At 43.2% G+C, this 144,179-nt stretch overlaps 1 protein-coding gene across 1 annotated transcript; it reads left to right on the top strand.

Moving 5' to 3' along the window:
* The first annotated feature begins 55,932 nt into the window (after nucleotides 1-55,932).
* LOC126203564 (cytochrome P450 6k1-like) lies at nucleotides 55,933-127,761 on the top strand. The gene is made up of 8 exons (XM_049937890.1): nucleotides 55,933-56,032; nucleotides 68,920-69,146; nucleotides 73,940-74,178; nucleotides 96,992-97,254; nucleotides 101,492-101,673; nucleotides 109,349-109,570; nucleotides 118,145-118,396; nucleotides 127,518-127,761. The coding sequence occupies exons 2-8, from the start codon at nucleotides 68,927-68,929 to the stop codon at nucleotides 127,682-127,684; spliced, it is 1,545 nt and encodes a 514-aa protein (XP_049793847.1). The 5' UTR covers nucleotides 55,933-56,032; nucleotides 68,920-68,926; the 3' UTR covers nucleotides 127,685-127,761.
* Nucleotides 127,762-144,179: the final 16,418 nt, after the last annotated feature.

Raw genomic sequence — 144,179 nt, 5'->3', positions numbered from 1 at the left:
ATATTTTTAGCGAAATGCGATCTGACTTTCAATAATCCCTACAAAAGAATGGCCCTGACTAACATTAGCCAATACCTTTCACAAATCTCTTACCTCACAAAAATCTTCGTTACTGGAACTACTGCATTTCAGCGAGCGCCACTACTGCCAGCTAAATAAAAGATTCAAACTACTGAAGACACTAACTACTGATAGGCATAGTTAGCAAATGAAAGATTTTGATAGAGAACAAACAATGTATTTACCTCAATAGTGTTCAAAAGTCATAATGTATATAGCAGTTCATGATATCCAGTATTACAAATTTCAAAACTCCGCCATCTCTCTCCCCACATCCACCACTGCTGGCGGCTCACCTCCAACTGCGCAACGCTACGCGCTGTTCACATCCAGCTGCCGCTGCCCAACACTACAGTGGCGAATATTACAACAATGCCACCCAGCCACAGACTGCACACAGCACAGCCAGTGATTTTCATCAGAGCGCTACGTGGCGTTACCAATATAAAAACCTAAACAGCATATTTACACGTGTAAGCGGGGCAGCGGCGAGTGGGATATCATTCTAGCGACAACACGTGCCAAAAACAGGGATATCCACAGACTTAAGTGGTGCTGGCAAAGGGCGGATTGTTACCGCCCGGCGGCTGTGAACAAGCATTTCGGCCACGGCGAAGCTGGTCGGGTGTAGGCATGCTACTGTCTACTGCCGTCAGCGTCTATGGAAAGTGGCTTGAAGGACGGCGAAGCCACTTGTAGCCGACAAGGTGTTCGACGTCAACGCCTGATCACATAACATGGAGGTCGTGTGCTTGCCCGCTCTGTAAAAGCAGGATAGGTTAAAAGGATACCTGGTTCCACACGGTTGTCGGAACAGGTATTTTTTTTAAACAAACAAAGAAAGAAAGAAAACGCTGAGTGAAAGGTCTGCTAGGCTGCAGAAAATTAGTGGGTTTCGATTACTTTAGGGAAGTCAAGGAAAACGTAAATCAGTCGCACTCCCGAATGCAACCACTGCGCCACCTCGCTCGGTAATTTGAAATTAGGAAGGGCAAAGGCACCATGGACCCTGCACTATGTTGCGTCTGATAGTGGTACCAAGACTTTAGAAGAAATTTTCGTAGCTAGATTGGTCACCCAAGGATCTCGACAGCCGCGCGGGATTAGCCGTGCGGTCTGGGGCGCTGCAGTCATGGAATGTGCGGCTGCTCCCGGCGGATGTTCGAGTCCTCCCTCGGGCATGGGTGTCCTATCAATTGATCCCTTCTTTTAGTCAAGTTGAACCACAATTTTCTGTTTTGCCCAGGTAGATTCAGTACCTCTTCATTACTTATCCGATCTAGCCATCAAATCTCCAGCATTTTTCTGAAGTACTATACTTCAAAAGATATTATTCTCTTTTTGTCTTATCTGTTCATCAAGCGCGTTTCACTTCTGATTTGCTGCAGCTATTCATGCAAGTCTATATCCCTGACACAGGTCTTGAGAAAACATTTTCTAACGCTTTAAATTTACATTAAATGTGAAGAAAACCATTTTTCTTCCCAAAATTCTTTACTTATTATAACTAATCTGCATTTGATCTCCTCCCTACTTCACCCATTGTCAGTTATTTTGCTTCTCAAACATCAGAACTCACCTAACATTTTTAGAGTATAATTTCCTAATCTAATAGCCTCAGAATTGTCTGAGTTAATTTGAGTCCATTCCATATCCCTCTCTTTACTTTTGTTGACGTTCATCTCATAACCACTTCGTAAGGGACTATTCTCTACGCTGAACAGCTCTTTGAAGGACCTCACTGTCTGTGACACAATTGCGAAGTCATCCCAACAGCAATTCCTCTTTCAATTTTCTCCTTGGGTTCATTTGCTGCTTGCTTGATGTACAGACTTAGTAACAGCGTCCTTGGACTTTTAAAACGGCAGCAGGTTTCTGTGCAAGTTGTATATAATCTTTCACTCTCTGTATTTTATCACTGCTACCGTAAAATTGCGATGTGTATTCCGGCCACTATTGTAAACAGTTTTCCTTAAAGCAGGGTTTCCCAAATTCTGTTCTGTGGAACACAGGTGTTAAACAAGAGCTCCAGAAAAAAATTGTCAATAACATGGTGGTATTTTCCGATATGTTGCCATTCTGGAAACAGCGATCGTGTGAGACCCAACTCGCTTTATTTTTTTATGAGACCCAGAAAATATTAGATACAGGCTCCCAGGTAGATGCTATTTTCCTTGACTTCCGGAAGGCGTTCGATACAGTTCCGCACCGTCGGCTGATAAACAAAATAAGAGCCTACGGAATATCAGATCAGCTGTGTGTCTGGATTGAAGAGTTTTTAGCAAACAGAACACAGCATGTTGTTCTCAATGGAGAGACGTCTACAGTCGTTAAGGTAACCTCTGGCGTGCCACAGGGGAGTGTTATGGGACCATTGCTTTTCACAATATATATAAATGACCTAGTAGATAGTGTCGGAAGCTCCATTCGGCTTTTCGTGGATGATGTTGTAGTATACAGAGAAATTGCAGCATTAGAAAATTACAGCGAGTTGCAGGAAGATCTGCAGCGGATAGGCACTTGGTGCAGGGAGTGGCAACTGACACTTAACATAGACAAATGTAATGTATTGCGAATACATAGAAAGAAGGGTCCTTTATTGTATGATTATATGATAGTGGAATAAACACTGGTAGCAGTTACTTCTGTAAAATATCTGGGAGTATGCGTGCGGAACGATTTGAAGTGGAATGATCATATAAAATTAATTGTTGGTAAGGCGTGTGCCAGGATGAGATTCATTGGGAGAGTCCTTGGAAAATGTAGTCCATCAAGAAAGGAGGTGGCTTACAAAACACTCGTTCGACCTATACTTGAGTATTGTTCATCAGTGTGGGATCCGTACTAGGTCGGGTTGACAGAGGAGATAGAGAAGATCCAAAGAAGAGCGGCGTGTTTCGTCACAGGGTTATTTGGTAAGCGTGATAGCGTTACGGAGATGTTTAGCAAACTCAAGTGGCAGACTCTGGAAGAGAGGCGCTCTGCATCGCGGTGTAGCTTGCTGTCCAGGTTTCGAGAGGGTGCGTTTCTGGATGAGGTATCGAATATATTGCTTCCTCCTACTTATACCTCACGAGGAGATCACGAATGTAAAATTAGAGAGATTCGAGAGCGCACGGTTTTCCGGCAGTCGCTCTTCCCGCGAACCACACGCGACTGGAACAGGAAAGGGAGGTAATGACAGTGGCACGTAAAGTGCCCTCCGCCACACACCGTTGGGTGGCTTGCGGAGTATAAATGTAGATGTAGATGTAATAATTACTTTTTAAAATCTTATTGTGGTTTTTGTGTTAGTAGCTATGGTTTAAAACTGAAGTTATCACTGAATAAAATAAAAGTTTCTCTGATTTTTAAAAAAATTATTAACCTTGAAAATAAAGAAGGTATTCCATCGAAGCACCAGGATTCTCAAAGTTTTCCGTCAGAGCAGAAGTTTGGAACCCCGTTTTCTAAATCAACATATGCTATAAACCTAGGTTATCGTAAGTGCAGCGAAATTCCGTGTTGTTTCGCAGAAATTTGCCAGTCTTGCTAGTGCGACCCCGGTAAGTGGCAACCCTGTCGTGCCGGACACGTCGGCCCCAGCCCTCACTGCTTACTACTCCGACAGCCGTTGGGAGGCGCCGCACCGGAGGCGGAAGCGCTGTGAGGAGCTCCGCCTCCGCCGCCCCTCACCGACGCCCAGCAGTTGGACCTGCAGCAGCGAGGAGAGGCGGCGCATGTGGCGGAGGCGGAGCCGCCGCTGCCGCCCCTGCGACCGCAGCGCGGCCGCCGCGCGCCAGCCGGGCCGCGCCAGCCTGCGGTGTAACTACAGGCTGCGTCCGTGCAGCCGGCGCTCTCAATAAACCACCCACACCTGTAGTCTGCTGTTGTTCTTGTAGTCCTAGACACGCACCAATCACCCGACCGGTCAACTTCGTGTGCAACTTTCACACGGCCCGACCGACTTTACTCAGCCATTACAATGACGCAGTTACAAACTTTTGGGGGCGGTTGGAACGACAGCGCTACGACGGCACCGTTATTTTTAGTAAAAGGGGAAGGGGGCGGTGATGGAAGCAGTCATGGGATGGCGAGGCGCGGCGACTCGAGCGCACCGAGAATTTCTCGAGCCTCTACTTCTCAAGCATTTCTCGAGAAGCTCACGAGAAACGGCTAGTCGGCGTGTGCCGCTGCGCGCCAGTTGGCTGCGACAACACACGCCGCGCCGCTGTTGTCTTATGAACTGAATGCCGGCGCTAGACAAACACGCTCTCTCTGCTCGTAACTAGTATGTCTCAGGTTTCATTCGAGTAAAGTTGTTATTCAGATCAATATGGACACTCGAAAGGGAACATCATGGTGCTGGCAATACTTTACGGAGGATGGAAAATCTCCATAATGTATCAAAAAATACAACGGGCACGATTAGACATCTTAAACTGCACAATTTATCGAGCAATAAAACAGCGACGTCCGTGGATACAGAGGCTTATTCTTCCAATAGTGCGAGGCAGACAAAATATACAGTTACGTATAGTACAAAAGGTGAATTCCGTGCAAAAGTTCGGATAGTGTCAGAAGCTGTCCGCCACTCTTAAAAAACATTGATTTTTTAATCGTACTCCGATAACATACCCCAAAATCAAACCTATACTATCATAGCTTTTGCACGATACGATATGTAATTTTATTGGACTAGTTGTCGAGCATAACGTATCCCCTTGCAGGAGCACTGATCTAAATCTTACGTTTCTCTTCATAGAGAGACGTAAACGGCAACAGCAGCTAGATGAAGCACTAGTGGCCATGATAACAGACGACTCTCAACCGCTTTCAATCGTCGAGGACATTGGTTTTCGACGTTTTGTTTCACTGCTGGACCCTCAATACTCGATATCAAATCGAAAAAAGTTGCGCCTTATGACTGAGGACGATTATCATGAACAGAAAGAGGCTGTAAACTCGACCGTGGAAGACTCTACTTGTGTTTCTTTAACAACCGATATTTGGACCTCACTCAATAGTGAGGCATATATTGCTGTAACTGGTCATTTCATTAACACTAATTCGTGCCTGAAAGCTTTAGCTCTCGTGACATTCCATTTCCCGCAAAAGCATACAGCGCTAAATATTAGTGAGGCGTTAGATAATGTGATTTAAAAATGGAACATTGAAAACAAAGTTGTAAGCATCACAACTGACAACGCCAGTAACATGACGGCAGCCATACAACTTATTCACAGTGGCAACATAGATATGCAACATGTGCCTTGTTTAGCACACACCATCAATTTACTTGTGAACAGTTCTTTGAACAGCATCAATGACCTCTGCATAATGCGGGAAAAGGCCAGAAAAATTGTTAGCTATTTTAAAACAAGTTGCAATGCTAATGAAAAACTCCATGAGATCCAGGATCTAATGAAAAAACCTGTTCATAAATTGATTCAGGAAACCGAAACCCGATGGAACAGTACGTTTTATATGCTACAACGTCTAGTGGAGCAAAAGGAATGCATTGCAGCCTGTTTTATCATCTTCGTATTCAGGTGTAGAGAACCTCACAGCTGATGAGTGGCGAATTTTGAGCGAATGTTTATGTGTACTGGTGCCATTTGAAGTGGTAACAAGTGCAATCTCAACTGAAAACTATACCTCTCTTTCGAAAGCTATTCCAGTAATCAGACAGCTAATCGTAACCGTATGCAATGGGAAGTGGGCTAGCATGACAGCGCAAGAGCTACAGCAACATCTACACAACTCACTAATAGCCCGCCTAGGATTAATAGAAACAAAGTACATGCCGTTGCTACAGTTCTCGACCCAAGATTCAAAACGTTACCATTTACGAATCCCATTCATTCAAAACATGCCGTTGCAAGCCTAATTGCGGAGTGCACAAACCTGGTAGAGACCATACGATCTACTCATTCGGCTGCTAACGACACTAGCCACCAGTATCATTTCGTACAAAACGCCAGTAGTTCCTTACGGGCTTCTTTCGATGAAGAGGTTTCCAATAAAAATGAAAACAGTTACCCAGGTCTAGCTGTCGTGGCAAAAAAATATCTTGCAATACCTGCAACTTCTGTTCCCAGTGAAAGAATATTTACGAAAACAGGACTACTTATAAACAAACAAAGAAGCAGACTAATAGGCCAATTGGTGAATAAAATCATATTTATGAACGAAAATCGACAGCAGTACAGCAATGGGATGTAAAAATGCCTTCTGATGAACAACTTTTTTTTCCGTTCTTTCTTCAGTAAGTAAATGCATGTACGCAGTTTCTGTATATAAAAGGCTATAGCACTTCTCTTTTACGTTTAAGCATACATGCAGAATGTACAAGGTACACTGGAGGTACTCTAGTTTACTTATTAAAGTTTACCATTATATATTAGTTTAATTTTTTGTCAAAAGTAATCCAAAACCATATTCTGACATAGTGTCTTGTTTCTCCACTAGGCAGTGCCACAAGTTCCTCCAAAATCGTAACACAACACACACACGTATGTAATACTAACTAATGTAAATCCACCCGATGATGGAGGTTTAAACCTTCGAAACGCGTCGTGAAAAAAAAAAAATTAAAATAAAACGGTTACTGGTAACAGTAAACTTGTTGTTGCGTTTAATGTCAGTAACAGTCACAGTAAAGCCTAACCTTAAAATGTTCGCATGTAAAGATTTACTTTACCTCTGGTAACCTCAAGAGAAAGATGTTATAATCCAGAATCCGCATTAAACATCACCTTCCTTCATTCCCAACTGGGCACAGACGGTTTACGTTAGGAAATGACAGGTGGAGGTCATGGTAAACAGAAATACTGTCGCCAGTAAACTTACTTGCATTAGAAAATTTTATTTTATTTGATGAACCGATAGCAATTTAAAGGAACAGGGCTCTTATTTTACTTGTACTTGATTGAACTAGAGACGTTGAAAAATTTGGTGCTGGACTGTGATTCGAATTCGTATCTCCTCTTTCGAGGATTTGACTCTCTCAGAACAGTATAATTCAGTAATTTCGTTCCTTTTTCCAAGACTGCAATCTTCTATAGGTCTCTTCCAAAGGTAAATATGTGGGTACGATTCCTGATCCAGTCCAAAAATATTCACAATCTCATTTCAAGCCCTATCACGTGCACACCGGCCTGCTAATGAAAATTAACGTGCATTTGTAATGTCTGGAATCTCAGTTTGTTCGCTTTTATTCGTCGCATATGCTCGGTGCAGACGTCGCAAGACACCCGTTTCAGTTCCTCGTTGATCCATTAACTCAGGTTTTTTATTACTGCTGTTAGTGAATGAGCAATTGATACTTAAGCTATATACGTGGACGATAAAGAAGAACGATAGGAGTGCGGTTCGATTGTCGCTTAGGCACAAAAATTTGTATCCTTATTTTAGATTCAAACACCTAGTAGCTGGTAAGAAAAACCGAAAAGTTACATTTGATTTTACTTAGTTAACAATCCGATTACGTGTTGGGTTCGTATCTCTGTCACAGAACTTCACATCTTGTGCTTCATCTTTAAATGCGAAAGGGTCTTGATAGGAGTCCCGCTTCATTACAAAAACTGTCGTCTTTTATTTTCAAGTTTAGGTTTGGTTACTGATATTGGCGAAAATTTCGATAATTCATGACTCTTCACGGCTAGTCAGCAATTTGATATGATTAGATTAGATTAGATTAATACTTATTCTATAGATCATGAATACGACATTTCGTAGCGAAGTGGAACGCGTCATTTTAATGAAAGATTTCTTTACGTACCAGTATTCAAGTTCTTTACAACAATTTTTTACCCCCTCTCTCATTCTTTTTTATTTTAATCTCTCTCTCTCTCTCTCTTCCCTCTCTTCTCTCTCTCTCTCACACACACATACACACATTATTTTTTTTTATTTGTTTGGTGTGTTCGACTATTGGCGAGGCACGAAAACTTCCGTGAATGAGTTTGTTAGTTTTGAGTATAGTCACGAAAGGAGTATAAAAACAAGAGTTACTGATGTATGATGCTTGGTTTGCAGACAGTTCTGAGTATTATTAGTAACTACGCTGCAGTCCCTAAACCTAGTTACAGACGAATAAAATGCCACTACGAGACGACAGCTAATGTAGAAAATACTTTTCTATTTTGGCACGATGCGCTCTCCCCATACATAATACAAAAGCTTCGAGATGCATCTGCTGCCTGGCCGTCTATTAAACCTGAAAAGAACAAAATGTCGTAGAAGGTTAGCCCTTCTTTCACATGCGACTATTTTGGGTTGAGAAGTGAAGGGAATTATGTTCAAAGTTCCATTAAATTGATAACATCAGCTGACAGCAGAATTGCGTTTTAAAAAATTTAGCAGCGAGTGTAATAGAACTCGTGACGTCTTATCTACGGATCGCGACGCTCACCGTTACGCTACTAGCAATCATGTAGCTACAGCAGCTCCAGAAGTCAACAACAGTTCCTCCAAAACGCAATAGAGTAGCTCAAACGTAAAGGAACACTTCCTGTTTAAATTTTTGCATCCTACACTGTTGGCAGTTCTGTGTAAGTGGCAGTTACGTGATTTTATTTCGGTGATTACAAAATAGAGTCGAATGTATGCACTGGGTAGCCGAGGCAGCTAGTTCATGGCGAAATTAATGTACTGAACATGCTGCAAACCACTACATGGAGCCTGTGTGTCAGAATCCCCATCGAGTGTGCCGCAAAGGTGTTATGATACAAAACTGAGTCTTACGGAAATGATTTGGTGGTCTGTTGAATTGATGCTAGGTTCCTATGATGATGGTGTGGGTTCAATTCCAACTTCTGCTGATGATTTTTAATTGGGAGAGACAGATTCTATTCTCTTCTGGTTACGCGATGTGAAGAAGTTACAATAGAATATAAACTTGTACTACTGTAGTAGGTGTGGGCTTCGTATCTATCTTGGCCACAATAATGCGTTCACTAAGCTGTTTGTAGTAGCTTACCCGCGTTCCTATTTTCCTATTCATTATTAAACCTACTCCTGCATTACCCCTATTTGACTTTGTGTTTATAACCCTGTAGTCACCTGACCAGAAGTCTTGTTCCTCCTGCCACCGAACTTCACTAATTCCCACTATATCTAACTTTAACCTATCCATTTCCCTTTTCAAATTTTCTAACCTACCTGCCCGATTAAGGGACCTGACATTCCACGCTCCGATCCGTAGAACGCCAGTTTTCTTTCTCCTGATAACGACACCCTCTTGAGTAGTCCCCGCCCGGAGATCCGAATGGGGGACTATTTTACCTCCGGAATATTTTACCCAAGAGGACGCCATCATCGTTTAATCATACAGTAAAGCTGCATGCCCTCGGGAAAAATTACGGCCGTAGTTTCCCCTTGCTTTCAGCCGTTCGCAGTACCAGCACAGCAAGGCCGTTTTGGTTATTGTTACAAGGCCAGATCAGTCAATCATCCACACTGTTGCCCTTGCAACTACTGAAAAGGCTGCTGCCCCTCTTCAGGAACCACATGTTTGTCTGGCCTCTCAACAGATACCCCTCCGTTGTGGTTGTACCTACGGTACGGCTATCTGTATCGCTGAGGCACGCAAGCCTCCCCACCAACGGCAAGGTCCATGGTTCATGGGGGGAGTGTCATATATGTTTAGATTATTGTGCACCTCCTCAAATGAGTTCAATAGGCTTACCCATTTGGTTTGCTTATTTGGTATGTAAGTCCTGATAAACCGACTGAGTTCCCTAAATACTCTTACTGCTGGGTTACCTTGTTGTGCAAATTTACTAATGAATATGGATTGTATGTTGTTGTTGTTGTTGTCGGATAAAAATTTCCTCCAACGAAATACTGTATAGTATGTGGCATTGTCTGATAGGATTTTAACAGGTTTTCCTACGTGTGGTATGTAATCGTTCTTAAATCTCCTGATAATGGCATTTGCTGTTGCAGATTTCAGCGCAAATAATTTTACATGTTTGCTAAAAACATCATAAAATAAAAGTATATATTTTGCTCCTTCAGAGCTTGTAGAGTGAGGTCCAGATATGTCAGTACTAATTATTTCCAATGGTTTGGTAGGCAGTATTGAATGTAGTTCTGTTCTGTGTGACTGGTTACTTGCTTTTGCTTTCTGACATATGGTACAAGTTTTGAGTGTGTTATGTACTTTTCTCATCTTCGTGAAGTAACAGTATGAGCTTAATTTAGAAAAAACATTTCTTACATCCATAATGACCGAAGAGAAAATGTGTATGCCAAATAAGATATCCTTCATATTCCTGGGGAATACAAACGCACCAGTTTTTACTCAAAATGTGTCTTCTGTAAAGTAATACTCCTCTACCTAGTTTATATCTACTACACAATGTGTGCTGAGGCAGATCTGTGATAACTTTCCTAATTTTTGACCAGTGAGGGTCTGCCATCTGTAGTGTTTCCATGTTTGTACACAAGTCTTTGTAATACTAATTGCTATTCTGCATTAGCAAAATTCTGTTATCATGGAGGTTCTCTGGCGCTGTTGTATCCTTACTTAATCCTTGTGGCAGTCGTGATAGTGTGTCTGCTATGACATTATCTGTACCTTTAATGTGAATTATTTCAAATGAGTATCCTTGAAGGGAAATCGCCTACATGGCTAATCTGGGGTGTAATAATTTAAATGATAGAAGAAATGTCAACGCATGATGATCTGTGTTTACCCTTGTGTGCTTGCCAAAAATATAATAGTTAAATTTCTTGAAACCCCAGACTATGGCTAATGTTTCTAGTTCTGTAGTTGTTTAAGATCTTTTACATTCGGTCAATTTCTGCTAGCAAATCCTATAATTCTAACTTCTTCCTTACCATCTTTATTTACAACTTGGAAAAGACATACTCCTAAACCATAGTTGGAAGCATCACAAGCTAAACAGAATTCTGAGCTAAAATCTGGGTGGCATAATATGTCTGCATTCATTATTGCATGTTTAATTTTCTCAAAGCCTTCCTGACATTCCTTACTCCAATGCCAAGTCTGGTTTTTCTTAAGTAGTTTGAGTAGATGTGGGTTGTTTAGAAATGGGTGAGGTAAAAAGTTTCTAAAAAATGAGAAAAACCCAATTAGTGACCTTAGTTGTTTCTTTGCTCTGGGTGCTGGGAGATTCTTCGTGCGTCCAGCTTCATGGGATCTGGCCTTATGCCTTGTGCATTTATTATATGTCCTAGAAATTTTATTTGTTCACAAGCAAACTTAGATAGATTCACTGTAACACCACATACCGTAAATCTGTTTAATGGCTTGTTAAGAATGTATGAATGTTTTTCCCATCTGTGGGTGGCTATCAAAAGATCATCCATGAAGTGCGTGACAGAATGTTTTAAGTCTTCATTCAGTACCGTCTGTAAGGCTGAGATGAAAACACCAGAGCTGATATTCAAGCCAAAAGGCAGTACACAAAATTGATAACTCTTTCCATTAAACGAAAAAAGCTGTGTATTTTGTACACTGAGGTTCCGGTCTTGTTTGACAGAAGGAATTGACCAGATCTAAGGAACTAAAATATCTTGCATCTACAAGTTTCTGCAGTTGCTCTTCAAGGTTCTCAGGCTTAGTTCTAACAGGTAGTACAAACTGGTTTATTGCCCTAGAACCTAACACAAGTCTAATGCTACCATTAGCTTTCTTTACAACTAATAGTGGGCTGCAAATATGAAGATCTACTCCAGCATCTGTTTTAACTCTTTCCAAACTGCTGCTTTCTGTGAGTGTGGTACACTATATGATTTGTGGTAGAATACTGAATGAGGCTTCACTTCAATGTTATAAGAAAATGTGTTAATTACTCCTGGTCTATTTGAGAAACCACTGGCATATCTATGCAGTAGTTCTGCTAGTTCACTTCGTTCATCCACATATAAGGTCGATGATTGCTGTACCTTACTCTGTATAGTTGTAGCTGTCGCAAACGTGACTTGCTTAGGTACTGGTGTGCATGTCTCTGTATCATTATGTTCATGTATTATCTGTAATTGTATCCTGGATAGCGTTTATCATGGATTAATTCTCTAGTTTCTAAGTGCATGGTGTACTGATTACCAAAATTCTTAAAACTACATGTTTGTGCAGAAAAGTAAATTATATTAATCATAAAAGAAGGCTGTATACCTAGAAGAATCATGGAGATACTAAAAGGAACCAGGTTTTAAATTGTAAGACATTTCCAGGGGCAGATGTGGATTCTGACCACAATCTATTGTTTATGAACTGCTGATTGAAACTGAAGAAACTGCAAAAAGGTGGGAATTTAAGGCGATGAGACCTGGATAAACTGAAAGAACCAGAGGTTGTAGAGAGTTTCAGGGAGAGCATAAGGGAACAATTGACAGGAATGGGGGAAAGAAATACAGTAGAAGAACAATGGGTAGCTCTGAGGGATGAAGTAGTGAAGGCAGCAGACGATCACGTAGGTAAAAAGACGAGGGCTAATAGAAATCCTTGGGTAACAGAAGAAATATTGAATTTAATTGATGAAAGGAGAAAATATAAAAATGCAGTAAATGAAGCAAACGTCTCAAAAATGAGATTGACAGGAAGTGCAAAATGGCTAAGCAGGGATGGCTAGAAGACAAATGTAAGGATGTAGAGGCTTGTCTCACTAGGGTTAAGATAGATACTGCCTACAGAAAAATTAAAGAGACCTTTGGAGATAAGAGAACCACTTGTATGAATATCAAGAGCTCAGATGGCAACCCAGATCAATGCAAAGAAGGGAAGGCAGAAAGGTGGAAGGAGTATATAGAGGGTTTATACAAGGGCGATGTACTTGAGGACAATATTATGGAAATGGAAGAGGATGTAGATGAAGACGAAATGGGAGATAAGATACTGCGTGATGAGTTTGACAGAGCACTGAAAGACCTGAGTCGAAACAAGGCCCCGGGAGTAGACAATATTCCATTAGAACTACTGATGGCCTTGGGAGAGCCAGTCATGACAAAACTCTACCATCTGGTGAGCAAGATGTATGAGACAGGCGAAATACCCTCAGACTTCAAGAATAATATAATAATTCCAATCCCAAAGAAAGCAGGTGTAGACAGATGTGAAAATTACTGAACTATCAGTTTAATAAGTCACAGCTGCAAAATACTAACGCGATTTCTTTACAGACGAATGGAAAAACTGGTCGAAGCGGACCTCGGGGAAGATCAGTTTGGATTCCGTAGAAATCTTGGAACACGTGAGGCAATACTAACCTTATCTTAGAAGAAAGATTAAGAAAAGGCAAACCTACGTTTCTAGCATTTGTAGACTTAGAGAAAGCTTTTGACAATGTTGACTGGAATACTCTCTTTCAAATTCTGAAGGTGGTAGGGGTAAAATACAGGGAGCGAAAGGCTATTTACAATTTGTACAGAAACCAGATGGCAGTTATAAGAGTCGAGGGGCATGAAAGGGAAGCAGTGGTTGGGAAAGGAGTGAGACAGGGTTGTAGCCTCTCCCTGATGTTATTCAATCTGTATATTGAGCAAGCAAACAAAAGAAAAATTCGGAGTAGGTATTAAAATTCATGGAGAAGAAGTAAAAACTTTGAGATTCGCCGATGACATTGAAATTCTGTCAGAGAAAGCAAAGGACTTGGAAGAGCAATTGAACGGAATGGACAGTGTCTTGAAAGGAGGATATAAGATGAACATCAACAAAAGCAAAACGAGGATAATGGAATATAGTCAAATTAAATCGGGTGATGCTGAGGGAATTAGATTAGGAAATGAGACACTTAAAGTAGTAAAGGAGTTTTGCTATTTAGGGAGTAAAATAACTGATGATGGTCGAAGTAGAGAGGATATAAAATGTAGACTGGCAATGGCAAGGAAAGCGTTTCTGAAGAAGAGAAATTTGTTAACATCGAGTATAGATTTAAGTGTCAGGAAGTCGTTTCTGAAAGTATTTGTATGTAGTGTAGCCATGTATGGAAGTGAAACATGGACGATCACTAGTTTGGACAAGAAGAGAATGGAAGCTTTCGAAATGTGGTGCTACAGAAGAATGCTGAACATAAGGTGGGTAGATCACGTAACTAATGAGGAGGTATTGAATAGGATTGGGGAGAAGAGAAGTTTGTCGCACAACTTGACTAGAAGAAGGGATCGGTTGGTAGGACATGTTTTGAGGCATCAGGGGATCACAAATTTAGCATTGGAGGGCAGCGTGGAGGGTAAAAATCGTAGAGGGAGACCAAGAGATGCATACACTAAGCAGATTCAGAAGGATGTAGGTTGCAGTAGGTACTGGGAGATGAAGAAGCTTGCACAGGATAGAGTAGTATGGAGAGCTGCATCAAACCAGTCTCAGGACTGAAGACCACAACAACAACAACAGCTTCCTTTCCGCACAATAAATCCAGTCCCAGTATAGCATCACATATTAAATTAGGTACAACTAAGACTGCCCAATTGATCGATGCATTCTCTACTTGAACTGGTATATAAACTTGCTTCTTAATACTAATAGGCTTGTTACCTACAGCAGTCAGTATGTTGCATCCTTGCACTGGAAACACATCCACTTGTCCATGTTCTTGCATTAAATTGTAAAAATTCTCAGATAATACGCTTACAGCTGCACCAGTATCTAATGTGAGACTTGTAGTTATACCTCCTACTTTTGCTTTAGTGGAAGCAAGTACTACTATTTTGTGTGATGAACGGCAAATATTGTCATCATTTTCAGTGAGTTCAACTGTTAAATTTTGACCATAATTATAACGTAGGAATAACACAGGTTTATGTTTGTAAATACTTCTTACTTTTTCTTGTTCAGTACTTACTGTGTCAGTCTTAAATAATTCTTGTAAATCAAAGTCGCCCCCATAGTATTCCTCAGCCACAACTTGGGGTCTAGTAATGGCTGTCATTAGTTTAAATGCACGTCTTGTGTTCCGTCAGTCTGTCTTGGTGTAGATGGGTTATTGTCTACCTCTATTATGTTTACATTCGGGTACTGTCTATTCCAGTCACCCGCATTCCTTCCTTGTTGCTGTGTAAAAGTTGCATTAGGTGTCTGTTGTGTTGTGTTCTGTACTGCACTGCTGTAATTCCTTTGCGGCGTTGGCTGTGATTTAGTTTGATGTTGCCATGTGCCTTTGTTTACATTCTGAGGCTGCGGATATGCTGGATATTGCATTCCGTAGTTTGGGTTATTACTGTACCAAACCCGCCCCTGTTGGTTTTGGTTACCGTTGTAATTAAAATTTTGTCGGTTACTTTGCCAGTTTTGGCCATTTTCATAATTGCGGTTTTGTTTATTGTTCCGCCTGCGCTTGTAGCCATTGTCTCTATGCGAAAATGTGGGGTTAGTGTTCAAGATGGGTGGTTGCATATTAGGTACACTGTTGCCAGCATAATTTGCATTCCCTGCAGGGCCAAATTGCGGCGCAACATATGTTACGGTAGGTGGTGTATGTTGATGAGGTTGGCTATACTGCTTGTTTTGGTTGGAATTACGACTGTCATATTGGTTGTTGTCATGTCGGCTGCTACGCTGATCTTCAAATAACAGATCAACAGTTTCTAGAGCGTGGAGAAAATATTATATGTCGTAATCCGGGATATGTAACAATTTCTCTTTGATATAGAACGGTAAACGTGCTTTCAACGCACGGAGCAGATCCTAGACGCGAGAGGTTCTGACAAGAAATGCGTCACATTTATATACTTCTCAAAGTAACGTCTAAGATTTCCGTACTTTGGATTAAATGGTTCGGGTTCTACGATCTGTCTCCTTATTCTTTCCTGCACGGTATGTGACCAGAATTTTGACAAGAAAGCATTTTCGAATTGCTGAAAAGTTTGGCATCTGTCTACCTCATTATAGGCCCAAATAGCTGCGTTTCTTAGTATATAAGATACAGCAAAATTAATTTTCCTCCTCTCACTCCACGTGCGAGGAAATGCGTCTTTGAAAGCTTTCATGAAAATTACAGGGTGAATGGTTTTCTTATCTGAAGTAAAAGGTTGAAAGGTTCGGTGTTTTATAAAACTTTCTTGCTGTCTGTCAGATTGATCTATGTTTCCTCTTCTCATCCTTCGTCTCTGATACATTTCCGGACAAGAAGACTGTGGGTCAGAATCATTTCCGAAATTTCGGTTTTGTTCTACTTTTCTGTATTTACATCTGTCTGTGTTGTCTGAATAAGTTTCTGTTACGTCTCGACAATTTATGTCGGTTGTGTTTTTGAATGTAACTATCACTGTGATCTGAATTGTCTGTACTGTCAACATCGTGTACACGTTTGTTTACACACATTCGTGTGTGCGGCATCAGGTACTTTGCTCGCTTTCGTTACAACACATTTATCTACAGTCTGTTTGACTACTGCCGGTTGGTTTGTCCTAATGCATTCATCAAGATGTTTGCTTTTCTGTCAATCCACTCACGAAATTATTCATTAATTTTAGAAAAACGTCTGTCTGTCTCTAATTTGATTGTCTGGTCAATTGTCTTTGTCATGGTTTGTGTGACACGCTTCGTGATGTCATCATGAGCAGTGCACTTTTCTACTTTTGTCGTCACGGTGTCACACGTGCTACGTAACTGTTTGACATTGGTTTCAAGAACATTGATTTTGGTTTCTTTTATGTTTTGCTAAAACTATTAGTTTTGAAAACTTCGTGTCCATTTCATCGATCCTTTTGTTTAAGTCAGTACCAATTTTGGTTAATTTAGCATCATTACCGTCAAGTTTTTTGTTTATTTCCTGAAATTTTTCGTCGTGCGGTAGCGTTCTCGCTTCCCACGCCCGGGTTCCCGGGCTCGATTCCAGGCGGGGTCAGGCATTTTCTCTGCCTCGTGATGGCTGGGTGTTGTGTGCTGTCCTTAGGTTAGTTAGGTTTAAGTAGTTCTAAGTTCTCGGGGACTGATGACCATAGATGTTAAGTCCCATAGTGCTCAGAGCCATTTGAACCATTTGAATTTGAAATTTATCCGTAAACTGTTTGTTATTTTTCCGTAAACTTGTATTCATCTGCTGAAATTGTTGCGTAACTGCGTTGATAAACTGTGAGGAATTTACTGTTTGAACATTATCTGCCCCGGTAAATCGTGAGAATTTACTGCTTGTGATTCAGTTTCCATATCTTGCGACTCTATTTTACTGCCTGTTGCTACTGCTAGATTGTTTAGGTTCTGTATTTCATTTACTGTTTCGCTTGTTTGAGCATTAGTGTTTTGAGCAAGCGTAATTTGATTCTGTGCTTCGTCATTGGATACGGAACTTGCAGCAGGCGAACTGTTTATGTTATCCATTCTATTTGCCATACTACGAGTCGTGACCATATCAATAGCAAAAATGTAATAAAATTTTTTTAAAATTCAGTAAAGTAAATGCGTGAAATATTTTTAAACTCGTCTCTACAGCAAATATCGACAATGTTTAGCTTGTATGTAACTGTTATTCAAACAATGCATAGAGTTGATATATTATTGACGATGTACACTCCTGGAAATGGAAAAAAGAACACATTGACACCGGTGTGTCAGACCCACCATACTTGCTCCGGACACTGCGAGAGGGCTGTACAAGCAATGATCACACGCACGGCACAGCGGACACACCAGGAACCGCGGTGTTGGCCGTCGAATTGCGCTAGCTGCGCAGCATTTATGCACCGCCGCCGTCAGTGTCAGCCAGTTTGCCGTGGCATACGGAGCTCCATCGCAGTCTTTAACACTGGTAGCATGCCGCGACAGCGTGGACGTGAACCGTATGTGCAGTTGACGGACTTTGAGCGAGGGCGTATAGTGGGTATGCAGGAGGCCGGGTGGACGTACCGCCGAATTGCTCAACACGTGGGGCGTGAGGTCTCCACAGTACATCGATGTTGTCGCCAGTGGTCGGCGGAAGGTGCACGTGCCCGTCGGGCCGGACCGCAGCGACGCACGGATGCACGCCAAGACCGTAGGATCCTACGCAGTGCCGTAGGGGACCGCACCGCCACTTCCCAGCAAATTAGGGACACTGTTGCTCCTGGGGTATCGGCGAGGACCATTCGCAACCGTCTCCATGAAGCTGGGCTACGGTCCCGCACACCGTTAGGCCGTCTTCCGCTCACGCCCCAACATCGTGCAGCCCGCCTCCAGTGGTGTCGCGACAGGCGTGAATGGAGGGACGAATGGAGACGTGTCGTCTTCAGCGATGAGAGTCGCTTCTGCCTTGGTGCCAATGATGGTCGTATGCGTGTTTGGCGCCGTGCAGGTGAGCGCCACAATCAGGACTGCATACGACCGAGGCACACAGGGCCAACACCCGGCATCATGGTGTGGGGAGCGATCTCCTACACTGGCCGTACACCACTGGTGATCGTCGAGGGGACACTGAATAGTGCACGGTACATCCAAACCGTCATCGAACCCATCGTTCTACCATTCCTAGACCGGCAAGGGAACTTGCTGTTCCAACAGGACAATGCACGTCCGCATGTATCCCGTGCCACCCAACGTGCTCTAGAAGGTGTAAGTCAACTACCCTGGCCAGCAAGATCTCCGGATCTGTCCCCCATTGAGCATGTTTGGGACTGGATGAAGCGTCGTCTCACGCGGTCTGCACGTCCAGCACGAACGCTGGTCCAACTGAGGCGCCAGGTGGAAATGGCATGGCAAGCCGTTCCACAGGACTACATCCAGCATCTCTACGATCGTCTCCATGGGAGAATAGCAGCCTGCATTGCTGCGAAAGGTGGATATACACTGAACTAGTGCCGACATTGTGCATGCTCTGTTGCCTGTGTCTATGTGCCTGTGGTTCTGTCAGTGTGATCATGTGATGTATCTGACCCCAGGAATGTGTCAATAAAGTTTCCCCTTCCTGGGACAATGAATTCACTGTGTTCTTATTTCAATTTCCAGGAGTGTATCTACACGCCATGTTGTCTCTACTAAGCTGTGTATCGGCCATATTGCAATAATTATTGTCGTACGTTGAAAATATGAATAAAATTTTGAAAAAAAATCACACTCAGTAGTAAAAATCACTTCCTTTTTTTTTTTTTAAAAAAAATAACTTTTGCAAAACTTCACTATATATCGCGAGTTAATGAAAGATTGCGCTAGAATCAAATGCGATAGATATGATAAGTCTGTCCTACCTTCTCTGTTGTGGTGATTGTTGTCGTAGTCTGACCAGATTTTCCATTATGTTTTCTGGATTTAATATTCTTTCCATTCCTTCTTGGTGATTTCTCCGAGTAATGTTTGTGATGAAATATGAGACAAAAAAAAAATTATTAGCTTACAAGTAAAGTCCTAGCCAACGTGTCGCCAATAAATAAATAAATAAATAAGTATATATATATATATATATATATATGATTATTTATATTTTTTTAATTATTGTTGAACTGAATTTAGATGGATGGAAATATTTGAAAACCAGTGAGTATATTTAAACCCTGATAAGGTGGCATCGAACATATACTTTGAGAATTTCGTCGCCGTAAGGAGGAGGTTAGTGGGCCGCGTTATTTCTGAGCTAAAATGAGATAAATACTGAAAATAGAGTTTACATATAATGTTGAAATTTTAGGATCATGGATTGAAGAAATAATGAAATCACAGTAGCATTAATCATAACTATAATTACTGAATGCACTATGCTACTTACATTGGGAATACAATATTAATCACTAGTGATATGTTGGTTATCCGCACGTCGGTATCTCGTCCGTGCGCTGTGGAAATTTCCTTATATAATTACTAGTATGCGCGAGTATGCGCCCTGCAGTACGCAGTGACCTTTTATACAATTAAAGAGTTTAAATTAGAGCGGCCAGTCTAACGCGCGAGGCTCTCCCTCGACTCCATTCCAGAACAGATAACAGAAGAAGTAATTAACAAAAGACTAGACATCCTTTCTGTGTCTCACCAGCGATCACATGCGACCGCGCACAAGATAACTTGCATTGGCTTTCATGCTTTATTAAACAGGGTTCTCTGATTAATAGACTCACATACTATGGCTAAAAATGCGCCTTTAAAGTTTCCGAAGTGAAATACGAAAGAACCACTTCGCAACTTTGTTGATGTAGTTCTGGTACTCTGTTGCATAAGATATACACAGAATACAAGAGCAATAGCCTTTAATTCTTGATTGTATTTTGAAAGGCTGGCTTGCACTCTAGCATAATGCATCCACATATTTTGCAAATGTGACGTGTGCTGCCATCTGTTGACTTCACATGGAATCATTGTCTGTGTGAAAGAACGCGTTTTATAACGCTCCCAAAGAGTGCTTGCGTTCTCTTTAGGGCACAACTGCAGATTTGTACCTCTTGAGTGTGTTGTAGATTCCGAAGGATGGGTTTTGTTCCTGATGACCTCAAATTAGATTGCTGCTGCTCTTGGTACGAAGTAGTTTGCTTTAATGAGTAGACAGAAAGCTGTGAGTAGAGGACATAGATTTTGGCGTTTCCAGCTGACTGGATCCAGTGCATTAAGTGTGAGAGATGTTGGCATGAACAGTGCTCTTCATTTGAGAGGGATCTTGCGGTCATTTGTGACATTTGGTCATGTTATACGTACTGTTAAGTGCAGGAGAACGAAAGAGCGCGCATTTCCTGTTTTTTGTATTTTTGAAAATTTCGAGAAAAGTATTACCTCTCGGCTGCTGTTGTTTTCTAGACAAGTAAATTTTGTGTTAATAAATACAAACCAGAAATAATTTTGTTCACCTATTGGTAATAACCAAGATAATTAAGGCTTTTTCTTAACTGCGCTCTCTTAGTATGGTTCCCGTAATGTCGATGGACTGGAGAGCCCCTCACTGCGGAATTTCGTAGCTGCAAATTTATATATTCATTTTGTTAAGGCTAGTGTAAAAACGCCGGGAATAAGCAAGAAGCTGGAACGCTGTAAAACATATTTGGCACGTGCACAGAAACAGTGTCGTACTTCTCGATGACAAAGCATTTTACTGCAATACACAGCAGAAAGCTAAGCTCCACTCTGCTGCTGAAAGATGATAACGAGAGAAAAAGTTGAATCACTGCCAGTACACAGAACTGTTATCGCACCCTTTCTTTACGTAACACAAACATTTACACGCCTGCGTAGACGAGGACGCACGCCTGCGCACTGACGCTCAACTCGGATGTGAGGCGGTTCGAATCCTGACGGATGAAATTTTCATTGCTAGTTTCAGGCGGGCGAGAAAAGGACAGAGCGTGGCGTAAAGTTCGTGATCGTCGGTCTTTGCTCCATTAACCCTGATTAAATTCGCAGCCTCTCTGCGGTGGCTCGTGAAAAGAGGGCACGTCATACTGACGGTGATCTGTCCGTCGGATGGGAACTATAATCTCGCCTCCCTATTCGAGAGGAGTGGGCCGTGTGTCGACACGGTGTTTCTGCCTTATTCCGTGTCATTGGCGTCGCTATTCTACTAAACAAACTGTGGTGTGCGTATTGTAAGACCTTCGGTACACACACCATCAGATTATTTGACTTGTCGCGCTAACGAAGTAGGCGAGTGTCAGCAATGTGTCTCGTGGTCTTATCGTGGCGTGTTTATCTTCTGCCGTTAGGTCAGACGATAGAAATGCCACTTGCACGCTTAGAGTAGCAGATTGACGGTGACCAACTTGAAACAGTACTTGATTAATTTTCACACACATTTATTAAAATAATAAAAAGCATAGACATTACGTGACTTGATTCTGGATGCTGTTTACAATTGACAGTCTGAAGTTCCTTTGGTCTTGGTACGTTACTCTTATTCTCACATATCTCTGATACTTGACAAAGTGTCTTTACATTTATCTTCATGGCTATGTACCGGAATATGATAATCTTATTAGGCGCAGACTGAAACTTGACTATAGACTGGTACAGACTAACGCAGACTCGTACAGAGAAATGCAGACTGACTAATCGGATTTTTTTTTCCTTTATTGAATTTCAATTCCCCCCGAAGGGGGCGGGCTGGCAGCAGCTTAGTATGCCGCTCTTCAGCCGACAGATTTTGTGACAAAGATCAAGAGAACAAATAAGAACAAAATAGGCGATAAAATCGGAGACTTAGAGAGTAACAAGGCGAAAAGAAATCGTGGAACTTAAAACAACAACAGAGGGATGATGATGCTAATAAAAATACATACGAAGCAGACAGGGAAAACTATAGACAATTAAGAAACACGGCGACAGTCTGGATTCTGTTCGCAAAAGACATAAAATTCACACCTAGCGACAGCATGGTTTCCGTTCGCAACACGAGAAACAACATTGAATAGTCACTGGAACACTGCACTAAAAAGTCGGCAAATGTGACACCACAGTCGAGAGCAGGTGGGGGGAAACTGGACAGAAGATGGGAAAACAAAAGAAAGGGGGGAAAGGAGAGTAAAAGCGAAGGGGGGAACCGGGAAAGGAGCTGATGGAGGATGAGGACCCAGAAGAGGGGTGGAGGGCAGACGCGACAGGGAGTGGGGGAGGCAGAGGAGGGGAATACAAAAGGACTGGGGGGAGAAGGGAGGTAGGGAGAGGTTTAGTGGGGAGAAAACAGGCCAGAAGGGGGGGGGGAAGAGGGAGCCCAGGGAAAGGACAGAGGAAAGGAGGGGGAGGGAGGATCAGAGTTGATAGGAAGGATAAATGGAGGGAGAGAGGGCATCATCCGGGAGGGGGAGTTGACGGAAGCCACCTTGGGAAAGGAGATGGAGGGTGTAGAGATGGAGGGTAGGGGGGACACAACGGTGAAGACGTGGCAGGGGGCGGGGATGGGAGAGGAGAGGAGCAACCAGGGGGTGAGGGGGTTACTAATCGGAGGTCTGTACACTTGTTATAATACCTCGAGCGTTCAGGTATCACTGCGCGAGTGTGATCCACGAGGAGAAAAGGTTCTACGTTAGCAGCAATCTCATTGGCTGCGTTACATATTAATACGCTAATCGGTGGAAGCAGAATATGGTCTGACTCTAAGGCATCGCCATCTCGTAGTGCGGAGACGGGCGAGCGCTGCGCCTGCGCTGTTGTGCTTAGTGGGGCGCGCTGTAGTGGGAAAGTTGTGTACTCTCTGACTACGCGGAACTATGTACACAACACAAGCGTAACACTACACTATACGGGCATCAATTACACTTAAGTACACTAGACAAATACGTACGCCCACCGCAACTCTCACTTATCTGCAAGGAAATGGGCCGGTGTGTGCACAGGGACACCGTTCCCGAAAGGCGGCTGAACCCACCCCGTGTGTTATCCCAGCCAACAATGCCATACGACGTTCACATTTTATACAAACACTTCTAGTGGCTGATACAACTGTATAAGGTAAAGTCAGTTGCTGCTGACGACAGCATATTGAAAGAAAGAAAGAAAAAGAAAATTGTGTAGGCTTCCGCGCCAGAGTCATTCGACATAAAAGTTTTCTGGGTATGGTACCGCCTCATAATGTATAAAACTGCTGCTGCTCTGGAGAAAAAAACCAACGTTTCGGCTCCAACCGTGGCCGAAACGTTGGTATTTTTTCTCCAGCAGCAGTAGTTTTATACATTATGACGCAGTACCATGTTTGTTGTTGTGGTATTCAGTCCTGAGACAGGTTTGATGCAGCTCACAGCTATATAATGAACTGTTATAGAAAGGAAAAATTCTTACGGTGTTTTCGAATGACATGATTACTTTCGTATACGCTGTCAGTTCTCAAAGTCTAGCGAGGTAACGGCCACGATAGTTCACAACCATTTGATCCCAATAGGAGGCTCTTTAATGACAGGTAGTGGAATCGTCAGAGAGGGCAAAGGACTTGGAAGAGCAGTTGAAAGGAATAGACAGTATCTTGAAAGGAGGGTATAAGATGAACATCAACAAAGGCAAAACGAGGATAATGGAATGTAGTCGAATTAAGTCGGGTGATGCTGAGGGAATTAGATTAGGAAATGAGACACTTAAGGTAGTAAAGGAGTTTTGCTTTTTGGGGAGCAAGATAACTGATGATGGTCGAAGTAGAGAGGATATAAAACGTAGACTGGCAATGGCAAGGAAAGCGTTTCTGAAGAAGAGAAATTTGTTAACATCGAGTATAGATTTAAGTGTCAGGAAGTCGTTTCTGAAAGTATTTGTATGGAGTGTAGCCATGTATGGAAGTGAAACATGGACGATAACTAGTTTGGACAAGAACAGAATAGAAGCTTTCGAAATGTGGTGCTACAAAAGAATACTGAAGATTAGATGGATAGATGACATAACTAATGATGAGGTATTGAATAGAACTGGGGAGGAGAGGAGTTTGTGGCACAACTTGAATAGAAGAAGGGATCGTTTGGTAGGACATGTTCTGAGGCATCAAGGGATCACCAATTTAGTACTGGAGGGCAGCGTGGAGGGTAAAAATCGTAGAGGGAGACCAAGAGATGAATACACTAAGCAGATTCAGAAGGATGTAGGTTGCAGTAGGTACTGGGAGATTAAGAAGCTTGCACAGGATAGAGTGTGAACATGATACCGAACGCCACTGTTTTCATCAGCATGGAGAGCTGCTTCAAACCTGTCTCAGGACTGAAGACGACAACAACAATAACAACAACAATGGAATCATAATTACTTGTGTCACCCAGAAACTGCTGTAAAATTTTTTACATGGCGGTCGAGTCATAAATGTGCCGATGAGCCAAAACATTATGGCCACTGCCCAGTGCCACGTTGTATGAGGTTTGGTGGCGATGACGGCACGTAACACGATAAGAGAAGTATGTGAACGGAGCAGAGGCGGATGGGGAATCATTGTAGCCACCAAATGCGACTTTGACAATAGTTAGATTGCTCCCTGGGAGGGAGCATCTCGGAAACTGTGAAGCTGGTCAGCGGTTCGAGTGCTACTGTCGTGAGCATCTATCATAAGTGGCTGAAGAAAGCTGAAACCACGAGTAGGCGACCAGAAGTAGGACGTTCATACTTCATCGCAGAACATAGGGATCGTGGGCCTTCCCTCTCTTTAAAGCAGGACAGGCGGTGATCTGCGGCAGATCTGACGATAGGGTACAGTGGTGGCGCAGTCGCAGGTGTTTTGGAGTACACCGTTCAGCACACAGTGTTGAACACGGTGCTCTGGAAAAGAGGCCCCTACATGTTCCCACTTTGACCCAATAACATCACCAATTATGATTACAGTGCGCACGGGATCATCCAGATTAGACCACGGATTAATGGGATTGTGTCGCCTGGTCGTATGGATCCCGTTTATTGCCAAACCAGACGGTAGTTTCCAGATATGTCGTCATTCGGGCGAACGGCTGTTCGAAAGATGCAGCGTACCGCGGACTCAGGCCGATAGGAGCAGTATAATGTTACGGGGGACATTCGCCTAGGCGTCCATGACAGCTGTGGACTACGTGAACATTATTAGGGACCACCTGTAACTCCCTGTGCTTGATGTATTCCTCGACAGCAGTGGCATCTTTCAGCAGGCTAACTGTCCGTGTCACATGGCCACAATCGTGCTGCAGTGGTCTCAGTAGTATGATACCGAACTCACGTTGATGTCTTGGACGGCTTGTCTGAATCCAATGAAACTGTAGCGAGACCACAGTTTAAGATAGGAGAGTTAGATTCGGCGCAAGATTCCTGAGCTCACACGTCACAGCTAGGCACGGGTCTGTTGACAGTAAGTTACGCTAACCAGCGGTTGCGAAATAGAATGGAGGACACAGGGCCGTCGAACCGCTGAAAAGAGTAAACACAGCGGTTTGCATGTCGCAAGTTACAGGCAGAAGGGACCAACTGGCGCAACCCAGGTGTTGTGAGTACATGAGTCGAAGCGGTACGTATGGCAAAACAACAAAACAGAGGCGCACAGCCATGAATAAATAGGTGCCGGTTTTCTAACAAGGTACTGAAGTGTGACAGCTCTCCTGGACGGTGGTGTGTGTCACACCAGTGGCTACACACAGCAGCAGATGGGGCGCCAGCATTCCAGTCCACGGCGGGTCACTGGTTCGACTCTCTGAGGCCAACACAGGGCATTCAAGTGTGGCAACTCTCCTGGACGTCAGGGCGTGTCATGCCACCGGCTACACACAGCATCAGATGGGGTGTCAGCATTCCAGGCCACTGCGGGTCGTTGGTTCGACCCCCTGAGGCCGACGCGGGGTCCGTAGCGAGCCAGCCAGTGGCGGGCCACTCCACGCCTCACTACCACGGGCGGGCGTCCTGGCTTCCAACACACGCCGGAGGCATCCCGAGGCGAGGGCCGCAGGCACTTAAGGTCGCCGTGATCTCAGCAAGGAAGCAGTGGGCCGCTCGGCGGCTCCCAGCGGAGCAGTGCTGAGTCAACCGGGAAGAAGACCACTGAGTTAGCTTCCGGCACAGTCGTGCCGACGCGGCCCTACAAGCCAACACACAGCAGCACGTTTCACTGACAAGGGGAGGCCGCCAATTGTGAAATTCAGATTCGATTCATACTGCGCATAATAAAAGCTCATGGTCAGAGGTGTAATGTGGCAAAGCACCAAGATGCACTTCTCAGCCGTTGTCGAGAAAATCGACAGTTAAAAGAAACCGTTGCGGTGAAATACTCTCTACGATTAATAATTTTCTACAGCGTCGTGGCGCAGTGGTAAGCGCTCGGGTTCGTAATCCGAAGGTCGCCGGATCGAGACTCACGCCATGCAATTTTTTTTATTATTATTTTTTTGTAATTGATATATATATATATATATATATATATATATATATATATATATATATATATATATATAAACTATTAATGAATTGCTTATGCATGTTGGTGAAGGCGGATCGCTCTCCAATTGTACCGCCTCCAGTTTTACGTTTTTTTAACAGGGTGTACCAAAGCTCTCCCGTCCGCACAGATTTTCGACGATGTTATAAGTTAAGCTAGGGACCGCATCTACCTTCTTTCGAAGTTAGCAGGTAACTACGCTGTTATGCGGCGGCTCGTTTCGGCCCATTCAACATCTGTCCTTCAAGTGTAACGAGCGAGTAACGGAGTTTATATTTCATACCCGCCACGGCAAATTTGTGTTCGTGGGGTCTCTATTCGAATTCGAACGTTTGACTTACGCTATACGTATTCGTTTCGGAATATCGTCTCTACGTCTTCCGTTAACTATACGTGGTTAACATTATGAAGACAATTAATAACATTTGTGAAATACAACTTTGGTTGCGGAAAACATAATGATGTTCGAAGTCGCCAGTTTTTCCACGACAAACGACTTTCAACAACTTATTATATGCATAATTGTTGCAGCTGATTGCCGGGAATTATATATAAATATATACATTTGAATATATACATTTGAATATATACATTTGAAAGATAGCCACTCAGACTGGCAACACGAATGTGCATTTCGTGGAACTGTTTCAGCGTCACGATCGGCCTCATCTTAATACAGCCATCAGGCGTAATAACATGAGACTTGGGGGTGCGCTGATGACGGAAGGCATGAGTCACATTTCAGTGGTGTCGGTGGAGTCTATCGGCAGGACGGGTTTCACTAGACATGGCCTACACCTCAACAGGTATGGGAAAGGGAGGTTGGCAAAACTTATAGGTGACAGCATAGGTGGGGGTGGTGGGATCACTCATGGGAAAATTCCGGTAGTTGTGGGTGTTAGAGCTGTACCTTTTTTAGATTGAAGTCAGCTGATAGGTATTCCTGCTTAAGGGAAGTCTCTGTAACAAAGAAACCACTTTCTACAAAGCTTGGGTATCCGATTAATGAGGGAATTAGTATATTTCATCAAAATATACAAGGTATTAGAGATAAAGTTAGTGAACTGCTTATAGATGTTGACTCTGAAATTATTGGTATATCTGAACACTTCTTAAATAAGGAGATAATTCAGAGGCTTCCTTTACCAGGATACAGGTTGGCTGGCAGCTTTTCTAGGAGCTCTTTGCGGTGTGGGGGAGTAGCCATGTATGTGAAAAACGGTATCCCATTTGAGTCAATTGATGTTTCAAAGTACTGCACTGAAAAGGTGTTTGAATGTTGTGCAGGTGTGGTTAAATTTAGTGGAGCTAAACTTCTTACTGTTGTTATTTATAGATCCCCAGACTCCGATTTCACAACATTTTTGCTAAAGCTAGAGGAGGTTCTTGGTTCACTTTATAGGAAATACAAAAAGTTAGTTATATGTGGTGACTTCAATATTAATTGTATAAGTGATTGTGCAAGGAAAAGGATGCTGGTGGACCTCCTTAATTCATATAATCTTATGCAAACCGTATTCTTTCCAACTAGAGTGCAAGGGAACAGTAGAACAACCATAGACAATATTTTTGTTCATTCGTCATTATTAGAAGGGCATTCTGTTAGCAAAAAGGTGAATGGCCTTTCAGATCATGATGCACAAATTTTAAGTCTAAAAGATTTTTGTGCTGCAACACATGCTAAATATAGTTACCAACTTTTTAGGACAGCTGATCCAGTTGCTGTACAGACTTTTTTAAACCTTATCAAGGAACAAGAGTGGCAAGATGTTTATAGTGCTGATACAGTAGACGATAAATATAATGCTTTCCTCAAGACTTTTCTCGTGCTCTTTGAAAGTTGCTTTCCGTTAGAACGTTCAAAACAGGGTACTAGCACAAACAGGCAGCCTGGGTGGCTGACTAAAGGGATAAGAATATCTTGTAGAACAAAGTGGCAATTATATCAAAACGTTAGAAACAGTCACAATCTAAATGCAGCAGCCCATTACAAACAGTATTGTAAGGTGCTTAAAAATGTTATTAGGAAGGCAAAAAGTATGTGGTATGCAGATAGAATAGCTAAGTCTCAGGATAAAATTAAAACCATATGGTCAGTCGTAAAGGAAGTGGCTGGTCTGCAGAGACAGGTCGAGAATATAGAATCAGTGCGTAGTGGGGATGTCCGTGTTACTGATAAGTCGCATATATGTACAGTACTTAATAATCACTTTCTGAATGTAGCAGGTGAACTAAATAGAAACCTAGCCCCAACAGGGAATCATATAGCACTCTTAGAAAAAAGTGTTCCGAGACTGTTACCTGAAATGCTCCTCCATGATACTGACAAGAGGGAGATTGAGTTAATAATTAAATCACTAAAGACCAAGAACTCTCATGGATATGACGGGGTATCTAGCAGAATACTGAAGTATTGTTCCACGTATGTTAGCTCAGTACTTAGCCATATCTGTAACTTTTCCTTTAGGAGTGGTCGGTTTCCTGACCGATTAAAGTACTCGGTAGTGAAGCCACTTTATAAAAAGGGAGACAGGGATAATGTTGACAATTATAGACCTATTTCTATGCCATCGGTGTTTGCTAAAGTTATCGAGAAGGTTGTATATTCAAGGTTACTGCAGCATTTAAATTCACATAATTTGCTGTCAAATGTACAGTTTGGTTTTAGAAATGGCTTAACAACTGAAAATGCTATAGTCTCTTTTCTCTGTGAGGTTTTGGAAGGATTAAATAAAAGGTTGCGAACGTTAGGTGTTTTCTTTGATTTAACGAAGGCTTTTGACTGTGTTGACCACAAAATATTACTGCAGAAGTTGGAACATTATGGAGTAAGGGGAGTAGCTTACAATTGGTTCGCCTCCTACTTTAAGAACAGAAAGCAGAAGGTAATCCTCCGCAATATTGAGAGTGGTAATGATGTTCAGTCCCAATGGGGCACTGTTAAGTGGGGCGTTCCCCAAGGGTCGGTGCTGGGGCCACTGCTGTTTCTTATTTATATAAATGATATGCCTTCTAGTATTACAGGTGATTCAAAAATATTTCTGTTTGCTGATGACACCACCTTGGTAGTGAGGGATCTTGTGTGTAATATTGAAAGATTATCAAATAATGTAGTTCATGATATAAGTTCGTGGCTTGTGGAAAATAATTTGATGCTAAATCACAGTAAGACTCAGTTTTTACAGTTTCTAACTCACAATTCAACAAGAACTGACATTTTAATCAGACAGAATGGGCATGTTATAAGCGAGACGGAACAGTTCAAGTTCCTAGGCGTATGGATAGATAGTAAGCTGTTGTGGAAAGCCCATGTTCAGGATCTTGTTCAGAAACTAAATGCCGCTTTATTTACCATTAGAACAGTATCTGAAATAAGTGACATTTCAACACGAAAAGTAGTCTACTTCGCATATTTTCATACGCTAATGTCATATGGTATTATTTTTTGGGGTAATTCTTCTGATTCAAAAAGGGTATTTTTGGCTCAAAAACGGGCTGTTCGAGCTATGTGTGGTGTAAGTTCGAAAACCTCTTGTCGACCCCTATTCAATAGTCTGGGAATTTTGACATTGCCCTCACAGTATGTATTTTCTTTAATGTCGTTTGTTGTTAGCAATATTAGCTTATTCCCAAGAGTTAGCAGCTTTCACTCAGTTAATACTAGGCAGAAATCAAATCTGCATGTGGAATGCACTTCCTTGACTCTTGTGCAGAAAGGAGTGCAGTATTCTGCTGCATCCATTTTCAATAAGCTACCAGAAGAACTCAAAAACCTTAGCAGTAGCCCTAACACTTTTAAGTCTAAACTGAAGAGTTTCCTCATGGCTTACTCCTTCTATTCTGTCGAGGAGCTCCTGGAAGAGCTAAAAAATTAAGCAAATTCCAGTGTTACATTCTTGATTTTCTTTATTTAAACTAACGACTTGTCGCCTGAATATGTTTCTTATATTTCATTTCATTCTGTTTCTACAATCGTGTTATAATTTCATGTATTGACTCGTTCCATGACCATGGAGACTTCTCCTAAATGTGGTCCCACGGAACAATAAATAAATAAATAAAAAATACAAAAAACATATATATATATATATATATATATAAAAGAAAAGGTTGCATGGAGCGAGATTCGATCCGGCGACCTTCGGATTACAAACCCGAGCGCTTACCGCTGCGCCACGACACTGTAGAAAAATACTAATCGTAGAGAGTATTTCACCGCAACGGTTTCTTTTAACTGTCGGCTGAGAAGTGCATCTTGGTGCTTTGCCACATTACGCCTCTGGCCATGAGCTTTTATTATGCGCAGTATGAATCGAATCTGAATTTCACAATTGGCGGCCTCCCCTTGTGAGTCAAGGTGGCCTCAGCATTGCAGGACCCTGTGACGCGGACTGTGGTGAATGGGGCACTGTAGTGAAAACAAATAAATCATTTGCATAGTTCTCGCCGACTTTTAATACGGCGCCTTCTGACACCAGCCACTACAAAACCCAACTGGGACGCTATCGGGCGCCAGCTCCGCGCCCACAGACCAACCACCCATAAATTAGGGGAACTGTGTGACTTGTGCATAGGCGTCTGGTGCCACAAACCTCTGGATTGGCTCATCAGTGTACATGTTTGTATTACTGTTGTGGTCAGGACGTGAGCCCAGGGCGGCGGAGGAATCGACCGTTCGACGTTTCCCCGACTGAAAGTCGACTACAGAGGTTGCAGTGAATGAAACCATTCGGCGAGCCATTAGTGGAACATTCCTGTTTACAATGGTCCTTTATTTGTTTCGATAAGGTGATGGGATCGCAGCACGCTGAAGACTAATCCCTGTCGGGGATGTTGGTGGCTGCCAGTTCCCCTGGCAATATCCGCGGCAGTCACTGGCTCCAAGGATGGGGCTAACGTCAGCAGCGACGGCGTCCGCCCACGGTAGCTGAGTGGCCAGCGCGACAGAACGTCAATCCTAAGGGCCCGGGTTCGATTCCCGGCTGGGCCGGAGATTTTCTCCGCTCAGGGAGTGGGTGTTGTATTGTCCCAATCATCATCATTTCATCCCCATCGACGCGCAAGTCGCCGAAGTGGCGTCAAATCGAAAGACTTGCACCCAGCGAACGGTCTACCCGACGGGAGGCCCTAGTCACACGACATTTACATTCACAGGGTGTTTCAAAAATGACCTGTATATTTGAAACGGCAATAAAAACTAAACGAGCAGCGATAGAAATACACCGTTTGTTGCAATATGCTTGGGACAACAGTACATTTTCAGGCGGACAAACTTTCGAAATTACAGTAGTTACAATTTTCAACAACAGATGGCGCTGCAAGTGATGTGAACGATATAGAAGACAACGCAGTCTGTGGGTGCGCCATTCTGTACGTCGTCTTTCTGCTGTAAGCGTGCGCTGTTCACAACGTGCAAGTGTGCTGTAGACAACATGGTTTATTCCTTAGAACAGAGCTTTTTTCTGGTGTTGGAATTCCACCGCCTAGAACACAGTGTTGTTGCAACAAGACGAAGTTTTCAACGAAGGTTTAATGTAACCAAAGGACCGAAAAGCGATAGAATAAAGGATCTGTTTGAAAAATTTCAACGGACTGGGAACGTGACGGATGAACGTGCTGGAAAGGTAGGGCGACCGCGTACGGCAACCACAGAGGGCAACGCGCAGCTAGTGCAGCAGGTGATCCAACAGCGGCCTCGGGTTTCCGTTCGCCGTGTTGCAGCTGCGGTCCAAACGACGCCATCGTCCACGTATCGTCTCATGCGCCAGAGTTTACACCTCTATCCATACAAAATTCAAACGCGGCAACCCCTCAGCGCCGCTACCATTGCTGCACGAGAGACATTCGCTAACGATATAGTGCACAGGATTGATGACGGCGATATGCATGTGGGCAGCATTTGGTTTACTGACGAAGCTTATTTTTACCTGGACGGCTTCGTCAATAAACAGAACTGGCGCATATGGGGAACCGAAAAGCCCCATGTTGCAATCCCATCGTCCCTGCATCCTCAAAAAGTACTGGTCTGGGCCGCCATTTCTTCCAAAGGAATCACTGGCCCATTTTTCAGATCCGAAACGATTACTGCATCACGCTATCTGGACATTCTTCGTGAATTTGTGGCGGTACAAACTGCCTTAGACGACACTGCGAACACCTCGTGGTTTATGCAAGATGGTGCCCGGCCACATCGCACGGCCGACGTCTTTAATTTCCTGAATGAATATTTCGATGATCGTGTGATTGCTTTGGGCTATCTCATCTGCATGTGAAGCCATTCCGCCAGACACGTTGTCAAAGGTTTCGGGTAATTTCATTCAGAGACTACGCCATATTATTGCTACGCATGGTGGATATGTGGAAAATATCGTACTATAGAGTTTCCCAGACCGCAGCGCCATCTGTTGTTGAAAATTGTAACTACTGTAATTTCGAAAGTTTGTCTGCCTGAAAATGTACTATTGTCCCAAGCATATTGCAACAAACGGTGTATTTCTATCGCTGCTCGTTTAGTTTTTATTGCCGTTTCAAATATACCGGTCATTTTTGAAGCACCCTGTAGCAGCGACGGCACCGGCGTCGGCGAAGCTGTCGCTGGAGAGTACGCGACGCAGCTTCTGGCAGCCCGACTATCTTGTCTCGCCGCCACCACACCGGCACAGACAGTGTTTTTAGCCCGAACGTCCATCGCCAAAGTTGGAGGCGTATAACCACACCGAGCGGGGATCAGCGACGATGAAGGCTCTCAGAAACCGGTGTACAGCAACAGGGAGGTCAAGTTCGAAGACGTGAACTGCCGTGAAGGCCTTCACCAGCAGAAGATAGTCGTCCGGCAGGTGACTCATTGGTCGAGAAGCCGCGAAGTCGTCTCCAGGTCAGGCAGACGCCTGGAACTACTGCGGGCAGAGACCTCGGAAGGTGACTGCACGCTTCATCTAGCGCTGCATGGATCTTCGTCCGGAAATAAACAGCTGATGAAAACAGTGGAGTTCGGTATCATGTTCACACACCGATACGGTCGTGTACAGAAAACGTCGGCGAATATCTGAGACTGAGCTTCTGACTTGGCAAGGGGGGGGGGGAGGGGAGGAGAGGGGTATTTATGAGAGTCTGCTGCCCAGTACATCTCCAGCAGCAGAAGAGAGAACAAGCTGTTGTAGCCAGGTATTGCCATGGGGTTGTTTAGTCAGCAGGAGCCTAGCTGGAGCTGCAGTATTGACCAACTTCACACTTCGTCTACTTCCTGAATAAGCGCTCTTTCGTTTTGAATATGAGTTCTTGCGAATCTGCGAGTGGGGTTCAGGCTGATGCTCGCTTCCTTCTGTGTGCTGACGGTTTGCCCAGCATCGCAGGAGTAGTTCATCAAACCTAACGGGGTCGTGGTGGAACATTATTACGTCCAAGTGACCATCGTTTGTCACACACTCGACTGGTGGACGAGCTCAGTGTTGCGTTGTCAGGTCTCCATGCCTTGATATCTGCCACACATAACACGCCTTTTGAAGTGTCCATGAATAGTGATCCACCGAGAGATCAGTACGATCAAGCAGATCCCAAAGACGTAGAACTGTCTTCAAAAGAATCAACAGAGTTTAGCGTTCTAACGTCTAAGTTTATGTATATGCTCCGGAAACCGTCTCCTGTTCTGTTTACAAGTGATACGTGTGAAGAATGACCGTCATCAAGTCTCCGCACGAGAGCGAATTTGTCTGAATCGCTGATTCCGTAAGTTGCATATCGTGGGAGCTAATACACTGCCCGACTCTTCTTGAAACTAAAACGTTCGTAATTTAGACAGTAATCCTAAAAGACTTCCTTTGTGTAATATTTGCTGTCTGAATTGATGCTATCTGTTATCTGATTACTGGCTCATTCTGAATTTTGATTTTATTAAAATGTGGGAAACATCTTTCGCTATATACCGTGAACTTTATATGAAGCCACTGTGCTTCTTATCATGAGCAGGCGATGCCCCTATATTTGCAAATTCCACTGTGTGTAATGTTGTCTGAAGTAATTAAAAGAATGTTATGGAATTTGACCCATCGATTTGTCTGTAATGCGCAACGGAATCTAAGTAAATGAGTTCACCAAGACTTGTCAAGGAATGTATTCCATCAAGCATTCAAAAAGACATCTCTCAAGCCGAACAGCTATTGTCAATAACCAGAAGAGGCGGAAGGGAGACTAATGATCTATATTCCGTGAAAGAGGACATTTATTATTAGCAACATGTTCTCACCTCGATTTTAGGAATCTTTTAACAAGGCAATGCCATCTTAATATTGTATTTCCTCACAGGAGAGCGTCCTCCTAACAAACTCTCTTGGCATAATTCTCTCAGAAAAGGGTAATATCACCAAAAAGATGGGCCACTGGTGCTTTTGTCAACGTACTATAACTCAGACACTCGGTACAGGTGGAATGGAAAGTTACTAGAAAATAAGTTCATCATACCAAATAATTCCTACGTATTGCGAGCTGTTGCTATCAAATCTGGATTGAGACGAATACTTCTGTTCAAGTAGTTCTGTAGAGCATAATGTAAAAATTTTAACGTGGTTGGATAATGAAAGCAAGCCGTCCTTCCAAAAACTAAGTTGACACTCGCAAAGTTCAGCTACGTAAGTCCCTTGAAAACTGAATGTAATTTCTGCAGGGATTACCTACCTCGTGAAATGAAACGGCTATTCATAGTCCCAACCAAATTTCTTTTTACCCTGACTGCACTAGTAAGCAGCATGAATTACTCGCCACACAGTTAGACGCAATCTAACTAACTCACCAAATTTATAAGGCTTCCCAGACGCTACGGTCTGGTACAACATCCCAGAGTGGGAGCAGAGAATAGACGATCATCGACAAACGATGGGCCGTTTGTGCAGTCGGGTCGTTGCTAAACTATGTCAGTGTCTGTTGCTCAAGTCTCCCTCCAGTTTACCGTAGAAAATCTGAACAAGAGTTCGGTGGAAATTTCCACAGCTTACGCGTCGGTCTGCCTAATCAATCGCAAAACGTACTTTTTAAAAAGAGCGGGGCAAACTGTTGTCTCTGGTCTGGTCATGAAGCTTTGAAAACTAAATTCGCAGGATGCTTCCACGCTCCTGCGACGCTAACCAAGAAGCTACTCTGATCCTCCGACAGCACATGCACTTCCAGTCATTCACACATTCATACATCACGGAGCTATCCATGTTTAGGATTAAGGATAAAGTGTAACATATGAAGCTGATGTGAAGAAAATAAACTTGGTTCCCAATGCAGTCCTTCTCCCACGCATGACTACATCTTTGAGCAAGTACTAGAAAAGCGACCTAAAGAAGTAAATGAAGCGATCATTAAAAGTAATAATTTTATGAAAGATGGTTGAAACAGACACCTTTCAATTCTCTTCGTGAAGTAAAACACCTCTCTTGCATCAACTCCCTCTGGTGTTTGAAGATAATTTTGTTCATCGTTGCATCACATTTACAGGACAAACTATTAGCAAGCTGTTTAGTATTTTGAGTGTTATGGCTGCCTATGTGAAAAACAACTTTAATTTATGATATATTCGATTTTGAAACTGAAGTCAACAATAAACTCAAGCTACAAGAATAAGAAGTAGTGTACGGCCCACTTGCTTTAGGTGCGTGTCCGAATTTAACTACGGAATGAGTCGGCATTTGCAGCTTGACAATGCATATCTCAGATTATCAGTATTGTTTTAAGACTCACTGTCAGAGTAGGAAGGAACGCTACCGAACAAACATATACAATGACTACTGCAGGTGGCCGATACAGTTTCAAAGAGATAACAGTGTTATCGACATGTTGTCGATATCAGCAAATATTTAACGCAAAGAACAGTAGAGACCAATTAAACGTCTGTGAGAGATGTTAGTATGATATTACCAGTTTATTTTGACATGAACAACTAAAAATGCGGGAAACACAGTTTTTGAGTGTCAGACGAGTGACTGTAACAAATATTGTATTCGTGTGAAAATTGTGAACTGTTTCGAATCTAAAAGTACCACGAGTCAATGATGATTCCTATAACACAAAAAGCGAAACACCTATGGAATGCCGGCCGGGTGGCCGTGCGGTTCTAGGCGCTACAGTCTGGAACCGCGAGACCGCTACGGCCGCAGGTTCGAATCCTGCCTCGTACATGGATGTGTGTGATGCCCTTAGGTTAGTTAGGTTTAAGTAGTTCTAAGTTCTAGGGGACCGCTGACCTTAGAAGTTAAGTCCCATAGTGCTCAGAGCCAGTTGAACCATTTGAACCTATAGAATGTAACTATAATGCAGCAAGAATAATGTGTTTGAATTTATAAAACGAAAATAGCACTTCATGTACTTGTCCCTCTAACCAGAGCGTCATCGATATTAACACTGTAGTAGTATGGTATTCTGTCGTAAGGCAGGTCAAGTCATGGGTTAAGCCTCTTCCACTTTTGTCTGTCCATAGCCAGTCTTTTCATTTCTGAATATTTGCCTCCTTTGATATTGTCCAGCATTTGATATCTTCTTTTTCCTCTTCCCCTTTTTCCCCCCACCATTCCTTCTATTCCTTCCTTCAATAAACAGTCCCTCCTGAAACAATGTCCTATCCAGTTCCGTTTTCTCTTTCTGATGACTTTTAGCATGTTTCTTCCTACACCAACTCTTCTTAATACTTCTTCATTTCTTACTCGGCCTTCCCATTTCACTTTTTCCATTCTTCTCCATATCCACATCTCTAGTGCCTCCAGGCTTCTCCATCTTCCTTTCTCAATGTCCAGGTCTTCGCAGCACATAGTGCAACGCTCCAGATGTTTTACACTGTAAAATACCTTAAAAGTGTGGAGTCTGTATACTTCTTTCTTCTTGTTTTGATAAGATATTAGTTATTATATATTATATTATAGCGGACGTATTCGTTGCGAGAGAGCAGCAGCTGTGATATTTAAAACAATGCAAATTTATTCATCAGTCTTAGTTGTTCATTTTTTATGTACCACATGTTTCGAATACTCTCGATCATCTTCATATATAAAACAAAGCAAAACTGAACATGTAGTGTGTATTATGTAACAGCAAGGAGAAAAGAATTGTACATAAATGTAGAATTTACTTGTGTAGTTGCGTCAGCGACCCGCCTTGTCTTCTCAGCAGCTCACATCAGAGTGCCGTGTTTTGAACTGCAGGTATCTGGAGGTTGAATAATAGAAAGCACATATTTAGTTTTAGATCTGAAGGTGATCCAGAGTGATCGAACACATCACGTATTAAAACAGAGGAGCTGAATCCGAAGAATAAAATACGTTGTAAACATTAGTGAATCTAGAAAATAAGACATGGACTACAAATTCGCTGAAAATAGTGTATCTTAGACTTAATTTATATGGGATACAGATTTTGTATACAAGCAAGTGGCATTTCAATATTTGTGATAGAAGGCCGTGGTACTCATTTTTGCGCAATATGAGGTAGAACGTTTTGTAAAGTTTTGAAAATCATTTTTGGTCAGCTCCGTTTAGACACTGAGCATGTGGTGTGGAGATATGTTTTTATTTCTATTTTTTTTACTTATCTGTATACAATAAAACATCTAAAATGTGACTCGAATTCAGCCTTCGGTAGTTGTTTCACGAAGTATCTTACGTCGCAGCAGTTTGATTTCTCGACTGTCACTGACATAGGATTAGAAAGAAAGGAAGGAAGGACGGTAGGTCAGTGGCAAGAGGAGCGAGGCAGGCGTTGGACACAATGTCCTAGTTTCAAGTTCCGGTTCGGCACATTTAGAGGAGGTACCGGTGAAATTTCAACCCGATCGTAAAAAATTAAAGGAGACTGGAAACTTGTTTTATAACATATATTGGCATGCTGAAGTAAGTGGACACACCCAGTTTGATAAACGAAAATTTTTTCTTAATTTTGGATTACTGAATTTTGAAAAAAAAATCATTAGTTTTTCAAACACATACGTGAAGTTGTTGGTTGTCACGGAATGTACGCGCAAAAAACGTTCCAGCCAATTATGTTTAAAATTAGAATTTTTTATTGCTGCCAATTTCATTTTTTTTAGAAAAACTTAGGTATAGTTATTTTTCTATCACTAGATGGATGTGCAGAAATTTAATTTAAACATTAATTTTGTATGAATATGTCTATATGTGTGCATAATCTATACGTACACCTGCAAACATGTATGTAAATGTGCCTAATTTATATGTAAATCCGAAATCAACGTAAATATATTAGTGTAACATAATTTACGTTTTTTTGCCATTTACAGAAACGCGGACTTAAGTGCGCAGCGGTCTCAATTGTGAACTAGATAACATTATGTTTTAAAGCTTTCTGGTCCAGGATGGGAGGCGGCGAGGGATGAGATCCTTAGGGCGAGCAGGTGATCAACATTCGAACATAGCCCAGCTATTTTATATAACTTTATTCATACCACGATACACACAGGGTAAAATTATTGAACTATGCGAAAAAAAGTAAATTTCTTACAAACTACGGCGTCCACACGCTTTATTCAACATGTAAACGTTACTACAGATATTCGGATTTAGGTTATGACGTGTTCGATATGCCTGCCATCATTGGAGATGACGTGGCACAGAAGAGTAGTGAAATTCTGTATGACTCGCTGAGGTGTCGGAACATCGATGCTGTCGACGACCTCCTGAATGGCTTTTTCAGCTCTGCAATGGTTTTGGTGTTATTGCTGTACACCTTGTCCTTAATGTAGCTCCACAAAAAGAAGTCGCATGTGTTCAGGTCCGGAGAGTATGACGGCCAATCGAGGCCTATGCCAGTCGCCTATGGCTACACAAGAACCAGAATGCAGTCCCCGGAGTGCTCCTCCAGGACATCAAACGCTCTCTTGCCTCGATGGGTTGAGCTCCGTCTTGCATGAACCACATCTTGTCGAAATGAGGGTTACTTTTGATAATGGGGAGGAAACTTTCTTCCAAAACCTCCACCTACCATTCGGTAGCCATCGAGCCATCAAGGAGTATCGTACCGATTATTCCGTGACTGGACATTGCACACCACACAGGCACCCCTTCAGGGTGAAGAGACTTCTCGATCGCGAAATACAGATTCTCAGTCCTCCAAACGCGCCAATTTTCCTTATTGACCAACCCATCCAAATTAAAGTGGGCTTCTTTGCTAAACCGAACCATTCAGTGCATACTAATTCCCATAATGCCCCGCGATCAACCGTGCAGTTTGAACGTCCTAACGCAAACCGTTCAGAAGTTGTGACTATTTTATTTCATACAGTTCAATAATTGTTTCCCTGTATGTACGTTCTAGTTGTCAACGCCCCTACAGTCTACCAACTGTAACGCCCGGCGATTGATGGCAGCACGACTTCTGGCGGCCAGAAAAGAACCACTTTTACTCCTCGTGGCCAGCTGTACCCGCGGCCGACTACCCTCCCGTGCCGACGCAGCGGAGACGGGAATGTGCTTTCTGCATTGGAGGGTGAGTTTCGGTTCCACAACTTCATCGTCTCTTACATATGATGAAATACCAGTAAATAATACTGTCAAACATGCCTCGGAAGAGACACTCGGTGAATTGCAACGAGATAGTGAAGAAGAGAGGGAAAAATATGGAAAGAGAAAAAAACGAAAGTGCCAGTGGCAGTGGTGGAAGTGTCAACTACACTGAAGCGCAAAAGAAACTGGTAGAGGCGTGCGATTCAAATACAGAGATACGTAAACAGGTAGAATACGGCGCAGAGGTCGGTATCGCCTATGCAGACAACGTCTGGCGTAGTTGTTAGATCGCTTACTGCTGCTACAATGGCATGCCATCAAGATTTAAGTGAGTCTGAACGTGGTGTTATAGTCGGCGCACGAGAGATGGGACACAGCAACTCCGAGGAGCAATGAAGTGGGGATTTTTCCAGTACGACTATTTCACGAGTGTACCGTGAGTATCAGGAATCCGGTATGACATCAAATCCCCGACATCGCTGCGACCGGAAAAAGATCCTGCAAGAACGGGACTAACGACAACTGAAGAGGAACGTTCAGCGTGTCAGAAGTGCAACCCTTCCGCAAATTGCTGCAGATTTCGAATATGGGCCATCAACAAGTGTCAGCGTTTATACCATTCAACGAAACATCATCGATATGGGCTTTCGAAGCCGCACTCGTGTACCCTTGATGTCTGCACGACACAAAGCTTTACGCCTCCCCTGGGCCCGTCAACACCGACATTGGTCTGTTGATGACTGGGAACGTGTTGCCTCCTCGAACGAGTTTCGTTTCAAATTGTATCGAGCAGATGGACGAGTACGGTTATGGAGACAACCTCATGTATCCATGGACCCTGCATGTCAGTAGGAGACTGTTCAAGCTGGTGGAGGCTCTGTAATGGTGTGGGCGTGTGCAGTTGGAGTGAAATATCAGGGGTCCCATATTTCTAGAAACAACTGTGACGGGTGACACGTACGTAAGCATCCTGTCTGATTACTTGCATCCATTCATGTCCATTGTGCATTCCGACGGCCTTCGGCAATTCCAGCAGGACAGTGCGACACCCTACCCGTCCAGAATTCCTACAGAGTGGCTGTGGCTCCAGGAATACTCTTCTGCTGGCCACCAAACTCCCCAGAGATGAACATTATTCAGCATATCCGGGATGCCTTGCGACGTGCTGTTCATAAGAGATCTCCACCCCTCGTACTCTTATGGATTCATGGACAGCCCTGCAGGATTCATGATGTCAGTTCTCTCCACTCTACGTCGTGTTGCGGCACTTCTGCGTGCTCGCGGAGCTCTGCACGATATTAGGCAGATGAACCACTTTCTTTGGCTTTTCAGTGTATATCGTAGGAGAAAAACATACGTACACAAATGGAATTTGGCAGTTCTGCTGAGAATAGCGTTGTGAAACACAATGTTGTTAGTAATATCGACGAAAAAAACACGGAAGGTAAGTCAGATGAAATTGTATATTCTATTTGATTTTTCATTGTTAACATCATCGTTATCAAAAACGAAGTGCTCTGATTGCGACCAAAATACCTTGAATTTTGAATTAAGTCAAACGTGCTAGTGGTTTCAGCGTAGAATCACGCTAAAATGTTCTTACTGCGAACTGAGTGGCAATGAATCTTCCAAATCACATATTCCAACGTCGAGATCGTGTCTCAAACAAAATACAAGCAGGGCTCCTTTTGATGTAAATACACGTCTGTACCTGGCATTTATACACGCAGAAAGAGGATATTCGAGTATTCAACGTTTCACGATGATTATGAATATGCAATCTTTCCTGTGAGATACTTTTCAAGAAAATTTGCCACGTGTAGAGACTGCTGTTGATGAATCTACGAAAGTCGTTTTTGATGAACGTCGTTTAATAGTAAAAAATACTTATAAAAGGTCAAAGCTAATTGAAAGTGATTCTGGTGAAGATTCAAAATTGTATTTTGAGAATGAGCTTATTCATAATGATCCAGAGGAAATGCAAAATTCGATTCCAGTAATGAGCTTATTCATAAAGAATGTGAAGACAATTCGCACGTGGCTTCTGATTGTAAGATTACTAATTATAATGTTGGCAAAAATGATATAATAGTGCAAAGCTCAGATGATAAAATAACTTTATGGTTCATGGCCAGCTAGAGGTTTCCGATCAAAAGTTGATCTTGGCAGCGTCATGTATTTGTTCACAGAATACACCGTCGATTTTCATATTGTAACAAAGTTTTATCAAACTTGCATGGAAACAGCAACTGAATTAGGCGAAGATTCATCGTAAATTAATTTTTGGTTGGAAGGGCACGTCATTCAGTGTTCCGTGAATCATTCGGGATCCTCTGATGCGATGTAACTTACGACTGCTGAAAACACGTGGAGACCAATCAAAAGCTATGGATTTAGATATACCGAAATGCTTCGAGATGGTGATTCAAAAGCTTTCAATCATGTCGTCTCACTGAATATTTATGAACATAATCATAAAATGCAAATGGAAGAATGTGTAAATCATGTTGCAAAAGCGTATTGTATGTCAGTATGTTTATACCAAATCTCTTGTATATACATACAGGGTGACAATTATTGAACTATATGAAATAAAATCTTCATAACTTCTGAATGGTTTGCATTAGGACGTTTAAAGTGGACGGTTGGCCGGGGGGCATGATGGGAATTAGGATGTGCTGTGTGGTTCGGTTCAGCGAAGAAGCCCACTTTCATGTGGATGGGTTCGTCAATAAGCAATATTGGCGCATTTGGGTGACTGAGAATCCGCATTTCGCTATCGAGAAGTCTCTTCACCCTCAACGGGTGACTGTGTGGGGTGCAATAATCGGCGCGATATTCCTTGATGGCACGGTGACTGCCGAACGGTACGTGAAGATTTTGGAAGATGATTTCATCCCCATTATCACAAGGTGACCCTAAGTTAGACAAGATGTGGTTCATGCAAGACGGCGCTCGAACCTATAGAAGCAGGAGAGCGTTTGATGTCTTGGAGGAGCACTTTGGGGACCGCATTCTGTCTCTGGGGTGGGCCTCGGATGGCCGCCATATTATCCAGATTTGAACACATACGACTCCTTTTCGTGGAGCTGTGTTAAAGACAAGATGTACAGCAATAACCCCAAAATCATTGCTGAGCTGAAAACTGCCATTCAGGAGGGCATCGACTGCATCGATGTTCCAACACTTCAGCTGGTCATGCAGAATTTCGCAATTCGTCTACGCCACGTCATCGCCAATGATGGCAGGTATGTCGGACATAACATAAATCCGAATGTCTGTAGTGGCGTTTACATGTTGAATAAAGTGTGTGCACGCCGTAGTCTGTAGCTCTTTTACGTTTTTCTCGTATAGTTCAATAATTGTCTCCCTGTATGTGTACACATACCCACTTCACAACTATTATATTTTCAATATTTATACCGCAAAATTCGCATAAGCAAGATTTACAACACATACTTTTTGTAAGGCCTGTGTAGGTATGATACAAATTGTGAAAGAAGAAAGAAGCAGGAAAGTTATGTTGGGTGGCAAGTGTCATGCACAATGAAGGACACTATGATAAAAAAACTTGCAAGATATTACAGAGAAACCAATATATTGAAAAAAAAGGTGATATGAACGTACTTATGAACATGCTTTTCGATATGGTTTGCCATTTTACAGCTGGAACAGTGTCAACCAATTTATTTTCATGAGAATATGAAAGCTGCAATATATGGATCAATATATCATTGCGCTTCTGATAAAAATCCTAAGCATGCTCACTGCCCGAAAGGAGAAACATAATGGTGCTTTTATCAGCCAGCATTGTCAAAAGAAATTGAGCCTGGATAAAATACAGCCTCTTTATAGTCGCTTGACTGATGGATCACTACTAATACTACGTGCACGATATATAACACAAAATGTCAATGACAGTATTATATGGAGTAGGTATCACAAACAGACTATGTTTCTGAAATAATGACAAAGTGAGGATCCAAACATGCTTATCGAACAGCACAAGCATCAGAAAATTAGGACAAAGGAGCATTGCAGCAATCCGAAGTGAAATATTCGAAAAAATACAAAGAAGTTCCTCGAAAAATAGATTTTGCCAAGCATCAAAAAGAAGAAGCTATATTCGAAGGTGATGCTGCAAACTACGATGATGGGTTGTTTTAATGTAACTGCGTATTATCCACACACATAAGGTGCGCATGTGGTCTAATATACAAATTGAAACTGAAGAATACAGTTTTCAAACGTATTAAGTTGTGTTTTATTTATTTTTCCTTCGTACTGGCCAAACATTGTAAATGTCGTAGTAATTCCATTTTATGGTAAATCTTGTCACGTATTATAAAAATAGGATTTTTATAATTTATCAACAAGTTTGGTGTGTACGTAGTATTAAAAACATCACAATACTTCAATTTCGGGGAAAAAATCACAGTGGTCGAAACGAAACGAAAAGATGCTACTTCTCCCTCAATTTTAAACATTTTTGGCTCAAATGTTTTTGTGAATACAATCCGTGATAACCAACGGCCTCATGTATGGGTTTGAAAAACTAACGATTTAATTCAAAATTCAAAAATCCAAAATTGCGAAAAAATTTTTGTATGACGGATTAGGTTTAGCCACTTAATTCAACGTGCCAAGATATGTTATGAAACAAGTTTTCAGCCATCTGTGATATTTTTTTACGATCAGATTGAAATTTCATCCTTACCTCCCCTTAACTGTTATGTATTGACCATACAGTTAGAGCACTAACAATAGGAGAAGATGAAGATTTAAAGTGCAAGCAGTTTCAGAAAGTTCGTCTTGTATATGAATGAAGTGAATGAAGATAGAAACTTGAGAATGATTTTAGTTCACGCATAGAAACTAAATGTTTAGCTTAGCGGCAGCTGCAAGTTGCCCGTAGGCATCCACCTGCTACAGCTTATACGGTATAATGTACAATATCAGCTGAGGAGGGGCGGTGACAGCACAAGAACAAAAGACATTTCAACCGCTGCAGTTCAGTTAACTACATCTATACCCTTCAAAACACTGTGAGGTGCATGGAAGAGGGTATGTCCCATTATACCAGTTATTAGGGTTTCTTCCCATTCCATCCGCGTAAGGAGCGCGGGAAACATGATTGTCTGAAAGCCTCTGTGCGCGCAGTAATTATTCTAATCTGATTCTCACGATCCCTATGTGAGCGATACGTAGGGGATCGTAGTATATTGCTAGGGTCATAATTTAAAGTCGGTTCTTGAAACTTTGTTAACAGACTTTCTTGGGACAGTTTACGTCTAAAAGTGTGCCAGTTCAGTTCCTTCAGTATCCCTGTTCAACGGTCACATAAACAAACGTGTGACCATTTATGCTGCCCTTTCCTGTATACGTTCTATATTCCCTGTTGGTTCTATCTTGTACGAGTCCCAAATATTTGAGCAATATTCTAGAGCCGGTCACACAAGTGATACGTAAGCAATCTCCTTTGTAGACTGATTGAACTTCCCCAGTATTCTAAAAATAAACCAAAGTCTACCGCCTTCTTTACCCACCATTGGCCCTATATGATCATTACATTTCGTATACCCACAAAGTGTTTTACCCAGGCATTTTGTTGTATTGACTGAATCCAACAGTAACTCATTGATATTATAGTCTTAGGATACTACGTTTCTTCGTTTTGTGAGGCGTACAATTTTACTTTTCTGAACGTTTAAAGCATGTTACGAATCTTTGCACCACTTTGAAATCTTATCAAGATCTCACTGAATATTTATGCAGCTTCTTTCAGTCAGAACTTCAATATATATAAATGCATCATCTGCAAAAGGCCTGACGTTACTATGAATATTGTATGCGAGGTCATTAGTTGCAGGGTACGGCACTGCACCCTCAAAGCTTTCGAGCATAACAGCACCGATTTCAAACTACTGGTTGTTTATGGAAGACGATATACACAGTTCTACATCTACCAGACCTGACAAAACTCTACCATCTGGTGAGCAAGATGTATAAGATTGGATTCCGTAGAAATGTTGGAACACGTGGGGAAATACTGACCCTACGACTTATCTTAGAAAACAGATTAATAAAAGGCAAACCTACCTTTCTAGCATTTGTAGACTTAGAGAAAGCTTTTGACAATGTTGACTGGAATACTCTCTTTCAAATTCTGAAGGCGGCAGGGGTAAAATACAGGAGCGAAAGGCTATTTACAATTAGTACAGAAGCCAGATGGCAGTTATAAGAGTCGAGGGGAATGAAAGGGAAGCGGTGGTAGGGAAGGGAGTGAGACAGGGCTGTAGCCTATCTCCGATGTTATTCAATCTGTATATTGAGCAAGCAGTAAAGGAAACAAAAGAAAAGTTCGGAGTAGGTATTAAAATCCATGGAGAAGAAATAAAAACTTTGAGGTTCGCCGATGACATTGTAATTCTGTCAGAGACAGCAAAAGACTTGGAAGAGCAGTTGAACGGAATGGATAGTGTCTTGAAGGAGGATATAAGATGAACACCAACAAAAGCAAAACGAGGATAATGGAATGTAGTCGAATTAAGTCTGGTGATGCTGAGGGAATTAGATTAGGAAATGAGACGCTTAAAGTAGTAGATGAGTTTTGCTATTTGGGGAACAAAATAACTGATGATGGTCGAAATAGAGAGGATATAAAATGTCGACTGGCAATGGCAAGGAAAGCGTTTATGAAGAAGATAAATTTGTTAACATCGAGTATAGATTTAAGTGTCAGGAAGTCGTTTCTGAAAGTATTTCTATGGAGTGTAGCCATGTATGGAAGTGAAACATGGAAGATAAATTGGACAAGAAGAGAATAGAAGCTTTCGAAATGTGGTGCTACAGTAGAATGCTAAGTATTAGATGAGTAGATCACATAACCAATGAGGAGGTATTGAACAGAATTGGGGAGGGGAGTTTGTGGCACAACTTGACTACAACAAGGGATCGGTTGGTAGGCCATGTTCTGAGGCATCAAGGGATCACCAGTTTAGTATTGGGGGTCAGCGTGCAGGGTAAAAATCGTAGACCGAGACCAAGAGATGAATACACTAAGCAGATTCAGAACGATGTAGGTTGCAGTAGTTATTCGGAGATGAAGGTCCTTGCGCAGGATAGAGTAGCATGGAGAGCTGCATCAAACCAGTCTCTGGACTGAAGACCATAACAACAACAACAAAATCTACATCTGCAGTCCGCAAGCCACCCTGCGGTGTGTGGCAGAGGGTGTCTTGGCTACCTCTTTCACTTCCCACCCGTCCTGATGGCTGGTTCAAATGGCTCTGAGCACTATGGGACTCAACTGCTGAGGACGTCAGTCCCCTAGAACTTAGAACTACTTAAACCTAACTAACCTAAGGACATCACATACATCCATGCCCGAGGCAGGATTCGAACCTGCGACCGTAGCAGTCGCGCGGCTCCGGACTGAGCGCCTAGAACCGCTAGACCACCGCGGCCGGCCCCGTCCTGATGATGATGATGATGTATGGCTTGTGGGGCGCTCAACTGCGCGGTAAATAGCTTCCGTATAATGTTACAACCTTTACGTAGTCCAACCTAGCCACTGTCACGATGATGATGATGATGATGATGATGATGAAATGATGAGAACAATACATACACCCATCCCTCGGGCAGAGAAAATTCCCATCCCCGACCCGGCCGGGAATCGAGCACGGGACCCCGTGATTCAGAGGCGGCAACGCTAACCACTAGCTTCGTACTCCCCCTCCCCTGTTCCAGTCGCGAATAGTTCTCGTTAAGAACAATAGCCGGTAAGCCTCCGTGTCAGCTGAAATCACAATAATTTTATCTTCATGGCCTTTCCGGGAGATATACGTCGGAGAAAGAAATATATTTGTTGACTCTGCTAAGAATGTACGCACTCGGAACTGTAACAATTATGCCATAACGTGAGGCAGAAGTCCACTCTTCCAGCCTCTGTCGCTGGAGTTGGTTGATCACAACGGCGACGCTTTCGCGTTTGCTAAATGGACCTGTAACGAAACATGCTGCTCTTCTTTGGATCTTCTATTAGTCCTATCTGGTGCGCAACTCGTACTGTCTAGCAGTAAAACACAAGAGTGTTTTGTAAGCGACTTCCTTTGTTGATGGACTACATGTCCTGAGGATTCTTATGATGAATCTGTCTGCCATCTACTCTACCAGCGGTTTGTTTTATATGGTCGTTCCAGGTCAGATCGCTCCGTACGCATGCTATTAGGTATTTTATGGAACTAACTGCTTCCAGTGCTTGTCCTGCAATTGCCTGATCGTAGAATACGGAGTATTTCTGTCTATGTATTTCCGATACTTTGCATTTGTTTATGTTGAGGATTAATCGCGACTGCCTGTAATAAGCGTCGGCCCTCTACAGGTCCCCCTGCAGCGACTGCTCTGTCTATGCCAGCACCGTCAGCGAAAACTCTCGTAGAATGTCCGACATATCTGCTAGCTCATTTATATATTGTGAAAAGTAACGGTCGTATAACACTCCCCTAAGGCGCGCCTGAAGTTACTTTTACGTCAGGAAACTTCCCTTCCTTCAGAATAACACGCTGTGTTCTGTTTGCCAGAAACTCTTCAGTCCAGTCACACAACGGGTCCGGTATTCCGCACCCTCGAATTCTGTTCATTGGGTAGCAGTGCGGAACTATACCGAAAGTCTCCCGGAAGTGAAAGAACACGGCATCTACCTGGACCCTGTATCTACTGCTTTCTGTGTCTCGTAGACTAATAGAGCTAGCTGATTTTCACGCGACCGTTGTTTTCGAAACCAATGTTGGTTCCTAAAGATTTTCGGCCTGCGGAAATGTCATTATATGCGAGTATATAACAACAAATTCTATAACTGGCCGACGTCTGAGACATGGGGCTATGGTTTCGTGCGTCTGTTCGGTGGCCGTTCTTGAAAACGGGAACGACTTGTAGTCGTTTCCAATCATCAGGAATAATTCGTTGCTCGCTGTACTGTAAGAGGGGCATGTGGAATCGTACTGGTATTCCATCAGGCCCAGTGGTCTGCTGAGCAATTTCGGTTGATTTTCTAACCCATGGTCACTTATTTCGATGTCAGCCACTCTGTCGTTCGTGCCACCATTGAAACGAGGTACAAGTGTACCAGTTCAAAACGTAGAGGGTATTCAGCAGTGTTTTACACATAGTTCACGGAAATCAAAACTTCGTACCATAAGCGAGTTAGTCATTTTTCATACGAGGGTAATCCCAAAAGTAAGGTCTCCTATATTTTCTAAGTACATAGACCGTTTTATTTCTATAATGGTTTACATCAGTTTACAGCTTGAACATTTAGCTATTTTTCGACATAATCATCATTTCTATCGATGAATTTTTGTAGACGCTGTGGCAGTTTTCGTATGCCACTGTCATACCAGTTCGCTGTTCAGAAAGTTATGAACCTCTTCTTTCACCTCGTCGTCGGAGCCGAATCACTGGGACCACAATTAACGCTGACAGGTACTGTGAGACTCTGAAAAAACTCAAACGAGCAATTCAGAACGGGAGGAATGTTGAGCAAGGGCATACACTTTCTCCATGACAACGCTCCCCACACATCGCTCGGCATACCGTTGCTCTCCTGCAACAGTTTCAGTGGAACATAATCACCCACCCACACTATAGTCCTGACTTGGCGCCCAGTGACTGTCACCTGTTCCCTAGGTTAAAAGAACGTGGGGCCGGAAAGCGATTCAGCTCCGACGACTAGGTGAAGAAGAGGTTCATAAATTTCTGAACAGCATGGCGGCGAGCTGGTATGACATGGGCATACAAAAACTGCCTCAGCGTCTACAAAAATGCATCGACATAAATGGTGATTATGTCGAAAAATAGCTAAATGTTCAAGCTGTAAACTGATATAAACCATTGTAGAAATAAACAGGCCTGTGTACTTATAAAAAATAGGACGCCGTACTTTTGACATTATTCTCGTATCTCTGACGTGCGATGTGATTGAACTGCACCCGTTCAAACGGAGAACGTAAAACGCCTTTAGTTACTATGTTGTCGCCATCCACAGCTCCAAGCGCTAATAGAAAGCACTGATGCTCAAATGGTTGTAGGCGCTGAAAGCTGGCTAAATCAGGAGACAAGTTAAGCCGAAGTTTTTGCGAAGACCCTAACAGTGTTCCGAAAGCATAGGCGAAACACATTTGGAGGTGGCGTGCTTTTTGCTGTTAGAAGTAGTTATCTTGTAGCGAAGTTGAAGCAGATAATTACTGTGAGTTGGTATGAGCACTGGTCATTCTTGGCAACCGAAATAAAATAATACCTGGATCCTTTTACAAAAACGGTTCAAATGGCTCTAATCACTACGGGACTTAAAATCTGAGGTCATCAGTCTCTACTTAAACTTAACTAACCTAAGGACATCACACACATCCATGCCCGAGGCAGGATTCGAACCTGCGACCGTAGCAGCAGCGCGGTTCCGGACTGAAGCGCCTAGAACCACTCGGCCACAGCGGCCGGTGATCCTTTTACCGATTTCCCAACTCAGATGATACAGTTGCTGAAAGGTTCAAAGAAAACGCGTTTAATTTCAAAAACTTACCCGACTCATACAATTATACGAGGGCTATTCCGAAAGTAAGGTCCGATAGGTCGCGAAATGGAAACCACGGTAAAAATCAAAAATGTTTTATTTGCAACAGTTAGATACACCTTGCAGCTACTTATCTCCATAGTCGCCGACCCGACTTAGACGTCTGTCGTAGCGTTGTACCAACTTTCCCATACCCTCGCTATAGAAGGCAGCCGCCAGTGCTCTCCGCCAATTCTCTACGCTGGCCTACGGCTCGTTGTCTTGTGCCGAAATGTTGTCTTCATAACCAGCGGTTCATGTGACCTGAGCTGAAACTCAGAGGGAGACAATTACGGGCTGTAGTGTGGGTAATCTCACATTTCCATTTGAAAACGATGCAGGAGCATCTTCATTGCCCCTGCAGAATGCGGCTGAGAATTGTCTTGAAGACGAAACAGCACGACAGTTATGTAATGTTAGCTGCATAGCTTCAGGGGAAATTTCTCACCAGGCCCCCGTACTTGGCGGCAGACACTATTTTCTAGACATCTTTACGCACTCACTGCGAGCTCAGAAATGAGAAGAGCGACGTGATGCTAACTGGGGTTATACTAGAGACACTACCCAACACATCTGTGCAAAGCTTTATCGGATTTTCATAGTCGTTTCCATTTCGTGACCGATCGGACCTTACTTTCAGAATAGCCCTCGTAGTTGGTGCTGACTTTAATTTATCCTCGATATGTTGGCGAAAATACATTACAAATACGGAAGAACGCATAAAACATCATCTGGAATTATGCTAAACGTATTCTCTGAAGATTATTTCGACTAGTTAATGAGCCCACGTGAATAGTAAACGGTTGTGAAAACACACTTGAGTTCTCAGCAACAACTAATCCTGACCCAGTAACGAGCGTCAAAACGAATAGAGGAATTAGTGAACGCAGGGTTGTCGTTGGGAGATTGAATGTTGTAACCCCCAATTTCTCCAAACATAAACGAAAATATTCAAAAAAGCAGATAAAACTCACTTGATGTCTTCCTGAGAGACAATCTCCGTTCCTTCCAAATTAATAATGTAAGTGTAGACCACATGTGGCTCGTATTCAAAGAAATAGTATCGACAACAATTGAGAGATTTATACCAAATAAATTCACAAACAACGGAGCTGATCCCCCTTGGTATACAAAACGGGCCAGAACGCTGTTGTAAAAACAACGAAAAAACATGCGAAACTTAAACGAACTCAAAATCTCCAAATTTAGAGCAGAATTTAATGCGAGATGCTTAATAGTTGCCACAACGAAATTTTGTCTCAAAACCAAGAAGGAAATCCAAAGAGATTTTAGTTGCATGTAAAGTATGCTACCTGCAAGACAGTCAGTGCCTTCTCCGCGCGATAATAATGGAGTACTATCGACGACAGTGCTGCGAAGGCAGAGTTACTAAAAACAGCCTTTCAAAATTCCTTCACCAAAGAAGACGAATTAAATATTTCAGAATTCGAATCAAGAACAGCTGCCAGTACGAGTAACTTGGAAAGCATCGTTCTTGTGAAGCACAACTAGCTGTTTAAACACACGAACTGTTGACTGCTATTGATAAGGGATTTCAAATTGATTCCGTATTTCTAGACACTGCACCACAGAAGAGGCTAATAGTGACATTTCGTGCTTATGGAATATCGTCTCTGCTATGTGACTGGATTCGTGATTTCCTGTCATAGAGGTCACAGTTCGCAGTAACTGACGGAAAGTCATCGAGTAAAACAGAAGTGATTTCTGGCGTGCCTCTAGGTAGTGTTATTGGCCCTGTGTTGTTCCTTATCTATATAAACGATTTAGGAGACAATGTCAGCAGCCGCGTTGCGTAGTTTGCAGGTGACGCTGTCGTTTGTTCTCTATTAGTCATCAAATGATCAAAAGAAATTGAAAAACGATTCAGGAAAGATATGTGATAGTTCGAAAATTGGCAACTGATGCGTAATGAAAAGTGTTAAGTCATCCACATGAGTGGTGGAAGGAATCCGTTTAACTTCGGTTACACAATAGATCAGTCAAATCTAAAGGCCGTAAATTCAACTAAGTACCTAGGATGAAACCTGGAGATACTGGAAGGTATCAGATAGATTATATAATGGTAAGACAGAGATTCAGAAACCAGGTTTTAAATTGTAAGACATTTCCAGGGGCAGATGTGGACCACAATCTATTGGTTATGAACTGTAGATTAAAACTTAAGAAATTGCAAACAGGTTGGAAACTGAGGAGATGGGACCTGGATAAACTGAAAGAACCAGAGGTTGTAGAGAGCTTCAGGAAGAGCATTAGGGAGCGATTGATAAGAATGGGGGAAAGAAATACACTAGAAGAAGAATGGGTAGCTTTGAGAGATGAAATAGTGAAGGTAGCAGAGGATCAAGTAGGTAAAAAGACGAGGGCTAATAGAAATCCTTGGGTAACAGAAGAGAGATTTAATTTAATTGATGAAAGGAGAAAATACAAAAATGCAGTAAATGGAGCAGGCAAAAAGGAATACAAACGTCTCAAAAATGAGATCGACAGGAAGTGCAAAATGGCTAAGCAGAGATGACTAGAGGACAAATGTAAGGATGTAGAGGGACATATAACTAAGGGTAAGACAGATACTGCCTACAGGACAATTAAAGAGACCTTTGGAGAAAAGTGGTCGACTTGCATGAATATCAAGAGCACAAATGGAAACTCAGTACTAAGCAAAGAAGGGAAAGCAGAAAGGTGCAACGAGTATATAGAGGGTCTATACAAGGGCGATGTTCTTCAGGACAATATTATAGAAATGGAAGAGAATGCAGATGAATATGAAATAGGAGATATGATACTGCGTGAAGAGTTTGACAGAGTACTGAAAGATCTAAGTCGAAACAAGGCGCTGGGAGTAGACAACATCCCTTTAGAACTAATGACAGCCCTAGGAGAGCCAGGCCTAACAAAACTCTACCATTTAGTGAGCAAGATGTATGAGGCAGACGAAATACCCTCAGTGTTCAAGAATAATATAATAATTCCAATCCCAACGAAAGCAGGTGTTGACAGATGTGAAATTTACCGAACTATCAGTTTAATAAGCCACGATTGCAAAATACTAACGCGAATTCTTTACAGACGAATGGAAAAACTGGTAGAAGCCGATCTCGGGGAAGATCAGTTTGGATTCCGTTGAAATGTTGGAACACGTGAGGCAATACTGACCCTACGACTTATCTTAGAGGAAAGATTAAGGAAAGGCAAACCTACGTTTCTAGCATTTGCAGACTTAGAGAAAGCTTTTGACAATGTTGACTGGAATACTCTCTTTAAAATTCTGAAGGTGGCAGGGGTAAAATACAGGGAGCGAAAGGCTATTTACAATTTGTACAGGAGCCAGATGGTAGTTATAAGAGTGGGCATGAAAGGGTAGCAGTTGTTGGGAAGGGAGTGAGACAGGGTTGTAGCCTCTCCCCGATGTTATTCAATCTGTATATTGAGCAAGCAGTAAAGGAAACAAAAGAAAAATACGGAGTAGGTATTAAAATCCATGGAGTAGAGATAAAAACTTTGAGGTTCGCCGATGACATTGTAATTCTGTCAGAGACAGCAAAGGACCTGGAAGAGCAGTTGAACGGAAGGGACAATGTCTTGAAAGGAGGATATAAGATGAACATCAACAAAAGCAAAACGAGGATAATTGAATGTAGTCGAATTAAATCGGGTGATGCTGCGGGAATTAGATTAGGAAATGAGACACTTAAGGTAGTAAAGGAGTTTTGCTATTTGGGGAGCAAAATAACTGATGATGGTCGAAATAGAGAGGAAATAAAATGTAACTGGCAATGGCAAGGAAAGTATTTCTGAAGAGGGTAATAATCGTAGAGGGAGACCAAGGGTTGAGTACACTAAACAGACTCAGAAGGATGTAGGTTGCAGTAGGTACTGGGAGATGAAGAAGCTTGCACAGGATAGAGTAGCATGGACAGCTACATCAAACCAGTCTCCGGACTGAAGACCACAACAACAACAACAACAACAACCTAGGAATTACAATTACGATTAATTCAAATTGGATAGAACAAGTAGAAAATTTTGTGTGGAAGGCAAACCAAAGACTGCGTTTAATTGGCAGAACACGTAGAAAATGTAACATATTAAAGAGGCTGCCTACACTACGTTTGCCCGTCCTCTTTTGGAGTACTGATACGTGGTCTGGGATCCTTACCAGAAAGGATTAAAGGAATGCATCGAGAGAGTTCAACAAAGAGCAGCACGTTTTGTATTATCACGAAATGGGGGAGAGATTGACACGGACATGGTACAGGATACGGGATGGACACAGTTAAAACAAGACTTTTTCTTTGCGGTGGAGTCTTCTCAGTAAATTTCAATCACCAACGTTCTGCTGCGAATGAGAAAATATTTTGTTGATGCAAACCTACCTAGGGAGAAACGATAATCATAATAAAGTAAGGGAAATCAGAAGTCGCACGGAAAGATATAGGTATTTGTTTTTCCCGCTCGCTGTTAGAGAGAAGAGTAATAGAGAATTATTGTGAAGATGGTTTGATGCACCCTCTGCCAGGCACTTAAGTGTGATTTGCAGAGTATCCATGTAGATGTAGGTTTAGATCCAGACTCGGCGCACGTTGTGTGACGAACGAGACAGCAAACGAGTTAGCCGAATAAGGCAGATCCCTACCGGAAGCTACACGAACCGGAAACTTACAACTGGCGCCGAGCTAAACATTCAGTATCGATGCGCTAACTGAAATGCAACAAATGTTTTTGTAATTCATTCATGCAGAAGACATAGACTGTGACATCGTAAGTATTTCTTAAGATCCAGTGTCCACGTTGTCAGAAAGTGTTCAGGTAGCCGCTGACGTTTGACACTGTTTGAACAGCTCTTTCTAGCACCGTAATTCTTGCTTGAGGCCCGGAGCGTTCGTTATCATAAACTGTGGCCTTCGCTGATGGGACGAGAATGACACGCGTTGTAGCGAGCACAGTCACTGTTTTGCAGGAGATCCCCCCTCCCCCCCTCCTACCCCACACACACACTCATCATCATTACGCTGCAGAGTGCGCGATCATATATAAAACAGTCCCTCCAGAGAACAGCAATGTGAATCCCATTCGCTCGCATCAGAAAACTGTTACGAAAGATAATTTACTTTCTGACTGAACTGTGCGAGTGTAAGGTCAGCGATACTCGTTTCGGTCTTCTGCCGCATGTAAGTGAACTAACTTCCAATTTACTTATGTTCAGTTCCCCAAGGATTTCTTTTATTTGATTTCAGTGTTCTATTGCAAAGCGTAATCCTGAATGTATTGATGCACTTCGTTGTGACCATTGTTCTAGATACAGAAAAGTTATTGGGAATATCGCATTGATTACGCTATGGTTGTTACTGCCCTAGAATTACTTTTGTGTTTTTTCTGCAAATAGGTGAGTGAAATTCTTACATTTCGAAATTCGATGGAATCAAAATCCTCTAAAATCAGTTTTGGTATTTCACTCTTCATATCTGATGTTGTTGTCGTTCTGCATTATTACACTTTCCGATACTGTGTCCCTTTTTCTGTCCAAGCTGCTACACACCAGTGAAGCTGATCCACAATATAATTACATCCAATTCGCATACACAGAGCAACATAAGTTTTTTTCAGTGTATCAGAAAAAATCTTCATTTTTTGGAACACTGTTATCATTACCGTGAAGTTAGGACATATTTGTAATTTAATAGTCAGCATCAGGTGTACCTATCGAAAGCATTTTTTTGTAATCATTCTCTTTGTGGGTTGGTACTAGACATTCTACCATACTTCGAGATCTGCTTTTCGGAATATGTTTGACGCAGGTTCTGTGACGTTTGCTGTAGAAAACCTCCTCTTATATCGCAGATGTCTCTTTGGCCAGCTGATCTGCAAATTCATTTTCATACATGCTTACATGACCCTTAACCCACTTAATATCTGTATTTTAGTTCTCCTTTTGCAAGACTCTAACTTATTTCTTCTTCATCATCTCAACTACAGTCGACTGTTTGGATTCTTCCGAGAAAGGAAAATTGTTTTACTACGGGTTTTGCTGCCGTTCTCTGTAAACCATCTAATGTGTTGACCCTATCGATTGCTCTTCCACTGATAAACCCTGACTACTTGAACATTCGTTTCTCGGTATGCATTTTGTAAGGTAAGCTGGTATTTTATTATGAACGTTGCTTTTTCTGATCATACTACTGCATTTTCCTCCCGTCTGTAAATGTTTCTTTCAAGAGTGTAACTATCCTTTGCGTTCTTAGTTCAATAATTTTTGAAGTTGGAACCGAAAAAATACAAAGTATATCATTTGATACTGTTTTATTGGTTTTGGCAACCTTGATATTAATCAATTGTTGTACTCGTTTGTACTTACTTAACTTTTACTGTTTTGTAAATCCATATGAGGAATGTGTAGTATAACTAACATGGCTTCTTTGTAGATGTCTGTTGCTGGAAATTAAGCATTTGTTTGTGGATTCAGTAATTATTTGTTCAAATCGGGTGTTATACACATCCTCAGGCCAGTACCAATAGGGGACACTAATGCAAATTCGGCAGACAATTTAGTTATACAACTTTATGAAAATGCCTTAGCTTCCAACTCGATTACAAGTTAAAACTGCTACTGTTGGCTAAAGTAATGAAGGAGCTCACTTCAGGATATTTTGCCCTTACAGATGCATCTCATTGTGCTGACCTAATAGCAAGGGTGTTGACTTACTTTACTGGATTTATCTTCTGTGTATGCCACACAAGGTAAATACATTTTTACCCAGTAGAAGCGAGCACCAAGAATATTGTATGAACTAATTAACTGCATGTTTCGTAGAGCCATTTTGAGGATTATGGAATTCATACACTCACTTCCCAGTATATTTACTCCTGAATTGTTTTTGTTACTGATAATGACAATCGGTTTTAGGTGAACAGTGATGTACAAAGTCACAATGGTGGACACAAAAACAATTTTGGTGTAGGCTTTGCTTCCTATTCTAGGATTCAGAGTGCTGTTATGTATTCTGGGGCAAATGTGTGTAACAAGTTTCCACCTAACAAATGGCAGAAATTGGAAAACCCTTGAAAGGAACGGTATGTTGATAATTTTTACTTTATGGACCGTCTGACAGCAACTGAGTAAAACACAATTTTAGTTTTCGCCTTTATTTTGTGCAAGGCATCTTATCAATATACCGTAGTATTACACGCAGCTGAGGAAGATACGACTACAAAAGTTGAAGATGTCCTTGAAAAGAAAATTAAGAAAATATCTCATTACCTACATTCAACGATTGAAAACTAATCATACAAACATTAAGATATATCAGGTGATAAACAGCAAGTTTGTAACATAAATGAGAAAGCAGCAGCTGTTTTTTCAAAGTATCAGCTGCCTTTCTAGGTAACTTAGTCATATTTAGAAAGCACACTCACGAATAGCATTAACCAATATAGTAATGCAAAATTGTTGTTGCTTTCGTGGCCCCTTTTCGACATATTACCTTTTGGGTCATGTCTCGTGACCTTTGCCCTTCGTCTCTTTAACGATTTTCCAGATGTTTCGCCATCACGAGTGGCTGGCGGTGTCAAAGGTTCACGCTCGGTTGTCCGGCCACATAGTAGCAGATTTCTGCGCCGGACCAGAACCACGGGCCAGTTCGGTGGGTATTTTTGGCGGACGCGGTCGGTCGTTTCCCCACTGTTGTAACGTGCGGGACCCGAACATCGGATCCAGTCTCTTAGTCCTGGCAGCAAGCCTAGTTCTTTCGTGTGTGGGGGGCAATCGGTGGATTTTTGTGTCTTATATTCTGCACTCGTATATGCGTTTGCTGCTATTGGTGTTTTGCTACACATCTTTTGTTGCTTTTTCAGCGCTGTGCTTAGATCAACTAATACAGATAAATTGTCTGCAATTTAAAGCATTTATGTTCTCCCAGTGTACAGTTATTGTCTCAGTAGATGCATTTTTACAATGGTTAAATTCGTCTTCATAAATTGAAGACATAAAGTCTGTAAATGCGTTCGTGATCATATTGTGGCACTTTATTTGACCACATAAATTTTTCATTTTAGTGTCACCGGTTTCGGCTACTGCTTCTTCAGCTCATAAAAGTTTCTGATAAATGTATAAACTTCAAAATCTATACATGTAGGTACTGACTATGTACCTACATGTGTAGATTTTGCCTTCATCAGAAAATTTTATGTCCTGAAGATGGCAGTAGCCGAAACCGGTGATAGGGCAATGTAAAATTTGTGCGATCAAAACGGAACTTGACCAATAATATGTATCTTCAGTATAAATACAGAACATAAAGGGTGAAGGACTGCACGTGTGCCTGACACCTTCAATTATATTTGCAAATTTGATCTGTCTTCTGTTCTGACTAACGCCCTATGCTTTCTACTCGTATAAAGCTGCTATGTCTCGATGTCCTAACTAAATGTGTCTTACGATTTCCAGCCCACTGAGTAAAAATTTCATAATGCGGCTTAAAGAATTTCACAGTTTTCATTTTGTTGGTTTCATTATGTATATAGTATGTATATAGGCCTGACTTCTTTCATTTGATGTAGGAAGTACTAGTGATTCATTTGCAATATGTGAGGTAATATCTGTAAGGCACACCAGTGATCTTGAGTCTACCACCTTAATTTTCTAATAATTTTCATACTTGATACGCCTTTATCAAAAGCTTCTCAGCACTGTAGTTATTCTAGTCATTTACCAATGTTAATTGCTACAGCCTGACTTATGCATGCCGTTCGTTAAATATTACAGTACGGCGACGTTACGCAACTTCCTGAGGAAAAACGTTAGTTTTGTTTCTGAAACATAATTGTGCGGATCTCTCAGTCTTTTACAGATCTCTTCCTGTATTTCGCTCTCAGTGCACATAATATTTGACAATCGTCTTCGGGCATCCTCTGTTTGTTAGGCGAAATCAAGGAAACAACGGGTACTGTTCGCGTTGTCAAACACAGGTGATATTGCGTTATGCTGACACACCAAAAAACTTTCATTCACTGTTTCATCGCTCATGTCTCCAATTGTCACAAATTATAACAAAAACTATAGGAAAAAATACGAGTAAATGCCAGTGATTACCATTGAAGTTTCAGTGGCGCATGGAAACACAATACAGCAATATTCAGACAAAAATATACACTTCTCAGAAAAAAAATCAATCTATATTATAAAAGAAAGTGTACTATGCTTCTGCCGCTGAAACTCAGAAACTCCCGGCACGACCAAGGGAGTTATATATCTGGTAGCCGTCTATCGCCCATCCATTAAGAAGCTTCCTATTTTTACCTGAAGTGCGTACTTTTGAAGATATAATGGCCGGGAAGTTATGCCCTCTAGAAACTTCTGCAACATTCCAGAACATTAGAGAGTATTCGAGAACATTCAACAACATTGCAGAGTATTTGGTAGCATTCCACATCATTCCAGAATGTTCCGGAATGTTCCACAATGATCCGGTATGTTCTGGAATGTCCGGGAACAATTTGGAACATTCGGGAAGATTCCAAAATGTTCGGGAACATCCCGGAACATCCGATATCACTGGGGAACATTTCAGAACACTTTCAAGTCTTGTGGAACTTTCTTAAACATTGTCGACCATTCTAAATCTTTTTGGTATGATCTGGAATTCGCCGCTGGTGCGGTTGCCCATGACCGTTCGTGGGTTCGAACGTCAGTTTCTTATCAGTGATGAATGGAGGAACGGAAAAAGTAGTGCAGTGAGTGAATAAAAGCAGACAGCGCAGTGTGAGTAGTCAAAGTGATACAGTGACTGAATATAAATCGAAAATAAACGTTACTATATGGCCGGCCGCGGTGGCCGTGCGGTTCTAGGCGCTCCAGTCCGGAGCCGCGCTGCTGCTACGGTCGCAGGTTCGAATCCTGCCTCGGGCATGGGTGTGTGTCATGTCCTTAGGTTAGTTAGGTTTAAGTAGTTCTAAGTTCTAGGGGACTAATGACCACAGCAGTTGAATCCCATACTGCTCAGAGCCATTTGAACCATTTTTTTGTTACTATATGTCGACGTACCTACCTATTATACGCGTAACCCAAAAAGAAAAATCTGGAATTCCAGTAAAATATCATACAGGAATCATGAAAACTGGCGCACTAGGCCGAGTATACAGGGTACATCCGAACAACGCCGGATGTTTATGTCTCCGGATGTTGCTGCACCAACCAACAAGTTTCACAGATCTCAAGATTGTTGACAGTTAACAGCAGAGAAGCATGTCAACGCTTAAGGCCAATGGAAAGCGACAACCACTGGAAATTAACACTGCAAGAAGCCTCACTCACAGCCTCTGCTGAAAAAATATCAGACTTATTCTCCATAATTCTAACAACATGTAACCCATCCAATCCAAAACAGCTACTGGACTCCTTCAAAGAGAGTATGAGTGATGACACACTGTACCACGTCAGACAAGCTCATTTGTAACTGATCATCGAATTCAACGACGTCATCTTCAATGAAACATTCATTCGCCTAGAAGATGAATGTTTAGCAGCAAACAAGCAGGCCTTAGTACAACGAGGGATGCAAACAACACGAAGAGATGCTGTCAATGTACCAAACGGCGAAATTACAAAGGAAAAAAGCTGCTACATCAACGATATAATTCAATACATTGCTTACAATAAAACATTACTCAATGACAATCAAAAGAAAATTTAGAACTTTATCATGGAGCAGATCGACAGCAACAATGTTGGAATTATTTACCTGGACGCATCGGGCGGCACAGGTTCAAATAGCTCTAAACACTATGGGACTTACCATGCGAGGTCATCAGTCCCCTGGACTTGGAACTATTTAAACCTAACTAACCTAAGGACATCACACACATCCACGCCCGAGGCAGGATTCGAACCTGCGACCGTAGCAGCAGCGCGGTTCCGGACTGAAGCGCCTAGAACCGCTCGGCCACAGCGGCCGGCTCGCGGTACAGGGAAAACGTTTCAAATAAATGTAGTGGTGGCGGAAATGCGTGCTAAACAACACATCGCACTTGCACTGGGATCATTCGGCATTGCAGCCACTCTTGTGGAAGGAGGACGAACTGCCCATTTCGCCCTACAACTACTGTTGAATATAGCCGAAGAACAATTCCCGATATGTAAAATTTTAAGAGAATCTGGACGAGGTGAACTTCTAAAACAGTAGGGGAAACAACAGCACATTTTGATCAGTAACTTTTACAAACAGACGAAGGCACATACCCTATGACCAGACGACCAGCCACATTAAACTCAATAGTGATTTCCACACATTCTTCACAACTATACCAATTCGGACTAATTATTTGAAAGGGCAATTTTTCCAACTAAAAATAATATTCTCGATGACACCTACTTTAATATTCAAAAGAAAATTCCCGGTGGAGAGAATATACAAATCGATCGACACGATGGTAAAATTGAACGATGTATGAACTCCCCCTACAGAATTTCTAAACTATTTGCAAGTATCAGACCATACTATTCAGAAATTTCAACTTAAAAAACTTCGTAATGGTACAAGGATGATCGTCAAACAACTATTTAATAACATCCTCGAAACCGAACTTAGGACTGATAAGTACGAAGAATACACACTATTTACCCCCAGAATACCACTGATCTCTACAGAACTGCTATTCCAATTTAAAAGACAGCAATTTCAAATCAAATTAGCCTATAGTTTTACAATTAACAAAGGGCAAGGACAAACGTTAAAATGTTGCGGCATCAACCTCAAAGACTCCTGCTTCTCTCACGGTCAACCATACGTAATTTTCTCTCGAGAAGAAAATTCGAAAGATTTGTACATTTATACCCGGATAACTAAATGAAAAATGTTGTTTATAAGTAAGTATTGTAAATAGAATACGCTTCCAATAAATTTTTTTAGCTCTTGTAGTTTAACAAGTATTGTAATTGTTTTCAAGAAATTTTTTGCCTCTAATACTTTAAAGTTTATCGTTTTATTCCAACTACCACACAGTGTTATATCAACTCCATGAGCGAAGCCGGGTACCCCAGCTAGTCCCCTAAATAATTATGCCACTATGAAAGAAACGACGATGTAAAATTTCATCCAACATCAGTTTAAAATGCGAAAGTATTTATATTTTGTACATGAAAAAGATAAAAATTTGACCACAATCATCTGCGAAGGGATCATGAAAGTAAATACAGGGTTTCTATAATAAATATTCCAATTTCAAAACACTGTAGATAGAGAACCACTGCTCAAAATGACGTCAAATTTGAACAGAATATTATTGACTATTCTCTTCTTGTCTAAAAATCTGGGTTTAATATCCTCTCCTCTTCTGCCGTCATCAGTTATTTTGTGCACAAGTAGTAAAACTGATCAACGACTTTTAGTGTCTCATTTCCTCGCCCAAATACCTCGGCATCGCGTTATTAAATTCGATTATATTTCATGGTCGTTGTTTCACCTTGGTGATGTTCACCTCATGATCCCTTTTCGAGACACTATGCATTCCTTTCAACTGTTCTTGCAAACGCCTTGGCGTCCATGACGGAATTACAATGTCATCGGCAAACCGCGAAGTTTTTATTTCTTCACCGTGAACTCTAACACCCTTTTCAAATTTCTCCATGGACTCCTTTACAGCTTCCACATTGTAGGGAATGGATAACATCGGGAATTGTCTACGTCACTGTCTCACCCCATGTCACTGCCACAGCTCCCTTTCATGCTCTTTGGCTCTTATAACTATAGTCTGGTTTCTGTCCAAGCGGTAGATAACTTTTCGCACCCTGTATTTTACCCCTGATGCATTCAGAATTTCAAAGGATGTCAAAAGCTCTCTCTAAACCTACAACTAATATGGAATTTTTCCCTTCTTTAACTTACTTTCTGAGGAAAGGGTCAGTAGTATCTGGTGTGTTCCTATATTTCTCCTGAAACCAGACTTATCTATCCTGTGGAATGCCTCTACCAGTTTTTCCATTTTGCCGTAAATAATTCGTGGCAGTATTTTGCAAACGTGCGAGCACTTGCCTTTTTGGTACTCAAATTATTACGTTCTTATTGGGCTCTGGGTGTGTTTCGCCTGTCTCATGAATCTTACACAGCAGTAGCAATAGTTAACGCCCTTGCAATGATCTCAATATTCTGAGGGAAAGTTGTCTATCCCAGAGGTCTCTTTGAGTAAGGTATTTCAGTGCTCTGCCAAATTCTTCTCGTAGTATCGTATTTCACATCACATATTCATTATCTCTCTTTTCCCTTCCTTTATTATTGTCTACAGTTCAGTTGTATAGCCGTTGTGTTTATCCCTTCCATTTTTCAGAAGGTCGACATTTGTATTATTGTGGTCTTGAGTTCATAGACTGGTATGATGCAGTTCCCCATGCTACCATATCCTGTATAAATCTTTTCACATGCAAATAACTTGTGCAACCTCCACCCAGTTGGACCTGCTAACTGTGTTCTTCTACAGTTTTTAGCCCTGCACTTCTCTGCATCCGTCTCCATCCCTGAGTGGTCACAGCAGTTGGCTGACATACGGGGGATCCTGCTGGGATTCCCGGTGCTGCTAGGCATTTTCCCTTGGTGGGAGGAGAGGACTGGAACCGGGGCCAACGAGAACTACGGGCCCCGCAACGAACTTGTGACGTCACACTAGCAGGCCTGTTGCGAACACTCGCCTCGGTGCAGAGCACACGGGATATCAGTATTGTTGTGTACATAGTTCCACGTAGTCAGCGCATACACAACTTTCCCACTAGAGCGCGCCCCGCTAAGCACAACAGCGCAGCTGCAGCGCTCGTCCGTCTCCGCACTACAAGATGGCGCTGCCTTAGAGACGGACCAAATTCTGCTTCCGCCGATCCGCATATTAATATGTAATGCAACCTTGTCTCCTCACGGATCACACTCGCGCAGTGATACCTGAATGTGCGAGGTATTGTAACGAGTGTACAGACCTCCGATTAGTCAGTCTGCATTAGTCTGCATTTGTCTGCACCAGTCTGTACCAGTCTGCATTAGTCTGTACGTCTGCGTTTGTTTGTACCAGTCTATAGTCAAGTGTCAGTCTGCGCCTAATAAGATTATCATATTCCTGTACATAGCCATGAAGATAAATGTATAGACACTTTGTCAAGTATCAGAGATATGTGAGAATAAGATTAACGTGCCAAGACCAAAGGAACTTCAGATTGTCAATTGTAAACAGCATCCACAATCAAGTTACGTAATGTCTATGCTTGTTATTATTTTAATAAATGTGTGTGAAAATTAATCAATTTCTGTTTAAAGGTGGTCACCATCAATCTGCTACTCTAAGCATGCAAGTGGCATTTCTATCGTCTGACCTAACGGCAGAAGATAAACACGCCACGATAAGACCACGAGACATTGCTGACACTCGCCTACTTCGTTAGAGCGACAAGTCAAATAATCTGATGGTGTGTGTACCGAAAGTCTTACAGTACTCACACCACAAGTATATAATACTAAAGGAGTTCACTTTGTCGTGCGCTACGAAGAGCTTGCACGGACTTAAAGGGGCAGACAAGAATTATTAAACTCATCTGAAATAGTTACTCACTCCCTGCCAGAGACGGCTGCTGGCACTCGTAAGACCTGCAGTGTGACGTGCTATGTACACTTCACGGCCTGTCTTTCTTGTGAGCCGTGACTGGAATGGGGTGCTCTGAGGCGCGTGAGGCCGAGGGAGGAACTGATTACCGAGTAGCAAACTGACAGCAGCCTGGATAGCGGTGTGCAGACACCACGCGTCTTCGTACCGCATCCAATAAAGCCATCGGCAGAGGATGTCGCGGCGATCGGTCGGTACCGCCGGGTCTGCCAGGGGCGGTGGACGGATTTCACAAGTTCTGCATTTCCCTCCAGTATCACACTCACCATTCCTTCATACGTCAGAATGCGTCTTGTCAATCGATCCCATCTTTCAGTCAACCTGTGGGATAAATTTCTTTTCTCTCCAATCCATTAGTTACACGATCTATATATTCAGGATTCTCCTACGGCACCACATTTCAAAAGCTTCTATTCTCTTCTTGTCTGAACCGTTTATCGACCAAGTTTCACTTCTGTACGAGGATACACCCCAGAGAATTGTTATTGTTGTTGTTGTGGTCTTCAGTCTAGAGACTGGTTTGATGCAGCTCCCCATGGTAATCTATTCTGTGCAAGCTTCTTCCTCTCCCAGTACCTACTGCAACCCACATCCTTATGAATCTGCTTAGTGTATTCATCTCTTGGTCTCCCTCTGCACCGGCCGATGGTGGCCGAGCGGTTCTAGGCGCTACAGTCTGGAGCAGCGCGACCGCTACGGTCGCAGGTTCGAATCCTACCTCGGACATGGATGTGTGTGATGTCCTTAGGTTAGTTAGGTTTAAGTAGTTCTACGTTCTAGGGGACTGATGACCTCAGAAGTTAAGTCCCTTAGTGCTCAGAGCCATTTCTCCCTCTGCGATTTTTACCCTCCACACTGACTTCCAATACTAAATAGGTGATCCCTTGATGCCTCAGAACATGTCGTACCAACCGATCCCTTCTTCTAGTCAAGTTGTGCCACGAAATTTAACTTCCCCCCAATTCTGTTCAATAACTCCTCATTAGTTACGTGATCTACCCATCTAATCTTCAACATTCTTCTGTAGCACCACATTTCGAAAGCTTCTATTCTCTTCTTGTCCAAACTATTTGCTGTCCATGTTTCAGTTCCATACATGGCTACTCTCCATACAAATACTTTCAGAAACGACTTCCTGACACTTAAATCTATACTCGATATTAACAAATTTCTCTTCTTCAGAAACGCTTTCCTTGCCATTGCCAGTCTACATTTTATATTATCTCTACTACGACCATCACCAGTTATTTTGCTCCCCAAATTTCAAAACTCCTTTACTACTTTAAGTGTCTCATTTCCTAATCTAATTCTCTCCGCATCACCCGACTTAATTCGACTACCTTCCATTATCCTCGTTTTGCTTTAGTTGATGTTCATCTTATATCCTCCTTTCAAGGCACTGTCCATTCCGTTCAACTGCTCTTTGCTGTTCCAAGTCCTGTGCTGTCTCTGACAGAACTACAGTGTCATCGGCGAACCTCAAAGTTACCTTCAGAAAATACTTTCTTAACACTTAAATTTACATTCGATGTTAATAAGTCTCCTTTTCCAGAAATATTTTTACTTGCTACAGCCAGTCTTACACTTTATATGCTTCCGACTTCCGCCGTCATCAGCTACAATCCTGGAAATTGAAATAAGAACACCGTGAATTCATTGTCCCAGGAAGGGGAAACTTTATTGACACATTCCTGGGGTCAGATACATCACATGATCACACTGACAGAACCACAGGCACATAGACACAGGCAACAGAGCATGCACAATGTCGGCACTAGTACAGTGTATATCCACCTTTTGCAGCAATGCAGGCTGCTATTCTCCCATGGAGACGATCGTAGAGATGCTGGATGTAGTCCTGTGGAACGGCTTGCCATGCCATTTCCACCTGGCGCCTCAGTTGGACCAGCGTTCGTGCTGGACGTGCAGACCGCGTGAGACGACGCTTCATCCAGTCCCAAACATGCTCAATGGGGGACAGATCCGGAGATCTTGCTGGCCAGGGTAGTTGACTTACACCTTCTAGAGCACGTTGGGTGGCACGGGATACATGCGGACGTGCATTGTCCTGTTGGAACAGCAAGTTCCCTTGCCGGTCTAGGAATGGTAGAACGATGGGTTCGATGACGGTTTGGATGTACCGTGCACTATTCAGTGTCCCCTCGACGATCACCAGTGGTGTACGGCCAGTGTAGGAGATCGCTCCCCACACCATGATGCCGGGTGTTGGCCCTGTGTGCCTCGGTCGTATGCAGTCCTGATTGTGGCGCTCACCTGCACGGCGCGAAACACGCACCACTGGAGGCAGGCTGCACGATGTTGGAGCGTGAGCGGAAGACGGCCTAACGGTGTGCGGGACCGTAGCCCAGCTTCATGGAGACGGTTGCGAATGGTCCTCGCCGATACCCCAGGAGCAACAGTGTCCCTAATTTGCTGGGAAGTGGCGGTGCGGTCCCCTACGGCACTGCGTAGGATCCTACGGTCTTGGCGTGCATCCGTGCGTCGCTGCGGTCCGGTCCCAGGTCGACGGGCACGTGCACCTTCCGCCGACCACTGGCGACAACATCGATGTACTGTGGAGACCTCACGCACACGTGTTGAGCAATTCGCCGGTACGTCCACCCGGCCTCCCGCATGCCCACTATACGCCCTCGCTCAAAGTCCGTCAACTGCACATACGGTTCACGTCCACGCTGTCGCGGCATGCTACCAGTGTTAAAGACTGCGATGGAGCTCCGTATGCCACGGCAAACTGGCTGACACTGACGGCGGCGGTGCACAAATGCTGCGCAGCTAGCGCCATTCGACGGCCAACACCGCGGTTCCTGGTGTGTCCGCTGTGCCGTGCATGTGATCATTGCTTGTACATCCCTCTCGCAGTGTCCGGAGCAAGTATGGTGGGTCTGACACACCGGTGTCAATGTGTTCTTTTTTCCATTTCCAGGAGTGTATTTTGCTGCCCAAATAGCAAAACTCGTCCCCTACCTATAGGGTCTCATTTCCTATGCTAATCTGCGCAGCATCGTCAGATTTAGTGCAACTCCGTTCCATTATGCTCGTTATCCTTTTGTTGATGTTCATCTCATATCCTCCTCCCAAGACGTTGTCCGTTCCGCTCAATTGCTCTCACAGGACCTATGCTGTCTCTCAAGAAACTTCATAGCTTTTGTTTTTGCTTCCTAAATTTTAATTCCTTTTCAACTTCTCTTCACTTTCCTGTACTGCTTGCTGATGAAAACCCACTAAAAACAACGAAAATCGTGGTGCACAACAAAGCGCATCCGCGGCATGATGTGGCTCGCGACTCAGTGCAGGTGTTGTCTAGGCTAGTAGTTTGCCTATGGTGGCTTAGCTAAATGGTCATTAAGTGGTGAAGCGTTGAGCTGCGTTGACGCAGGTCGTAAAGAGCACGACTCCTCGTTTACAGAGCTACGATGGGCGTGCTCCTAGACGGCTGGATGACGGAGCTGGTTTTGGCTCTGTCGGCTGTGGTGCTGGCGCTCTACCTGCGCTTCCAGCGTGGCTACCAGCACTGGAAGAGGAAGGGCGTGCCGTATGAGGAGCCGACTTTCCCGTTCGGTAACCTGGGACGCAGCCTTCTGGGCCAGAAGTATTATGGGGACGTCCTCCGTGACCTGTACGAGAAGGCAAAAGGTAAAGGCCTTCCTTACTGCTGCATTAGTTGAGAGCACTGCTGTTATTATTATTATTAGTGTGTAGTGTACATAGTAGACAGCAAGAATCATAATACAAGTGACACATCTGATGACTACAATTAAATCTGTAACCGTATGCAGAGCACATAGTAGCTGATAACAGGTGGTAATTACAAAATGCGGCAAATAGCAAGAAAGTCGTTTATTTTAGAGTACTGAAAAAGGTAAAGAACAGACAGACTAGTTTATTATGAACTGATTTCCAGATGTTATGTTCAGAATATACAATGGCTTCCATTATATAAAGGTTTAACAAGACCTAGATATAGGTTCATGAATTGGTACAACTGACCTTCGTGAAAATACATTGAGTTACAAACTTACTCGTAGAGAGTGCATTAAAAATGTGTATCTAGGAGATACTGCTGCTCAAAAGTAGAAAAAAAGTCCTATAAAAACATGACCGGAAGCAAATACACTACTGGCCATTAAAATTGCTTCACCACGATCTCCCGATCTCATTCCCAAAGAAAATGTTCGAGGCTCACTGGAACGACAGGTGGAATGTAGCAATCGGCGCCCCCGCAATTTCGTACCTCTATGGAATCTTAGCACGCCACTGAGCACTATGGGACTTAACATCTGAGGTCATCAGTCCCCTAGAACTTAGAACTACTTAAAGCTAACTAACCTAAGGACATCACACAACACCCAGTCATCACGAGGCAGCGAAAATCCCTGACCCCGCCGGGAATAATCTTACCATCATTGATTCACCTGAGAGTGGTATACCTGAAGAAGTGGGCTCTCTTCCTCGCCGAGTTCAGGATATTAACGAGCCTAGAGGCGGTGTTGCGCGGTATAAGCGTGACGTCTTCTGGTGATGACTAATTTTTTGTCTCATACACTAGTAAGCAATATGACTTAAACTATGCATCATTTAGCTTCAGTGTGACGCACTAACGACTAAGTTACACTACTGGCCATAAAAATTGCTACACCACGAAGATGACGTGCTGCAGACGCGAAATTTAACCGACAGGAAGAAGATGCTGTGATACGCAAGTGATTAGCTTTTCAGAGCATTCACACAAGGTTGGCGCCGGTGGCGACACCTACAACGTGCTGACCCGAGGAAAGTTTCCAACCGATTTCTCTTACACAAACAGCAGTTGCCCGGCGTTGCCTGGTGAAACGTTGTTGTGATGCCTCGTGTAAGAAGGAGAAATGCGTACCATCACGTTTCCGACTTTGATAAAGGTCGGATTGTAGCCTATCGCGATTGCGGTTTATCGTATCGCGACATTAATGTTAGCAGAATATGGAATCGGTGGGTTCAGGAGGGTAATACGGAACGCCGTATCACTAGCAGTCGAGATGACAGGCATCTTATCCGCATGGCTGTAGCGGATCGTGCAGCCACGTCTGAGTCAACAGATGAGGACGTTTGCAAGACAAAAACCATCTGCACGAACAGTTCAACGTCGTTTGCAGCGGCATGGACTATCAGCTCGGAGACCATGGCTGCGGTTACCCTTGACGCTGCATCACAGACAGGAGCGCCTGCGATAGTGTACCCAACGATGAACCTGGGTGCACGTATGGCAAAACGTCACTTTTTTGGAAGAATTAAGGTTCTGTTTACAGCATCATGATGGTCGCATCCGTGTTTGGCGACATCGCGGTGAACGCACATTGGAAGCGTGTATTCGTCATCGCCATACTGGCGTATCGCCCGGCGTATGGTATGGGGTGCCATTGGTTAAACGTCTCGGTCACCTCTTGTTCGCATTGACGGCACTTTGAACAGTGGACGTTATATTTAAGATGTGTTAAGACCAGTGGCTCTACCCTTCATTTGATCCCTGCGAAACCCCAAATTTCAGCAGGATAATGCACGACCGCATGTTGCAGGTCCTGTACGGGTCTTTCTGCATACAGAAACTGTTCGACTGCTGCCCTGGTCAGCACATTCTCCATATCTCTCACCAATTGGAAACGTCTGCTCAATGGTGGCGGAAGAACTGGCTCGTCACAATACGTCAGTCACTACTCTTGATGAACTGTGGTATCGTGTTGAAGCTGCATGGGCAGCTGTACCTGTACACGCCATCCAAGCTCTGTTTGACTCAATGCCCAGGCGTATCAATGCCGTTATTATGGCCAGAGGTGGTTGTTCTGGGCACTGATTTCTCAGGATCTATGCATCCAAACTGCGTGAAAATGTAATCACATGTCAGTTCTAGTATAATATATCTGTCCAACGAATACCCGCTTATTATCTGGATTTCTTGTTGGTGTAGCAATTTTAATGGCCAGTAGTGTACTTGTTGCGTTGAGATACGTGCCATCCACTCCAGTGAGAGCCGCACTATAGGTGTGGTTATCACTCGTTCTCCCACATCCATAAGCTGTCACTCCCAAAGTATAATGAATTAATAGCACCACTCCTGGCTGCCCTCGGATGTGACCATATGCCGCTCCTCTAACTTGACCACGTTGTCGATGTGTGAGCAGTTCGCTTTTAAATATCCATGTGGACAGAAATCTAACAAGGCGGAGGTCTCAGACGCGGTCAACCAATTCGGATCACACTTGGCAGGCCCACCGTGTACAAGCTAAAATGAAAATATTTTAAGATATTTTGGTCCAACCCCCACTCGTATTTAATCAAAACCACCCCCGAAGTTCACGATGTGTAGTCGACTCAGAATTAACCGGATCGATATTTGAAATATAAGCATTTCTCCTCATGATCGTCATCATCATGGGATGTACAAATGCGTATGTTCCTAGAAATCGAGAAAATAATTTGTTTATGGCAGCCGCTTGCGTACGCATAATGAAACGTTGAGCAACGAAATTTCAGCCAGCATGGTGACGAAGGCATCTGGCCAGGGAGTAGAAATTCTGTGTTTGATTCTCATCTGCATTCTCCAGTTTTCTTTATTTGTATTTTTTTCCATATTGCAATTGGAAGGAATAGGGTGGTTACTAAGGTAATCAGTAAGAAATAACAACAAGGTAGGCAAATAATTTTTTCAAATGACTAGGATTAGTAAAGAATGAAGACTCTACTGCTGGTTGTCTTATAACCGACATTTCACTCGGTCTTTGACATGACCTCACTTTCCTTCGAACAACTGGATTGATGGTACTTGGCATACAAACATTCGGCCCAAATATTTTCACGTCACCAAGAACATCTAATAAATGTAATTTCACGTAGCTACATCGTTTCTTCCGAAGATCTGTCGGAAAACAGACTTCGTTTACATTTTAAAATATTTCATTTTTGGGAATTAATCTTAATGCATACCACGCACACTATAACATCACCTGAAAAATGGGTGCAGAAAGTTGATAATGAGTTATGCTATGAATCGTTGCTGCGTTTTTGCAATTCCCGATAGGTTTAGAGAAGCATATTGCAATTCTGAGACCTCTAAATTAAGTTCTGTGGCGTGCCCCGCGTCAACAAACATCGCAGGGTCGGTTGTCTGTGGTCCCTCGCGCCGAATTCGCCGCAGCATTACACAGAATTGTTGTCATACAACGAGGCCGGAAATTTTGATTCCTTACTAAATAAAGTCATTTGAGAAATTTATCTGTTTACTTTGCTATTATTCTTTACTGATTTTCTATTCCTACGAATTTAGATACGGAAAAAAATACAAATAAAAGAATTGAAGAATGCATATGGGAATGGAACACAACTATCCGCTCCCAGATGCCTTGGCCGCTACGCCAGCGAATACTTCACTGTACACCTCTCGGGAAAATCCGTATGGCTTTATGAGTGTCACTCGTTTCTTTCTTAGATTTCTAGGAAAACGTGCATTTGCGTACCCCTTATGTGTTGACCAGCCGGCCGGGGTGGTCGAGCGGTCGTGTGTGATGTCCTTAGGTTGGTTAGGTTGAAGTAGTTCTATGTTCTAGGGGACTGATGACCACAGAAGTTAAGTCCCATAGTGCTCAGAGCCATTTTTTTTTTGTGTGGACCAACAACGCTCAATTTTCAGTTATCAATCGATCCTGCAAATCTTAAATCGATTGCGCATCGAGCTTTTGGGGGAGGTTTTCTCAAAATTGTAGGGGTGTTGACGCAATGACAAAAAATAATTAATGTTCAAATGGTTCAAATGGCTCTAAGCACTGTGGGACTTAACATCTGAGGTCATCAGTCCCCTAGACTTAGAACTACTAAAATCTAAGTAACCTAAGGACATCACACACATCCATGTCCGAGGCAGTATTCGAACTTGCGACCGTAGCAGCAGCTCGGTCCCGGACTGAAGCGCCTAGAATTGCTCGGCCACAGCGGCCGGCAATTAAAGTAGAGTAATGAAATTTTGGGACTACATTTGTCTAGGAACCATATTTACGCGATTACCACTGCAAGAGCACACGTTAATGTAAGCCATTGCAAATATGAAATGCTGGCACATTGATGATCGGTGTAACCGCCAGAATGTTGAATACATGCCTGCAGTCATGCATGCTTTTTGTTGTGGGGTGGGGTTCCATGCACTTGTCGATCAATACAGGTTTGTGGATGACGCTGGAGTTGACCCAAAATAGACCTGTTCATTTTATGTGGTATCAAGCGACATGCCAAATATACTCACTGACTGTCTTCCTGCACATCTCGCAGCGGTTAACATTGCAAAAGATGGTTATACAGGCTTTTGACGGGTGGCCACATCAACGTGACTGCACCGTGTATATCTGCACTAGAAGTATCAAAAGTGGTCCGATCTGGTGGGTAGTCACACAGTTCCATTGTTTCAGGCAAACGATTCATTGGGTTCTACTCGATACTCCGTCCTGTGCTCCTCGTGAGGGATCCCGAACTTATTCGACGAATCCTGATAAAGGACTTTGCTTCGTTCCACGACCGCGGGGTCTACCTGGACGACGAGGAGCCGCTCAACCGTCAGCTGTTCTTCCTGCCCTCTCACGAGTGGCGCCACCGTAGGGTCAAGCTGAGCCCTGCGTTCACCTCAGGCAAACTGAAGGGCATGTTCCAGGTGAGCTGAACACTAACGTGGATCTACACCACTACATAAACACAAGACGTTGTTTAATGATGTTACCAAAAACACTGAAAAGTTCTTGACCAATTTATTTCAAGCTTTTACACGACGTTCTAATAAACTTTCGGCTGGACATAGGCTACAAATTTTTAATGTGTATATACAATGGTAAAACGTTGTTAACAAAAATCTCGAGAAGTGTTTCAGCAATTTACTTGGTATCGTTCATTTCGCCCTCATCACTTACCATTGCACACCGGGCACACAACTGCAGTTGAATTTAGGACCATGATTAAGCTTCCACGTGTGTCATACAATGAAGGCTTTCACGACCGGATGGTACTGTTGTTGATAATTCTTCCGGCTTATATGGCCGTGGTCCATGGAATACTCCTATTCCTAACGTAGTATTGGACGGAACGTTAGGAACAGAAGTATTCCATGGACCACGGCCATATAACTCGGAAGAATTCCACGTGTGTGTTACATATTCGTCTCTTATTCCTATCTGGAAAAGTGAGTCAGCATCCACGGATGATGATATAAATACTGGGCTCATAAAAATGGTTCAACGACAGTATTTCTGCACTACAGATCTTTGTTTATCATTTTTCTGCAAAAAATATTACATTCTAACTGAATGTTATGACGTAACAAAAATGTTTCAATTTTCATTTTTTTATGTACCATTACTCTGAGATCTCCGTAATTGTGCTGTGTGTTATCTGAGCACATTTATAAATGGACCGATTTGCTTCAGATTTGCAGACGATACTCTAATAAGCTTTCAGAAAGACATAGAATATATATTTCTCATACCAAAATCTACATATTTATTGTTAAAACTGCCTGCATGATAAAATAATGTTGTGCTGTGAAAATAGACGGTTCCGTTTTCTTTCACGCAGTCAGTATTCACTGCTATAGCAGGTAGTACAACAGATTGATGTTCCCGTATGTGTTCTCCTTATATATAATGCAAACAAAAATTGTGTATACAACAATGTGTAGCTTTGTTTTCTTGCTCTCAGTGGTTTTTATGATTAAATACTACAACAGAGTCTGAATCGTCGGAAACTTTGCAGTCCTATCCATTCAAAAATTAAAACTATGCGAAATACTGTCATTGTAGCTACTATCCTCACAGTTCCAGCAGCTTGAGAGGTCTCCCTCATACCCCATGTACCAATTATCCCAACTAATTTACCCATTCATTTTAAGCGACGTTAATTCTCAATCAGGGTTTCAATAACAATAAATGGGGATCAAGGTCAAAAAGGGGAAGAGAAGATGGATAGAGAGAAGGGGGAAGTGATGGACAGAGATGAGAGAAGTGAATACAGAAGAGAAGGGCTGGATGCACAGAGAGAAGGGGAGTAGGAGATGGACAGAGAGGGAGGAGAAGAAGAAAAAGAGAAGTTGGACAGGGAGAAGGAGAGGAGGTGATGGACAGGGAGAGCAGAGTGAAGGGAGAAGAGGAGGAGGGCATTGACAGAGAGAAGGGGAGAAGGTGATGGCAGAAGAGGAGGTGAAAGGAGGAGAGATGGATAGAGAGAGGAAGGAGGTGATAGAGTGGAGAAGTGAAGAGGAGGAGGGATGGTCAGAGAGAAGGGCAGGAAGTGATGGACAGAGAGAGGAGAGAAGGATAGAGAAAAGGAGGAGGGGATTGACACAGAGAGGGGAGAAGAGAAAATGAAGAGAGAAATAATGAATGCACAGAGAGAAGGGGAGGAAGTGAAGGACAGAGAGAGCGAAGTGACAGGAGAAGAGAGAATAGGAGGAGGGAATGGACAGAGAGGAAGGCTCGATTGACAGAGAGAGAGGAGGAGATGAAGAGAGAATAGGAGGAGGTGATGGACTGAGAGGACGGAAAAGAGGTGATGGACAGAAAGAGGGCAGAGACGCAGATGAAGGGAGAAGAGGAGGAGGTGATCGACTGAAAGAAGGGGAGTAGGTGATGGACAGAGGGAGGGAAGGAGATGAAGAGAGAGGTGGCTGTAGGGATGTACAGGCAGAAGTGGGCGGAGGTGATGGACAGAGAGAGGGCAAAAGAGGAGCTGAAGAGAGGATCGGAGGAGCAGGTGGACTGAGAGAAGTGGAGGAGGTGATGGACAGAGGGAGGGAGGAGATGAAGGGAGAAGAGGAGGTATGGATGGACAGAGAGAAGGGGAGAAGGTGATTGAGAAGGAGTTAGGATGTATACGTAGTTCCTATACGTATTTAGCAATTGCAAAGAAATGCCGCATTCGCTAGAACAGCATTAGTATTACATTTTCAAGCACTTATTTAGATTCGACTTCAACACTGAAAAGACGTACTGCAATAATTCGAGGCGAGTCATATAAGAACCTGCTAACATTATTCCTTTCATTTCCACTGAAATATCAACTAAACCTGACGGTATCAATGTAATGATTTAGTCATCACAGCTTTTGCCAAAACATGGAAGCCGTTTTCGGTGTATGTATGGGAAAAATGACTTATTTAGTACAAATCACAAGAGATCGTGACCAGAAGAAAAGTATCAACTAGATAAATGAAAATCGAGTAGTCGTAAATCCAATGGATCACTTGGTCATCAGACCTCTCCACGTTGTTCCACGTAGGAGACACAGGCGCTCTCAATCGTAGAAAGGAATAGTGCTTACATCCGCACTAGCATTTTGCGTGCGGCTTCGCCTGTTTGTGCATACGTCACATATGTTTATATTTCGCATATATTTTACATATTTCGCAGGTATCTGTAGCGAATTTTTCCTTGTAGTTTCATCTGAATCCTGAGGGAGCTGTCCGGTTCCCAGCGCTGTTTTACACCATGCGATTCTGGAGAGGGCGTTAAGTGTCACTTTGATCTTCAGCCGTGTGCCACCAAAAGATAAGGACAAAACTGTTGGGTCGTGGCAGTGCTCATTTTCGCTACCTGGTTGACGCACTGAACAACACGATATGCGCTTCACACTTTTAAAATATTTAAATAAACAAGTCCCAACAGCTTGTTGTCAAAGGTTTTTGTATGCTACTCCTTCTCGTTCCCACCACCATTCCCAGGTGTAGTAGAGGACCCTCTCTCTCACACTACCTTTATACAAATAATGAGTCATGAATATGCCACATCTGGTTGGAATTGCTCCAGGTGTTCCTAAGCTATGCTTTTTGGTCACATCTACTCCCACCGGCTCTCAGCCATAGTGCTACTTGAATTTTCCACACAAAATTTGTGCGAATAGCAAGTTACAAGTGATGCGTGTACCCGCTTTGGTAGAAACTGCTTCAGGTGTTACAGAGATGTACTGTATGTCACTGCCGCCCCCCCTCCACCCCCTTCCTCTAGAGGTGCAACGTCAGCGGGACCGTTGGTAATAAGTCGAGCATCCCCGAAAACTATGGATTCGATACTAATATCGGTCATTATCGAATATTTTTACACGTCGCGGGTTCTGGCGCCGCATCCCTAGTAGTACCGTAGAAGGGTGGTAGGATTATGGTTGTACTAATTCAGAAAACCTCACGAGCGCACACACAGCAGTCCACCACAGTTTCATCGTTATCTGATAAATCATAGAAGTCGAGAAAGCAAATACTATTTCTAGATATAATAGAAACTTTTTTTCCTTTCCTGATACGAAATATTTAAAGGGAAGATCAGTACGTCCTGGGAACATTAGCCTCACGAATTTCCATACTGCATCATAGTCTGTCACATAACTATCTCTCTTTGTTCGGCAATAGCACATTTGTAGTCTGTTTTCGTTCGATTTCCTTGTAAGAATTTCCAAGAGGGTTGAAACTCCACCGCATAGCTTGCGTTGAGCTTCAAATTTAGCGCAACCCGTCTGCCTCTTTTGCTACATGTTTCATTCTGTGCTATTTTCTTTTTTTTTTTGTTTTGAGTCATCTGTCTTCTCACTGATTTGATGCGGTCCACCACGAATTCCTCTCCTGTGTCAACCTCTTCTTCTCAGAGTAGCACTTGCAACTTACGTCCTCAATTATGTACTGGATGTATTTCAATCTCTGTCTTCCTCTACAGCTTTTGTCCCCTGCAGCTACCTCTAGCACCATGGAAGTCGTTCCCTGATATCTTAACAGATGTCCTATCTGAGACCTGGTTGGTAGGTACACAGAGAGCGCACGGGATAAGGTTGTGATTGTAGATGGGGCCATAATCAAACACAACTTTATTTTTCTAAGAACCACTCATTTACACATTGCTTTAAATATCACAATCAAACAATACAGCTGAAGGCCTAGTTAAAGAATTTAAGATGCTTTCTGGGCTGAAGGCCCAAAACCACACCAAAAAAAGAATTGCTGAAGACCTGGCTTGGAAATCAAAAGCAATTAAAAATAGAAGGTAAAATTTTTTTCCTTTAAAAGGAAACATGCAATTGAAAGCAATTAGCGGCTGAAGGCCTACACTACACGTCTGAAGGACAACTACACTCCTGGAAATGGAAAAAAGAACACATTGACACCGGTGTGTCAGACCCACCATACTTGCTCCGGACACTGCGAGAGGGCTGTACAAGCAATGATCACACGCACGGCACAGTGGACACACCAGGACCCGCGGTGTTGGCCGTCGAATGGCGCTAGCTGCGCAGCATTTGTGCACCGCCGCCGTCAGTGTCAGCCAGACTGCCGTGGCATACGGAGCTCCATCGCAGTCTTTAACACTGGTAGCATGCCGCGACAGCGTGGACGTGAACCGTATGTGCAGTTGACGGACTTTGAGCGAGGGCGTATAGTGGGCATGCGGGAGGCCGGGTGGACGTACCGCCGAATTGCTCAACACGTGGGGCGTGAGGTCTCCACAGTACATCGATGTTGTCGTCAGTGGTCGGCGGAAGGTGCACGTGCCCGTCGACCTGGGACCGGACCGCAGCGACGCACGGATGCACGCCAAGACCGTAGGATCCTACGCAGTGCCGTAGGGGACCGCACCGCCACTTCCCAGCAAATTAGGGACACTGTTGCTCCTGGGGTATCGGCGAGGACCATTCGCAACCGTCTCCATGAAGCTGGGCTACGGTCCCGCACACCGTTAGGCCGTCTTCCGCTCACGCCCCAACATCGTGCAGCCCGCCTCCAGTGGTGTCACGACAGGCGTGAATGGAGGGACGAATGGAGACGTGTCGTCTTCAGCGATGAGAGTCGCTTCTGCCTTGGTGCCAATGATGGTCGTAAGCGTGTTTGGCGCCGTGCAGGTGAGCGCCACAATCAGGACTGCATACGACCGAGGCACACAGGGCCAACACCCGGCATCATGGTGTGGGGAGCGATCTCCTACACTGGCCGTACACCACTGTTGATCGTCGAGGGGACACTGAATAGTGCACGGTACATCCAAACCGTCATCGAACCCATCGTTCTACCATTCCTAGACCGGCAAGGGAACTTGCTGTTCCAACAGGACAATGCACGTCCGCATGTATCCCGTGCCACCCAACGTGCTCTAGAAGGTGTAAGTCAACTACCTTGGCCAGCAAGATCTCCGGATCTGTCCCCCATTGAGCATGTTTGGGACTGGATGAAGCGTCGTCTCACGCGGTCTGCACGTCCAGCACGAACGCTGGTCCAACTGAGGCGCCAGGTGGAAATGGCATGGCAAGCCGTTCCACAGAACTACATCCAGCATCTCTACGATCGTCTCCATGGGAGAATAGCAGCCTGCATTGCTGCGAAAGGTGGATATACAATGTACTAGTGCCGACATTGTGCATGCTCTGTTGCCTTTGTCTATGTGCCTGTGGTTCTGTCAGTGTGATCATGTGATGTATCTGACCCCAGGAATGTGTCAATAAAGTTTCCCCTTCCTGGGACAATGAATTCACGGTGTTCTTATTTCAATTTCCAGGAGTGTATAATTAAAACACATTAATAAACCATTTTTCCAACCAAGAGATTTCTTTTAAACTTACAAAAGAACAGCCAAAAGCCTAATTAAAGAAACATTAACTTATTGCATCGCTGAAGGCCATAAACAAATCTGAAATAACGGCTGAAGACCTGAACAACATGTCAGACAAACAATTTAAAATAAACCCCTTCCTTCTTCTAAAAAATTTTCCTTTAAAGAATACACACAGCTGAAGGCCTTATTAAAAGGGGTTCATGTAAATCCTGGGCTGAAGGCCACACATAACACATCGAACAACTAATGGCTTGGGGCCTGGATTACAAACAATTTCAGATAGCACCAATTTTAAGGAAAATTTTTTTATTGTTTAAAATAAAATCAATGTTCAAAATTATAATTTAACACAGCTGAAATCCTTAATGTAAAATTTAAAAATAACTCAATTAATACACAGCCATAGGCCTCGCACAATACTTCAAACTAAAATGAAAATCAAAATCTAAAACAAGGAGAACAAATGGTGCTTAGAAGTGTTCCAAGGATCGGCCTGAGAAGGTAGCTCAAATGTAAGGCGAGGTGAGACAGGCAGCCAAGAGTTGAAGTTAAATAATCGGATGGCAACCCAAACTAGGGATGGCCCAAGGACCGACCAACAATTTAACCAATTCCCTTCTGTCCAGCCAACAGCACAACAATGGAAAATATCGGCCGAGGACGAGGATACGAACAGCACTATGTCTTCAGAAATTGGCGTTTAAAAACAGCGAAGGGACAAGCAAATATGAACCGAACAACTTAAAAGGCTGTCAAACTGCACACCGTGCCAGACAGCATCAACACGACGAGGAAAGGCACACTGCCGGAAAAGTACTCTACCCTCCAGGGCAGGTAACTGGGGCGTTAACGGCCACATGGCAGAAAATACCGCTGGTGCACTTCACTGGCAAATAACAGTCAATTTAATAATTAATAACAATATAGGAAGACGGCTGCAAGATTTTTCCGATCTCAACACATCATTCGTTGCTGCTAGCCTGAACAGCATAGGGAGCAACAATTCGCAAATGAACAAAGAGATGACACAGATAGTTGAGGCTTCATAACAGATTAACTGATCACTCAACTTCAGCATCGAGGTTCGGTGGACAACGAACTTTGTCGCTCTCGCAGCTAGCACCCCATGAACCGACAGCGCGTGCATGCCGCCAGCAGTCCCGGCCTGGGCTCATGCCGCGACTTCCTTGCTTCTCCGTCCCAACCGGCTGACTAGCCAGCACGCAAACAACATTAAAATAACCGCTTAGTCAAAACCACAAAAGCTACACACGGTTCTGCGAAACACTTACACAAACTAAGAATTTTTAGCATATTGCAGCCCTCTCAGAAACTGTGATAGACGTATATTTTCATTAAAACCTATAGTACCATGGTACTATAGGTTTTAATTTTAATGTTGACTGTGCCTTACTCTGGCATGTTATAGTAATTTTATGCTTCTGAAGAAGGCTAGATTAATTTCGCCGAACCTGGTAAAGACCAGAAAATTTGTGGAACTGAGGCTGATTCCTCAAAATATTACTTCCACAAACAACTCGAACAATACTAAAACCAGTCACTGTGGAACAAGTAGGAGGAATCACATGTCGACAGACACAGAGAACTTGGAAGCAGTCGGTGACCAAATACACGTCATCCATTGAAACGACCGACCGAACGACCAACCAGGGTCGTCCCCACTGAAGTCATGTGTGCCGGCAACGGTCGGACGAGTCATGGCTGTCCAGACCCCACTGCTGCTCCGTCCCCACTCAACTACCGACACATGACGTCCGGGAAATACTAGCGGTCGCTCCGAAGATTGTATGACAGTGCTCTTATCGATAAACGCTGCTGCTGCCACTCTTGGGCAGGCAAATCAGCAACTTCGTGACGCCAGTAAATCGAATAAGAAACGAGACGGGAGTACTGCCAAGACAAGATGTCTACCAATAACGGTACGAACACGAGCCGTGTACCGCTCACTATCATCCTGTCCCTTCTCCTTGTCAGTGTATTCCACATTTTCCTTTCCTCTCCGATTATGTGCAGAACCTCCTCATTCCTTACCATATCAGTCCACATAATTCTCAACATTCGTCTGTAGCACCACATCTTAATTGCCTCGATTCTCTTCTTTCCGGGTTTCCTGCAGTCCATGTTTCACTACCATACAAGGCTGTGCTCCAAACGTGTTGTTGTTGTGGTCTTCAGTCCTGAGACTGGTTTGATGCAGCTCTCCATGCTACTCTATCCTGTGCAAGCTTCTTCATCTCCCAGTACTTACTGCAACCTACATCCTTCTGAATCTGCTTAGTGTATTCATCTCTTGGTCTCCCTCTAAGAATTTTACCCTCCTCGCTGCCCTCCAATGCTAAATTTGTGATCCCTTGATGCCTCAGAACATGTCCTACCAACCGGTCCCTTCTTCTTGTCAAGTTGTACCACAAACTCCTCCCCAATTCTATTCAATACATCCTTATTAGTTATGTGATCTACCCATCTAATCTTGAGCATTCTTCTGTAGCACCACATTTCGAAAGCTTCTATTCTCTCCTTGTCCAAACTATTTGTCGTCCATGTCTCACTTCCATACATGGCTACACTCCATACAAATACTTTCAGAAATGACTTCCTGACACTTAAATCCAAACGTACATTATCAAAAATGTCTTCCTCAAATTAAGGTCTATGTTTGATACTACCAGACTTCTCTTTGCCAGGAACGCCCTTTTTGCCAGTGCTAGTCTGCTTTTGATGTCCTCCTTGCTCCGTCCGTCAAAGGTTATTTTGCTGCCTAGGTAGCAGAAATCCTTAACTTCATCTACACTCATGGAAATGGAAAAAAGAACACATTGACACCGGTGTGTCAGACCCACCATACTTGCTCCGGACACTGCGAGAGGCCTTTACAAGCAATGATCACACGCACGGCACAGCGGACACACCAGGAACCGCGGTGTTGGCCGTCGAATGGCCCTAGCTGCGCAGCATTTGTGCACTGCCGCCGTCAGTGTCAGCCAGTTTGCCGTGGCATACGGAGCTCCATCGCAGTCTTTAACACTGGTAGCATGCCGCGACAGCGTGGACGTGAACCGTATGTGCAGTTGACGGACTTTGAGCGAGGGCGTATAGTGGGCATGCGGGAGGTCGGGTGGACGTACCGCCGAATTGCTCAACACGTGGGGCGTGAGGTCTCCACAGTACATCGATGTTGTCGCCAGTGGTCGGCGGAAGGTGCACGTGCCCGTCGACCTGGGACCGGACCGCAGCGACGCAAGGATGCACGCCAAGACCGTAGGATCCTACGCAGTGCCGTAGGGGACCGCACCGCCACTTCCCAGCAAATTAGGGACACTGTTGCTCCTGGGGTATCGGCGAGGACCATTCGCAACCGTCTCCATGAAGCTGGGCTACGGTCCCGCACACCGTTAGGCCGTCTTCCGCTCACGCCCCAACATCGTGCAGCCCGCCTCCAGTGGTGTCACGACAGGCGTGAATGGAGGGACGAATGGAGACGTGTCGTCTTCAGCGATGAGAGTCGCTTCTGCCTTGGTGCCAATGATGGTCGTATGCGTGTTTGGCGCCGTGCAGGTGAGCGCCACAATCAGGACTGCATACGACCGAGGCACACAGGGCCAACACCCGGCATCATGGTGTGGGGAGCGATCTCCTACAGTGGCCGTACACCACTGGTGATCGTCGAGGGGACACTGAATAGTGCACGGTACATCCAAACCGTCATCGAACCCATCGTTCTACCATTCCTAGATCGGCAAGGGAACTTGCTGTTCCAACAGGACAATGCACGTCCGCATGTATCCCGTGCCACCCAACGTGCTCTAGAAGGTGTAAGTCAACTACCCTGGCCAGCAAGATCTCCGGATCTGTCCCCCATTGAGCATGTTTGGGACTGGATGAAGCGTCGTCTCACGCGGTCTGCACGTCCAGCACGAACGCTGGTCCAACTGAGGCGCCAGGTGGAAATGGCATGGCAAGCCGTTCCACAGGACTACATCCAGCATCTCTACGATCGTCTCCATGGGAGAATAGCAGCCTGCATTGCTGCGAAAGGTGGATATACACTGTACTAGTGCCGACATTGTGCATGCTCTGTTGCCTGTGTCTATGTGCCTGTGGTTCTGTCAGTGTGATCATGTGATGTATCTGACCCCAGGAATGTGTCAATAAAGTTTCCCCTTCCTGGGACAATGAATTCACGGTCTTCTTATTTCAATTTCCAGGAGTGTACTTCCTAATGTTACGTTTCTCGTCATTCTCGTTTTTGCTACTTCCCACTACTTTCGTCTTTCTTTGATTTACTGTCAATCCATACCCCGTACTCATTAGTCTATTTATTCCATTCAACAGATCATGTAATTCTTGTGAAGTTTGGAAGGTAGGAGACGAGATACTGAGAGAATTGAAGTTTTGAGGACGAGTTGTGAGTCTTGCTTTGGTAGCTCAAATGGTTGACCAATTGCCCGCGACAGCAAGGGTCCCGAGTTCGAGTCTCGCTCCTGCACACATTTTTAATTTGCCAGGAAGTTTCAGGTAATTCTTGTTCACTTCCACTGACGATAGCAATGCCATCATCGAATCTTATCATTGATATACTTTCACTTTGAATTTTAATTCCACTGTTGAACCTTTCTTTTATTACCGTCATTGCTTCTTGGTCATGTAGATTGAACAGCAGAGGCGAAAGACTAAATTCCTGTCTTTCACCCTTTTTAATCTTTTTCGTTCTTGGTCGTCCATTCTTATTATTTCTTCTTCGCTCTTGTACATATATTACCCGTCTCTCCCTGTAGCTTACGCCTATTTTTTTCAGAATTTCGAACATCTTGCACCGTTTTACATTGTCGAACGCTTTTTTCAGGTCGACAGATCTTATGAACGTGTCTTGATTGTTCTTTAGTGTTGCTTCCATTATGAACCGCAATGCCAGAATTGCCTCTCTAGTGCCTCTACATTTCCTAAAGCCAAACTGATCGTAATCTAACACATGTGCTATATATAAACATCAAAACGTGTTACTTAAGGATGTAAAATTTAAGATATTCCACTGAAGACTTCTTAATTCTTTATGAATCTGTGAATGTTTACCTTTTTATTTCATGAAACATTTAAAAAGTTTTTTTGTATCAACACTTGTAGAAAGCTATAGTACAGAAATGCCGTATTAATTTTCGTGATTTAAAAAATGCTGTAAGCACTATGGGACTTAACATCTGACGTCATCAGTCCCCTAGATTTAGAATTACTTAAACCTAACTGACCTAAGGACATCACACACACCCATGTCCGAGGCAGGATTCGAACCTGCGACCATAGCAACAGCGCGGTTCCGGACTGAAGCGCCTAGAACCGCTCGTCAACAAGGACAGCTTCAGGATTTTATGGACGGTGGAATTTAAGCAGGACAGAAAGCTGAAATAAACAGGAACCTATCGTATTTACTGAGTACGGACGTAAAAAGTGATTAGCAGACATAAAGTTTAGTCATATTCTTGAAGCAATGGAGAGTGTAATCGTAGGAAGCTAAGCGAGAATATTTCAAGTCTAGAAATGTATCACTCTCTTTCTCTTCCACCTTACTCGATAGTAACAAATTTTGGAACAGCGTGAAGACAACGGAGCTGCGTATGGTCTCGAGTAGTGAAGTGGCAATGGGGATCCACGAGTTCGTCCAGAGCAGCGAAGACACGGTTATCAGGCGGCCGACGCCGGCAGCAGCTGCCAGAGAAATGTTCACAGTGTGAATGGACAACCTTGTTACAATCAAAGTAGAAACCGAGTGGTCATAAAACAAGTCGAGAATAAAAGGAATAAGTGTGCAGAGCAGATAAAGGAGAGCGAGTCGCACACCGGTGCACGAATGCCACCTAGAGTCGCGTCGCGTGACCTACCTATTGCTAGATGTCTGCGAAGATAAGCGAAATGATAACCACGTGAGCGCCTCATGCGCGTGTCCCTTATCGGCATCCGCAAGTCTGTTGTTAACTGGCAAGCCACACACGAGTGGATTTCTGCTTCGAATCAGAACCGCGGTCCAGGTCCGGATCCCCACAGACCGGCCAGGATTCTCACTCCCTTCTCGTGTGGCCTAAATCGCGTGATTTCCGCAGCATATCGGAGAACCGAGGAGTGCGGTGCATGTTCCACAGGCCAGAAGCCACGGCCGACGGATTTCACCAGCTACGACTGTGTCCCGCCAAAAATACGTTGCGCTTTGGGTCGCTTTTAGGCATTAGTTTACTGTAGCACTTTTACGGACTTTGGAACTCCTTTATATCATCCCGAAAAAGTCAGTGTAGACGGCAGTGGATGGAAAATTCTGGCAAGCGCCTTTCTATGTCTTGTAATTACAAATTTTTCGAAAGAAAAATTTGTGAAAAAATTAATTGGTGAAAGGCTACGTTGCAGCCACATGGGTCTGATCCAGAGTCTCGGGGATACTTATTCGGGAGGCTACAAGATCTTCTTCAGAATGAAGAAGAATGAGATTTTGCCGGCCGCGGTGGTCTAGCGGTTCTGGCGCTGCAGTCCGGAACCGCGGGACTGCTACGGTCGCAGGTTCGAATCCTGCCTCGGGCATGGGTGTGTGTGATGTCCTTAGGTTAGTTAGGTTTAAGTAGTTCTAAGTTCTAGGGGACTTATGACCTAAGATGTTGAGTCCCATAGTGCTCAGAGCCATTTGAACCATTTTTTTGAATGAGATTTTGTCGCACTTTTGGTGTCAACGTTTCACTTTTGACAGCACTCAATAGTTGATCTGTCGCAGAAAATCATACTTTAAAGTTATTATTAGATATGGCACGGTACAGTAATGCGTAAAAAAAAGACTGACTGCCACGCTTATATACACTTTTGGAAAAAAAACGCAACTCCAAAAAATGATTTATGTAGAGTACTGAAATTTACGGAATACATTTGTTTAGGCAACACATTTAAATCATTAAGATTGCACGAGCACATGCTAATATAAGCGCGAGGTGAGCTATTGCAAATGTGAAATGCTGATACGTTGATAATCAGCGTAACCGCCAGAACGTTGAACGGAAGCATGCAAACGTGCGTGCATTGCGTTGTCACGTGTCGGGTGTCAGTTTGTGGGATGGGGTTCCATGCGTGTTGCACCTGGTCGGTCAAAACACGTTTATGTATGAGGCTGGAGTTGCCGTCCGATGATGTCCAATGTATGCTCGATCACAGCCAGATCTGGTAATCGAGCAGGCCAAGGCAACATGTAGACACTCCGTACAGCAAGTTGGCTACAACAGCGATAGGTGGCCGAGCGTTATCCTGTTGAAAAACATCTCGTGAATGGCACCACAAGAGGTGGAATCACCAGATCCACGCATAAATTTGGGGTCATGCTTCGTGGGATAACCAAGAGAATTCTCCTGCTGTCATACGAAATCGCACCCCAGACCACAACTCCAGGTGTAGGTCTAACACGCAGACAGGTTGGTTGCAGGTCCTTAATTGGCTTCCTTATAGGACACGGCTATCACTGTAACCGAGACTGAACCAGCTTTCATCAGAAAACACAACAGATTTCCACCCTGCCCTCCAATGGCCTCTCGCTTGAGATTAAGGAAGTAGCAAATGGCGATGATTTGGGTCAGTGGAATGCACGCTACAGGGCACCTGGCTCGGAGTTGTCCTTGAAGTAAACGACATGTAACGGTTCGTTGTGTCATTGTGGTGCCAGCTGCTGCTCAAATTGTTGCTGCAGATGTAGTACGATGCACCAGAGCCATACACCGAACGCGATGGTTTTTTTCTCTCGGTTGTGCCACCTGGCCGTTCAGCTGCCGATCTCCTTGCGACCGGACGTTCTCTTGGTCTCTGCTGCCAGAAATCATGTACGGTGGCTACTTCCTGACAAGTGTCTGTACACTATCGCAGAAGGAACATCCAGCCTCTCGCAGCCCTATTACACGACCTCGTTCAAGCTCAGTGCGGTGTTGATAATGGCGTCTTTTCCTCTTGAAGGCATTCTTGACTAACGTGGGATCAACAATCCAATCTCAAAGGCAACTAATGTCACGACCAATATAGCGTGTATTCAAAGCAAACCTGAGTTGCATCCCCTTAGGGGCGCTACTAGCGCCACTCTTGTGCGACTGGCTTCAAATTTGAACTGACATCATCTTTCAGAGCGCTGAAAGGCCTAAGTCGAAACAAGACCCCAGGAGTAGACAACATTCCATTAGAACCACTGACAGCCTTGGGAGAGCCAGTCCTGACAAAACTCTACCCTCTGGTGAGCAAGATGTATGAGACACGCGAAATACCCTGAGACTTCAAGAAGAATATAATAAATCCAATCTCAAAGAAAGCAGGTGTTGACAGATGTGAAAATTACCGAACAATCACTGTAATAATTCACAGCTGCAAAATACTAACACGAATTCTTTACAGACGAATGGAAAAACTGGTAGAAGCCGACCTCGAGGATGATCAGTTTAGATTCCGTAGAAATGTTGGAAAACGTGAGGCAATACTGACCCTACGACTTATCTTAGAAGAAAGATTAAGGAAAGGCAAACCTACGTTTCTTGCATTTGTAGACTTGGAGAAAGCTTTTGACAATGTTGACTGGAATAATCTCTTTCAAATTCTGAAGGTGGCTGGGGTAAAATACAGGGAGCGAAAGGCTATTTACTATTTGTACAGAAACCAGATGGCAGTTATAAGAGTCGAGGGACATGAAAGGGAAGCAGCGGTTGGGAAGTGAGTGAGACAGGGTTGTAGCCTATCCCCGATGCTATTCAATCTGTATATTGAGCAAGCAGTAAAGGAAACAAAAGAAAAGTTCGGAGTAGATATTAAAATCCATGGAGAAGAAAGGACTTGGAAGAGCAGTTCAACGGAAAGAACAGTGTCTTGAAAGGAGGGCATAAGATGAACATCAACAAAAGCAAAACGAGGATAATGGAATGTAGTCGAATTAAGTCGGCTGATGCTGTGGGAATTAGATTAGAAAATGAGACACTTAAAGTAGTAAAGGAGTTTTGCTATTTGGGGAACAAAATAACTGATGATGGTCGAAGGAGAGAGGATATAAAATGTAGACTGGAAATGGCAAGGAAAGCGTTTCTGAAGAAGAGAAATTTGTTAACATCGAGTATTGATTTAAGTGTCAGGAAGTCGTTTCTGAAAGTATTTGTATGGAGTGTAGCCATGTATGGAAGTGAAACATGGACGATAAATAGTTAGGACAAGAAGAGAATAGAAGCTTTCGAAATGTGGTGTTACAGAAGAATGCTGAAGACTAGATGGGTAGATCACATAACTAATGAGGAGGTATTGAATAGAATTGGGGAGAAGCTGGAGCTTGTGGCACAACTGGACTAGAAGAAGGGATCGGTTGGTAGGACATGTTATGAGGCTTCAAGGGATCACCAATTTAATACTGGAGGGCAGCGTGGAGGGTAAAAATCGTAGAGGGAGACCAAGAGATGAATACACTAAGCAGATTCAGAAGGACGTAGGCTGCATAGGTACTGGGAGATGAAGAAGCTTGCACAAGATAGAGTAGCATGGAGAGCTGCATCCGATTAACTTTCTTCCATTTCTTACACCAGTACATTTATAACTGAGTGCCATTATCTGGAGTCTTTTCCAATCCTTACGGTCTAAATGACCCATTTCAAGATTTTTTTACTTTTTCGTTTATGTTACGTACTCTTAAAAATTTTCTTGTATGCTCGTTTCACTTAGTTCTGTTATAAATAATTCCACTCTTCTGAAAATATTCTCCCCCTTTTTAAATTGAGATTGAACTTCTCATATACGGGATATCTTGAATTTACCACATGTAGTTAACTAAATCAATAGAAATAGCTACACATTTTCTTCAGCACATCCTTCTCAGCTTGCACAGTGCGACATAAAATTAGGTGTACAGCCATTTTAACAAATTAGAGTATACTGACAGCAATGTTAAGATACGTTTCTGAAAGTTCATTCATCTCACAACACCTCAGATCTTAAATTGTTAAACTCATTGTCGAAAGGAATAGGTCCAGTCTAGCTGCAATAAGTTTAATATTTTTCATTACGACAGCTGTTTCGGTTTTATTGCCGTTCTCAAGGAAAGTCTAGTTTTATTTGACGTCTATATTGAACCTATAGTAAACTGTCATTATATAATTCGTATAGATTACGTGACATGTTTTAGTAATAAATGAATGGAATACGTTGTTGATAGTTCGTTTACTTTAAAGTGATATTTATTTGATCGTTCGTTTACTCAGATGCTATTGCATCAGTACGAGTTGATATTTATTACAGTTCGTTTGCTCTGATGCTTACAGCGTGCTATACAGCCGAAAGTGGCTTCTTCTTGTGCCACTGACACAATAAGATCGTCCATATGAGATTTTTTCATCGTGCAGCTTCCAACAAGTTTGTTCCGTGCGGCAGCAGCATATTAACTACTACGTATTGTGCATCTACATCAAGCCTTCCACCTTTCTCTCTGAGTTTCCTTACCATAGAGGCACTTACCTCCTGCTCTCCTCTACGCCGGCCGCGGTGGTCTCGCGGTTCTAGGCGCTCAGTCCGGAACCGCGTGACCGCTACGGTCGCAGGTTCGAATCCTGCCTCGGGCATGGATGTGTGTGATGTCCTTAGGTTAGTTAGGTTTAAGTAGTTCTAAGTTCTAGGGGACTGATGACCTCAGATGTTAAGTGCCATAGTGCTCAGAGCCATTTGAACCATTTTGCTCTCTCCTACCTATCGTTACATGATCTTTGCTATAGATCGATCCACCTACAGGTTGTTTTCTTTTCGAGACAAAAAACGTATGTAATATAACCGGAGGGTGGACATAATAGCCAGTGCGGTCATAACTGTCCCACGTCGGGAGGTTAGAGTCCTCCCTCGGGCATGGGTGTGTGTGTTGTCCTTAGCGTAACTTAAAGTTAGATTAAGTAGTGTGTAGGCTTAGGGACCGAAGACCCAGCAGTTTGGTCCCATAAGACCTTACCACAAATTTCCGCTTCATAACTGCCGTTTTCGTTTCTTAGTCCATGCGGTGCTTCAATCGTACGGAAACCGCAAAAAGATGTCACTCGAAATCCACTCAGTTGCGCGTAGTAAGTGCCAGGATATCGCCTTGTTTCGGTGTCACGTTTTATATATTTCCAGAATGAAATTTTCACTCTGCAGCGGAGTGTGCCTGATGTGAAACTTCCTGGCAGATTAAAACTGTATGCAGGACCGAGACTCCAACTCGGCACCTTTGCCTTTCGCGGGCAAGTGCTCTACCTACTGAACTACCCTAGCATGACTCACGACCCGTCCTCACAGCTTTACTTCCGCCCGGACCTCATCTCCTACCTTTCAAACTTCGCAGAACGTCTTCCGCGAAACTTGCTGAACTAGCATTCCTGGAAGAAAGGATATTGAGGAGATACGGAGTCTTGGTCCGGCACACAGTTTTAATCTACCAGGAAGTTTCACGTTTTATATGATTTCGAGACCCTTTGATACTTGATGTGTACTGGGCAACAGAATTAAAGGATTACTTTTTCGAAATCCCATAATGCCCACCCATTGGGACGATTAAGTTTGAAATTTGTCTCAAAGGAGCGTGCAACCTATCTCTGTATCCGTGCAGACGCGTGGCGCCCTGAGAAGCCACCTTCGAGATCGACGACACTTCGAACGACAAGGGGTCGATACTTGAGAAGAAAACCCCACCACTCAGAAGTTCACGTGACGTGTAATGTGGGTTTCTGACGTCACGTTGACACCAAACCACCACAATACTACCCACCACCACTGTGGACGTATCACGCGACCAGATGGTTGTCTCACTCTCTCTAACCCACATTTCACCCTTTCTTTTGACGCCTCCACGATGGACGTTAGAACCGCGATGCCTAGAGTTGAAATCGCACAGTTAGCTCATCAGTGGCTGAGTAAAATATTATAGTCACTCCGCCGCTCAGAACAGACACAAGAAGGCCTGAGGAGATAGCATACACGACCTCAATGAAGCCATCCCTTTCCCTGAGGCTTTGATTGGCTGATACCCTCGGACGTTTTAACCCTTACCTAAGGACGCTGTGTGGCTGCATCCCCATTAACAGTGATCTGACATTCGGAAAAATTTTGCTCTCATTTACAGATTAGAACCACTCAGAACTGCTCAGCACCATTCAATGAAATTTGAATGTTATACGAGGCAGCAAATGGTGCTTACGCTCTTTTGTCTACCCTACTTCACGTCCTCCTTTGGCTTTATCACAGGGGGATGCAGCATTGACACATGAACGAATAAAATGGCAAAGGGATCCTTGTAAGACACCGTGGTTCGGCAAAACCCTTGGTAGTTCCTACTCTCCTCTGTTTAGCACCTTAAAGTATACCTGTACAGACAGAAACCGTGGCGAGAGTTCCTGGCGCCTGCAGGCAGGCTACACTGCTGCTCTTTCGCAGCTATACTTTTGCTCTTGCGCCTGATAGTAGGCCACCCGGAATGGATGAATGTGAAAGGGGTTGCAGGACTGCAAGCGCCTAGGACTTAGCCACGGGTTCAGTCTGTACAGATACATTTTTAAAATTCTGAGTAAAGGAGTGCGGGTGCCACCGAGGATTTTGCTGAACTAGGAGTCTTAGAATGATCCTTTGTTGCTTTATTCACGCATGTGTCAATATCGCATCTCCCCATGATTACGCAATAGGAAGACACAAAGTAGGAGAGCTGAAAAAGCATAAGCTGCTTCTCACGTTCAGATTTCGTCGAAGGATTTTGAACTGCCCCTAGTCGTTCCAACCTGTATATGAGAGCAAAAATTGCGGTTGCGCTGTTCTCTAAAGGGGTACGATCACGTGTGACGTGGATGTAGACCCACAATGTCTTCAGAGAGGGGTTCAAACGGCCGAGCGTGTTAGCAGTGTCAAAGGTTGTGAAGAACGTCTTTCTGTTGCCCATCCCGCTGCGAACTATCGTTTTCGACCGCGAAATGTGTGCCACTCGACGCCCCAGGGAAAGATATAGTTTCATTGACGTCCTTTAAGCCGCCCTCTGGGGCCTTTCCGTGCCGACTGCGTGTCTGGAATGTTTTCCTCTGCCACTCATAAGAAAACCGCCTGGCTTCGACGCTGGACGTCGAGTTGGGGATGTGACGATATTCCGGTCGTGTGACACGTCCACGGAGATGGTGGGCAGAATTGTGCCAATGTGACATCACTAGCCCGCCTTACACGTCCTGTGTGTCGGCACCTTGCTGTTTGAGGTGCCGCCGAGTCTGCGGGTCACGTGGCAGGACGTTTGAATCGTTACGGAGAAAGACTATAACCACATTTCAGCCAAAGTACAAACTTACGCGTCGCAACGAGTGGGAAATGAAGGGTTTCAAAAAAGCGATCCTTTAATTCTGTTGCATAGTGTAATTACTACTAATTTAAGTATCGAGGATTTTCTAATATAATTGTATTGAAAGAGTGATTACTTAGAGACAAATTCCAACGTCTACGATTGCTTCATCGGTACACATCTCCATCTAAAAGCAACTTGTCATTGAATGGCGTCTAGGCTGACGCAGTGGCAAAAGGCTGGTCACTATACCCGACCTGAATTGAAATGCACTCTAAGACAAATAATTAAAAGATCGACGCACCACTAAGGAATTATCTGAATGGGAGGGAAGTCGATAGATCTGATGTAAATGTACAGACAAACAAATGATTACAGTTTCGCTAAAATTGGATGATTTATCCAAGAGAAAGTGCTTCACAAATTGAGTAAGTCAGTAGTGCGTTGGTGCACCTCTGGCATTGATGCAAGCAATTATTTGGCTTGGAATTGATTGGCAGAGTTCTTGAATGTTCTCCTCAGGGATAACATGCCGAACTCTGTCCAACTGGAGTTACAGTCACGAGCTGGTTGGGAGACCCTGCCGCGGATGCTCCAAACCTTCTCAAATGATGAGAGATCGGGCGACCTTGGAGGCCAAGGAAGAGTTTGGCAAGCATGAAGATAAGCAGCAGAAACTCTCACCGTGTGTTGATGTGCTTTATCTTGCTGAAATGTAAGCCCAGGATGGATTGTCATGAAGGGCAACAAAACGGGGCATACAATATCGTCGACGTACGGCTGTGCTGCAGGGCTGCCGCAGATAACAACCAAATGTGTCCTGCTATAAAATCAAGTGGCACCCCACACGATCACCATGAGGCGGGCAGCAGTCAGGTTGGCATCCATCCGCTGTCCAACGCGTTCCCAGGCACGTCTTGCTTTGGAATCTCATTGACTGGAGTACAATTGTCCTGCTTGTATAACGCGCAAATGAGGCGGAATTTGGCAGGATATTTCTCGAGAGGACATCAACTACGCTATCAATCAATGCAAAGCCAAATAACTGCTTGCACAAGGGCCAAAGGGAGACCAACGCGTTATTGAGTTAGTTTGTGAAGCTCTTTCTCTTGTATAAACCAACCGGTTTTTCCAAAATGTTAAGCATTCGTTTGTCTATACATTTGAGTTGAATCTACCGATTTCCATCGCATTCGGATAAATATAAGGTATTTGCAGGGTTTCAGTCATTTTTATCTCAAAACAAGAAACGAAAATTTACGACCATCTCCTATTATTTGAGAAGATTTTTCTGGCGTGAAAGTAAGGGTCAACAATGCGCAACACCTGAATTGTGTGAGAGGAATAACATTACTCATGATCTTAATAAAGAGAGGGAAAGGGTGGATTGATGGTTTCTGGAAAACATTTCCAACAGTGAGGTTAAGGCAAAATGCCAATCTGGGCCCAAAAACAGTGTGCGGTTGTCAGTGAGGACAAAAATAATTTGTTGTGTAAATAAGTTCTTTTTTGTCTCTATACATTTTTTCAAAAGAATAACTGCTTTTCTCAGTTTATTCAGCCATTTTTAACTACGTGTGCGTAATGCCTTATTTTGTCGTGCACAATGGCCACTCGGGTGTACCTTTAATATTATTATTAATGTAGCTACTGTCCTTCAGTTCAACGAGAAAGAAAAAAAAAGACGAAGCAGGTAGGAGGAACGTGTAAATGTAGAACCCAGTGAATTTGGAATCCCCAGATCGATTGCAACTTAGCCAAAAAAATTCACCAATCCTTAGGGTATCTTTAGGATTATTGGTTATGTAAGTGCTCTCCTTTTGTTCGATGAGGAGGACAAAAATTAAGCGGATGGCAGGAAAGTCTGAATGGAGAACCCCGTAAATTTAGAATTCCCAGGTCGAAGGAAACTCCGTAAAAAAAAAATGGTCACTAATCCTTAGGGTTGCTATTATTCCTGCGCTTGCTGTATTCTCCTAGCCTCCAGTATTCATTCAAAAATTTCATTTACAACTCGTTTACAAATTTCATTTGTGTAAACAAAAATTGAAATAAAATTTTCTTCCGAATAAAGTGTACTTGTGACACAATACATTAGTGTTACAAAGGTAGGAATGAGCGTGTACATAGCTTTTCACTCCTCAAAGGTTGCCCGCCTGGCGAACAGTGTTGCGTGGTGCCTTTGGAGATAATACACTTCTGGCCATTAAAATTGCTACACCACGACGATGACGTGCTACAGACGCGAAATTTAACCGACAGGAAGAAGATGCTGTGATATACAAATGATTAGTTTTTCAGAGCATTCACATAAGGTTGGGCCCGTGGCGACACCTACAACGTGCTGACATGAGGAAAGTTTCCAACCGATTTCTCATACATAAACAGCAGTTGGCTGGCGTTGCCAGGTGAAACGTTGTTGTGATGCCTCGTGTAAGGAGGAGAAATGCGTACCATCACGTTTCCGACTTTGATGAAGGTCGGATTGCAGCCTATCGCGATTGCGGTTTATCGTATAGCTACATTTCTGCTCGCGTTGGTCGAGATCGAAAGAATGTTCGCAGAACATGGAATCGGTGGGTTCAGGAGGGTAATACGGAACGCCGTGCTGGATCCAAACGGCTTGGTATCACTAGCAGTCGAGATGACAGGAATCTTATCCGCATGGCTGTAACGGATCGTGCAGCCACGTCTCGATCATTGAGTCAACAGATGGGGACGTTTGCAAGACAACAACCATCTGCACGAACAGTTCGACGACGTTTGCAGCATCACAGACTGTCAGCTCGGAGACCATGGCTGCGGTTACCCTTGACGCTGCATCACAGACAGGAGCGCCTGCGATAGTGTACTCGACGACGAACCTGGGTGCACGAATGGCAAAACGTCATTTTTTCGGATGAATCCAGGTTCTGTTTACAGCATCATGATGGTCGCATCCGTGTTTGGCGACATCGTGGTGAACGCGCATTGGAAGCGTGTATTCGTCACCGCCATACTGGCGTATCACCCGGCGTGATGGTATGGGGTGCCATAGGTTACACGTCTCAGTCTCCTTTTGTACGCATTGACGGCACTTTGAACAGTGGGCGTTACATTTCAGATGTGTTACGACCAGTGGCTCTACCCTTCATTTGATCCCTGCGAAACCATACATTTCAGCAGGATAGTCCACGACCGCAGCTGTACCTGTACACGCCATCCAAGCTCTGTTTGACTCAATGCCCAGGCGTACCAAGGCCGTTATTATGGCCAGAGTTGGTTGTTCTGGGTACTGATTTCTCAGGATCTATGCACCCAAATTGCGTCAAAATGTAATCACATGTCAGTTCTAGTATAATTTATTTGTCCAATGAATACCCGTTTATCATCTCCATTTCTTCTTGGTGTAGCAATTTTAATGGCCAGTAGTGTAAAACTGGCATATCCTTAGCAGGAAATCGCTGCTGTCAACTGGATGGAGTTGTGAGAAGAGCGTGTACAAACATACGTTTTGATTCTCCCTGCATTGTTTGAGACTGAATTCTTGCTGAGTGCTGTGAAACACAAAAGCGACGCCTGCCCGGCAGATGATCCAGCAGTGCGGCCGAGAGCTGGCGCACGTGGCGGCGGAGTCGGCGAGCCGGGGAAGCCCCGTCGAGGTGCGCGAGTTGGCGGCGCGCTACACGACTGACGTCATCGTGTCGGTGGGCTTCGGCGTCGACTCGGACTGCCAGCGCAACCCGGACGCCGTGTTCCGCGACTGGGGCCGCAGGGTGTTCGCGCCCGGACTCAAGGCCAGCCTCAGCGCCAGGCTCAACTTCATCAGCCCCCACCTCGCGCACCTACTCAGGCGAGTTGCGCGCCTTCCCATAATTCACAATATCACGTAAACACCGCACCAGTTACTTTTTTAGGGTTTCGTACATCGGTCCGTAGAAACGGAAACCTTATAGGATCACTTTGCCGTCTGTCTGACTGTTCACAGCCCTTATTCTCAGGAACGAGTAGACAAATCGAGTTGAAATTTATATGACATGCTAGGGTCTGCGGACCATTCGTGACGTAAAAAAGTGAAAATCTAAGTCACTACAGTCAAAAGATACGGCCATTTATGTAACATATTTTCATACTCGCATATTCACTCATAAAAACCTATAGGGTTCTTTCCGTTGGTCTAGAAACATGAAATTTGGCAAGAAGAAATTTTTTGCAGTACAAGTAAAGGGAACAATCCGAATTGTTAGTTTGTAACTACGTTGTTGTTATTGTTGTGGCCTTTAGCCCGGAGAATGGTTTGATGCAGCTCTCCATGCTACTCCATCCTGTGCCAGCCTCTTTATCTCCAAATAACTACTCCAACATACATCCTTCTCAATCTGCTTAGTGTATTCATCTCTTTGTCTCCCTCACGATTTCTGCCCCCCACAAATCCCTCCAGGACTAAATTTGTGAGTTCTTGATATCCAACCAAACGATTCCTTCTTCTAATCTGGTTGTGCTACAAATTTCTCTTTTCTCCAGTTCTGTTTCGTATCCATTCACTAGTTACGTGATCTACCCATCTAATCTTCATCATTCTTCTGTAGCACCACTTTTCAAAAGCTTCTGTTCCTTTCTGCTCTTAACCCTTTATTGCCCATCTTTCACTTCCGTACGTGACTACACTCCAGACAAATACCTTCAGAAAATTCTTCCTAAAATTAAATCTATGTTCGACGTTAACAAATTTCTCTTCTACAGAAACACTTTTCTTGCTAGTGTTGCTCTGCATTTTATATTCTCTACCTTGGCCATCATCATTTATTTTGCTCCCCAAATAATAAAACTCACATAGTACTATCAGAGTCGCGTTTCATAATCCAATTCCCTCAATAACACTTGATTTAATTCGACTACATCCCATTACACTTGTTCTCCTTTTGTTGATGTTCATCTTACACCCTCACTTCAAGACACAGTCCATTCCGTTCAACCGCTCTCCCAAGTCCTTTGCTGTCTGACAGAATTGCTGTGTCATTGGCAAACCTCAAACTTTTCTTCACGTACTTTAATCCTTACTCCAAATTTTTATTTGGTTTCCTTTACTGTTTGTTCAATGTACTGACTGAATAAAATCGGTGACATCCCCTCTCCCTTCTCAACAACTTCTTCCCTTTCAAGCCCATCAACTCTTGCAACTGACGTCTGCTTTCTGTACAAGTTATAAATAGCCTTTCGTTCCCTGTATTTTACCCCTGCTACCTTCAGAATTTCGAAGAGAGTATTCCACACAACGCTGTTAAAATCTTTGTCTATGTCTACTAATGATACAGAAGTAATTTCGCCTTTCCTTGACAAATCTTCTGAGAGAAGTTGTACGCTGTTTCGCCTGTCTCTCATATCTTGCACGCCAGATGGAATAGTTTTATCATGGCTGGCTCTTCCAAGGCGAAATGTCGTGTTATCCAGGGGCCTTGTTCAAACTTAGGTGTTGCAGTTCTCTTCCAGTACTGCTTCACGCAGTATCATATTTTCCATCTCATCTTCATCTACGACGTCCTCCCTTTCTATAACACTGCCCTCATGTTCTTTTCCCTTGTATAGACCCCACTATATATTCCTTCCACCTTTCATCTTTCTCTTCTTTACTTAGGACTGGTTTTCCATCTGACCTCTTGATATTCATACAGGCGTTTCTCTTTTCTCCGAAGGTCTCTTAAGCTTACATGTAGACAATATCTATCTTTTCCCTAGCGAAAAATGCTACAGAATCCTTACACTTGTCTTCTAGGAACTCCTGCTTAGCTATTTTGCACGTCCTGACAATCTCATATTTTAGATTTTTGTATTCACTTTCGACTTTTTGATATTCTGCATTGTTATATTCTCCCCTTTCATCAGTTAACTTCTCCTGTGACAACGAAGGACTTCTGAAATGTCTTTTTTCTGATACCCATTCGTCTTCTAATGTATACCTTTCCCCTGTTCCAGTCACCTGTTGCCTAATGCTTCCTCTGAAACTTTCCACAGCCTCCCGTTGTTTCAATCTATCCGTGCCCCATCTCCTTAATTTCCTACCTTTTTGCAATTTCTTCAGTTTTAATCTATACTTCATAACCAATAAACTTCTGTCAGAGTCCACATGTGCCCATGGAAATGTCTAGAGGTTTAAAATCTGATTCCGAAATTTCTGTGTTACCATTATATACTCAAACTGAAAATTTCCTGTATCTCCACGTCTCTTCGAGATACACAACGTTCTTTCGTAATTCTTAAACCAAGTGTTAGCAATGATTAAATTATGCGCTGTGCAAAGTTCTACCGGGCGGCTCCCTACTTCATTTCTTTCTCCGAGTCCGTATTCACCTACTGTTTTTTCTTCTCTTCCTTCCCCTACTATCAAATTCCAGTCTCCTATCACACTGAAATTTTCGTATTCCTGAACTATCTGAATAATTTCTTTTATCTCATCATACATTTCTTCATCATGTGTGGAGCTATTTGGCATATAATCTTATACTACAGTAGGAGGTGTGAGCTGCGTGTCTATGTTGGCTACAATAATGTGTAACTTACCCGTGAACTTATTTTCTTATTCATTATTAAATCCACTGCTGCATTAACCCTATTTGAATTTGTATTAATAACCGTGTCGGAAAATGGGGAAAATACAAAGCTTATGATTTTTTACGTCCCAAAGCAGTATTTTTCATGTGTGTGGCCATATTGTCCATTGTTATTTTACAGTTATTGTGTTTTGACGTCTTTGCAGCTATATGAAAATTCGTGTTTTTGTCACAAACCGCGTCAGGTTTTACTAAAATAAAACCTTATCAGTAGTCTGTAATGAATGCTATTTACAGTTTGAGTTGCCTTCTAGAACGGAAACTAGTTCGTTACAATAGATATTGATTTTTACTTACGATATTTCATGCCTGCCTTTTCGCTCGCATCTGGAAACTTCGTCTGCTTTCACGCTTTTGGGTTAACGCTGTTGTTCTGGCCTAGGCCCACACTGGTTTGCATAACTACGTATTTTTAACGTTAAACACAACACAATGCAATACTGCCAATGTTTATTTGTATCTTTCTGGGTAAATATGCATCATTCGTTTGTAGGATATAGGTTCCGCCTTTTTGGAAACACTGTTTTTTCTTGTTACCCAAACATGTTTCAGCACCTCTGTGCCATCATCAATGGGTTTTTGTTTATTGAAAACTGTAGAAAGTGAACATATTATAGTTTATAAGTGATCTAACAAAGTGAGGCTTAAAGGAAGTTTTTATTCGTTTTGTTTTATTACCGTGATTTTACAGTATATGGTTTTGCTGGACCAACTTTTTGGTTTACTGCACTGATAGCTTGTCATCTGCAAACCAAATGTGAATTTCATCGGCAAGTTAACTCGTCCCTTGATTTTTAAAAAACGTGATTTTGGCGCGTCAAAGTGTTTTGCGTTTATATTTGTTACAGGCGCTGCACATCCTTCATTGTGCAGAAATCCACACACGTGGAAACCATCAATGACACTTTTTGTTTGATATTAGATATTAGGTCATTATGGCTACCCAGAGAGTTTGGATACACTCAGAGCCGTTTCATTTTTCGTGGATTACATTATTTACGTTAAGTTGTCCTGAAACTTTGTATTTTATTTTATACTATTTTGTTGTAAATACTGAGTGGAATGTATGGAGGAATGAACATATTTTTGTATTTGCTATAGGAGCTCGGAATTTTTCTACATCACAGAAAGCAAAGAGAAACAATTTTCATAGGAAACTTGATGGTGAATCGATTAATTTCTCCAGATGCTTATCCTGCATATAATGACAGGATATAAGGCTCTGTTTATTTGCACACTGCACTTTCTCCTAAAATATTTCTCTTGAATTTCAGTTCGTGCAGATAAAATTAGGCATTGTGCAATTAGAGTATATTCTATGCTAGCACAGGATTATTTTTTGTTTCCTTTTATTCACTGAGCGACTCACTGAATTGACAACTAAATGACAGTAGCACGTAAAATGAACAGCATTATGTTCACCACATTTTGTGTGTTAGAGGATGCTTTAAGTAATTAATATCAAGCATTTCTGCGTTCCAGGATCAAAGGTGGCTTCACAGAAGTCAGCAGCTTCTTTCGGAAAATGATAGCAGACAATGTGGAGTACAGGGAGAAGAAGAATGTGACCAGGAATGATTTTATAGACCTCCTCATGCAACTTAAAAATAAAGGATTCCTCGATGGAGACAAATTGCAAAATGGAAACAATATAGAGAAAACTTGTGAGTTATTTCGCTTTTAATGTAGCATGTAAGTGAACAATATCTCGCACATTTATATCGATGTGATGAGAAGATGGCGAAATTATGATATCGAGATTCTTGCGGTTAACTCTCTATAAAGAAAAATAGGTCCCATATCATTACAAAGTTTCATACGAATTATGCTTCATAGGTGTAGGGGAGGATGGGGGGAATTTGGCATACCCAAGGGAATTTTATTATTATTTATAAGATTGTAATCTTAAAATCATGAAGCATATTCCCAGACTTGAATCCATGTATCCATAACTCATTGTTAATATAGCATGACTTTCGGCTGACTGATTTTTGTATGGTGGCATGTCTATCGTAAATTTTGATTGTGCCATGTTATGCGAACCTGTTGGGAAAATGATTCAGCAAGTGGGATTAAATAACTCATTTTATGATTAGTTTCTGTTTTATGTAATACCTCATACAATTTACTTGTATGATTAGGATTAGGCTCAATTCAAAAATACAACTTACCAATACAAAGTATAGAAATGAGAAATTTGAGTCAGACCATTATCTCTCAAATGTTAACATACGATTCCATCCACCTAAAACGAAAAGAGAAACTTCAGAAACTGATCACATACAACTTTAGTAGAACCAATATTACAAACATATATACACAGAGGTGACAAAGGGTCCTGGGATACCACTTAATAACGTGTCTGATCTCGTTTTTCCCGGAGCAGTGCAACAACTCGACGTGGCATGGACTCAACAACTCTTTCGGAGATCCTTGCAGAAATACTGAGGCATGCTGCCTCTATAGCGGTCCATAACTGCCAAAGTGTTAACGCTGCAGGACTTTGTGCACAGACTGATGTCTCGATTATGTCCCACAAATGTTCGCTTGGATTAATGTGGGCTAACCTGGGTGGCCAAATGATTCGCTCTAACTGCCCAGAGTGTTCTTCAAACCAATCTACATCTACATACATACTCTGCAGTCCACTATACGGTGCGTGGCTGAGGGTACCTCGTACCACAACTAGCATCTTCTCTCCCTGTTCCACTCCCAAACAGAACGAGGGGAAAATGACTGCCTATATGCCTCTGTACGAGCCCTAATCTCTCTTATCTTATCTTTGTGGTCTTTCCGCGAAATATAAGTTGCCGGCTGTAAAATTGTACTGCAGTCAGCCTCAAATGCTGGTTCTCTAAATTTCCTCAGTAGCGATTCACAAAAAGAACGTCTCCTTTCCTCCAGAGACTCCCACCCGAGTTTCTGAAGCATTTCCGTAACACTCGCGTGATGATCAAACCTACCAGTGACAAATCTAGCAGCCCGCCTCTGAATTGCTTCTATGTCCTCCCTCAATCCGACCTGATAGGGATCCCAAACGCGCGAGCAGTACTCAAGAATAGGTCGTATTAGTGTTTTATAAGAGGTCTTCTTTACAGATGAACCACACCTTCCCAAAATTCTACCAGTGAACCGAAGACGACTATCCGCCTTCCCCACAACTGCCATTAAACGCTTGTCCCACTTCATATCGCTTTGCAATGTTACGCCCAAATATTTAATCGACGTGACTGTGTCAAGCACTACACTACTAATGGAGTGTTCAAACATTACGGGATTCTTTTTCCTATTCATCTACATTAATTTACATTTATCTATAATTAGAGTTTGCTGCCATTATTTACACCAATCACAAATCCTGTCCAAGTTATCTTGTATCCTCCTACAGTCACTCAACGACGACACCTTCCCGTACACCACAGCATCATCAGCAAACAGCCACCATATCCAAAAGATCATTTACGTAGATAGAAAACAACAGCGGACTTACCACACTTCCCTGGGGTACTCCAGATGATACCCTCACCTCCGATGAACACTCACCATCGACGATAACGTACTGGGTTCTATTACTTACGAAGTCTTCGAGCCACTCACACATGTGGGAACCAATCCCATATGCTCGTACCTTAGTTAGGAGTCTCCAGCCAACCATTATGGCCTGGTGAGCTGGCGCATCGTGACCCGTATAAATTCCATCTCTGTTGGCTACAAATGGTCTCCAAGTAGCCGAAAATAACCATTATCATTCAATGAACGGTGCAGTTGGACCAGAGAAGCCAGTCCACTGTACGTAAACACAGCCCACACCATCATGGAGCCACCATCAGCTTGTATGTGTCAGCCTTGTTGACAGCTTGGCTCCATGGCTTCGTGGCGTCCGTGCCACACTCGAATCGTACCATCAGCTCTTCCCAAGGCACGGTTTTCCAGTAGTCTAGGGTTCAACCGATCCGGTCAGGGGCCCAAGGGAGGCGCTACAGTCGGTGTCGTGCTGTTAGCAAAACCACTCGCCTCCTGTCATAGCCCAATGAAGCCATATTGCACCGCATTGTCCTAATGGATACGCTAGTCTTGCTCCCACATTGGTTTCCGCTGTTATTTCACGCAGCGTTGCTTGTCTGTTATCACTGACAACTCTATGCAAATGCCGCTGCTCTTGGTCGTTAAGTGAAGGCCCTCGGTCACTGCGTAGTACGTGGTGAGAGGTAATGCCTGAAATTCGGTATTATCAGCACACTGTTGACACTGTGGACCTCGAAATGTTGAATTCCCTAACGATTTCCGATATGGAATGTCCCATGCGCGTAGCTCAATTAACCATTAATCACGTCGGAAACCTATTCAGGTGAATCACCGGAGTGCAAATGGTAGCTCCGCCAATGAATTGCCCTTTAATACCTTGTATACACGATACTCCCGCCATATATACATGTGCATGTCGTTATCCCATGATTTTTGTCAATTCAGTACATAGAAAAAGTTACAGAAATAAGTGAGGCAGCTAAAAATGTGATTAGCAAGAGCTCCAGGTAGAGGTCACTAAAGCGGCAGAGAAAACATTAGCATTCGCAAATAACAAAAAGAAGAAATTGAACAATGAGGATTGCAAAGACGATTAGAAGAAAGAACTCAAAAATGAAGAAAATGGAGATGTTAAAGAAAGATCGCTTCGAAAAATTCAGACAACAAAGAAAAGAAACATCAATAGTAATCCGACAAGTCAAAACAATATTTGAAACATCTCAATCTTAAGACATACAAGGAAATTTCACTAAAAATAAACGAGAACTTTTTACGAAACTAACTTAAAGAATATCAAACACCAAATACTTGACTGAAAGGTAAACATGATAAAATAGGATCAAATAAGAAGAAAAATTATGAAGTGTTATCAAAAACTGTCGAGTTACAACAGTCAAACCAGAATTTTCAGCAATACTAGAAAAAAGTGAGGAATATTTCCCACCGACAGAGCGAGAAATTCATTAATCCATAAAAATACTCAAAAACGACACACCCTCTATTACAGCAGAATTATTGAGACCGTCGGAACCAAAGATTATAAGAGATTTATACCTGTTTTATGACAACATTTCTAAGTTTACAAAAGAGCGGAAAATAGCATTAGCTCACCCAAAAAATGTTGAATGCTTGGTGCCCCGGAGCTTTAAGATATTTATTGAAGGATATTTTCAGAACATCATGGGCTGCACTTAAAATGTTTATTTGCCAAAGTGCTATTCGACTGTTTAACCTACTACCAGTGGCGTCTGATACAGAAGAGCAGACAACTGTACGTACATCGAGTTCTACATCATGGCAACTGTATATATAACAGCAGAAATATAAGTCTGTTTACATTATGTATCTCTATAGCAATGACATGAGTGCGTCAGTTAATGCGACAGGATATGAAATCACTCCTATCATATAGAACACAGGTTGTCGGGTATGTTATAGCTGTCGGACCTTAGATAGTGACGAGTCTTGATCACGTCTGACATAACTGTCATAAAGTGTAAACACGGAACTGACAAGTCGAGGAGTTTACATTACCTGTCTTCTGTTATTTACAAGACTTACACACCTGTGGTATACGTTTATATATGTAAAATACAAGCTATGAACAGCTGGTATATGAATGTGGAATGTATAAATAGTATGAAATTGCAAAATAATCCAATATATCAGGTCAAATTAGACAACTTTGCTTGTAGGATATGGAGAGACTCCAAGTCCAGCTTCTTTGGCTAAGACATTGTTGAACTTCGGTATATACTTCTTACTCTGAAACTCTGTTTGCTCATTAAGTATTTTGTGCGGTTGTTTCGTCATTATATATATATATATATATATATATATATATATATATATATATATATATATATATATATATAATTATCTGCCTTGTTCTGCTTTATGAAGAATGGTGATGTTTTTATTTATGTCATTAGCTGGATGCTTGTATTCCCTTAAATGAGCAGTGGATGCTGAGTGACTGACTCCAGTGAGATTAATGTGTTCTCTAAATATCGTTTTGCAGTTCCTCTCTCTTTGCCAAATATAAAATGTACCCTTAAATGAGCAGTGGATGCTGAGTGACTGACTCCAGTGAGATTAATGTGTTCTCTAAATATCGTTTTGCAGTTCCTCTCTCTTTGCCAAATATAAAATGTATCACATTCACTACATATTATTTTATATATACCTGACATGTTATATTTTTATTAATATATGTATTGTGCATATGACGTGATCTTACATTGCTCACTGTCCTGAAGCTGATTTGTAGCCTAGTTTTTCGAAACCCATGACTTATTTTGTCGGAAACGTGACCTCAGTATGGTAAAATCATAAAGTTATCTCTTTCTGCTTGCTCGCTATTTTATAATGTGATCAGATTTCTATTCTTAGTATGTTACTCAAATAAATATTCTCGAAGGAAAAGCGAATAGAACTGGTTTCCGAATTTCAGCTGAAGAAAACCAATATTCTTTGCAAATATAGCCACATCATTTTCGAAAAATGTATAATATCACATTGTGTCAGCATAGGAAGAAAACTAACCCATCTAGACAGACAAGAGGTCCAACGTAATATTACGACATTACATTCCTTTCTAAACCTCGACCTTGACGTCGGTGGGGTGGCTTTCGTGCCTCAGCGATACAGATAGCCGTACCACAGGTGCAACCACAATGGAGGGGCCTCTGTCGAGAAGCCAGACAAACATGAGTTTCCTGCAGAAGGGTGGCAGCCTTTTCGGTTGCAGGGGCAACGATCTGGGTGATTGACTGATCTGGCCTTGTAACATAAACCGTAATGGCAGTACTGTGCTGGTACTGCGAACAGATGAAACGAAGGGGAAACTATAGCCGCAATTTTCGTGAGGACATGCTGCTCTACTGTATGGTTAAATAATGATGGAATCCTCCTGCGTGAAATATTCTGGAGATAAAATAGTCCCCCATTCGGATCTCCGGGTGGGGACTACTCATGAGGATGTTATCATCAGGAGAAACAAAACTGCATTCTACGGGTCAGAGTGTGGAATGTTACATCCCGTAATCGTGCAGGCAGGTCAGAAAATCTAAAATGGAAAACGAGTAGATTGAATTTAGAAATAGTGGGGATTAGTGAAGTTCGGTGGCAGTATGACAGGGCTTCTGGTCAGGCGAGTACAGTATCATGGGTACAAAACCAAATACAAGTACTGCAGGAGTAGGTTTTAAATGAATAAGAAAACAGGCATGTGGGTAAGCTACTATGAACAGCTTAGTGAACGCATTATCGTTGGAAAGAGAATTACTAAGCTTCCACCCACCGCAGTAGTAGAATTCTGTATGCCGACCACCTCCGCAGATGATGAAGAGAGTGAAGAAATGTATGATGAGCTAAAAGAAATTATTCAGATAGTTAAGGCAGAGAAAATTTAATTGTGATGGTGGACTGGACTTCGACAGTAGGAAAAGACACAGAAGGGAAAATTATAGGATATCATGGACTGGAAGAGGAAGCCACCTGGTAGAATCTAGCAACTCGTTTAAGAATCACTAAAGAAGGTTGCATATCTGGAAGAGACATGGAGACAAAGGAAAGATTGAGTGTACAATGGTAAGACAGAGATTATCGGACCAAATTTTAAATTGTGAGAAATTTCCAGGGGTACATGTGGACTCTGACAGCAATTTATTGGTTACGAAGTGTAGATTAAAACTGAATAAATTACGAAAAGGTAGGAAATTAATGAGATGGGGTCTGGATAAGTTGAAACAGCGGGAGGTTATGGAGAGTTACAGAAGGAGCATTAGGGAACAGTTGACTAGAACAGGGGAAAGGTATACAGTAGAAGATGAACGGGTAGCTTTGAGAGATGAAATAATAAAGGCAGCAGAGGATCCAATAGGTAAAAAGACAAGACCTTTGAGGGCGGTAGAAAAGGAAGAGGACATAGATATGATACTACAAGGAGAACTTGTCAGAGCACTGGAACATCTAAGTCTGAACAAGGTCGCTGGTTTAGAGGACATTTCGTCAGATCTACTGATAGCCATTGTAGAGCCAGATAAACTATTCCGTTTGGTGCGCAAGATGTATGAGACAGACGAAATAGCCTACAACTTATCTCAGAAGATGGGTTGAGGGAGGGCAAACCTACTTTTATAGCTTTACTAGACGTAGTGAAAGCTTTTGACAATGTTGTGCGGAATACTTTGAAATTCTGAAGGTAGCAGGGGTAAAATACAGGGAACGAAAGGCTATTTATAACTTGTACAGAAACCAGACGGTGGTTATAAGAGCCGGTGGGCATGGAAGGGAAGCAGTGGTTGAGAAGGGAGTGAGATAGGATTGTAACCTGTCCCCGATTTTATTCAATCAGTGCGTTAAGCAAACAGTAAATGAAACCAAAGAAAAATTTGGTATAGGAATTAAAATAACCAGAGAAGAAAAAGTAAACTTTGAGGTTTGCCGATGACATCGTAATTCTGCAGAGACAGCAAAGGATGTGGAAGATGTGTTGAACGGAATGGACAGTGTCTTGAAAGGAGGAAATAAGATGAACAGCAACAAAAGCAAAACAAGTGTAATGGAATGTAGTCGAATTAATCATATGGTGCTGAGGGAAATAGATTAGGAAACGAGACTCTTAAAGTAGTAGGTGAGTTTTGCTACTTGGGTGAAAAAATAAATGGTCGAAGTAGAGAGGATATAGAATGCAGAGCGATAATGGCGAGAAAAGCGTTTAAGAAGAAGATAAATTTGTTAACATCGAATATAGATTTAAGTGTTAGGAAGTCTTTTTTTAAGGTTTTTGTTTGGAGTGTGGTTATGTAAGATAGTGAAAGATGGACGATAAAGCAGTTAGATAAGACAGGAATAGAAGCTTTTGAAATGTGGTGAAGATTAGGTGGGTAGATCACGTAACTAATGAACGGATACGAAGCAGAATTCGGGAAAAGAGAAATTTGTGGCACAACCCGATTAGAAGAAGGGATGGGTTCATAGGACACATTCTGAGACATCAAGGGATCGCCAATTTAGTATTGGAGGAACGTGTTGGGGCAGGGATTAACAATCGTAGAGGGTGACTAACAGATGAATTCAGTAAGCAGATTCAGAAGGATGTAGGTTGCAGTAGTTATTCGGAGACGAAGAGGCACGCGCATTATAGAGTAGTATGGAGGGCTGCATAAAACCAGTTTTTGGAATGAAGAGCACAACAACAGAAATGTCAGTTTATGACAATCAACTAAAATGTGCACCTCGTAGGTTCAGTAAACGGCCGTTGTTTTTTGTCTTTGCCACTAACATCGAAACGATCTTTCGTCACTGCAGATTTTCCAATGGACGACCTAGCAGCAGAATCTTTTGGATTCTTCATCGCGGGCTTCGAGACTTCGACGACTACAATTAGCTCCAGCTTATACGAGCTGGCGCTGCACGAGGACATCCAAAGAAAAGTGCAGCAGGAGATAGACACTGTGCTGGAGCGCCATGGTGGCTGCATTACGTACGACGCTATAGCGGAAATGTCCTACCTGGACAACGTGGTCTCTGGTGAGTTACGTAGCTTTTTCCGCTCATTTTATTATGTCATATGCAAGCTTGAGCCAAAAGGGGGGACCATTTTACTATTTTTTAGTTTGTCATTACTTTTTGTAGCAAAGGCAGATATACGTGAGGGGAATAAATGGTCGATGCTCTGGAGGATATATCACTCCACCGTTAGTTCTAAGAAATCATACCTCTGCGTTCAGTAACGTGGGCATCACCACTGAGTGTTGGTTGGATAAGGCGAATTGTATCTTTGAGTTTCGCGTTTGTAGTGGGCTAACTGTGAGGACGATAAAAGTAATTAAAAACACAACAAGCATTACGTATTGATGTTTCCAAGTTCTATATTAGTATTTACGTCTGGTGTGAGATGAGATATGGAATTTCAGTATTTTGCTTGACATTGAAATGATGTGTATTCAGGGTGTTTTCTGGGAAAGAGAAATTCAGCCAGTTAAGGAACTGGCCTGCAGGCGAGTTTTAATAAATATTTTAATTTGTCTTTCCATATCACAAAAATGAGACTTGCCAAATGTGCGATGAATTTAAAATTGACCAGTAGATTGCAAGTGAAGAACGAAGGAAAAGACTGACAAACGCTCACGGGCTGCAAGGGAGGGAGTCTCAGGAAGAGTTACGTAGCCCCTTCTGCCAGATTCTAAAACCTGAGGATGTAGTCAGTGAGGGGAATGAGACATGCGTTTCTGGAGCTGAAGATGAATATACACTTGTACTGATAACGATGAAAATGCTGTAAGTTTGTGAATATTTGGAAATGCATCCCATAATAGGTAGCTTATTCAGGAATACTGGCAATGAGAATGTATACTTTTCTTTCGCTAGTGCGTTGGCCCGCGGTTTCGCAGGGTCGGCATGGTCAGGACGGATTTGGAAAGGTTAATTTTAAGGGGTGACCGGATGCCCTTCCTGCCGCTACCAAATACCCTCTCCTCTAGGATGGAATTAGGGTACCCCCAGCTGTCTGCATCAAATGTAATTCATGGAATAGTGCGAACGTGTTCAGATGCCTGCGAGTCGTGGAACTGAGGCGGAACGTAGGGAACAGCCCAGTATTCACCTACTGGGATGTCGAAAACCGCCTAAAAACCACATCCAGGCTGGCCGGCACACTGGCCGACGTCGGTAATCCGCCAGGGGGATCCGATCCGGGGTGGGCGCGCCTACCCAAGTCCAGGAAGCAGCGCATTAGCGCTCTCGGTTAACCTGGCGGGTCAAAACGTATATTATCTGCCCAAGAAGAAAGAAAACACAGAAGATTTTGTCAGACATCAGTGTAAATTCGTACACATACAAATTGATAAGGAGTATGTAAATGAATAGAGTTAATAATTCTCTGGGGCAGATAGAACGGTCAGCAGACTGAATTAGCGTTGTTCGTGTTTAGTGTTGTTGCCAGGACTTGTAGGGTATGTAAGGGGCGTGAACAGCGTCAGATGTTGAAAGGATCGGAGATGCCGCGCACTCGTATGAGGCGGCGTTATCAGCACCTGACAGTGCTTGATCGGAGCCTCATCTAGGGTCTCCGATGGGCGAGTGGTCTAATCGCGCAATTTCCAGATGGACTGCACGGGCAGATGATGGCAGGGCAGGCGTACCTGCTTTCAAGGTTTCAGCTGACTACGTCTGAGCACCACAGGAGAGGATCTCCGTAGTGTGTGCCAGGAACGTCGTGGCCTCGTTGCCTCTGCGCCTGCCGTGCGAGAACAAGTAATGCGCTCCCTGCAGCTTTCGGGGTCATCCCGCACTACTCGGTGGAGACAAGCAGCAGCCGGGTTTGGAAATGAACGGCCCATGCACAGGCTGCCATTAGCAAAAGTGGAACCGTGAGTACAAAGCATGGATTCATGATGAATAACGTCGCGTTGTGTTGAACTACGAGCTGCAGCTTGCACTGTGCGAGAACTGCCGGCTGTGACTTCATGTAACTACCCCAGTTACTAGCAGACACGACACAGCCCCAATAAGAGAAGAAATACAGAAAAAAGATTTTTTAAAATAGTCTTAAGAATTACTACTTACAATGTGAAACTAACGAACGGCTATTTACAATTTGTACAGAAACCAGATGGCAGTTATAAGAGTCGTGGGGCACGAAAGGGAAGCAGTGGTTGAGAAGCGAGTGAGACAGGGTTGTAGCCTACCACCGATGTTGTTCAACCTCTATACTGACCAAATAGTAAAGGAAACCAAAGAAAAATTTGGAGCCAGAATCAAACTCCAGGGAGAAGAAATAAAAACCTGGAGGTTTGCCGATGACGTTGTGATTCTGTCAGACACAGCAAAGAACCTGAAAGAGCAGTTAGTTGAATGGAATTGACAGCGTCTTGAAAGGAGGATATAAGATGAACATCAACAAAAGCAAAACGAGGATAATGGAACGTAATCGAATTAAATCAGGTGAAGCTGAGAGAATTAGATTAGGCAGTGAGACACTTAAAGCTGTAGATGAGCTTTGCTATTTGGGCAGCATGAGGATGGTCGAAGTAGAGAGGGTATAAATTATAGACTGGCGATGGCAAGGAAAGCGTTTCAGAAGAAGAAAAATTTGTTAACATCGAGTATAGATCTGTCAGGAAGTATTTTCTGAAAGTATTTGTATGGAGTGAAACCATGTATGGATGTGAAAAATGGACGATAAACAGTTTAGACAAAAAGAGAATAGAAACATTTGAAATGTGGTGCAACAGAAGAATACTGTAGATGGGTAGATCACATAACTAATGAGGAGGCATTGAATAGAATTGGGGAGAAGGTGAGTTTGTGGCACAACTTGACTAGAAGAAGGGATCGGTTGGTAGGACATATTATGAGGCGTCAACGGATCACCGATTTAGTACTGGAGGGAAGCGTGGAGGGTAAAAATCGTAGAGGGAAACCGAGAGATGAAGACACTACGTAGATTCTGAAGGCTATAGGTTGCAGTAGTTACTCGGGGAGGAAGAGGCTTGCACAGGATGGAGTTGCATGGAGAGCTGCATCAAACTATTCTTTGGATTGAAGACCACAACAACAACAATAATGTGAAGGAAGGCAGAAATTCAGGTTCAAGGGAATTGAAATTGAGCACACAAACGGCAGCTGTTTGTGTAGACATCAATATAGCTCTTAAAACACCTTTCCGTTATATCGTATTATTATATTAAGGTGAATAGCAGTGACCTCATATCGTTGTTGTTGTTGTGGTCTTCAGTCCTGAGACTGGTTTGATGTAGCTCTCCATGCTACTCTATCCTGTGCAAGCGTCTTCATCTCCCAGTACCTACTGCAACCTACATCCTTCTGAATCTGCTTAGTGTATTGATCTCTTGGTCTCCCTCTACGATTTTTACCCTCCACGCTGCCCTCCAATGCTAAATTTGTGATCCCTTGATGCCTCAAAACATGTCCTACCAACCGATCCCTTCTTCTAGTCAAGTTGTGCCACAAACTTTGTCTTCTCCCCAATCCTATTCAATACCTCCTCATTAGTTACGTGATCTACCCACGTTATCTTCAGCATTCTTCTGTAGCACCACATTTCGAAAGCTTCTATTCTCTTCTTGTCCAAACTGGTTATCGTCCATGTTTCACTTCCATACATGGCTACACTCCATACAAATACTTTCAGAAACGACTTCCTGACAATTAAATCTATACTTGATGTTAACAAATTTCTCTTCTTCAGAAACGATTTCCTTGCCATTGCCAGTCTACATTTTATATCCTCTCTACATCGACCATCATCAGTTATTTTACTCCCTAAATAGCAAAACTCCTTTACTACTTTAAGCGTCTCATTTCCTAATCTAATCCCCTCAGCATCACCCGATTTAATTTGACTACATTCCACTATCCTCGTTTTGCTTTTGCAAAGTTTTTACTTCTTCTCCATGAATTTTAATACCTACTCCGAATTTTTCTTTTGTTTCATTTACTGCTTGCTCAATATACAGATTGAATAACATCGGGGAGAGGCTACAACCCTGTCTCACTCCTTTCCCAACCACGGCTCCCCATTCATGCCCCTCGACTCTTATAACTGCCACCTGGTTTCTGTACAAATTGTAAATAGCCTTTCGCTCCCTGTATTTGACCCCTGCCACCTTCAGAATTTGAAAGAGAGTATTCCAGTTAACGTTGTCAAAAGCTTTCTCTAAGTCTACAAATGCTAGAAACGTAAGTTTGCCTTTTATTAATCTTTCTTCTAAGATAAGTCGTAAGGTTAGTATTGCCTCACGTGTTCCAACTGATCTTCCCCGAGGTCCGCTTCTACTAGTTTTTCAATTCGTCTGTAAAGAATTCGCATATCGTATTATTATATTAAGGTGAATAGCAGTGACTTTCAATAGGTAGTTCCTCCAGTACTGAAGACAACACACTAACGGAAAAATTCAGTTGCGTACCGTACACTGTCCAGTAATACCAAAGATTAAATGCCATGATTTGATCGAAATTAATCTGAAATTGTTTTGATAATTAATTGAAACCCTCAGCTGCCGACAGGTGTTGTTGATATACCTCAATGGGGACAGCTGAAAATGTGTACCCCGACCGGGACTCGAACCCGGGATCTCCTGCTTACATGGCAGACGCTCTATCCATCTTTTTTTTTATCTCATTTTGTTCTACATTGTCCGTTAAATTTCTTCGTAGCGGACCACCGATGACACCCGTTCAGGTTCACCGCTGATCTGTCCACTCAGTTTTTTTTATTACATAGGGTAGTTTAACCATCTGACCGAACACGCTGAACTATCGAGCCGGCGTCCATCTGAGCCACCGAGGACACAGATGAATAGCGCGACTGCACGGACTTATCCCTTGCATGCTTCCCGTGAGACCCACATTCCCAAATGTCTACAATCTACATGTGTAATGTACCTAATGAATATTTGCCCATCCACTCATTACTCGCTCACACTAAGGTGACGATTCTTGTAAGAGATCGGGCAACCAGTGGGTATTAGGTGCATTACGTATGTAGATTGTGGACAGTTGGGAATGTGGGTGTCACGGGAAGCGTGCAAGGGATAAGTCCCTGCAGTCGCGCTATTCATCTGTGTCCTCGGTGGCTCACGTGGACGCAGTCGGTTCTCAGCCGTGTTGTGAAGCGGACGCACGCGAGGCTCTGTGCGGCGCTCCGCAAGCGGGCCGTTGTTTTCTCGTGCGGGCAGTGGTATTGAAGTGTAAACAGACCACCTAGAATGACGATGGCGCTTTCTTATAGAAAGGCTACGATTAAAGTAACGTTCGATGCCCAGTATTGACGACCTAAGGTATACAAAGAAGAGCATTTTCTGCGTGAAGCCATGCACATCGATCTACAGGAACTTATCGGTATACATCTTTTAATCATCTCCAGTACAGTTTACCTGAAACTTATAGATGAAGCAGCGTGCGAACGACTTCTTCGACGTTCCACCGATGGATATCGTTTCCACCACTCGGACGGCAACGTACGTGTAGTGACTGTCGACCATGAAGGACTCGGCGTTCGGAACATACGAATCTTCGAACTGCCGTTTGAAGTTCTGGCCACACTTGTCGTGAACGCGCTACGGCCTTACGGGGAAGTACTAAGTCACGTGGAAGAAAAGTGGCATACGCGTCAGGAAGGCATTTTCAGACGTGTTTCTGGTCTTACACGCAATTTTCGTACAGTAATAAGACGCATTTAGTCTCGTTAATGTAACTTTATTTTTGGTATACGTTTCGAATAAACAATAAGAGTAGTATGGAACGTGACAGGGTTATTTTCATAACGCACCATTTTCAAAAAAACTGTTCAAATGGCTCTGAGCACTATGGGACTTAACTTCTGAGGTCATCAGTCCCCTAGAACTTAGAACTACTTAAACCTAACTAACCTTAGGACATCACACACACCCACGCCCGAGGCAGGATTCGAACCTGCGACCGTAGCGGTCGCGCGGTTCCAGACTGTAGCGCCTAGAACCGCTCGGTCACCGCGGCCGGCGCACCATTTTCCTTAATATAAAACGACGAAACTGATATTCGGTCTATGTCCTCTTCCCGAAAACTACTGAGAATATTTTGCTATGTTTTGTCAGTTCCCAGTCTTCTCTTCTCAAAGCGTTCACCCAGAGAGCTTTTAGTTTTGGGCTGATAGTAAAAGTAAAATTGAATTCCAGGAATGAAACCAGTACAGTAAGTAAATAGCGCCACCAGAATTGATTTATATAAAAGAATAATATCGCTTGAATGAGTCCAATTACGAATTATATGTGATTTCTTTACACTTTATACTATAATCAGAATTTTTGGTACACTCGCAAATGACGAAAGCTGACACTTTTCACCAAAATATTACGACCAAAAGCTAATGTTTGGGGCAACTGACGTAGCAGACATAGCCTTCAAGTTTGTGACGTCATGACAACTCCCTTTACTGTTTTGCCGATAGTTATTAGCCACTATCTGTTTTCATGAATTGATGAAAACAGACTGCAGAATCTGCAGGAGGTAAAAAACCTCATTACTTCTTTGTCACATTAACGTGGCTCATTACCTATTCTGTGGCTCATGATGCATTGAAATTCTGACTTAACTACTTATACATTTCAAATATGGTAATTGGTATGTGAAAATAAAAAATACGAGCGAAGGGTAATTCCTGGTGTTTGCGTTTGTGATTTAACAAGCTATCACTGAGATATGTAAGCAAGGTCACTTATAAGAAACTTCAGTTATTTAAGTTTATAACGAGTGGTGCTTTAAGTTACTGTCTGGTGCGTGACAGTTCTTTTCCGAGCTTTGATGATTATTTTCTGTAAGCGACACGGGACCTGCATTTCAGAAACGAAATTTTTCCAATGATTAACGTTACTTTAGCTCCAGTAATTACAAAACTCAGATTCATTTAAAAAAATATTCTCACCGTGTAGGACGAACAGAGTATGCCACCACCACATGTTCTGATCGACCGACGCATCATCACGCTATAGGCTGCAACTAGCTTTTTTTCATCATTAAGTAGATATGTATCATATTTTTTTTAAAAACAATGTACGTTTGATATATGTCACTATAAACTCGAAAGTCTACCGGATAATGATGTAAGTTTAATTAAAGTAGTTGCGGAATAATGGGTATTCCAACAGCTTTGTGGTCGTGTTCATGAAAATGTCTATTAATATCTTGTGGAATAGATTATTATGTATATAGCATTCTGAACGTTTACAATCATAATTACGGATTTATTTATTTACTCGTCAAGTTCCGTTGGACCAAATTGAGGAGCAGATCTCCAAGGTCATGGAACGTGTCAGAACATGAAATTACATCATAATAGTAATAACAGATGAAAATAAACGTTTATAAACCCGAAAAAAGTCAGTCCATAAGATTAAGTAAATGCAATAAACAATACAATAAGAATCATCTTAATTTTTCAATGAACTCCTCGACAGAATAGAAGGAGTGACCCATGAGGAAACTCTTCAGTTTCGATTTGAAAGCGCGTGGATTACTGCTAAGATTTTTGAATTCGAGTGGTAGCTTATTGAAAATGGATGCAGCAGTATACTGCACATCTTTCTGCACGAGAGTTAAGGAAGTCCGATCCCAATGCAGGTTTGATTTCTGCCGAGTATTAACCGAGTGAAAGCTGCTTATTCTTGGGAATAAGCTAATATTGTTAACAAGAAATGTCAGTAAGGAATGTATATATTGAGAGGCCAATGTCAAAATACCGAGACTCGTGAACAGGGGTCGACAAGAGGTTCGTGAACTTGCTCCACTTATTGTCCGAACCGTCCGTTTCTAAGGCAAAAACATCATTTTAGAATGGGAAGATTACCCCAAAATATAATACCGTACGACATAAGTGAATGAAGATAAGTAAAGTAGAGTAATTTCCGTGTAAAAAGGATAACTCACTTCAGATACCGTTCGAATAGTAAAAATAGCAGTATTAAGTCTTTGAATAAGATCCTGAACGTGGGATTTCCACGACAGCTTATACCTAGAAATTTGAACTGTATAGTTTCACTAATCACATGCCCGTTCTGTGAATTTAAATCGTCAGGTTTCGCAGAATTGTATGTTAGAAACTGTAAAAACTGAGTCTTACTGTGATTTAGCGTTAGTTTATTTTCTACAAGCCATGAACTTAGGTCGTGTTCTGCGCTATTTGAAACCGAGCCAATGTTGCACACAACATCCTTTGCTACCAAGCTAGTGTCGTCAGCAAACAGAAACATTTTAGAGTTACCTTTAATACTAGACGGCAAATCATTTATATTAAGCTGAGTCTTATTGTATTGTTGACTGCATTTACTTAATCTTATTGACTGAATTTTTTCGGGTTCATAAACATTTATTTTTATCTGTTATTACGTGTGTTGTAATTTCATGTACTGACACGTTCTATGACCTTGGAGATTTGCTCCTCAATTTGGTCCTACGGAACTTGACGTATAAATAATTATGGATCGTCGTCCATACTGTACCAGAACCAGTTGAGTCCTCCGACAGGTATGAGCTTCCACGCCAGTGGTGAGTTGAGGTGTGTTCCAGCAGCTTCAGACTGACTCCGCTCTTCCCACTTTCCGACAGAGACGCTCAGGAAGTACCCCCCGCTGCCTTTCCTGAACCGCGACTGCGTGGAGCCCTACAGGATCCCGGACAGCGACGTCGTCGTGGACAAAGGGACGGCAGTCGTCGTCAGCCTGTTCGGCCTTCACTACGACCCGGAGCACTTCCCTGACCCGGAGCGCTACGACCCCGAGAGGTTCTCCGAGGAGCAGAAGGCCCAGAGGCACCCATACGTGTACCTGCCGTTCGGCGACGGGCCTCACATCTGCATAGGTTTGTATTGGCTACTGCTGTTCGTGGTACACAATAATATACGTATACAACTATAGTCAGAAGCCGGAGTAGACAACGAGACGTGGACGAAAAAGTATACTCTACAATTAAGTTTAGTTTGTTAGGTTGTAAGGTGTCAGGCAAATCCCACACCTTCCATGAAAACCCTGACATGATAGGCAAATCCGGCACTATGTGACATAGCTCCGAATAAATCCTGACGTTAAATTAACCAAAGTAATACGATGAACGAGTGAGCAAATGGAATACCACAGACTAACACAAGAACGCCTAAATGCATGTCATACCTTCCCACCGTGAAACAGACGCAGTTCCGAGGGGAGGAACGAGAACAGAAGCCGAGAGCAGAGTCGTGTAAGCTAGAAGGCCTTGCGAGAAGGGACACCCACATCACCCGCCGACCGCCAAGACCACCCCCCAAGCCCATGTTAAAAGATAGAGCCTTCCAGAAGAACAGTATAGATCTTACGATAACACTAAAAGGGCCACACCAGCTGCAAGTTTTAGCGTGAGAATACACACGTCTCTGTTACGTAGCAAACTGTTGTGTACATAGTTCCGCATAGTCAGCGCGTACACAACTTTCCCACTAGAGCGCGCCCCGCTAAGCACAACAGCGCAGGCGCAGCGCTCGTCCATCTCCACACTACGAGATGGCGCTGCCATAGAGACGGACCAAATTCTGCTTCCGCCGATCCGCATTTTAATATGTAATGCAGCCGATGAGATTGCTGCTAATGTAGAACCTTTTCTCCTCGCAGATCACACTCGTGCAGTGATAACTGAACGCGCGAGGTATTATAACGAGTGTACAGACCTCCGATTAGCCAGTCTGCATTTGTCTGCACCAGTCTATAGTCAAGTTTCAGTCTCCGCCTAATAAGATTATCATATTCCTGTGCATAGCCATGAAGATAAATGAATAGACACTTTGTCAAGTATAAGAGATATGTGAGAATAAGATTAACGTACCAAGACCAAAGGAACTTCCGATTGTCAATTGAAAATAGCATCCAGAACCAAGTTAAGTAGTTTTTAGGCTTGTTATTATTTTAATAAATGTGTGTGAAAATTAATCAAGTTCTGTTTAAAGTTGGTCACCGTCAATCTGCTACTCTAAGCGTGCAAGTGGCATTTCTATCGTCTGACCCAACAGCAGAAGATAAACACGCCACGATAAGACCACGAGACATATTGCTGGCACTCGCATAGAGCGACAACTCAAATAACCTGATGGTGTGTGTACCGAAGGTCTTACAGTACGCACACCACACAAACATTAAAAACATTGCCCCACCACTTAAAATATAACGTTTCTCATTGGACAGACAGAATTTTTGTTGGCGGAGCTTAAGGCTAACACTGAGACCCTGATTGGTCAGTTGAAAACACAGCCAGATAGATTTTCTTAAACCAACTTCGGTAAATTTTAGTAAAGAGAAGTTAGAAAGAGTTGCTTCCGTGACGGCGAGGTGTGTGGAGCTGCCTCGGCCGCCGCCCCCTGACGCTGACTAACCACCGACAAGGTAATGAACGCACGCGATGCCGCATAAGAGTCACAAGGCTTCACTCAGAACTGCAGAAGTCTCATCTGTTACACCCCCTTTTTGCGTAATACTAGTGTCGATCGTCAATTAAAGAAATGGTATTCACATTTGCTACTAGAAGATAAAATCTGAAACGCGATGATTTTTCTGTTATATAATTATTGAGAAGCCACATCAGCCACTGTAATTTACGACAAGTTAAATAAGTAATTGAAGATAATTAAGGGTCACTGTAGACCATTTTGATAGATTTCTTTTTTATGAAACTTAACTTAAACCTTGATTATAGATGTGATATGGCATAGGTCATCCTTCGATCCATTATAGAACTTGGAAACTCATTCAGGGAATATTCGTTCACATTTTTGTTGAACGCAGTTGGTTTTTATCATCCTGTATTAAAATATTTCCTTTTACCAATAGTGCAATTTATAAACAATGTTTTGTGAGTAGAATAAAAATTCCAATTGTAAACTTAACTACTTTCTCGACGTTATTTTACCAGCTAACTAAAAATAGGAAAGCCTTGAACCCCTTCCACTAAATTTAGTTAGTGTTAAGATTCTTTTACAGGGAGTGCAGTGTAGCTGATGCTGAACTCATTAAGTATTTGATTATATCATTGCTAGTCGCACTGAACTCTTCTGAACTCTACATGTCATGTGTGGTCTGGCGTCTCCTTACCAGCAACAGGTCCCAGGTTCAAACTAGTCAATTCCCTAAAAAACATGCTCGGAGCGTCGTTGCGCGAAAGTGGTAGGGAGACACGACTTAGAACAAACAGACACCACGCGGAATGTTAGAAGGTGTTTCCCTGGATAAAATACAGTTCCTTTCATTAGCCTACTTGATTGCTACTTACACAGTTGTATTCAGGCCCACTTATCATTGTTTGTGATGAGAAGCAAGCCACTTCCAACGTTACGACAGAGGATATAATATCGTAATTTTTAAAAGAGATCATACAGGGTGGCGCCCGAAATGTGTTACCATTTTTTTCTGAATATAAACTCTATTGTCAATACAATCTGATAGGAACATATACTACAATGAAGAGCCGTCCATGGAGATTTGTTCTAACTAAGCACATGCTCAATATGTCCACCATTTCGTTTCCTAACTTCCTTCAAACGAACGCTGAAGTTAGTGATTACCCTACGGCACATGTCTTCCGTAATTTCACTGCACTTGAAAAATAAGTCTTATGAGCTCCATTAAATCACGTGGAAGTTTCGGGAAAATTTTTCCTTTAGGTACCCCCAAAGAAGAAAGTCACACGGATTGAGGTCTGGACTATTGGGGGGCCAATTTTTTCCGTCATTGAAGCGACCTGGAAACCTGAGTGAAATGATCCGCATCTCGAAATGCTCGTGTAAAAACTCCAACACAGTGTTTGCAGTATGTGGCCTTGCTCCATCTTGCATGAACCACTGCGTGCTTAAGGGCAAGGCAGTAGCAAGAAGCTGTGGAAAGAAGCTATGGCGAAGCATGCTCAAATAACGCTCGCTGTTCACAGTTTCTTCAAAGAAAAAGGGTCCAATAACTCCGTGACTGGAAATTCCTGCCCACGCTGTAATCCGCGGAGGATAATGTTGTCGTTCAAGAAGCACTTGTGGGTTTTCAGTGGCCCAAAAGCGTACATTTTGTTTGTTAACCACACCGTCTAAATGAAAATGCACCTCGTCTGAAAAGCAAACGTTGAGAGTTTCGTCCCTATACTCTGCCCACTGAGCAAACAGTAGTCTCTGCTGCTTGTGTTCTTCAGTGAGCTTCTGTGCACAGGTCATCTTGTATGGGTACACATGGAGGTCACTTTCAAGAATGCTTTGAACGGAGCCTCTGGATATTCCCAGTTGCACTGGCTGCCTTTCTATACGATTTCCCGGGACTTCTCTGTACAGCAACTCGTACCGCTTCAATATTCTTCGGCGGCGAACAAACAGGCTTAGGCCGAGGTCGCTTCGCTTACAATACTGTTCCTTCCTGTACAAATGTATCGCACAACCTGTGGATGGTCTTCTTGCAAGTGACCCATCGTGTTGTCGAAAACAGTCACAACAAGGCTTTTGGTTTCATGAAAAAGTAACACAATTACCGATCGTTGCTGTCTCGTCAGTCTTCCATTGTCTGCCATTGCTGCCTACTAGTCTCCTAGCAGCAGTATCGTGAATTACACATTTCCTAACTCATTTGTTTTTCCAAGCTCTACTGGTACTGCTGTAGAGCTCCAAGAGGGATATCTGATGTGCGTCGTAAATTGTGAAAGAAACAATTGGTAACACATTTTGTGTACTACAACGATGAGAACTGCACAGTAATTATATCATTTGTTAGAAATATTTTATGCAACAAGGACGCTGGGGAAAAGTTCAGTCACCCCCTCAGAGACGTCGCGCTGTAATACCGTGTAACACCGGACCACGCCTGATGATGACGTGTTGTTCGTTCTTAAGCTGTTTGAGATGGAAACGTTACAGTTCTGCGACCGATTGTCATTGACAAGGCGTGACATTCACCTCCTGTCTCACGACCACCAGTGCTACAGTGCTAGTGGTGTTCGTACAAAGCAGAGAAATGACAACGATAAACAAAGCAAACATTGCATTATATCTGCAACACCAGTTGCCAAAATTGACATTTCGTCACAAAGGAACCCAAGGAAATTCGCAGAGTGAGAAAGAAGTGACAGATGAAATACACTCCTGGAAATTGAAATAAGAACACCGTGAATTCATTGTCCCAGCAAGGGGAAACTTTATTGACACATTCCTGGGGTCAGATACATCACATGATCACACTGACAGAACCACAGGCACATAGACACAGGCAACAGAGCATGCACAATGTCGGCACTAGTACAGTGTATATCCACCTTTCGCAGCAATGCAGGCTGCTATTCTCCCATGGAGACGATCGTAGAGATGCTGGATGTAGTCCTGTGGAACGGCTTGCCATGCCATTTCCACCTGGCGCCTCAGTTGGACCAGCGTTCGTGCTGGACGTGCAGACCGCGTGAGACGACGCTTCATCCAGTCCCAAACATGCTCAATGGGGGACAGATCCGGAGATCTTGCTGGCCAGGGTAGTTGACTTACACCTTCTAGAGCACGTTGGGTGGCACGGGATACATGCGGACGTGCATTGTCCTGTTGGAACAGCAAGTTCCCTTGCCGGTCTAGGAATGGTAGAACGATGGGTTCGATGACGGTTTGGATGTACCGTGCACTATTCAGTGTCCCCTCTACGATCACCAGTGGTGTACGGCCAGTGTAGGAGATCGCTCCCCACACCATGATGCCGGGTGTTGGCCCTGTGTGCCTCGGTCGTATGCAGTCCTGATTGTGGCGCTCACCTGCACGGCGCCAAACACGCATACGACCATCATTGGCACCAAGGCAGAAGCGACTCTCATCGCTGAAGACGACACGTCTTCATTCGTCCCTCCATTCACGCCTGTCGCGACACCACTGGAGGCGGGCTGCACGATGTTGGGGCGTGAGCGGAAGACGGCCTAACGGTGTGCGGGACCGTAGCCCAGCTTCATGGAGACGGTTGCGAATGGTCCTCGCCGATACCGCAGGAGCAACAGTGTCCCTAATTTGCTGGGAAGTGGCGGTGCGGTCCCCTACGGCACTGCGTAGGATCCTACGGTCTTGGCGTGCATCCGTGCGTCGCTGCGGTCCGGTCCCAGGTCGACGGGCACGTGCACCTTCCGCCGACCACTGGCGACAACATCGATGTACTGTGGAGACCTCACGCCCCACGTGTTGAGCAATTCGGCGGTACGTCCACCCGGCCTCCCGCATGCCCACTATACGCCCTCGCTCAAAGTCCGTCAACTGCACATACGGTTCACGTCCACGCTGTCGCGACATGCTACCAGTGTTAAAGACTGCGATGGAGCTCCGTATGCCACGGCAAACTGGCTGACACTGACGGCGGCGGTGCACAAATGCTGCGCAGCTAGCGCCATTCGACGGCCAACACCGCGGTTCCTGGTGTGTCCGCTGTGCCGTGCGTGTGATCATTGCTTGTACAGCCCTCTCGCAGTGTCCGGAGCAAGTATGGTGGGTCTGACACACCGGTGTCAATGTGTTCTTTTTTCCATTTCCAGGAGTGTATTAGCGTATATGTAAAATGAATCAGTGCAATGTGTAGTGTCGTATATAATCGACAGTGAGGACAATGTACATGAGGAGTACAATGATGACGATACGTGCTTAACAAGTGAGAGTGGCTCTGAGCACTATGGGACTTAACATCTGAGGTCATCAGTCCCCTAGAATTCAGAACTACTTAAACCTAACTAACCTAAGGACACCACACTCATCCAAGCTCGACGCAGGATTCGAACCTGCGACCGTAGCGGTCGCGCGGTTCCAGACTGAAGCGCCTAGAACCGCTCAGTCACAGCGGCTGGCCAAGTAGTTCATCATCCCTGTCGGACAGAGAGGCACAGATCCCATCTCCAGTGACACGTAGTGAAGAAAATCAATATCCAAGCAGCGAGTACTAAATATAATCACGTACATGGAAGATCATCCGCAGCATAGTAAAAAAACAATTAGGAATAGATTTCGAGTAAGTCTGCAGCAATATCATCGTGTAGTGTGAAAGAAAATTACCGATATTCAAGCGAGGACAAGAAGCACGTGTTACAAAACGTAGTGTTTCCGCGTTTCAGGGATACTCGATACAGCTTACAGGATGTGTGTGTTAGTAACCTACAACGTTATGCCCATCAGAGTGCGCACGACACTGAGTGTAATGACTTCAAAGGAAGCAGTGAATGGTTGCATAGCTTCAAATGATCCAAATGGCTCTGAGCACTATGGGACTTAACAGCTATGGTCATCAATCCCCCAGAACTTAGAACTACTTAAACCTAACTAACCTAAGGACATCACACAACACCCAGTCATCACGAGGCAGAGAAAATCCCTGACCCCGCCGGGAATCGAACCCGGGAACCCGGGCGCGGGAAGCGAGAACGCTACCGCACGACCACGAGCTGCGGACTGCATAACTTCAAACAGAGCTACAGAATCGAAGGACGTAACAACAAACTGCGGAATCGCCCCAAACATTTGATGAAGAGATAAACAAAATAATCCCATTGATCACAAGGAATTAGTTTTCAACTCTGACCAATTGGGATCTGAAGAGGAAATGCATATGAAAGGAACGCTGGAAATTAGAGGTACAAGAGAGTTGTATGAAGATCGACTCACATCAATCCCTCAAAGCAGTCGCATACAATTATCCCGACTGTTAATCTGGATGGTAAATTGACTGCAAAGTTATTTCTTGTGTTGAGTGAGGTTGGTGGTGCTCTGCCCCTACGATTCATTCTCGTGTACGTGGGCTTGCAAGGGCATTAGGGAATATTTACGTCACAGCAAGCAACAGTGGGAAAATGGGCGTAAGAGAACTACAACTATGGTATGACCACTGTCTCTGACCAGTAATTGGTTAAAACAACTTGCTTCTGCTTGATTTCTGGTCTGCATATAAAAATCATACTCCTTAAGAGCAAACTATCCTTCCTGAAAAGTGTGTGACATTGCAATTCATACACCTGGCACCACTTGGCAAATTCAGCCTCAGGATGTCTGTTTTTTCCGCACCTATAAAACATATTATCGCACTATCTGCAGCTGCGCCTCAAAAGATAGCCAGTTCCACGATAAACTGCACTACAGGACGTTTCGTATTCCGTTGCATGTCATCACATTCCATCAGTTCTCGTCACCGTGTTACACCAGTATGATTCTATATGCATTCTTTAAGAGTGGACACCTAGCTGAAAATCCTACCCTGTTTGTAACTCCCAAGGAGTTCGCCTTCGAATCTGATGGGGCGAACCTTTGTGATCACTGTAGCATTCCGTGTTCATGGTGCAAGCTAATGATTTGTTTCGAAGATTTCTTAAGTGTCAGCTATGTCCATCTTGTGAAGTGTGGTACATACATCCCGTAGAAGGTTGATCTCTGCACCTCCTGGACACTCATTTTCTGTCGCCCACATGATGCATATGGTGAGGCATTGTCAGCTAATATTTTTCCTATCATAACTGTTAACACAACAGTTTCAACAGACACTTACTGAAGACTGAGCTTGCTACTTTGCACTCAAGAAGTTCCTTGTTTGAGCTCTAATCCCAGAAAAGCGGCTGTAACGTACACATCACACCACTACCATTACTTATGTCGCGGGTCGAGGGTCACATGACTGCCAGGTATCCGGCCTACAGCACTCCAAAACGGGCAGTGCGCTGTTTTGTGTGGGCGCCAAACATTTAGTCTCGTGGGATTACATTGTAAAACAGTAACGACCCTTAACACTCGCTAGATGTACTCCCAAATTTACAGTCATATTTGTACATGTTGTTCCTTTAAGAACGACTTGTAGTGTTCTCTCTGCAAGGAATCTCCGAATATAGCCACTAATATGGTCCGATTGTTGGTAGGCTCGTATTATGATCTCTAAACGACACTGCAGAACTGTGACGAATGCCTCTCGGAAGCCAAGGAAAAGGACATGGTGTGACAAATAGTCCAACTATATTTCACAAGAAGCATTGAACCAAAGATATTTGGGGAGACCTTGGAAGACATAACTCTGGATGTGCACATCTGTATTTGAACTACCGTCCTCCCATACGTGAGTACAGTGTCTTACCACTGTGGCACTTCGCACAGTGGCAGGGTAGGAGCACGCCCAAACCCCAACCCGGCCGGTGTGGCCGTGCGGTTCTAGGCGCTACAGTCTGGAACTGCGTGACCGCTACTGTCGCAGGTTCGAATCCTGCCTCGGGCCTGGATGTGTGTGATGTCCTTAGATTAGTTAGGTTTAAGTAGTTCTAAGTTCTAGGGGACTGATGACCACAGTTGTTAAGTCCCATAGTGCTCAGAGCCATTAGAACCATTTTTTTGTTGTGGGAAACGACAGGTGTTGTCAGTGGGATCATGACGATCCTACCCTTACTTCTCACCGGCGAATGATCATCTTAGTGTAATTTTTGTCGACTACTCAATTTCTGAAGATTAAATTTAGTATTTTAACCTTCTCTCCGTCGGCCTTCATTTTAGTGTATGTTCCCTGAGCTACTGTATTCCTTCAAAAGTTTGCTTCTCCAGCAACAGCGCTAGAAAGTTCCTGAACTTGCACACAAACCAGATGGCGAAAAAATCACCGGGAATGCCATCAGAACCTCTTGACGCGCACTGTGGTTAAGAAGTGCAGCACAGCGAGAGTTCTTCGTACGGTAATGAATTCCCAAAATCACGGATCATGAACAGTTCTGTAACTCTAATAACTAGTTTTTTCCTGTACATACTTTCTGATGTCAAGTTTATTTCACTCACATTTAGTCTTCCTAGTTCTGCAGTTTTCAGAAACATTAATGTGCTTAAATATTTTACATTTTTCAGAATGTTAAACAAAGGCGAAATATGCATTCTGAAATGTTTAACTGTGAAACCTAATGGAATCTTGATTTGCTGTAGTTAAGTTTTTGTTAATCAGGCTGACACCGTCTTTTCGATTTGCAGGTATGAGACTCGGTTTACTGCAGACCAAAGTAGGTCTTGCGAACATCCTGTCCAAGTGCTCCGTGCGACCTACGAAGAACACAACCAGGCATGTCACCTACAACACCAGAAATGTTCTGCTGCTGCCCACAAAGGAAATCGAGCTGCAATTTGTGAAACGATGCTAGGAGATTCACTACCGCGCTAACATGACATAAAGAGGAACTTTAAAGACTACATGGCTTAATCGTCTGTCTATTGTACAGTAGTACCATATGTTTGTTTCATTTTGTAATAATAAAAGTATAATACCTGTGAGTCTATTTTTCACATATTTACCCTCCTCCTCGCACTATGGACAGAGTATTGCCAAAATTCACAGTGATAACTACACAGCACTCATCACAGGAAAGACCCTCGTTTTATGATCATTGAACTTTCCGGCTGCTTCCACCATGTCACTCTGGAAACAAAAACCCTGCCGCTTTTACAATTTGCATACCATGTTTTCAGCTCACTTATTCGTGTACTGGCAGTTATTTATGGTATGTTATCTATTGGTGTAATTAGCTAGATCAAATTACAATTTTGTGGCCATTATTCAATTTAGTCTTTGAACTATTCATATCACTTTCTAATTCAGCATCTGAAACCACCTGATTTTTATAAATACCTGCTATTCAGTAAAATATGTGTAACATTTACAATAATATTGGTTATAATTAGAGTAATAATCATAAAAGGCATAGTAATAATAATAATAATAATAATAATAATAATAATAATAAACCCCGTGGAGGACCGGGAAAAGAATAGGCCTCCGGTATGTTCTGCCAGTCGAAAAGGCGACGAAAAGAGCAAACCACTAATAGGGCTAACCCCCCTTTTAGTGTGATTAGTAGGTTCAGGACAGAACTAATGAAGCCTCGGGCAAGCGCTGTCATGGTCGGACCTGACGCTTGAACCCTATGCCCGTTAACAATGGTAACGACCCTGCTAGCCACACGGAAAATGATTTAAATCCAAATAGAGGTGTTTTGCAGGATATGCTTCCTGCAACCACTCTAGAAGGAAAACAAAGACAGAGGATGAGATGGTCAGATGAAGTTAACCGACACCTCATGATCTGTTATTATCAAGCAACAAACTTAGGAACGAACACAACTGATACAGATCACAAGTACACATAAATTTATTACCAGATACCAAGAATTAAATTTTTTTACAGAACAACGACTAGCTGATCAGATCCGTGTAATAATAAAAAATAACTGGATACCCCAGTCAGAATTAGAAAACATCAAACAACAATTACAACAAATACTGGAACAAAATACAGTAATGGACTCAAACATCCCAGAGCAAACAAGCAAAGAACAACACGCATCAATTAAGCAATCAGAGGAAAACGAAATCTTAAGACAGCCACCAGACAAGCACAAATAGAACACGAAGTGACACACATATTAGATATAGAAGAAAAATTCCAGCTAACGTATATTGTAGTGTCGGCAGACTTGCCAACACTACGCACACTAATTGAAAGAGGCGGCCAAGATGCACGCGCTAACTCACGAAGGATGGAGTGAGGTCTGAAACAGGAGACTTAATGAATGCTATAAAGAAAAGTACGTAACTTCTGGACTACTTAACTTTTAATCCGTCCTTGTATACATCGTTCTTGATTATACATCTGGAGATTGTGGCGATACAAATGAGACTCGTATGATACATGCACTGGTACAATTGGCGCCTTGCTAAGTCGTAGCCATTAACTTAGCTGAAGGCTATTCTAACTGTCTCTCGGCAAATGAGAGAAATGGCTTCGTCAGTATAGTCGCTAGCAACGTCGCCGTACAACTGGGACGAGTTCTCGTACGTCTCTCAAGACCTGCCGTGTGGTGGCGCTCGGTCTGCGATCACACAGTGGCGACACGCGGGTCCGACATGTACTAATGGACCGCGGCCGATTTAAGCTACCACCTAGCAAGTGTGGTATCTGGCAGTGACACCACATATATAGAATACAAAGACACAAATACAGACATTAGACCATTCTTGCATGGACCACCAAATAACCCACAAGTTGAAACAACAATAACAACTATCAACACAATCGTACACAACAAAATAAATGAAAATATAACTATGGACGAGTTACAACTACTGGTTTATATAGGAGCACTCACTACACTAAATATACACACTAGACAAGGGATCAGAACAAACCAACACTGACAAATGGTTCCACCACACGCTGCGCCTTCTCTGCGCGCGGTCTGATTTCATCGCACCACATAAGCGGCCGGTCTCTACCAACCGTAGATTGTTTTGTCTGTTGTAGCTTTTGCGTGAAATTATTTTATGTGATACTTCGTTTGCAATAGTCTCTGAACTGTCACAACTGATTAACATTTAGCGAATTTAAGGACACAAAAGGGACGCATCGCTGCATTATACGAAATTTGACTGGATTGAGGGTTTTTTTGATAGAGAGGACCAAGCATATTGTTTCGGGTGGAGAGTCACCAGCAGATGTAGAAATAACTTCAGGTGTGCCCCGAGGAAGTGTTTGGGACCATTGCTGTTCATGTTGTAAGACGTGTATATTTCTATGGTCTATTGTCAAACCACAATTAGTGAAAGATGTTTATATTTTATTAATAGGATTAAGTAGGAATAATTAATATTTGTCATGTTGGAAATAATTGTGGTAGAAGAAAATGTCTGTACCAAAGTAGTGTTGGCAAGAGACACCGCACATTGATATAATTTTAAAAAAGGGCGGGAGAGACAGCGTATTGATACAGTTTAAGAAAAGAGCGGGAAAGACCGCGCATTGATACATTTTGTAATGGCAGCAGGGATTGCCTGCAGCAGAAAGCATTGTTGGCAGCAGAGACAGCACTTTAGCGTTCGTAGGAAGTCAGTAGTAAGCGAGATGTGAAGCGAGTCGGTAGCAGGTCTGAAGCGAGAGGTTGAGAGGAGCGGTGTGCCTGCCAGCCACTAGCTATGATTTACAAGAGATTATAAATGGATGTAGAGAGACATCAGCAACTATTATCATAAGAGCAACTAATATTATTGTATTAATTTTTTGAGAAACTCAGGACTACTGAAAGTACTTTTTCGCATTGCTAGCTGTAAGATTATTGTATAAAGTAAGTCCCATTTGAACGTTTGTAATATCATTTCATTCAGAATATAATTAATTTTTGCCAGCAATATTGCATTACTGATTATAATCCATCCCAAAAACCATCAACATCAAACTTAGCAAAAATTTTATTGTTGTCAAGAAAAAGTGTAACTATGAATTGACGTAACTTCAGTCAAATTAATTAAATAATAACGTCAGCTTTGCTAATAAAGAATAACGTCAGCTTTGGTAATAAATACAGCCACTTATTATGACAGCCCACCAGCAGGTAATAGAGTATAGTAAACCAGAGTAAGTATATTCATGTCGCAGTTCGATGTAGCAGTCAGATGGCGATCCAGTAACAGTAAAAAAGGTAAGAAACAATTTTGGTTTATTGCAGGTAACGAATGAGGGCCACGACGACGACACATTCTATGTTTCGTCGAAATAATCAGAAAATAAGTTTTAATAAGCATCATTTAAATTTGTATGCGAAGATTGAGAAAGAGAATCAATTTCAAACGGAAGATTTCATTTGTTATCATTAAGCAAGAGGTAGAAATCCTAAGGGTTCATAGGTTATTGTAAAAGGGAAGATTGCGTAACAAAAAAATATGTAAATTAAAGAACTTGTAGACAATGTTAATAATAACCTCAGACTTTTCGCAGACGACGTAGTTATCTACAATGAAGTATTATGTGAAAGAAGCTGCATAAATGTTGAATCAGATCTTGAGTGCAAAGATTGGCAACTTGCTTCAAATGTCCAGAAATATAAAACTGTGCACTTCGTACAACGAAAAAAAAATCATAGCATCCTATGAGTGTAATATCAATGAGTCACTGTTGAAATCGGCCAACTCATATACAAATACCTGAGTATAACACATTGCAGGTATATGAAATGGAATGGCAACATGGGCTTAGGCGTGGGTAAAGAGGGAGGTAGACATTGGTTTATTGGTAGAATACTGGGGAAGTGTAATCTGTCTACAGAGGAGATTCAAAATTCAATACAAATCACTAGTGCGACCACTTCTAGAATATTGCTCAGGCGTGTGGATCTCTTACCAATAGAACTAAAAGGTTATATTGAACGTATACGGAGAAGGGCAGCACGAATGGACACAGGTTTATTTGACCCGTGGAAGAGTGTCACAGAGATACTGAAGAAACTGAACTGGAAGACTCTTCAAGATAGACGGAAACTGTCCCGAGAACTCCTGTTAAAAAAAAGTTTCAAGAACCGGCTTAAATGACGATTCTAGGAATATACTACAAGGCTATTAACAAAGCCTTAAGAACCGGCTTTAAATGATCACTCTAGGAATATACTACATTCTCATAAGTATCGCTCATTTAGGGATCGTGAGGAGAAGATTACAATAATTACTGCTCGCACAGAGGAATTCAAACCATCAGTGTTCCCGCGCTCCATTCGTGAATGGAACGGGACGGAACCCTAATAAGTGGTGAAGTGGGACGTTCCCTCTGACACGTAGCTACGGCTGTTTGCTGAGTGTAGATGTAGATGTAAATGTAAAATGTTCAGACACGCCTGCCCCGGACGGAGCGCTCTCCAACAACTAACGACGCTTATTACGAATAAAAACTTGCACGGGTGCTTTATCCACTGTAACGATCCATTTTTCTATATGTCTCATACATTGAGCACGCAATTAGAGGTCGTTTTTTTTGAAACCCCTGAATTGTCTGCCATTGGGACGCAGAAGTTTCTGATTTGCCTCAAAGGTGATGGTGCAAAGGTGTGGCGCCCCGTGACGTCTCCTTCGGGCTTGACAACGTTTCAAACAGCAAGGTGTCGAAATAAAAAGCCCGCCACAGCTCAGAAGTTCGTGTGCATCAGATCACGTTCACTGCGTTTGAAGCCACATGGTGTCTTTAGAGAAGCGATGAATCGTCTGGGGGGGGGGTTATTTATTTATTACACTACTGGCCATTAAAATTGCTACACCAAGAAGAAATGCACATGATAAACGGCTATTCCTTGGACAAATATATTATAGTAGAGCTGACATGTGATCACATTTTCACGCAATTTGGGTGCATAGATCGTGAGAAATCAGTACCCAGAACAACCACCTCTGGCAGTAACAACGGCCTTGATACGCCTGGGCATTGAGTGGGTGGCGTGTACAGGTACAGCTGCCCATGCAGCTTCAACACGATACCACAATTCATCAAGAGTAGTGACTGGCGTATTGTGACGAGCCAGTTGCTCGACCATCATTGACCAGATGTTTTCAATTGGTGAGAGATCTGGAGAATGTACTTGCCAGGGCAGCAGTCGAACATTTTCTGTATCCAGAAAGGCCCGTACTGTACCTGCAACATGCGGTCGTGCATTGTCCTGCTGAAATGTAGGGTTTCGCAGGGATCGAATGAAGGGTAGAGCTACGGGTCGTAACATATCTGAAACGTAACGTCCACTGTTCAAAGTGCCGTCAGTGCGAACAAGAGGTGACCGAGACGTGTAACCAATGGCACCTCATACAATCACACCGGGTGATACGCCGATATGGCGATGACGAATACACGCTTCCAATGTCCGTTCACTGCGATGTCGCCAAACACGGATGCGCCCATCATGATGCTGTAAACAGAACCTGGATTTATCCGAAGAAATGACGTTTTGCCATTCGTGCACCCAGGTTCGTCGTTGAGTACACCATCACAGACGCTCCTGTCTGTGTTTGCAGCGTCAAGGGTAACCGCAGCCATGGTCTCCGAGCTGATAGCCGATGCTGTTGCAAACGTCGTCGAACTGTTCGTGCAGATGGTTGTTGTCTTGCAGATGTCCCCATCTGTTGACTCAGGGATCGAGACGTGGCTGCACGATCTGTTACAGCCATGCGGATAAGATGCCTGTGATCCGTTCCGAATTACCCTCCTGAAGCCACCGATTCCATATTCTGCTAACAGTCATTGGATCTTGACCAACGCGAGCAGCAATGTCACGATACGATAAACCGCAATCGCGAAAGGCTAGAATCCGACCTTTATCAAAGCCGTAAACATGATAGTACGCATTTCTCCTCCTTACACGAGGCATCACAACAACGTTTCACCAGGCAACGCCGGTAAACTGATGTGTGTGTGTGAGAAATCGGTTGGAAACTTTCCTCATGTCTGCACCTTGTAGATGTCGCCACCGGCGCCAACCTTGTGTGAATGCTCTGAAAAGCTTATCATTTGCATATCACAGCATCTTCTTCCTGTCGGTTAAATTTCGCGTCTGTAGCACGTCATCTTTGTGGTGTAGCAATTTCAATGGCCAGTAGTGTATTTAATTATTTCTCAAGTAAAGACATGCTGCCTGTTTTTATATAGCAGTTCGTACATCGTGTGACATTACAGTTTATGCCATACAAATTCTTTGTTGAAAATTTTACCTAAGGACAAATTAAAAAAAAAACAGAAAAAATATTTATGTGTAATAAGTACTAATGCATATACACAGTTCTGTTTAAGCTTGTGCTAACTTAGATTACGATAATAAATAAGATACATAATAGGTTGTGGATGTATTTTAAATTTATTAAACGTGTATTTAATTTAAGAAACAGGAGATAGCAGTTTGACTTTGATATGATCTGACAGTTTTTCCCTTTATACCTTTTGCGTGTATGGTTACATCTGTTACACATGTTGTCTTGGTAGTGGTAATGCTCAATTCACTATATTGATTAGTTGTATAGATCAGGCGCGAGGGGTCGTCAAAACTTCGAGCCAGTCACACTTGATGCAGCGAAAGAAGAAGAAATGTCAAATTTTCAGAGAGTATTACATGCTATGAAATGGTACAACAAACAGTTACATAGAGAGTTACATTTTCAGATTGATTCGGTTTAGTGTTGTAGAACCTCCGATTACGTTTGCTATGTTTGTAAGTTTATCTCGTCTTCACTTCCTGTGTGTGATACAGCATCCCATCCCGTGTCTGTGCTTGTGTCTGTGGAGTTTACCACGTACTGTTGATCTGTCCGATGTGAAGCCTGCCTTACTCTAGCGTATGGTCTCTGCTGTTTGTATGACTCATACAGTGCTCGCGATGCTTCGTCTGCGATGTTGTTTCTAGAGTTCCAGTCACCCTGTCTGCGTATTAACAGTCCTATGTCCTGGTTTCCTAAACACGGTGTTATGTGTCCTAGGGCATCACAGCTGAGCACTACGTGTCCAGGTGTCCCATTCTCACCACGGGCACAAGTGTGAGACTGTTTTATGTCAAACCTGTGGACATGCACAGAATACGGGCCATGGCCCGTGAGAAAGTGCACCACCCCCTGCTGGATTCATCCGCTCTCATATACTAGGGAAAAAAGAGTAGACTCGGCTTCCCTTATCAGCTGCGTCCCATTCTGTCTGCCATGTATCAATTCTCCACTTGTTTATTTTTCGCTTGTCGGTTATATCTTGTCCAGTTATTTCTCTTATTTTGTCGCGTCTTTCCCTCTTCAGCCAGTATACAGCTGCTCTGTGGCGAATTGTAATGTCTGTAGGGAAAACTCCCAGTACCAAGCACTGTGCCTCAATCGAGGTAGTGCCGAAAAATCCCAAGATTCTGAAGTAGAACACTCCTCTGGCCGCGCCTTACAGTGGTTTTATGCGTACCTAAGCATAATCGATGTGCCCAAGCACTAGCCGCAAGCCCGCATCTCGTGGTCGTGTGGTAGCGTTCTCGCTTCCCACGCCCGGGTTCCCGGGTTCGATTCCCGGCGGGGTCAGGGATTTTCTCTGCCTCGTGATGGCTGGGTGTTGTGTGCTGTCCTTAGGTTAGTTAGGTTTAAGTAGTTCTAAGTTCTAGGGGACTTCACAGCAGTTGAGTCCCATAGTGCTCAGAGCCATTTGAACCATTTGAACTAGCCGCAAAACAAGTTATTATCTCAAAGAGTGCTGTGTAATGTGTCCTCATTGTCTGAAGGGGTAGTCTGTATGTTACAGTGCTCAGTCTTGCAATTTTATGCATGAGTTTCGTCGCTTTTTTGGATTTTTTGGGGGGAAGAGACCAAACAGCGAGGTCATCGGTCTCATCGGATTAGGGAAGGACGGGAAAGATTGTCGGCCGTGCCCTTTCAAATTCACCATCCCGGCATTTGCCTGGAGTGATTTAGGGAAATCACGGAAAACCTAACCAGGATGGCCGAACGCGGGACTGAACCGTCATCCTCCCGAATGCGAGTCCAGTGTGCTAGCCACTGCGCCACCTGTTTCGTCGGTTTGTTAATTGTCAGTCTGGCATGTTCGCTAAAGTGCAAATGTTCGCCAAGGTATCTTGTTACAGCTTTCCTTTTTATAGGTATGTTCTTTAAATTCATAACTACATTTCCTTTCAGCATGCCTCTTAGAAGTAGGTAAAGAGTTTCGTTTGTTACTATTGTGAGTTTGTTGTTCGTGTACCATTCACTGATGCAAGCGAGGAGCTGCGTGGCATTACATTCTAATTGGGACCTGGAGTTTGCAGATACTATGACCAAAGGGATATCAGTGTACGGAGTCAGCTCGCTAGACATGTCGTTTTCTTCCAGTGCATTCAGTAGTGGTTCTATGGCTATGTCCCAGAAAATCGGTCCGAATGTTGATCCTTGCGGAAAACCCTTTGTTACCCTCTGTATAACCTTTTGGAAACCAGTCTTCCAATTCATTATTATGTTTTTACAATAGTCTGTGGGGCTATTCTATTGAGCCAGTGGAACACTCATCTCTCTAAATCTTCCAAAGAGCGCCGTCCACCAAAGGTTGTCGAAAGCACCACCTACACTGTGTGATCAAAGTATCCGGACACCTGGTTGAAAAAGACTTACAAGTTTGTGCCGCCCTCCATCGGTAATATGGGAATTCAGTATGGTGTAGGCCCACCCTTAGCCTTGATGACGGCTTTCACTCTCACGTTCAATCAGGAGCTGGAGGGTTTCTTGGGGAATGGCAGCCAGTTCTTCACGGAGTGCTCCACAGAACTCAGTGCAGGACAGTCCATTACAGGGATGTTATTGTTGTGTAACCGCTCCGCCACAGTCCGTGCATTATGAACAGGTCGGTGCATGATCGTGTTGAAAGATGCAGTCGCCATCCCCGAATTGCTCTTCAAAATTGGGAAGCAAGAAGGTGCTTAAAACATCAATATAGGCCTTGCTGTGATAGTGCCACGCAAAACAACAAGGGGAGCAAGCCCCCTCCATGGAAAACACGACCAAGTCATAACAACACCGGCTCCAAATTTTACACGCTGGCAGATGACGTTCATCGGGCATTCGCCGCCGGCCGCGGCGCTTCAGTCCGGAACCGCGCGACCGCTACGGTCGCAGGTTCCAATCCTGACTGGGGCATGGATGTGTGTGATGTCCTTAGGTTAGTTAGGTTTAAGTAGTTCTAAGTTCTAGGGGACTGATGACCTCCGAAGTTAAGTCCCATAGTGCTCAGAGCTATTTGAACCATTTTTGGGTGAATGCCATACACACACCCTGCCTTCGGATCGCCACATTGTGTACCGTGATTCGTCACTCCACACAACGTTTTTCCACTGTTCAATCGTTCAATGTTTAGGCTCCTTACACCAAGCGAGGCGTCGTTTGGCATTTGCCGGCGTGATATGTGGTTTATGAGCAGCCGCTCGGCTATGAAATCCATGTTTTCTCAACTCCCGCCTACCTGTCATAGTACTTGCAGTGGATCCTGATGCAGTTTGGAATTCTGTGTGATGGTCTGGATTAGATGTCTGTCTATTACACATTACGACCCTTTCAACTGTCGGCGGTCTCTGTCAGTCAACTGACGGGGTCGGCCTGTACGCTTTTGTGCTGTACGTGTCCCTTCACGTTTCCACTTCACTATCACACCGGAAACCGAGGACCTAGGAATGTTTAGGAGTGTCGAAATCTCGCGTACAGACGTATGACACAAGTGACACCCAATGACCTGACCACGTTCGAAGTCCATGAGTTCCGCGGAGCGCCCCATGCTGCTCTCTCACGATGTCTACTGAGGTCGTTGATATTTAGTACCTAGCAGTAGGTGGCAGCATTATGCATCTAATATGAAAAACGTATGTTTTTGGGGTGTCTGGGTACTTTTGATCACATAGTGTATGTCAATTAGGATTACTACTATGTATTTGTCTTGTATTGTCTGTGCCATTTCTATGATCCTATTTACTGCCTTGTCGATGGATTTATGTGCTCGAAAACCGAAATGATGTGGGCGAAAGACGAAGAGCTGCAGGTGCGACTGAAGTCTGTCGCACAGCAGTCTCTCCTGTACCTTTGCGAGAATGTTAACGAGGCTTAATGGTCTGTATGTCTTAGAGTCAGTCGGGTATTTGTCCTCCGTTTTCTTTATTATAACTGCATTTGCCGTCTTCTATATGTTCGTTATTCGTCCTTCTAGAAGAGCATCATTCAGTAAGTCGGTCAGGTATGGTACGAGAAGTGGAGCAGCTTGTTTGACGGTTAAAGGGTGGATGCCATCAGGGCCATAAGACATTTTGTTTTTTATTTTGTGTGTTGTCAGTGGAAATTCTTTGCGAGCAAAGGGGATGGTGATACCTTCGTTTTCATATTTGTGAGACAGTAGTCTGCACCCGTCCTCAAGGGGTAGCGTCTTTGATTCTTATTGAAAAAACGTCTTTCGGCCAGGGTTCGAATCCCGCCACTGCTTAAATTTTGATTAATAATCAGCATTGGTGGCCGAAGACTGCCGGCATAAGAAGTCATCCTCATTCTGCCAACGGCCTTGTCACAGAGGGTGGAGGAGCGGATAGAGGTTCAGGGCACTCTCTTGTCCTAGGGGTGGGAAATTGCCCCTAAAGGCGGAAGGGCACTCTCTTGTCCTAGGGGTGGGAAATTGCCCCTAAAGGCGGAAGAATAAGCAATGATCAACGGCATGAGGATGCAGAAGGCAACGGAAACCACTGCATTAAACACACGTAACGTGTGTCCACAGGACATGTGGCCTGTAATTGAAGAAGTGTCATGACGATCTCCCCATTGGCAAAAGATTCCGGAATAGACCCCCAATCGGATCTCCGGGAGGGGACTGCCAAGTCGGAGGTTACCATGAGAAAAAGACTGAATAATCAACGAAAGGATAGCGTTCTACGAGTCGGGGCGTGGAATGTCATAAGCTTGAACGTGGTAGGGAAATTAGAAAATTTTAAAAGGGAAATGCAAAGGCTCAATGTAGATATAGTAGGGGTCAGTGAAGTGAAGTGGAAAGAAGACAAGGATTTCTGGCCAGATAAGTGTAGAGTAATATCAACAACAGCAGAAAATGGTATAACAGGTGTAGAATTCGTTATGAATAGGAAGGTAGGGCAGAGGGTGTGTTACTGTGAACAGTTCAATGATAGGGTTGTTCTTATCAGAATCGGAAGCAAACCAACACCGACAACGATAGTTCAGGTATACATGCCGCAAGCTGAAGATGAAGAGATAGAGAAAGTGTATGGGGATATTGAAAGGATAATGCAGTGTGTAAAGGGTGATGAAAATCTAATAATCATGGGGGACTGGAATGCAGTTGTAGGGGAAGGAGTAGAAGAAAATGTTACAGGAGAATATGGGCTTGGGACAAGGGATGACAGAGGAGAAAGACTAATTGAGTTCTGTAACAAGTTCTAGCTTGTAACAGCGAATACTTTCAAGAATCACAAGAGGAAGTGGTATACCTGGAAAAGGCAGAGTGATACGGGAAGATTTCAGTTAGATTACATCATGGTCAGACAGAGATTCCGAAATCAGATGCTGGATTCTAAGGTGTACCCAGGAGCAGATATAAAATCAGATCTCAGTATAGTAGTGATGAAGAGTAGGGTGAAGTTTAAGACATTAGTCAGGAAGAATCAATATGCAAAGAAGTGGGATACGGAAGTACTAAGGAATGACGAGATACGCCTGAAGTTCTCTGAGGCTATAGATACAGCAATAAGGAATAGCTCAGTAGGCAATACAGTTGAAGAGGAATGGACATCTCTGAAAAGGGCCATCACAGAAGTTGGGAAGGAAAACGTAGTTACAAAGAAAGTAAAAGCGAAGAAACCATGGGTAACAGAAGAAATACTTCAATTGATCGATACATTGAAAGCCTCTATGACGGGGAAGATTTGTCAGATGTGATAGAAGAAGAAACAGGAGTCGATTTAGAAGAGATAGGGGAACCAGTATTAGAATCAGAATTTAAGAGAGCTTTGGAGGACTTAAGATCGAATGAGGCATAAGTGATAAATAACATTCCATCAGAATTTCTAAAATCATTGGGGGAAGTGGCAAAAAAACCACTATTCACGTTATTGTGTACATTATATGAGTCTGGGGACATATCATCTGACTTTTGGATAAGCATCGTCCACACAATTCCGAAGACGGCAAGACCTAACATGTGTGAGAATTATCGCACAATCAGCTTAACAGTTCATGCATCCAAGTTTCTTACAGGGATAATATACAGAAGAATGGAAAAGAAAATTGAGAATGCGCTACGTGACGATCAGTTTGGCTTTAGGAAAAGTAAAGGGACGAGAGAGGCAATTCTGACGTTACGGTTAATAATGGAAGCAAGACTAAAGAAAAATCAAGATACGTTCATGGGATCTGTCGACCTGGAAAAAGCGTTCGAAAGTGTAAAATGGTGCAAGATGTTCGAAATTCTGAAAATAGTAGGGGTAAGCTATAGGGAGAGAGGGGGTCATATACAATATGTACAACAGCCAAGAGGGAATAATAAGAGTGGACGACGAAGAACGAAGTGCTCGTATTAAAAAGGGTGTAAAACAAGATTATAGCCTTTCACCCCTACTGTTCAGTCTGTACATCGAGGAAGCAATGATGGAAATGAAAGAAAGCTTCAGGAATGGAATTAAAATTCAAGGTGAAAGGATATCAATGATACGATTAGCTGATGACATTGCTATCTTGAGCGGAAGTGAAGAAGAATTACATGATCTGTTGGACGGAATGGACAGTCTGATGAGTACAGAGTATGGATTTAGAGTAAATAGAAGAAAAACGAAGGTAATGAGAAGTAGTAGAAATGAGAGCAGCGAGAAACGTAACATCAGGTTTGATGGTCACGAACTCTAGTTAAGGAATTCTGCTACCTAGGCAGTAAAATATCCAGTGACGGACGGAGCAAGGAGGACATCAAAAGCAGACTAGCAATGGCAAAGAGAAGTCTACTAATATCAAATATCGGCCTTAATTTGAGGAAGAAATTTCTGAGAATGTACGTCTGGAGTACAGCATTGTACGGTAGTGAAACGTGGACTGTGGGAAAACCGGAACAGAAGAGAATCGACGTATTTGAGACGTGGTGCTACAGGCGAATGTTGAAAATTAAGTGGACTGATAAGGTAAAGAATGAGGATGTTCTGCGCAGAATCGGAGAGCAAAGGAATAGATGGAAAACACTGACAAAGAGAAGGAACATGATGATAGGACATGTGTTAAGACATGAGGGAATGACTTCAATGGTACTAGAGGGAGCTGTAGAGGGCAAAAACTGTAGAGGAAGACAGAGATTGGAATACGTCAAGCAAATAATTGAGGGTGTACGTTACAAGTGCTACAAGTACTACTCTGAGACGAAGAGTTTAGCACAGGAGAGGCATTCCTGGCGGGCCGCATCAAACCAGTCAGAATACTGATGAAAAAAAAAAAAAGTCTACGAAGAGCAGTGTGAAGTTGGTTGTCCTGACAGTGGGTCATCGTCAAGAAGTAGTTTTTTGAGAAGATACTGTGCTCCGCATCTCCTGTCTGTTGTGGTAGTACCATCAGGTTTCTTCAATGTTCATAATACTGCAGGGGTCTTTATTCGTCTGCAGTTTAAACGGCTCCCCCCCCCCCCCCGGATGTTGTTCTGTAAGTTTGTGCTAACGAATGTGTCCCAGTGGTGTCCCAGTGGTCTTTCCTGGTCTGATGTAGTCCATCCTTGTATCGTATAGTAACGTCACGATAATATTGAAGTCTAATTTCTCTTTCCTGTGATGTCTTTGATATTTGGTAATATCGCCTTTTCTTAGTCTTGTTAATAGTGCTGACCATGGTGCTCTATGTTTGGGTGCGTGGAGTGCTGCAGGCATTGCTGTAGCTTGTGCTCTCTGTAAGAACATGAGCTCTGTAATCTATGCTTCCCTGCGTGCCACATAAAGGAGACTCTTCGATCACTTTCCCTAGTTTCTGCCTTTTTGCTTTGCGTAGCAGCAACCTTGGGTATTGTAACGTGTCTGTGCCCGTTTTAGTGTGAACAATTATTGCGCTGTGATCACTGAGTATTTTCTTATCGACCACCTGCCAGTTCGCTACCAGAATTTAGGATGCGATGTTTGCCAGAGATATGTCTATGTTGCTGCCTACTCCATTATTTCTGTGATAAGTTGGGGACTGGCCTGGTTTGTTTAAAACGAAACGATTACATTCGTTTATAAAGTCGACTATTATTATTACCCTGGCGTCCGTAAAGTTATTTAGACTGCAACCGTATGTTGTGTGCGTAACTGCGTTATTTGTGTTACTACACTCCTGGAAATGGAAAACAGAACACATTGACACCGATGTGTCAGACCCACCATACTTGCTCCGGACACTGCGAGAGGGCTGTACAAGCAATGATCACACGCACGGCACAGCGGACACACCAGGAACCGCGGTGTTGGCCGTCGAATGGCGCTAGCTGCGCAGCATTTGTGCACCGCCGCCGTCAGTGTCAGCCAGTTTGCCGTGGCATACGGAGCTCCATCGCAGTCTTTAACACTGGTAGCATGCCGCGACAGCGTGGACGTGAACCGTATGTGCAGTTGACGGACTTTGAGCGAGGGCGCATAGTGGGCATGCGGGAGGCCGGGTGGACGTACCGCCGAATTGCTCAACACGTGGGGCGTGAGGTCTCCACAGTACATCGATGTTGTCGCCAGTGGTCGGCGGAAGGTGCACGTGCCCGTCGACCTGGGACCGGACCGCAGCGACGCACGGATGCACGCCAAGACCGTAGGATCCTACGCAGTGCCGTAGGGGACCGCACCGCCACTTCCCAGCAAATTAGGGACACTGTTGCTCCTGGGGTATCGGCGAGGACCATTCGCAACCGTCTCCATGAAGCTGGGCTACGGTCCCGCACACCGTTAGGCCGTCTTCCGCTCACGCCCCAACATCGTGCAGCCCGCCTCCAGTGGTGTCGCGACAGGCGTGAATGGAGAGACGAATGGAGACGTGTCGTCTTCAGCGATGAGAGTCGCTTCTGCCTTGGTGCCAATGATGGTCGTATGCGTGTTTGGCGCCGTGCAGGTGAGCGCCACAATCAGGACTGCATACGACCGAGGCACACAGGGCCAACACCCGGCATCATGGTGTGGGGAGCGATCTCCTACACTGGCCGTAGACCACTGGTGATCGTCGAGGGGACACTGAATAGTGCACGGTACATCCAAACCGTCATCGAACCCATCGTTCTACCATTCCTAGACCGGCAAGGGAACTTGCTGCTCCAACAGGACAATGCACGTCCGCATGTATCCCGTGCCACCCAACGTGCTCTAGAAGGTGTAAGTCAACTACCCTGGCCAGCAAGATCTCCGGATCTGTCCCCCATTGAGCATGTTTGGGACTGGATGAAGCGTCGTCTCACGCGGTCTGCACGTCCAGCACGAACGCTGGTCCAACTGAGGCGCCAGGTGGAAATGGCATGGCAAGCCGGTCCACAGGACTACATCCAGCATCTCTACGATCGTCTCCATGGGGGAATAGCAGCCTGCATTGCTGCGAAAGGTGGATATACACTGTACTAGTGCCGACATTGTGCATGCTCTGTCGCCTGTGTCTATGTGCCTGTGGTTCTGTCAGTGTGATCATGTGATGTATCTGACCCCAGGAATGTGTCAATAAAGTTTCCCCTTCCTGGGACAATGAATTCACGGTGTTCTTATTTCAATTTCCAGGAGTGTATAATGTTATTGTTTACTGCAATGATTGCAGACTTGACCTTTTTTGTGCCTGTGATTTGCATATTTTGCCTCGGAAGGTCTGGAATTCTTCCATCTCGTGTGTGCGATTCTTGCAGACACGATATGGCCGCGCATACCTCCTTGACCAGCCAACCAATCTCTGCGGCCACCGTCGTGCTACCAATACAGTTTAGCTACAAGACTTTCACTATGGAAATTTAGTAAAAACAAAGAACTTCGGCCAGATTTGGGTGTAATCGTGGTACACGCGCCTATGCGCCCTTACCAGGTCCTTGTAGACATTGTCAAAGTCAAGGTCTTCATTTCTTTGTCCACATGATTTGCGTAAAAGATTACAGAGTTCGAGTTTATCTTTTGGTACGTTTTCAGTTCGTAGAATTATTCTGTCTATTTGCTCAGTCGTGGGGCAGAATATAGTGTTGCCCAATGTGTGATTCAGTGTTATTGCCAGTCTTAGCGCAGTTTGAAAAACTCCTTTCTTTTCCAGTCGACTTAGGCGCAAGTTCACTTCGAGGTCATCGTAGTCTATTTTGCTTCTTACTTCCTGGTTTTTCACGGTTTTGTAACTCTGATT

Source organism: Schistocerca nitens, chromosome 9, assembly GCF_023898315.1.
Source record: "Schistocerca nitens isolate TAMUIC-IGC-003100 chromosome 9, iqSchNite1.1, whole genome shotgun sequence".
Classification (NCBI taxonomy): Eukaryota; Metazoa; Arthropoda; class Insecta; order Orthoptera; family Acrididae; genus Schistocerca; species Schistocerca nitens.
This window is presented reverse-complemented; position numbering and strand designations above follow the sequence as displayed.

What these genes read in the sequence shown, in the direction of transcription:
- LOC126203564 (XM_049937890.1), top strand. Translation starts at nt 68,927, where the DNA reads ATGGGCGTGCTCCTAGACGGCTGGATGACGGAGCTGGTTTTGGCTCTG. An exon ending in AACTGAAGGGCATGTTCCAG is followed by an intron (nt 74,179 to 96,991) that starts GTGAGCTGAACA and finishes CCTGCCCGGCAG; the next exon opens with ATGATCCAGCAGTGCGGCCG. An exon ending in CCTGGACAACGTGGTCTCTG is followed by an intron (nt 109,571 to 118,144) that starts GTGAGTTACGTA and finishes ACTTTCCGACAG; the next exon opens with AGACGCTCAGGAAGTACCCC.